The sequence below is a fragment of the Papio anubis genome, chromosome 4 (genome assembly GCF_008728515.1).
Source record: "Papio anubis isolate 15944 chromosome 4, Panubis1.0, whole genome shotgun sequence".
Classification (NCBI taxonomy): domain Eukaryota; kingdom Metazoa; phylum Chordata; class Mammalia; order Primates; family Cercopithecidae; genus Papio; species Papio anubis.
The window spans coordinates 50,976,129-51,093,536 of NC_044979.1; the positions used below are offsets into that span (position 1 = coordinate 50,976,129).

Consider the following 117,408-nt stretch of genomic DNA (forward strand, 5'->3'; position numbering starts at 1 on the left):
AATGTCAAGGAGACAACCCTTGAGAAGATTCTTTTTTTTTTTTTTTTTTAAGTCCACGTGTGCATCACTGTGCAAATCTCTGCAAACCAATGAAATTACATACACACAAGTGCAATGGGTGGTTTAATCTCACAAGGAACTTGAGGAAGCAATTTTCATCATCACTTCTGCTGATCAAAGTCTCAAAGGTCAAGACCACATTGCAGTCTTTTCATTGTTGTAAAAGTTAATGAAAGTTAATTATTAAAGCTGACAGAAAGGTAACTTGTCCTCTGTCTTACATAACCTATATATAGACATCCCTATGCATATGGATGCACGCAGAGCCTGTAGACCTGAGTGGATGGACACTGCCTCTTAGAACTAGAACTTTATCTTGAAAATATATCACTGTTGCTGAAGCTCCTCACTGAGTAGGTGTCAGGTAGGAACCAAATTTATGATTGTTATATTCAAACTGGTTTTCTGTTCCTTGAGAATGGTATTTTTTCTGATCGAGCCTATGTAGGAGTTATTATTATGTTCTTGAGTTTATTCCATGTGTGTGAATATTTTGAATGAATCCACTAATAAGCTATGCATGTATGTCTGGAGCGCTAGCAATGTGGAATAAATATTTAAGTAGACTTTAATTTAACAAGTAAATGGTTGTAAGCATCATTAAGTTTTAAACAGTCTTTTCAAAGATATTAGTGTTCTTGTTTTAATTATTCAGATAATTCCTTTAATTCTCCACTCAAATCTGACTTTATAGATAGATTATCTGCTCTGAAGGTTGGAGAAAAAAAAAAGCAAGCTTTAAGGAAATAGTTTCTCCAGGAGACAGAATCACCTACTAGAAAGGATTCAGAAAGGCCATCTGGTCCCAGCCAGGCATAGGAGCATGTACCTATAGTCCTAGCTACTCAAGAGGCTAAGGCAGGAGAATAGCTTAGCCCAAGAGTTCGAGGTCAGCGTAGGCAACATGGCAACACCTTGTCTCTTAAAAAAAAAAAAAAAAAAAAAGGGTGGGGGGACATCTGTTCTAGAAGTGAGAAATTTATCTAGATATCCTAGAAAGTCCAAGACTAAGGGAAACAGGGAGAGAAGAAAAGGCAATGAGAGTAAGGATAGAGAATGGAAAGAGAAGAGAGATGGGGAGAAAATGGTTACTGGAAAGTAGTAGAGTGCCCTATGCCACAAGTAGTATAATATAATATAATATACTTAGTAATATATGGGTACTTATCCCATACATTACTAACTCTACCAAGGTAAAATCTATTTTATTCTTTAAAATGTCAGGAAAAGATTATACAACTTTCTTTATATATACAAGTGAGGAACAATTTATCAAATTATTGGACTAAATAATTCTTTTTTCTGAAGAAAGTCATTTGGAAAAATTGTGTCATGAAATTTTACTGCATAAACATCATTCCTTTTTTTCTTTTTCTGAGACGGATTCTCACTCTGTCGCCCAGGCTGGAGTGCAGTGGCACAATCTCTGCTCACTGCAACCTCCGCCTCCCAGGTTCAAGTAATTCTCCTGCCTCAGCCTCCCAAGTAGCTGATACTACAGGCACACTCCACTGTGCCTGGCTGAATTTTTTTTTTTTTTTTTGTATTTTTAGTAGAGACAGGGTTTCGCCATGTTGGCCAGGCTGATCTCGAACTCCTGACCTCAGGTGATCCGCCCACCTCAGTCTCCCAAAGTGCTAGGATTACAGGCACGTGCCACCCCGTCTGACCAAGGATTATTCCTAATGAAAAATTAGGAAGCAACTAATTTGATTTCAGAAACAAGTAAAATGTGGTAACACAATACATACTTTGCCTTCTCCCTCTGGATAAGGGAATAAGTAAGTATATAAAGAAATGAACAAATGTTTAATACCTCCTAAACAGCTCATATTAGACTAAGAAACAAAATCGTTCAGAAAATGAGAATGAACATTTTTCAATTACAAGAATAAATATGTAATAACACATTCTAGCTCTTCTCTACAATAAAGGTCTTTGATTCTCCAAGGAGAAACAAAGAGCCTCCTCTAGCCTCTGTGACACTTTGTTGAGAAGCAAGGGGGAGAATAAAGCAAGTCACCTCAAGGAGATTGGGCCCCAGGCCACCAGGCTCATGTTTTGTGTTGTGGATATTGAGTATAGGAGTATGAGGTTTTCGTGCTCAAAAGCAAGGACCTTGAAGGTGCCTCACCTTGTTCTTTTGCCTTGTCTCTCTTGGGGATAGGGGCTATGCCCCCTGACATTCAATAGGTAGCAGAGAAGAACATGTAGTGGAGACAGTCAGTTATTCACAAGATGTGGCTTCTCATCCTGGCTCTGGAAAGTTGAGAAAGTCATTTATCTTCTCTCATCTCAATTTCTTCAACTGTAAATTAGCGATAATACAGCCTATCTTCTCTGCCTCCATCACACAGTAACACTCAAGGAAGAAAAGTGAAAGTGCTCAGAAAATATCAACGCCTTATAGAAATGGCCAGGGATTCTCTTTTGCCTTCTGTGAGCCTCCTGGGTGTGAAACCCCTTGCTGTGGTGCATCCCAGCATTTCTCTAATGGTTTAGCCTATGGGCCAACAAAGCCTTCTGTTTCAGTGTTTGGAATTCTCACTATCCTTTGACATGATTTGCTTACTCCCCACTGCTTTGTCATCACCCTTGCCAAACCTATCTGTTCTTTAAAGTCTAACCCAAGACTCAGAGTTCCTTCACAAAACCTTTCCTAACTCCAACCCACATTTACATCCCTTCTTCCAATTTATTATCTGCACCAATTATTGTGGGCACGTCTCCTGTATATGTGAACTTTGGTGTTTAGGACTACATCATTTATATATCTTTTGCTAATAGTTCAGTTTATTTCAACAAACTTTCTTGTATACTTACTGTGTCATAGGACCTATGCAAAAGGGGAAAAAATGGTTAAGATTTGGGCCTTGCCCTTGAAAAACTCAGTCTTAAAGGGAAGAGAAACATAAACAAATAATGACCATACTGTATGACATGGAATAGACACATATACAAGGTACTTACAAGAACGAAATGATTAACTCTATCCAGGGATTCCATGAAGGCTTTACATCATTTTCTTATCTTCTACAACTGTGTTGGGAACTGAGTTCCTGACAAATAATAGGCTAATACATGTTTGTTGAAGGAATGAAGAAATGAATCAATGGTCAGCTGAGTTGTTTTGTTTTGTTTTTAGAGACAGGGTCTCTTTATATTGGCCAGGCTGGTCTTGAACTCCTGGCCTCAAGCAGTCTTTCCACCTCAGCCTCCCAACGTGCCAAGATTACAGGCATGAGCCACTGCACCCAGCTGTGCTGAGTATTTTTAAGAATGAATTGGAATCTACCAGGTATTAGAGAAGAAGAACACAAAGGACGTCATGTGTACAAAGACACAGAACTGTTAAATATTATAGTGTATTAGGAACCTGCTGCAATTGTTAAGGAGGAGTGAAGAAGCTTGTGAGATAGACCAGAGCCAAAACATGAAGGGCCTTGTATGCCATTCTAGGAAGCTCAGATAGATAGATTATTTTAAAACTATGTTAAAACAAACTGGGATAAAAATTGAAAACTGCTACTTCTAAAGATAAGCTCAGAGTAAACATAAAGTCATAGAAAAGTTGGCAGCACTAGCATTTTCCAACAGGTTCCAGCTGACTTTTGTCATGTGAACCAGTTGTAAATTCAGTCTAAACAGTCAATATTAAACTCACTCCTGAGACTGCTACCTATGAACATAAAGCTAAGAAGTCTCCCTTTGTATACCCTGCTTTCAGTTTTGAGAACAGTCCTAGAAGGAAAATAATGGTCTCCTTTTGCTATTAGAAAATTGAAGGCTTGGACCAGGTGCTCATACCTATAATCCCAGCCTTTTGAGAGGCCAAGGCAGGCAGATCACTTGAGGCCAGGAATTCGAGACCAGCCTGGCCAACATGGCAAAACTCCATCTCTACTAAAAATACAAAAAATTATCTGGGTGTGGTAACGGGTGCCTGTAGTCCCAGCTGCTCGGGAGGCTGAAGCTGGAGAATCACTTGAACTCGGGAGGCGGAGGTTGTAGTGAGCCGAAACCGCGCCACTGCACTCCAGCCTCCAGCCTGGGTTACAGAGCAAGACTCTGTCTCAAAGAAAAAAAAAAAAGAGAAAGAAAGAGAAGAAAAGAAAATTGATGGCTTGAATCACTGGCTCATAGCAAACATAGTTAAGATATGGCAAGGCAAGGATTTGAAACCTGGTCTGTTTAGTTACCAAAGTCTGACTCTTTTCGGTTGTACCTCCCAATTAAATTAGGTTTGACTTCCTTCTTCAGCATCTTGGGCAATGTAGTAATAGAATTGATGAAAAATAATAGTAACAATTATTGCTCACTTCAGCCTCTGACCCCTCCTGAGCTCTCTTAACCAACCTCAGTGCTGAGACCCCTTCCCTCCAATCACCACTCTGGCCCTCTCCCATTCTGATGCCATCATCTCCGTGTTTCCATCCAGCCTTGTACTAACCAGAATGTGGAGCTTCTTGTGCACTTGATTTCTGATTCCTCTGGCTGCTGATGGAGATCCCTCTGAAGGTGTTCACTGGAGCAATTATTCTGCTTGTTCTCCCGTCTCTCACCCGTTCCCCCAAGTACAGTTATCAGGACACTGCTGTATTTCCCATTGTCCAAGGACTAATTCATGCAACAAGGCTGGCTTACCTCTGGTTTTGCACTGACTGGCTCAGAGATATTTTGAGATCCCTGAGGTGAGTCGTGTTTTCAGCAGATTTCAGGCACAGTATGGGATTTTCAGTGATGTCTCCATGAAGGCCTTCCTCAGCTTGAACAGCTAGGGAGGGGTGATGCTACTAGGAGCTGCCTTGTCCAAGAGTGGAGGCATCTAATGTGACTGCGGAGGGGCTGGGAAGTGTTCTGCACCCCTGCTTGTCTGCTGATTTCAAATGACCACTAATTAAAGGCAAATCCTAGCACTGCTCATCAGCATCTTGGTTCAAATTAGCTGTTTCCCAGCAAAAGGACAGACCTCTGAAAGACTAAAACCCAGAATAGATAAACACTGAGTGAAAAGGTCAGGGTCTTAAGACACTTCTCAGCAGAGTAGGGCAGGCAGAGTGGAGGTTCTTGTAACTGGAGGCCAGGCTGCAGGTTGGAAATGGGTGGAACTTGGAGGGGTGGGGAGGTATATACATGACAATCCCTAGAAACATCAAAAAGTTGTTAATACATGGGAATAGTTAAACTAAGAAACTGAACTTCAGAAATTAATCCCAGTATTAAATTTCTGCTCAAAAAGAAAAAAAAAAAAAAAGAAGCAGAGAACAACAATATGTATGACTAAGCCACAGCACCAAGATATGTAGGTATATGAATGTCTACGTGTGTGTCTATGTGTGATATATATATATAAAATAAAGGCCAAAAAAATAAATAAAAAGCAAATCATAGGGAAGCAAATAAACGTGGAAATATATACGAATAAGGCTTGGGATTCTACAGTTAGTAAGAGGAAGGGACCCTGAGAATGAATTTCAATCCCCAAATCCACTGACACCCTAAGGACCCAGAGATCCATGAAGATAGAACATGAAAAGGCTTACATTAATATGGGCATAATATTTGAAATTGGAATTGTGATTCTAGGAACCAGAAAAAAGTGTTTTCCAAGAATTTCTGGCAAAAACATAACTTGTTCGGGTGAAAAAGAAGTTAAAAAAAATCTCTTTTGAATTCCTAATTAAAGATGAGCCAAGATCACATCACTGCACTCCAGCCTGGGCAACAGAGCGACTCTGTCTCAAAAAAAAAAAAAAAAAAGATCATGCTCAAGAATCTCAGAAACGATGACATGGAGAATGTCATTAATTTATGACTATCTGGAACATCTCTTCAGCAGAGGCACCATTGGTTCAGAGGCCCACATAGTATGTTACACATGGAGGCATACCTTTTGGAAGCAGGGATGGGTGCAAGGGGAAAACAGAAAGGTTGGAATGTGGCCCTCAAGATTTCTCTCTAAAGTCTGGAAAGATTTCTCTTTTTTTTTTTTTTTTTTGAGATGGAGTCTTGCTCTGTCGTCCAGGCTGGAGTGCAGGGGCATGATCTCAGCTCACTGCAACCTCAGCCTCCCGGGTTCGAGCAATTCTCCTGTCTCAGCCTCCTGAGTAGCTGGGATTACAGGTGCCTGCCACCACGCCTGGCTAATTTTTGTATTTTTAGTAGAGACAAGGTTTCATTGTATTGGCCAGGCTGGTCTTGAATCCCTGACTTCAAGTGATCCTCCCGCCTCAGCCTCCCAAAGTGCTGAGATTACAGGCGTGAGCCACCACGCCTGGCCAGAAAGATTTCTTAAGCTCCCCTGATTCCTGCCCTGAGCAGTCCTCTTGCAGGCAGTGCTTGGGTGTGAGGAGGAGGCTTTTACTGGCAGGACAGCCAGAGTTCAGACTCTTGATCCAGCTGGAGGTATAAGAAAGCCCACTAAAGAGACAGCCATAGCCATCCTCAGAGAAGGAAGCTGATTAGAAATGAAGTTGTATTTCTCACATCACTGTCATCTGCAAAAAAAAATTAAAATAAAAAATAAAAAAATACAACAGCCAAAAGAATATAAGTACCTTCAAGATCTTTTTTAGGGAAGATAACTAATAAATTTCTGTGAACTCCTTGAGGAAAGCATGAGTAAAGCAAGCAAAGAAGAATCTTTTTTTTTTTTTTCTGTCCCCTATAGCAGCATCTGACAGAAGTACAAATACACAGCGCTGAAGTCTTCTTCATCCTAAGGTTTGTTCCTTCAAAGGGTTAAGGCTGTTCTTATAAGATATTCCACATACGCTTTGTGAGAAATCCAAGATGTCAGAAGTGAATGACCATGGATTAGATCTTATTTATTAATGCTCCAACCATGTTGTTGGCAATCAGCGAAAAAAAAAAAAAAAAAAGACAAAAATCCATGTTCTGCACAGCAATGCACAAGTCACCTCCACTTCGTGAGCAAGTTCTTCTGACAATGGGAAGTACTATCTAGTTAGTGGGATTTGACCCCTGAAGTGTGGGTGGAGAGATGGAAGAGGGAATGGAAACAAAAGAGAAAACAAGCACTTGGGAGTGGCAGGGGAGGAGAGGCCCAGAAAGAATAGCAAAGGAGGATCTAAATGTCATAACTGAGGCCCTGGTGGTGCACCTGTTAGCTACTTGGGAGGCTGAGGCTGAAGGATTGCTTAAGCCCAGGAGTTTGAGGCCAGCCTGGGCAACATATGAAAGATCCTTGCCTCTACTGAAATATTTTAAAAATTAGCAGGGCATAGTGGCCCACACCTGAGGTCCCAGCTACTCAGGAGACAGGAGGACTGCTTGAGTCTAGGCGTTAAGAGGCCATAGTGAGCTGTGATTACACCACTGCACTCTACCCCAAGTGACAGTGAGATCCTGTCTCTAATAATAATAATAATAATAAGGGAGTCATAACTGAGCTCAAAGGAACTCAAATGCTGGAGGTCAAGCCAGAGATTTGGGGCAGAAGCAGTACATTGTGGTCAGAAGTGAGCACAGAGGACTTTAGAGGAAACTAGAAAATGGGGTGGGAGAGAAAAATGGGTGATCAAAGAGAGGTCAAGTGGGGCCAGCAGTAGAGGCCAGCATCTGATTCCTGGTTGAAACTTGAGCTCTGCAAACATACTGAAAATCCCTTAAGGTATATGAGGGCACGGTGTAACAATATACTATCTAGTGTGAGATAATTCAATTAATCACAGTGATTGAAGTTGAGGAACAAAACTTGGGCATTATGAGTAGTAATACAGAACAAGATTAGAGGGAAAAATGCTAGCAGTTAGTTGCAATGTTCTTCAATGATGTTCATATCAAACAATAGAGAAGCTGTATGACATAGAAAAGATAGCAAAGAAGTCTGAAAATGCAGGTACTGTTTCTGCCATTTTATAAGCTGTATGTCCCAAGAAAAAGTATTTCCATTTTAGTGTGGGTTTGGGGTGTGTGTGATCACTTTATCGTTTGTAAGAATAAAATAATAATAACAAAATAATAAGAGTAACTGCCTCAAAGAATTGTGAAGGCTAACTTGGTAATGTGCATTTAAACATGTTGTAAAATTGATCTTTTAAGCATAATAGAAACAGGATTGAGATAAGAATAAAAAACTTAAACATCTTGTGTAGAAAATGCTAATAATTAAAATAATAGCTACCATGTCGTAAATGCCTATAGTGTGTTATATGTAAGCTAGATGCTTCGGAAACCTTATTTACTCTTTACAATCACCTGAAACTTGAATATCTTTATCCCCATTATATAGGGAAGACTCAGAGAGGTTAAGGAACTTGCCCAGGATCATTCCTTTAAAAAGATCTTATTACTCACAAATGAAGTAACCAAATAATATTTAGTTTGTTTCATAGTTTTCTTAACTGTAAATTGTAAAACTCTAACTCCTAGAAACAATAAGGAAATAACTGAAATAGGCAATACCTTTGAATTTCACAATTTTTTAAAATTTTACAAGGTAAAAAAATCAAATTTTAAAATTCTGATGGGTAAATTGGAACAGCCTGGACTGGAGTTAGAGGCAATAAATAAACTTTAAATCTAATCTGTCCCAGCACTTCAATGCCTTAACTTTGGAAATATTTCTGGGGAAAAAAAGTTGATAAAGTATCTTGCCTTGTAAGTAAAAAATTGACTAAATGATTCATAAACTGAGTCGATTTTGTTACTTTTTGGCAAATTAAAAAATAAAACAAAAGCTTCTTGTTTACTTACCTAAAAGAGCCATGTCCAGCTCACTGGAATAAAATATCGCTGTCGCAAAACACAATCTAGGTCCCTTAATCCTGCCTTTTTTGATCTTAAAAGGTGGTAACATTCAGTTCGGAGCTCACTCATCTGTAAATTGCATCACATTATCTCTGAGTTATTTAAGAAGCAAGCTCTGTTTGGTTTCAGGCATTTTTAACCTGCTAAAGGCAAGAAGAAGTGTTCACCACATAGTTCGAAAGGTCTTCAACTTGCCACAGCCAACAGAAAAATCAAAATGATTGAACCCTTTGGGAATCAGTATATTGTGGCCAGGCCGGTGTATTCTACAAATGCTTTTGAGGAAAATCATAAAAAGAGAGACAGACATCATAAGACATTTCTGGATCATCTCAGAGTGTGTTTTAGGTAAGATCTTTTTTAAGGTATAGGCATTAGGAATGTATTTTTGAAGCACTTTCACCTACATTTTCTAACTTTCCAACTCTCCTTTCTGGCTCTAATCCACAGCCTACAGTCCTTTCCTCTTTGGTTTCCAAACCTCCTACTCCCTGCCAGAGTTGGAAAGGTAGTGTTTAAAATGAAGCCCATCTTGGCTTATCAACACAGTCTTTCCAAATCAGACAACAAACAGATGGGAACAGAGGAAAATGCTCATTTGAAATATTACATGATTCAAGCTGAGGATGACAAATAGATCTATTATGGTTAAAGAAAAGCAAGCATTTTAAAAAATTCTTTGTTGGTGACCAGAGGGCAGCTGATTATGGGTAAAGAATGTTACTGGGAGTGAAATTACTAGTTTAATCTTTAGCAAATTACCATCTTTACCAATTTCCCACCGACAGTTAGGTACTAAACTTAAAATTCGATATTAATTGACTGACCTGTGGCTTTCCATGTTTTCAGCTGTTCCCCACAAAAGGCCAAGAGAATTGTCCTCTCTTTGTTCCCCATAGCATCTTGGTTGCCAGCATATCGGCTTAAGGAATGGTTGCTCAGTGATATTGTTTCTGGTATCAGCACAGGGATTGTGTCCGTACTACAAGGTACATTTTTTAAATGTATAATTTATATACCATAAAATTCATCCTTTGAATGTGTACAGCTCAGGGGCTTTTCATATATTCACTAGGTTGTGCATCTGTCACCACTATCCAATTCTGGAACATTTTCACCACCAACAACCCCTAAAAATCACTTACCCATTAACTTCACATCCCCCTCTACCCTTTCTTTATGGATTTGCCTACTCTGGATATTTCATGTGAAAGAAATAATACCATACATGGCACTTTGTGTCTAGTTTCTTTCACTCACTGTAATGTTTTCAAGGTTGATCCATATTGTAGCATGTATTGGTACTCCATTCCATTTTGTGGACAAATAAGTATTCTATTGTATGGACATATCACAATTTTTTAATCTACTCATTGGTTGATGAACATTTCAGTTGTTTCCACTTGGGGGCTATTATGAGTTATGAGTAATGCTATTTTGGACATTTGTGTACAAATTTTTGTGTGAACATGCTTCAATTTTCTTGGGTATGTCACTAGGAGTGTAATTGCTGGATCATATGGTAACTCTACATTTAATCATTTGTGGAATTGCTACCTTATTTTCTAAAGTAGCTATGCCATTTTACCTTTCCACTAGCAGTGTATGAGGGTTCAAATTTCTCCATATCATCAGCACTTGTTATTGTCCATCTTTTTTCTTTTAGCTATCCCAGTAAGTATGAAGTGGCATCTCATTGTGGTTTTCATTTGCATTTCTCTAATGACTAACAATATTGAATATTTTTTCAAGTGTTTATTGGCAATTTGTATATCTTTTGAAAAAGGTCTATTCAAATTTTTTACCCATTTTTAAATTGGGTTATTTGTCTTTTTGTTGTGGAGTTGCAAGTGTTGTTTCTATATTCTGGATACCAGACCCTTGTCAGATACACAATTTGCAAATAACTTTTTCATTCTGTGAATTATTTGTTAACTTTCTTGATAGTATCCTTTGAAGTACACATTTTTAAATAGTGATTAAGTCCAATGTATCTGTTTTTTCACTGGTTGCTTATGCCAGGGGTCCCCAATCCCCGGGCCACAGACCGGTTCAGGTCCATAGCCTGTTAGGAACCAGGTCACACAGCAGGAGGTGAGTGGCACATGAGCAAGTGAAGCTTCAACTGTATTTACAGCCGCTCCTCATTGCTCTCATTACCTCCTGAGCTCTACCTCCTGTTAGATCAGCAGCAACATCATATTCTCACAGGAGTGCAAACCCTATTGTGAACTGTGCATGCAAGGGATCTAGGTTGCATGCTCCTTATGAGAATCTAATGCCTGATGATCTGTCACAGTCTCCCATCACCCCCAGATAGGACCATCTAGTTGCAGGAAAACAAGCTCAGGGCTCCCACTGATTCTACATTATGGTGAATTGTATAATTATTTCATTATATATTACAATGTAATAATAATAGAAATAAAGTGCACAAAAAATGTAATACACTTGAGTCATCCCAAAACCATCTCCCCTTCCCTAGTCAGTGGAAAAATTATCTTCCATAAAACCAGTCCCTGGTGCCAAAAAGTTGGGGACCACTGGCTTATGCCATAGATGTCATTTCTAAGAAACCATTGATGAATCCAAGGTCATAAAGATTTATACCTATGCTTTCTTCTAAGAGTTTTATAGTTTTAGTTCTTACATTTATATCTTTAATATATTTTGAATTAATGAGGTAACTTATTTTTAGGGTCCAATCCTAAATACCCTAAGAACCAAATGAGAAAGTCTTTGATTCCTCTTGTACAAAATAAGGACTCTGCTGCTTGTGTGTTTACAGGTTTAGCATTTGCTCTGCTGGTCACCATCCCCCCAGGCTATGGGTTGTATGCAGCCTTTTTCTCAACCATAATCTACCTTTTCTTTGGCACTTCCAAACACATATCTGCGGGTAAGTCAGTTACTGAGCTGATTAATGCTCACATTGTTTTTTCTTTATGAATTTTATTAGCCATACATTGTATCAATTCCAAATTGCACATAATCCAGGAGAAGAGTCATGTTCTCTTGTGAAAATCAGGACCAGGGATTGAGAAGGAGGGCAGGGTCACAGATGGCAGTCATTTTATTTATTTATTTATTTTATTTTTTGAGATGGAGTTTTGCTCTTATTGCCCAGGTCCTTGGAGTGTGATGGTGTGATCTCGCTCACTGCAACCTCTCCCTCCCAGGTTCAAGCAATTCTCCTGCCTCAGCCTCTCGAGTAGCTGGGAATACAGGTGTGCACCACCACGCCCGGCTAATTTTTTGTATTTTTAGTAGAGACGGGGTTTCTCCATGTTGGTCAGGCTGGTCTTGAACTCCCAACCTCAGATGATCCACCCGCCTCGGCCTCCCAAAGTGCTGGGATTACAGGCGTGAGCCATCACACCTGGCATCGCCAGTCATTTTATATGCTCTTATTCTGTGGTTGAAAGACAATATGCTTTAGGGAGGCATATACTGACCAAGATTCACCCACTGTTAATTAGGTCCGTTTCCGATTCTGAGTATGATGGTGGGAGCAGCAACTGTAAGATTAGCTCAAAATTTCCCTGGAAATACAGGATCGTCCAACAACTCAACGAGTAATTCTTCATCACTAGATGACTACAAGGTGACGGTGGCGGCATCAGTCACAGTGCTTTCTGGAGTAATCCAGGTGAGCACCTTCTCATGTAACTTGCCCACCTCAATCTGTTTGCCTTGACTGGTACACATCTCTCTGTTTTTCCTCGCCACTGCCACTCCTCCCCGTATTCCCTTTAGTTTATGTCTCTCCCTCGTGGCCCATAAGAAATACTGTAAGAAGGGTCACTCATCACAACCAGAGGGAGAAGAGTGGGTCAACAGTATAAAAATGAATGAATATGGGTCTAGACAGAAGGAAGAAGGGGAATGGAGAGGCACGAACAGTGACAAGTGAAATGCTTCAACATATATCTGGGAATTGATAGACTCAAGAAACAGCATATCGGGAATTGATAGAGTCAAGAAACAACCGTATGCAAGAAATCGTCATACTGGTGGCTTTAGAATTTTTTTCTTTAAATCTTCAGCAACTGTAATCTAGTTGGAAGGGATGGGGGCTTTGAACTGCTCATGTCAATTTTGGGGAAAACTGAAAAGGATTATGGTAGAGTCTCACTCCCAAGCCATATGCTGACACCCCTACTGAATAGTGAAAATGTCGTGGACTTTTTGAGATGTTGCCTAAGTTTATGGATAATGATATTATTGGTTAAGACCATTTTTTAAAGAAAGAAAAAGTCAATTTCTACAAGGACATAAGCACGTGTCTTATTGACAACTTGGTTAGTTATTTCTAATACATTTCTGAACCTAGTATAGAAATGGAACCCAGCTGGGCTTTGGGCAGCCACAGCTCTGGCTGCAGTTTGGAGACATGAGCAGAAAGACAGGTCAAGCATCCAAGGGAAGGAGAATCCACCCAATTTACCTTATTGCAAAACAATGATGCTTTAGGGGGGAATTAACCATCTTTTTCCCCCAGCTAGAACCAGTTACCTCTGATGTCCAATATGCAGTTATGTATTTCTTAAGCGAATTGAGCAACTTTGAGGAAATATCAGTAGACACTCACTAATGCATGCTCCAGCAGCTAGAAAGTATAACTTAAGGCCAGGTGCGGTGGCTCAAGCCTGTAATCCCAGCACTTTGGGAGGCCGAGACGGGCGGATCACGAGGTCAGGAGATCGAGACCATCCTGGCTAACATGGTGAAACCCCGTCTCTACTAAAAAAAATACAAAAAAACTAGCTGGGCGTGGTGGCGGACGCCTGTAGTCCCAGATACTCGGGAGGCTGAGGCAGGAGAATGGCGTGAACCCGGGAGGCGGAGCTTGCAGTGAGCTGAGATCAGGCCACTGCACTCCAGCCTGGGCGACAGAGCGAGACTCCGTCTCAAAAAAAAAAAAGAAAGTATAACTTAAAATTACATCAGCAAATTTATGAGGGCTGATGCTAGGTAAGATTCTGCTAGAAAAGGCCTATGAGTCTTCCTATGACACTTAAAAATAAGGGTGGGCGAATAAGCCTGTTACTTCTTGGGGGCAAACTAGACTTATATCCTATGTGAATACCATGTAACGTTCCACCTGAAGGATGGGGTGGAAGGGAAGGAGAGGAAGGAGCCTGGATGGGGGGTGTCCCTGGAGGCAGTGACATTTGCTTCCTCAAGGCATATACATACAGGTTGAGCCTTTACATTTTGTGTAATATTATTTCAGTTGCGGATCCTTGAGTTTGCTGAGGCGTACTCCTAATCTATGCTGACAAAGGTTTTTGTTCTCTTTCCAGTTGGCTCTGGGGTTTCTGCGGATTGGATTTGTAGTGATATACCTATCTGAGTCCCTCATCAGTGGCTTCACTACTGCTGCTGCTGTTCATGTTTTGGTTTCCCAACTCAAATTCATTTTTCAGCTGACAGTCCCATCACACGAGGATCCATGTTCAATTTTCAAAGTAAGTATTTCTTTCACTTAAAAAATACTGAAATACATGAAACTCACTGCTGTATTCTTAGAGAGTTTTCCTTTAATGCCTTTGCCATGGAGTTTACCTACAGGTTGTAAAATGTATTCATATTTAAAAAAAAAAAAAAAGTAAATCCAGGCGTGATGGCTCATACCTGTAACCCCAGCACTTTGGGAGCCTGAGGCAGGAGGATCCCTTGAGCCCTGGAGTTCAAGACCAGCCTATGCAACAAAGTGAAACCTCACCTTTACAAACACAAAATAATTACTCCAAGTGGGCTTTGTGGTACACTCCAGTCCCACCTTTGGGAGACTGAGACAGAGGATCGCTTGAGCCCGAGAGTCAGAGGCAGCAGTGAGCTGTGATGGCGCCACTGCACTCCAGCCTGGGCAACAGAGCAAGACACAGTTTCTTTTTTTTTTTTTTTTTTTTTTTTGAGATCGAGTCTCGCTGTCAGCCCAGGCTGAGGCAGTGGCCGGATCTCAGCGCTCACTGCAAGCCCGGCCTGGTTCACGCTTATTCTCCGCCCTCAGCCTCCCGAAAATAGCTGGGACTACAGGCGCCAAGCCACGCTTCCCGGCTATTTTTGTATTTTAGTAGAGGCCTGGTTTCAACGTGTTAGCCAGGATGGTCTCGACCTCCTGACCTCGTGATCCGCCCCATCTCGGCCTCCCAAAGTGCTGATTGGCTTGAGCCATCATACCGGGCCGCATACACAGTTTCAAAAAGCAAAGAAAAGAAAGGTGAAAAGAGAGCAATACTGAAAGTCAACCATATCTACCATACAGCTAATGTGAACAACAAAATTAAGTAACACTTACATTTGACTTAAGTATTTTCCAAAAGGAAAATATATATATATTTATATTTATATTTATGTATATATATAAAATATTTTATATTTATATATTTTATATATATTTACACACACATACATATATATGTTTTTAAAGCTTTACCATTTTGTCCCAACTTTTAAAATGTTTCTAAAAATCTTATTTTGAAAGAAATTTGCTAATTGAGTTACGAGTTTTCCTATTTCTTGAAAAGCAGGTCTCATTCTTTTAGAATTGAAGTTCTTGGGTCCTTTTTGCATCCTATTTAGAAAACAAAAGACAATTTACCAATATGTAGATAAGGCAGCAGTTCTCCCTTCCTCCAGAGGATGCAAAATAGAACAGATAGTGTTCTTAGTTTTACAACTTGGGACAAAATGGTAAAGCTTTTAATAACATAGATTTTGTTTTTTGGAAATATACTGGAGTCAAATATAAGAGAAGTGTTACTTAATTTTTTTTGTTAACATTAGCTTGATGGTAGATGTGTTTGATTTTTAACAACTCCCAACAGTTTTTGGGAGTTGAGATAGAACTTGCTCCAAATTGGAACCAACACTCTCTCACTTCCATCCAGAGGTATTCCAGAAGTGGAGTGTTCTAGAAGCAATTTGGGATCCAGTTTTGGCCCGCTTGAGCTTTTTGGGGTACATGGATATGGAACCCAACTAGTTTCAAGAAGTAAGACCATGCATAGTGCACAGTTAGCCAGAAAACTATTTTCCAAAAGTGACATAGAGAGTCAGCTAAGAAATGTGAGGGGATCTAAACCCCCAAAAAGGGCCAGGAATTGAGCATACTAAGCAAAACTATCAAAGATCAGAAGTTATTCCCTGGACAGAGTAGTGATGGCTGTGAAATAAAAAATGATGACCAAAGAGACCTAATAATGGCAGGAGACCAGTGGTAAAAACGTGAAAAGTATCCAACAAAATTTGACACTAGCCAAAGAGATTCCCAGCAAAAATGCCAGAAGCATTCTTAAACTAGTGTGCCGCCTACACTATGCTAATTTACTCTTCTCATATTTCCATCTCTACTCTCTACAATTTCACATTCACAATTAAACAGGAACAGAACAGGAAATCGCTATCAGTCTCTATCAGTCTTTTTGCTTCCATGTTTATTTTTATTCGTTTGGAGATGTGTTGTATCCAAATTATGCATTAATATAGGGCTTTGGTGGTTTTTGTTTTTCTAATTGTAGGTACTATACTCTGTATTCTCACAAATAGAGAAGACTAATATTGCAGACCTGGTGACAGCTCTGATTGTCCTTTTGGTTGTATCCATTTTTAAAGAAATAAATCAGCGCTTCAAAGACAAACTTCCAGTGCCTATTCCAATCGAATTCATTGTGGTAATTGATCATTTTCAGACTTTGTCATAGTTACTCTACTGTTTTTATGTTGTAAATCCTTCACCATCTGTAGTTCAAGAGGTTTTAGTGGGGCAGGTCATCTCTGCAGTTTCTGGGTATAATGTTTCACATGGTTTTCTTCTCATTCAGAATTTAATAACTTCCTCTTATGATTTTGAGTTAATTTTTTTCCATGTGAGACAAGGAGAGTGCAGAGAGCACGACCTTTGACAAAATGTCGTGGTAGAGCCATTTGAATTAAAGCTGTGGTTCTCAATCCTGGCGGCATGTTAGAATTGCCTCCGAATTTCTTAAAAAGTAACAAAGCCTGGGCTGGAGTTCTTATTTAACAGGTACAGAAGTGGGTTTTGGCAATTTATTTTTTTCAAAGCAAAACTCTTACTTGCATCTCACATTTCTAACCTGGGCCATTTGCAACTTTGCAGACCGTGATCGCAACAGGTGTATCCTATGGCTTTGACTTTCAGACAAGGTTTAACGTGTCTGTGGTTGGGAAAATGAATCCTGGGTAAGTGTGTCTTCCATGATGGCATCACCATGCATGAAGCAGAGAGTTAGCAGTAGTGACAGGCGAGGTAGAATCCGAACTGTAGGTCACCCTGCAGGTAACTCTCATCAGAATCCTCCCTGCACCCTGCATCCCTAACAAAGGCTCACTGCTTTCCTTCTAGGAAGGAGCTACAAAGAAAAGCAGGGTCTGCAGTTCCTTTTTTTTCAGCCTCCCCACAATGAATGCAGTTCTTAATACCAGAAAGTTTCTACTTGTGGAAGAACTCACAAACAAGACAAGCAGGGACGCAGACCAGCAGAAACTCACTTGAAAGTAAACGTTAGCAAACTAGTGAAAGTATACAAATAGGCAAAGTAAGGCTAGACGCAGTGGCTCATGCCTGAAATCCCAGCAATTTGAGAGGCCTAGGTGAGAGGATCACTTGAGCCCAGGAGTTCAAGACCAGTCTGGGCAACACAGTAAGACCCCCATCTCTTGTTTTTTGTTTTTTGTTTTTTGTTTTTAATATATATATATTATATATATATATATATATATATATAATACAATAAAGAAAAATAGGCAAAGTAAATGGCTTCTCCTTATAAAGAAACACCAAGTGAAATCAGATTTCCTTGTCCATAAATTACTATAAACAATATGTAATGCTTTGTTTGAAGTTACTGAAGCCAAGTTCTGAAAGTTCAAAAGAGACACTGAAGGAACACAGGCATGCCACGTGAGCAGTCCAGATAGGAACACTCTGTCCTTTCTCGCGATCAGATTCAAAACAAGGGTAGGGCAACTTTTCCCACTGCAAAAGGATGAGAAGCCCAGTTTGTACAAAAATTTTAAAATGTACTTCATTACATTTCGTGGATTGAGAAGGAAGATCATTTTGTGCTGTTTCTTCTAACCATAGCATCAGTTTCTTCCAACTTACCAATGAAAGGTTTTCCTGTTTTATTTTTTAAAAAAAGACTTCTCTCCCTCTCTATGCTTAACAAATATTTGAGAATTCCAGAAATCAACATTTATATGTATTTTTTTTTTTACTTTAAAACAGCCAAATTCTTTTAAAGGCAAATATATGTATTTTTTATTTTTTTAAAGAAAAAAAATTTATTACCAGATCTTCATGTGTTACACTTCATGAATCTCAAACGTCACTTTTAATTTTTAAAGTTTTAAAGTGGAAATTAGGCTGAAACTGAAAGACTATTTCTAGGGTTTCCTTCTATTCTGCCACTTTCAAGTGATTTCACTTAACTTAAACGTCTTGGGAGACATAAACCAAATAGAATAAATAAATAAATAAATGTAAAATCAAACAGGATCTTGTCAGAAGGGTTTGGAAAATAAAAGATAAACTTAAGATCACTGAGTTACACCTTAAACACCTCAACAACAGTCTTATTTAGTGAGTATATTTTCAATGTCAGTGTACCTCTCTCCACAGTGTGTGGGGTATGGGAACGGGTAACCATTACATTCAACAGAGAGGCAGTGTACCCTAGTAGGTAAGCTCAAGTGTTCTAGAGATAGAGTGCCTGAGATTTGATTCTGACTCACTTTTTGAGCTTGAGCACATTACCAAAAACTCTGTGCCTCAATGTCCTTGGCTGTAGAAATGAGGCTAAAAATACTAGCTATCAAGTAGGATTCTTTTAAGAGTTAAGTGAGTTAATACATGTAACATATTTAAGTGCCTGACTTACAATAAATGTTCAAATTACACTACTATTGATACTAGTTTAACACCTAAATTAGGTAGCAAGCGCTTGAGCTTTTTATGTTCCATTTTTTTTTTTCTGGGTGATAATTGAGTAGGTATTTTAGGTTTTTGTTGATTGCAAATAGAATATAACTGGAAGGTAGTGATTATTAATTATTGCTAACCTGCTGTTCATGAGTATGCCACCTTAGAAGTTATTTTGCAAAGTCTCATACACTAAATACAAATAATTTGGCTGAAGAAAAGTGCTCATTGAAACAGTAAAAGAAACATAAGGGGTATATTCAGATTCCAGAGGGATCCTGTAATAATAGCTAACAGGTACTTTGTGTTTTACAGTGTGTAAATAGTATTTGCATTTATTATTTGACCCTCCCACTAAACTGTGAAGAAAAGAGAACAAGGCTGGGAACCATGGCTTACGCCTGTAATCCTAGCACTTTGGGAGGCCAAGGCAGGTGGATCACTTGAGGATAGGAGTTCGAAACCATCCTGGCCAACATGGTGAAACCCCATCTCTACTAAAAATACAAAAATTAGCCGGGCATGGTGGCGGGTGCCTGTAGTCCCAGCTACTTGGGAGGCTGAGGCGGGGGGGTCTCTTGAGCCTAGAAGGTGGAGGTTGCAGTGAGCTGTGCACTCCAGCCTAGGAAACAGGAGACCCCCATCTCAAAAATCAGAGAACAAGTGTTATTATCCTCACTCTACAAATGAGGAAATTGTGACTCGAGAAGGGCAAGTGGCAGAGCCAGGAAATGAACCCAAGTCTTTAGACTGTAAATCTTCATCACACCATTGTGTCTATGGTGTTCAGAGACCAGAACAAAAGAATAATAAAGTCCTGGTTATTAAAAAAAACAAAGCAACATTCCAAGCTAACCTTTGGATTTATAATGGCATCAGAATATGGTATAATAGTACTTCTTCAAAATTAAAGCTAAAAATGTAGTACCATAGACATTCACAAAATGTGGAAGAGCCATTCAGAAAGAGTTGATTAGACCTAATTAACCCACTTCCAATAAGTCTGATGTCAGAAATAGACGTTTACAGGAGTGGAACATTTTAGTAAATTGATGTTGAGTTTGAGATACATGCACCTTTTATAATACAAGTAGTAAATATAATTGAACTGATCTACATTCATGAGGCATAAACACAGAAGTATGCCCTGTGAGTTGAAGGTTTCTCTGACATATATCACCTTAAAGAGAAACCCACTCTCCATTAGGGTCATGGTTGGCTCTAGCATTTCTGTGTAGTGTGGGGCAGTCCAAGGCCCATCTGTTTACCAGGAGCTTTCCATGAAAGGTTATTATTATCAATGGAAAGAAGACTTTTTTGCTTTCCTTGTCTCACAATTGTGTTTGCTCAAAGGGCCTTCATCTATGGATAACTATCGGGAGCATTTTGAGTAATACTTTGCAACCCAGCATAACAATACGAGTGGAATAGAAGACATTTTACAGGAAGCTTATAGGAATACATATGCACATTATAACGTGGTTCTACTGGCAAAATCGTATCTCATTTACCACTATCCTTGGATTGAATTTGCAATTTTTTGCCAAATTCAGGCAGTGTTGCTTTTCAGCAGTAAGAAAGCAGATTGCAAAGTTGTCAGTGGAGCTAAATTCTCGTTAGTCATACTCCAAAGTGAGACACAACTCAGCCTAGATTGCATTCATTCATAGATTTGTCCAATGATCATATCAGTTTATAAATTGGTTGGTGACATTCAGACTTGCTTAATTTTGATTTTAGATTTGAGCCCCCTACTGCACCTGATGTGGCGGTTTTCCAAGAAACCATAGGAGATTGCTTTGCCATCGCAATGGTTGGATTTGCAGTGGCCTTTTCAGTTGCCAGCGTCTATTCCCTCAAACACGATTACCCACTTGATGGCAATCAGGTAAGTATACAAACTACACTGGGTCTCAATGGGCAACTTTAAATAATATTTTGCACACATAATATCAATGGTGCCACTTCTGAAAAAGGTTCCTTCTTGTTTTCCTGTCAGGAGTTAATAGCCTTGGGATTGGGTAACATAGTCTGTGGAGCATTCAGAGGATTTGCTGGGAGTACTGCCCTCTCCAGATCAGCAGTTCAGGAGAGCACAGGAGGCAAAACACAGGTATGTCAAGATATTTGCTGCAAGCACCGTCCTAGCATTAGTAACTAGGAAATTCAAGCCAGGGGAAAAGTTGAGTTGGTGATAATAATTTTTTATCCTCACAGATTGCTGGGCTTATTAGTGCCATCATCGTGCTGATTGTCATTCTAGCCATTGGATTTCTCCTGGAGCCTCTACAAAGGGTAACACTGTCTTTGGACAGCATCTCTCCTTTTGGTGGTAAATCAAGGACCCTGGTTCTTAAATTCTGAAAGCACAAACTAAACTAGGGGAAAGGAGGTAATGACAAACTCTCAAGTACTTTTCTTAGCCAATACTCTGTGTGAGCCAAAAATATTTCTTTTCCCCTGGCAACGTGTTCTGAATGTTAGGAACACAGATGCCCAACCTGCCTTACCTCCTCTACACTTTGCATGTGCATAGCCCCAAACAGAATTAATGTTGAAATAGGAGGGCACCTGGCACCACACCTTCAATATGCATGGACTGAGTCGAGGTTTTCTTAAAGGTTAAGGTAATCAGGCCCTCTCTGTAATTCAGAGAATGGCGCTACCAGCCACACAACTCGTTCTTAGGAACACACTCTGAAGCTCCTAGAACTTTGGTTTAACTCCAAGACCAACACTGTTGGATTATGGGATGGGAGTGAATAGCCAGCACAGACCTCCCAGCCCTACTCTCATGCTCCTCTGCCTGTAAGCTTGAGGGTTTAGTTTAATGCTTTGTAAACTGTTGCAGCACTCAGATGTAAAACATACCATCAGACCCTGGAAAGCAAAGGCTCTCTAGGAGACATGATGACAGTAAATACATTGTTCCTGTGGTTTTAATATAATTTTGAGGTGGTACATGGAGCCCTGCTGACCTCCTTCTAATCCTGGCTCTGCCACTTATCATCTATGTGATTTTGGGCAAATTACTAAACCTTGCTGAACCTCAAGCACATTTGTAAAATAGAAAGAGAAATAATACCCACTATAGCGAGTGACTATAAAAATAAAAAGAGCATGAATGTCAACTACTTAGCTGAGGGTTTGGCATATGATAAATACTTGATAAATGATAGTCATTATTATTAACATTATTATTATTCTACATTGCATTACACTTCTGGCTACAAAGGACATAGAGATATGATACAGCCCACCAATGTCTATTGGCTGTCACCTAGGCCTTTTTTCCTTGTTGGTTGGTAGCCGAACGGTGACTTTGGTCCCAGGTTTCTAGACTCCCAATGTGGTCATCTCAAAAAGCTCACTGGCCAAATCCATCTTCAAGCAGGGCAGAGAACAATTTGCTAAAAATATGCATTCTCCATAGGCTATCCTTCTGATTTCAAAATAAGTGGCATAAAAGGAATGAAAAAGTCACCACTAAAGAAACAGAACGTATCTCAATAAAAATAAACACACACACACACTCACCCCTACAGAGAGAACTCCACCCTCTCATACTTCTCCCTGGGTATAAACTTGGGTTCTACCTAGCCCACATCAATTTGGAGACACTAAAGAAATAATTACCAAATCTTGTCCAAGATTTAATCAAAGCCCTTTTTTAAAAGGGTCCTGTGATGTGTTCTTTTTAGATCATTGTGGTCAGGAATGTCTTTGTTTCATTCACCTGAATAACTATTTTGCTTCTTTTTATCATATGAAGGCAAAATAACCCATAGTAAAAGCTCATAATAGGTATTTGTTGAGTTTCTCACTGCGTGTCAGCAGAGCTCTAAGCATTTTATCTTCATTTAATCCTTTATATCAAATGCAGTATGGATACCAGGTTCCTGCGGGAATTATCCCCCTTTCCTTTCTATGATTTCTTAATGCCCTGTAATCATTACTTTAAAAGTACTCTGTTATATATGTATGTCATTGTAAATTACTTCAAATTGTTTTTCCGTAGAGTACTGACTAGTTGGGAAATAATGCCCAATAAAAAAAAAGAAGTCTCTTCGCACAGGTGTCTCTTGACATATTTTATACTTAGAGAATTTAAAGTCCTGCAAAGTGGAGAGGCCTGTTGTACAGTTCTCTGAATTCTTCACCTAGCTACCAAAAGGTGACATCTTACATAGCTGTAGTACAGTATCAGTACTATACATTAGTATAGTATGTTAAGTAGATTACAGACTTTATTCAATTTTCAGCATTTTTTAACTGGCATTCACTTGTGTACCAAATTTTTTAAAAGTCACTTAAGACCATATTTCTTCTAAGTTGTGACCTCTATTCTCACAGTTAGTAAAATTAATTGCTTAGATATTATATTATAAGGATTACCTGTGAAAATTAGAAATAGGCAGATCAGTTCTACCGTCCTCAAGATATAAAAATAAAAACTGCGTATGGCTTTTCTTTGTACATTGTGTTTTCATGGTATAGCAGTATACAAATTCCATACTCTATTCAGAATAAAACAACGTAAATTGGCAGGGGGAATGGGAGCGTGAGGGGCATGTTCCTACAATTATGTTAAAATCCAAAGAACAAAGAGAATGTACTTAGCTATTTAGCATTTTTCACCCTAACTGTCACAATACCTGAAAGACAAAAGATCACATTCTGGCAGTGGAAGAATTGGAAGCCTGAAGTGTGGCTGTAGGGATTAGTACTGGCCTGGGAAATATTCATTCGTTGGCTCAGCCACTCATTCACTGACTAATTTTAAAGCCCCTCCTATATGCATTTAACATAGTAGGTTCTGGGGATACAGCAGGAACTAGATAGATATGTTTCATGCTGTCTCAGAAAGCCCGCCTCAAGTCATCTCATTCCAGGACCTCAAGCTCCCCAAGCTATTATTATTATTATTTTTTAACAAAGAGCAACCCCCTTCTCCTTGACTCCAATAAACAAACACACATTAGATTGTCTCTGCTTGGGAAGAATTTATTCCGAGTGTTTATCTGTCATATGTCTGAAAGTCTGCCTTTCTCTGTCCCAAGGTGCAGGCTACTAAATGCCATCAGATCATCTATCTCATAATCACAAGAGCAGTCTAGGCCTTGTCACTGTGGTGGGGACAAAGTCATTCATAGGAACAGGTCAGAGTCCCAGTTCTGGTGTGTCCTGTGTGGCATCGCACACCGGAAAAGGGTGTATGCTTTGATTTGCTTTGAGGCCCTTTAAAGCACACACTTATCTACAGCCTTCACCTTTGCTTCCATATGATTCATTTCATTAACTTAAAGTACCTCTGATGTTTATGTTTTTCACAGTCCGTCCTGGCAGCTTTAGCACTGGGAAACTTAAAGGGAATGCTGATGCAGTTTGCTGAAATATGCAGATTGTGGCGAAAGGATAAATATGATTGTGTAAGTAGAGGCAATAGTATTTGAAAGAGAGATAAATCACAATAGCATTTTAATGTTAATGTGAAATGCATGTTTATATTGTAAACTAAGTGAAATTTTGTTTCTATATATCTGTTCAAAATAACATTAGTTTGTTTTATTTGTTATTTTTAAATTGCATACTCTAATGATTGTTTTCTGGGACTTTAAAAAAATGGGCTACTTTTAATTTAAAAGAAGGGGCTCCATGAAACACTAGTCTGGAACTTCCTTAGGCCTATTCTAAAAGTTCTTGCAGTAATCCGAAATACTACAGAAACTCTTGGAATTTTAAGGTATGCATGGCTTCTGTTTTTCATTACATAATGTGTTTGTTTCCACGAATCTGTGAAGAACTTAATTTCCGAACATTCCTTTTGGAAATACTCTCATTTGGAAAGGCTCCCCCTTGCTCTCACATGCTTTGCTATTTTAACAGGGTCAAAGTCTGTGGTATAAAAATGCTTGTTAACATACCTTAGGTATTTAAAGATCATAACTAGTAAACTACAGTTGATTTACTTTTGTGGGGCATTTTAACACCCTTTTGGCAGGCTAAAATTCTTATAAAGATAGCAACCATCAATTAAATCCACAGACCAAGAGTAAAACATTAGTATAAGCTCTACCAGTTAATTTGTTGATTTTTTTTTTTTTAAGAGATAGGATCTCCCTCTGTCACCCAGGTTGGAGTGCAATGGTGCCATCCTAGCTCACTATAACCTCAAACTCCTGGGCTCAGGCGATCCCCCTGCCCCAGCCTCCTGAGTGCTATGACTACAGCCGCACACCACCATCCTCAGTTAATTTTTAAAAATTTTTTGTAGAAACAGATTCTCACTATGTTGCCCAACTCCTGGCCTCAAGTGATCCTCCCACCTCAGCCTCCCAAAGTGCTGGCATTACAGATGTGAGCCTTCATGCCTAGTCTAATTTGCTGATTTTAAAGAACAGCAGCTGGTTATATTAGGTTGGTGCAAAAATAATTGTGGTTTTTGCAATTATAATTATCACTGTGACAGACAATTCCATTTCCTAAATGGGTTGGAAATGGGATTAGAAATGAATACGCTTTCTTTGAATCCTCTTATGTTTGCTTGTGTTTTTGTGGCCCAGAACCTGAGCCAGCAGAAATGACCTCTTGAGACAAGTGTCTTCTGTGCACTTTGCTCCCTTGCCCAAGATGACAACTTCCAACTTCTACCACATCTGGCAAAGTTTTTAATTTTTGTTTTTTTTTTAGAGACAAGGTCTCACTGTCTCTACAAAAAAAGAAAAAAAGTTTTTTTAAAGACCCCGTCTCCACATTGTACTTTAATCAAAGTAAATTGTAGTGTATATGTTGCTTTGTTTTCACAGTTAATTTGGGTCACGACCTGCATCTTCACCATTGTCCTGGGACTTGGGCTAGGCCTGGCAGCTAGTGTGGCATTTCAACTGCTAACCATCGTGTTCAGGACCCAATTGTGAGTGCTCAAAGTGTTCTGCATCCAAGCATGCTTGGACCTGCCCAAATCAGAAGAGAAAAAAAAATGTCACTGGCTAAGAGAACAGTAGTTGGTTGATAGGTGTGCATTTCTATCAGGATGGGGTAGTTTATCCTCCCTCTAGTTGCTCATCTAAAAGCCTGAAGGGCAATAGCATGGCCCAGCTTTAGAGTATCAGCCCAGGGAGGAGACCTGCTGTTGGTCTGCTCCTGGCTTTGACTCCAGTTCAAATAAATCATATAAATCTCTGAGTCTGTTCTCCCAGCTATAAACCAAAAGTAATTCTATTCCAAGCAGGTTTAATGTCTTTGCCTTGTACTTGTTAAACATGGAAATGTGTTACTGAGACTGAGATCTTTCCATCTAGTGGATGGATTTCTTTTATAGGTTGTTAGATTGCACTCATACCTTTAAAATATGGAGCTGGATTAGAGAACTTCTCAAAGGCCCCTCTTACCTTAAAATTCTACAAAAGCCATTTGGAATTCTTGATTTTTAATAATAATTCAGTCCAAGCATCTTTTTTGTTATTATTTATTTATTTATTATTTTTTGAGACAGAGTTTCGCTCGTCGCCTAGGCTGGAGTGCAATGGTGCAATCTCGGTTCACTGCAACCTCTGCCTCCTGGGTTCAAGCAATTCTCCTGCCTCAGCCTCCCAAGTAGCTGGGACTATAGGTGCCTGCCACTGCGCCTGGCTAATTTTTGTATTTTTACTAGAGATGGGGTTTCACCATGTTGGCCAGACTGGTTCATGAACTCCTGACCTAGGGTGATCTGCCCACCTCAGCCTGGCAAAGTGCTGGGATTACAGTCATGAGCCATGGCACCCAGCCTTGATTTTTAAAAATCTTTGCCATGTAACATCACTACCATGTGGTTGCTGAGCCTATTTTGAATTACATGGTGTGACAGAGAAAGAGGCTTCCTTGGGAACTAAGGAGTTCTAGAACAGAAGTTGTTATCACAAAGTCAATCCCTGACTGATGGAATACATCAATATTGAAATACTCCTGCACTCTTTCATTTATTTATATTTCATTCCATTATTTACTGGGAACCCATCAAACATAGAGACAAACTGCATGGTCATAAGCAAGTCATTTTACTTTTCCATGTCCTCATCCATACAACTGGGTAATCATATCTGCCTTACCTCATGGAATAACTGTGATATTCAGAAACAAAATGGCAAAAGCATATGGAGTGCTTTATAAACTGTAACATGACAAATGGGAGGCACCTTTTAGGTGCTGTGAGAGGACACAAAGATAAGTAAAACAAGGTGTTTACCTTCCAGAGTCTCTGATAGCATGATGATTCCCCAACCTTCTACATTTTGAAAAGTGAGCCTGCTTTGGTATGCTGAGGAAAAAAAATCAGTGTTAGCCTTATAGGCTTAACAAACATACATGGATGATTTACTTGGTGTTTTTCTCCTGACAGTCCAAAATGCAGCACGCTGGCTAATATTGGAAGAAGCAACATCTATAAGAATAAAAAAGATTATTATGATGTAAGGGAGATTCATTTTTTTCTTTGACTTGCTAAATGATATTAAGTATGGATCTAATGGGCACCATCTAACAATGCTTTTCTGCCTTATAGATGTATGAGCTGAAAGGAGTGAAAATTTTCAGATGTCCATCTCCTATCTACTTTGCAAACATTGGTTTCTTTAGGCAGAAACTTATCGATGCTGTAAGGTTTGGGGTTATTTAATGTTTTTCCTTGTAATCTTACTGAATATCTGGGAATGTCATTATTCTGTAAGGTCATTGTTGAGGCTGGGTTATGTCACATATGTTGAGGTGGGGTTGTGTCAGTGTTTTTTGTCCCATGTCCCAGAGCAGATGAAACTACCTTATGGGAGTTTGTTAACAGGTTGGGAAATAAGCCTTTTCAGCTGACATCTAATATAGAAGAATCCTTTTCTCAAATTCTGCTGCAGAGTAAAAAAAATTTGCCACATTTTGGGCTGCTGGCTTTTAGTAGGTGTCATCCTACAGATTTTCTTTGGGTATCAACTTCAGAAACAATGAAGGAGCATTTAATATTTGACCGCATCATCAAGAGATTCAGTATAGCAGTTGTAAATGAATAGTTAATACTGAATAACAATAAATACTGAGTGTCCCTGGCAAACTGAAGAGACGATGACAAGGAAGCAATCTTGACAGTTAACAAAAAAAACTCAGTCCTCCCTCTTGAAATATGCCTTTGGTCTCTCTGTACCTTGCATAGAGCCTCTGCCTTAAACCTTAACTATTATTATTAGTTTGATACGCATCAGATATTTTTCTACCCACTTTTTTGTTGTTGTTTGCAAAATGAGATTATATTGTATATTTGGTTTTCTGTACTGCCCTTTTCAATTACTCTAGTAAACTTCCATCTAACTATATTTTTTTGTCAAGGATTTGTTTTGTTTTGTTTTGTTTTGAGACAAGGTCTTGCTTTGTCACCCAGGCTGGCACGATCACAGGTCACTGCAACCTCAAACTCCGGGGTTCAAGCAATCCCCCTGCCTCAGCCCCCCAAGCAGATGAGACTCCAGGCATGTGCCACTATACCCCACTAAGTTTTAAATTTTTTGTAGAGACAAGTGCTTGCTTTGTTGTCCAGGCTACCCTTGAACTCATGGCCTCATGCAATCCTCCCACCTCGGCCTCCCAAAGTCTTAGGATTAGAGGCGTGAGCCACCACGCCTGGCCAAGGATTTTTTATTACATAATTTGATCCTCCTCTCTTATTTATCTGGAACTAAATATTACAGCAATAAGAATTCATTAGTGTCAAAAAAAAAGATTACCCTCAAATGTAATACTAAAATTATAAAATAAAATTATATAATAATAAATAACATACAATTATATAAATTTTAATGATAAAAATTACATACAAGCAGAATGCTTATGTAGGTGCCACTCATACTCAATAAATAGAAAATAAATAAAATAAAACTCCCTAAGAGTTGTGTAGGTTCCAAACACAAACAGATTCAAACAGAGTTTATGTCCATTCATGGATAATTTATGGATGAATCCTGGACTGTGTTATACAAAAACTTTTGACTGTTGGTAACTGCATACAGGTGGAGTAGACCATGGGTCTGACACAATGTTGTTGCTGATGTTGTTTAAACCACGTTTAAATTTTGTCACAAATATTTTTATTATCTGTCCCAATCCCTCAAATCACTCCAGTTAAAGTTGTTAGAATTATGCTATATACATAACAGAATATTGAGTACTCTTGTAACATAGCAATGGGTTTCTCAGGTTGGCTTCAGTCCACTTCGAATTCTACGCAAGCGCAACAAAGCTTTGAGGAAAATCCGAAAACTGCAGAAGCAAGGCCTGCTGCAAGTAACACCAGTAAGTTCCTTGACCACATTTCTATGCATTATAGCTAAAAGCTTAGTAAAGGATGATTCAAGGGGTTAGTTCCATTCTTTTAAGTGAAATGCAAGATAAACGAGGGATTTCATGTGTCAATGAGTGTTATATTTTAAAATGACATCCTTTTGAGGGTCTCCCTAAAATTTTTATTCTCCTGGGAAAAGCACCAAACACAAGTGTCTACAATCTTGTTGTTGTTTTGAGACAGTGTCTCGCTCTGTGGCCTAGGCTGGAGTGCAGTGGTGCGATCACAGCTCATTGCAGCCTTGACCTCCCAGACTCAAGCGACCCTGCCACCTCAGCCTGCAAGTAGCTGAAACTACAAGCACATGTGCCACCACGCCTGGCTAATTTTTTAATTTTTTGCAGAGATGGGGTCTCACCATGTTGCCCTTGCTGGTCTCAAACTCCTGGGCTCAAGTGATCCTCCCACCTCGGTTTCCTAAAGTGCTGGGATTACAGGCATTAGCCACCACACGTAGTCCAATTCCATTGTTTGGCTCAACTCTGAATCAGTGCTTCTGAAACTCACTGGCTATCTCTGACATACACAATATTTTTCTTGGTCACAGTTTTTACGCTTGTTATCCTCTCCTGCAGAAAGGATTTATATGTACTGTTGACACCATAAAAGATTCCGACGAAGAGCTGGACAACAATCAGATACAAGTACTGGACGAGCCAATCGATACCACAGACCTGCCCTTCCAGATTGACTGGAATGATCAGCTTCCTCTCAACATTGAGGTCCCCAAAATCAGCCTCCACAGCCTCATTCTCGACTTTTCAGCAGTGTCCTTTCTTGATGTTTCTTCAATGAGGGGCCTTAAATCGGTAATTTCTTTGTTCTTAATGGAAACAACCAATCAATGACTGAAGGTAAAAAAAAAAAAATTGTATTTGTGGGCTGGGCATAGTGGCTCATGCCTGTAATCTCAGCACTTTGGGAGGCTGAGGTGGGTGGATCACCTGAGGTCAGGAGTTTGAGATCAGCCTGGCCAACATGGTGAAGCCCCGTCTCTACTAGAAATACAGCTGGGCGTGGTGGCATGCACCTGTAATCCCAGCTACTTGGGAGGCTGAGGCAGGAGAATGGCTTGAACCCGGGAGGTGGAAATTGCAGTAAGCCAAAATTGCACCACTGCACTCCAGCAACAGAGGGAGACTCTGTCTCAAAAAATAATAATAATAATTGTATTTGTGGAAGGATGCTCCTTTAGGTAACATGCATTTAATTAGAAGCAAATTATAATCTTAGAGTATTCCATGGAGGGAAAGGTGGTGTTCAGTGGACTCTTGAGAAGGGCATTTTCCATGAGACTGGGTACTATATTGAAGGGAATCAAATCTACAATACTAATGTATGATGAATCTGCTGGTGGACAACTATGCTCACATTCCTTTCAAATTTCAATTCTGTGGTGTTTTCAAATCTTTGTGGGCATAGTATCTAAATTATTCTGAAATCAGAGAAGATCTGGAAAGGTCCTGGGAAAAAATGTAAGAGTGGATCCTTTTGTTTTATCCTCATTCACTATAAGCTGATTTTCACATGGCTAAAACCCAAATAGATATATGAAAGAATAAATGTCACATGTGATTTCAAAACACGACTGACAATCAGATTGCAGCCTGTTTTCTTTCCACAGATTTATCACATTTCTAAAATAAATTAGTTTCTAACAGAAATGCAGAAACATATAAAAAGAAAATTTAAGAATTTCTACATCTTTCTCTTTTTCTTGGGTTTTCACAAAAATCTACCCAAGTGAGAGCTGACCTAAGATAAGACCTATTAAGCATGAACTGGATACATGTGAACTGGATACAAAATTAGAAAATGGAAGAATTTTTTTTTAATGTTAACATCATGTAACTCTTAAGTCTACTTGCGTTTTCTTTTCTTTTTTTGGTTTCAGTTTTTGCTTATTTTAGTTTTGATTACTTTAGCTTACTGTTTCTGCATTTTCACACACACACCCACCCACCCACACACACACACATATTTATTTTTTGGTTCTAGCAGTATAACACAAAGGACAGGGGCTCTAATTCTTAGTTAAGTGCCTAGAAGAGGTTCTGAAAGTATTTACTAATGATGGCAATGATATTAATGATATTAATGATCATCTAACCTGATCAACAATATAAGCTACTTTTCTTACCTTCCATGATCTTACTCATATCACTACTGGTATTTGTTCTTAGCCTAGAGACCAGAAAAATGTATAAAGATTCATTGGTGCTAGATATATCCATTCATTGTGGACAAGAATAATTAGCAACTCATGGTCCGTAGGTTCTTTTTTTAAACTTTTATGCAGCAAGAAAGCTCTAGTTGAGATCATCCCAAAGAAGACACTATTTTAAAATTAAATCAGAGTTGTTCTTATGAGTTTGAGACAGAACATTTTCCCATAATACTCCCTTCAAGAATGATCATTTTTAACTTCTTACTGAGGAGAAGGGCTCCTTTATTTGGGTTTATTTCTGTCATAGAGCCTTGGTTTTAACTTTAGTATCTCTTGACACTATTATCTCTTTTCAAAATGTTAAAGCTTCTGAAAGCAATATATCACCCGTAAGGTATAATTCTGATTGTTTTCTTTATATTTCTGACAAGTGAAACTGTTCCCTAAGGAAGATATACTTTCTTTTTAACAGATTTTGCAAGAATTTATCAGGATCAAGGTAGATGTGTATATTGTTGGAGTCGATGGTAAGCGGCTTTACTTTTGCTTTATGTTCTGACAATCACTTCAGGCTCAATGCCAACTCTCAATCTAGACAGCCTCTCCAAAGAATGAGTATTTTATATAAACAAGATGAAAATCTAATTTGCAGCCCACCCAATAAAAATCCCTATGGAAACAGCATCTTTGCACTTTAGTTGTGTTGATATGTAATTAAATAAATTCTACAATTTGAATCCTGATTTCATAGGCAACAAAGGAGGAATATATTAACTATTTTTTACTCTAAATTTCCTGAAAAAGTAGCCTTGTTTTCTGTCTCTCTTCCTCCCTTCCCTTGCACTCTCCAGCCCATAATAATTTGGTTTAGCTTCACCTGCTGATGAGACCATCCTTGCCAAGGTTATCAGCAATGTCCAGATTGTCAGGATTAACTGCCTTCGTCTCAGGTCCCTCTGCAGCAGCGTACTTAAGCATCAGGCGCTCTCTCTAGCATTTGTCTTTGAAACTCTCTCCCTTCCTGACTCTGGCAAGACATTTCTGATTCACCTCCTACCTCTCAAACATCTCCTCAGGGTCAGACATTGGTTCAACTCCCACTCTTTCAGTCTTCCCCAAGATTCAAACTTACACTCGATACCATGGTTCTAATTCCACAGACTCTTTCTAGTCAATTTCCTACATGTTTATGATTTCATGTATATCTACTTGTTAATGAATCCCCAAACTATACCTCCAGCCCAGACCTTTCTTCTGAGCTGCAGACCAATGGACTCGACTGTCCGGATATCCCCCAGGTACCTCAGATACATATTTTTAAAACTACGTATATGATTCCCCCTCCCAAAAATACTTCTTTCCTATCACAATCACTGCATCACTGCTTACCTAGTTTTCCAGATAGAAACCCTGAAACCATCACCAATTTCTCCTCTCCTTCCCTCTAGTCAGTGAGTCACCAGGTCCTATAAATATTTCCTCTTAAATCAGTCTCTTCCTATCCATTTCCAGAACTTTAATCTAGACCCTTCTCATTTCTCAACTAGGCCTTCTAGAAGGACTTTCTAACTAATATCCTTGTCCATCCCTATAATGCTCTCCCATCCTATTTTCTGAAGAAAGCTTCTTCAGGCAGTTTTCCGACAATAACTGAAAACATTCTTGCTTCCCCAGGCAGGGCACTGGGTCTTCAGACTGTTTGCATCCACAGAATACACACATATCAAATAATTTTGCAGTTCAGTTTGTGTCCCTACTAGACTATATCTCTTCCAGGGCAGGTATTGTTCTTGCTTACCTTCTTATTTCCTGTCTCTTCCCTAGATCCTAGGACATCATGGGCATTCAGTAAAGACTTACTGAATACCTACTATTTATCAGGCACTGTTCTGGGTGCTGGGAATACAGCAGTGAATCTGACAAGCCCCTGTCCTCATGAAGCTTACAGTCGCATTGGAAAGCCATATAATAAACAAATAAAGAAGCATAGTTCAGGTAGTGATAAGTGCTAAGAAAAAAGCAGGGTTGAAAACAAAGGCTAAGTGGTATCATGCAACATTAAAGCTGAAACAGGCAGATCCGCCAGCCAAAGTTTGAGATTAACTGAACAATATGGTGAATCATCTCAAAAGTGCTTTAAGGTGAAATTGGTATGTGCAGGTCAACTCAGAAGATGAGGTGGAAGGATGGAAGGATCCGCCAAACCCTGGGAGGTCGAGAATCTGATGAAACTGATCATGCAAAGTGGCTCGGCTCGGAACTAAGAAAAAAGGAAGGAAGGAAAGGAAGGGAGGGGAGGGGGAGGAGGGAGGGAGGAGGGAGGGAGGGAGGGAGGGAGGAGGGAGGGAGGAGGGAAGGAGAAGGACTGCTGATCAGGGATGTCCAGCAAATGACATTTTTAGTAGAGACTAGAATGAAGTGAGGCAGTCAACCTTGACAGTACTTAGGGGGAGCCTTTTAGGGAGAAGAGACAAGTGGTACACAGGTCCTTCGAAAGGTATAAAGTGGCATCGTAATTTCCTTTCTGGATCCTGTCACAAAATATGCAGGCGTATTCCGGGTTTAAAGACTTTTAAGTTCAGGGGTACACATGCAGGTTTGTTACGTAGATAAACTCATGTCATGGGGGTTTGTTGTACAGATTATTTCATCATCCAGATATTAAGCCTAGTACCCATAAGTTATTTTTCCTGATCCTCTCCCTCCTCCCACCCTTCACCCTCTGATAGGCCCTAGTGTTTATTGTTCCCCTCCATGTGTCCATGTGTCCTCATCATTTAGCTCCCACTTATAAGTGAGAATATGCAGTATTTGGTTTTCTGTTTGCATTAGTTTGCTAAAGGATAATGGCCTCCAATTCCATGTACCTGCAAAGGATATTATCTTGTTTTTTTTATGACTATATAGTATTCCGTGGTGTATATGTACCACATTTTCTTTATCCAGTCTATCATTGATGGGCATTTATGTTGAGTCCATGTCTTTGCTCTTGTGAATAGTGCAGCAATCAACATACGCATGCATGCATCTTTATAACAGAATAATTTATATTCCTTTGGGTATATACCCAGCAATGGAATTGCTGGGTCAAATGGTATTTTTGTCTTTAGCCCTCTGAGGAATCGCCACACTGTGCTTATACACTGTTGGTGGGACTGAAAAGTAGTTCAACCATTGTCAAGGCTTCCTTATAATTAAAAATATCCCCTTGATCCCAGGAACCTTTAATTTACTAACAATTTTACCCTTTTCCATCATCCCAGATATCTTGGAAAGTATCTGTTCCTGCTGTCTCTACTGCCTGGCATTCTTTTCAGTCTTTATCAAAGATTATCACCTTCCTTGTCATTGCACGCCACCCTCTCCATCCCAGATCCTGGTGGCCACAATGCCCTCCATGCTCCCTCTCCCTCTATCAATCACTGAAAGCTTGTCTGTGAACAGAAGAATCCATCTCCATGATTGTGTACCTTCTCTTCCTCCACTTTTTTCCAAATCCTAGGCACTTTTAGATGGTACCTGCTCAAGTTTTCCCAGATACCCACCAAGAGGTAACTTTCTCAGAATTTTCATAGTACTTGATCTATATCTCTCTTATATATTCAACAAAAAATATGAAGACATACTATGTGTTGGGAATTATTCTAAAACTAAGAAAACAAGGAAAAAAACTAGATTGCTCCTTGCCCTCATTATTATACAACACGTTTTCTGTCAGTACTACAGGAATATATAAATAAATGTTCTATCTTCCTTGAGGGCAAGATTCAGGTCTAATTTATCTTTTGATCTTTCTTATTACTCAGCCAGAGTTTTGCACATGGCAGACATAAGGTAATAGTTGGTTGAGTAATCCATGTAAATGAATGCTGTTTAGTGCCTACAAAAATGGGATTTCTCAAAGATGATTAGAGGTAAGTGGTAAGGAAGATGTTTTCTCATAAAACCCAGCAGCTTTGCGAAAATGGGCTACAATAAAGAACCACAGCATATCACTGGTCCATAAACATATGTTCCATTTTGGCAGAATCCTAAACTTTAATAAGAAGCCACACTTGATACTCCAATCATTAAGCAGGGAGATCAATTCACTAGGCTCCTGCCTAAATGAGTTTTCTTCTAGGAACTACTGTTTTTCATTTGCTCCTTTGCCTTCCTCTGTTTTACATTAGGGCATTAATTTTTTTTTTATTACAAAGGTATTTGTTAGTTCCAAAAGACATTGTACTAAAGATATACCAGTATTATACCACTGCAACCTACAAACAACCAAATGTCAATGAAACGCACATTTGCAAATGGAAGGTGAAATTACTATCCTCAAGGAAAAACTGGTGGTCAAACAATTGTTTTTTTCCTAAAAGTTACTGTTTTTCTCTCTTCAGATGACTTCATTGAGAAGCTTAACCGGTATGAATTTTTTGATGGTGAAGTGAAAACCTCAATACTTTTCTTAACAATCCATGATGCTGTTTTGCATATTTCGATGAAGAAAGATTACAGTACTTCAAAGTTTAAACCCAGTCAGGTACCAGCTCTTTGATGACTTTCACAATTGCATAAGCAGCCACTCCTTAAATTTCTCATTATTTTTCAACATTAAAAAAAAACCAGCCCCTAATCCCCATTTCCATTCTCTTTTTCTCAGGAAAAAGATGGAAAAATTGATTTTACCATAAATACAAATGGAGGATTACGTAATCGGGAATATCAGGTAAAATTCTTCAACAGGTTTATCTTCACCTAGACATCACAGAAAAACAAAAAAAAAACAAAAAAAAAACAAAAAAAAAAACCACCTTCAAAGTAGTGAAGCCACTTCCTGTATGTGGCAGAAAGTCCAGCACTTGCTTGAGCCTCTGTGCCTCATCCCTAGAGAACTGAAGCAATGCTAACCAATCTCACAGGGAGTTTTTGGGAAAAGAAACTCAGACTCGTACAAAAAAAGGATGAAAAAATAGTGATAACAGATCTCCGTTAATGCAATATTGAGCATATCTTCCTTTATTTTTCGAACCACTTACAACAATGCTCTTATTCTGGCCCTGTAATAATCCACTTAGCAGGGAAGGTATTGCTATTTCCATTTACAGGTGAATAAGCGATGAAAATAAGCTAATACACACCTCCCAATAGTCAGATGCTTGAGAAGTCCCTAGCACAGTGTCCAGTCAAGCAATGAAACAAGTTTCTATCCTTCCTTACTAGAGTGAGTTGCCAATTCAACATTTAACTGGGGAGTCCCATTTCATTGCAGATGTTCATTTCTAGAACATCCAGTCCTTTAAAGCAATGTTTCTAGTTTGGGAAAAGTAGAATCACAAATTAAAATGGGTTTCTGCTGTAGGCCAGGTAGATGGCAGGTGTATTACATTCAGTATCTCAATCCTTATAACAATATACAAAGGAGATATCTTCATTTTCCAAATGAAAAAAAAAAAAAAAAAATAGGAAACAGGCTCAGAGAGCTTAATTTGCTTGAGGTCACACACCCAGTGACCCCAACAGGATTGCACTAAGATCTTTCTGATGACAAGACCTGTCTTCTGTTCACTATAGTACACCATCTCTATCCTCTGGTGAAAAACTAACGGATTGAGGGACCAGAGAAAGAATTTAATGATTGTCTTCAAGCATGGCAGGCAGCCGGTGGTATTTCTCTTAGCTGAAAGGTCTCAAAAAAGGAATTTCTAGTCGAAATGAAAAAGAAATGTATAGCATAAGATAAATCTGGAACATTATTAAGAGTGGTATCAAGTAGCAAAGGTCAGATGAAAAGGCCATTCCAGAAAATTGGATAGACCTGAGGTAAGAGGTGAACGTAGATAAGCACCATGATTCTGTCTCCCAGGACTAGATTCCAGAGAACCCCAATAAAACTGGCACCTTGCCTGAGTACCTTATAAGAAGAGCCTCGCACCAGAAATCCTCTCCTCAGTAACTGCATTCACAACTGTCACCAAGTATTGGAGGATAAAGGGTAGGAACAGCATTTAAACTTCATGTCTGACCCAAACACTAGAACCCATTGTCTAACAAATGTAGCTAGCACATTGGTGGACCTTGGCTTCCCCGTATTAAAAAAAGAAACATTTAACACCAGCTCTTTGTCCAGCCTCTAGGAAGGTAAATCATCAGCTGTGGATAGGCCACCAGTGGTGACTGGGGTAAAAGCTGAATGTACCAGGCCAACACAGAGTTCTTTGGAACAAATGTGAAGAAAGATATTGCTACAACACACTGTACCATTACTTTAAGTTAAATTAGGCCTTTGAATTACAATGTGGTATCACATGAATCTATGTTAAACAAGTAGTGATGGAAGATACTTGATCATTAAAATTCAAGACAAAAAAACTGATAACTTTGGTAAATTCTAGCTCCTAAGATGTGATCATTGTAACAGAACTTGACAAGTGTTTTAAAACAGTAACTTTCTGTCTTCTTCCAGGTACCAGGTGAAACAAAATTCTAATCAACATATAATTCAGAGGGATCTTCATCTGACCATGACATAAAAAACAACTTTATACCCAGAAAGTTATTGATAAGTTCATATATTGTAAAAAGAGTATTTTTGACAGAATATGTTTCAAACTTTGGAACAAGATTGTTCTAGTATGGCATATTCTTCACATATCTAGTATGAAATTATGTAAATATTCTTAATTTTATATCTTGTAGATTTATCAAAGGACAAAAATTATTTTGTTCGTATGTATTTTTGTAGCACTGACAGATTTCCATCCTAGTCACTACCTTCATGCATATGTTTAGCAGTGTATTGACACCACTGTTTTGAATGTCATAATTTATACAGGTCATACTAATATATTTCCATTTAAAAAATCAGTTGTACAGTGGATGTGTCTTGTTAAATTTGTTAGCTTTCTGAAACATGCTTGCTGTGGGTCCCGTAATATAGTGGTCTGGCTGGAAACCTGCTACATGAGAATCTTCTAACAGAACCCCTGTAATCAGGCTTCTTTGCTCAGATTTTATGATTACCAGTTTTTTAAAGCATCCAACCTCCTATCCAGATTTTAAACACAATCCTCTAATGTAGTATCTGTAACTACATAGATTTAGTATGAAAACTATACAAGCTAAAAAATGAGAAAGCTTTTTTAGCTTTCTAAAAAAACTAAAAGGAAGGTGAAAAGAAAAGATGGGTAGCCAATTCTTCCTGGTCTCAGTGGGAACAAGGAAAACAGATGGCAGAGAAGTAGTATGACTCTTCTTTTTCACTGCTGGTTATTATTTGTAACTCACAGGGCAGAATAACAGCTCTAGAGTTCAATTTATCTGGAGGAGGAGATTCAGCACACCTGCTTCTCCTTTTCCACTGGTATGGCTCTTGGTGAAAATTTGTATTTATGTAATAGTTAGAAATATCAGCACCAAGAGAAAAATATTCAACGCCCTTTATTAAACATCAAACCACTCTGTCAATGGGAAAAGCTGTCCCAATTGTTTTAGATCTTACCTCTGAACATTGTTGTCAAAGTACCTTTCCACTCTGTTAGTGTCGTTGAGAGGGCTTATCTATTGGACTTAAAACTACATACACAAAGGTAAGATACAGGTTATTTACATAGCCAATCTTAAAAGTAGAATATCAGCACTCTCTTATTTTCCCATTTTTTGTAGAGACAGGACCTATGATGCCCAGGCTGTCTCAAACTCCTGGCCTCAAGCAATCCTCCTGCTTCGGACTCCCAAAGTGTTGGGATTACAGATGTGAGCCATTGTGCCCAGCCACAGCACTCTTTATTAAGTGTTTAACTTTTTGAGTCGACACCTTATAGAGTCTCATACACCCTATGGACTTTGGGGGGGGAAAAAAAAAACACGCACACACACACACACAATTTATGTATAAAATGCCCCACAAATCTTGGGTTAAGAACTTCTCCTCTGAAGAGGGCAGGAAGTCGAAATTGAAAACAGGAGCCTATTTACCTCAATCATTTGGTTTGAAGTTGAGGCAAATGCCTTATATATAGGATTGTCGTTGAGGTCTCCATCTTCCCAAGCAAAGGTGCCCTCTGCATTCTTCTTGCCAACCAAACCAAACCAAACAACAACAACAAAAACTCAAGAAACAAGCACAAGCACTCCAATTCTTGTGCCCACATCACAGTACATTCAACCTTAACACCTTAGAGGTTTACTTATCCTTATCGTTAAATGTTTTTTTCTTGTAGGCCACTAAGGTTGGGTATACTTCTAGTAATGGGAATACCTGGGGCTGAGCTTCTACTTGCCTGCCTCAGAGCACATATTGGAAATTGACTAGTACCAAAATCTGATCCCTAATTTAGGAAGAGGTCAAGAGACCATGTTGGAACATAAAAATAAACTTATGTAAACCAGAGCAAGATTGGAAGGGAAAGGATGCAACTGGGAGACAGAACAACTTGTGAAGAGACAAATACATTACAGAAATTCAGAAAGGGTGAAAGTAATACATGTTGAGCAGTTTATCTTTAAAATTATTGTGTAAGTTATTTAAGCATTTGATACATATTTTTATCTAAACACAGAACTTACCACTTAGAAATGTAAATGAAATATTTTAAATGGTTGACCCTACACTGCATGAACAAGAATATAAAAGAGGGATATTTAATTCACGTTTCTAGCATCTTCATCTGGATTTCAATATGTCACGGCTGACCTGTTCATCTTCCCCTAGTCTCTCTACCAGCATCTTTTCTACCTCAGTTAATGACAACTCCATTTTTCTTAAGCTGATCAAGCCAAAAAATCCACCAGGAAATCCTATTGACTCTCCTTTTAAAATATAGTCATTTAACTCTCAAAATAGCCCCAATAATGTCGGTATTATGATTTCCCCTACTTTTTAAAAAAACAAAGTAAATGAAGACTCAAAAGCAAGTAACTAGTCTAAATTAGATAGTCACAGGTGGTAAAGCCAGAAATCTGTCTGGACAGTCTAACTCTATACAACTCAGGCTTTTAATTATTAGAAAACATCACCTCCCAAAAGAAATTAAGACCTAACTAAAAACTGATTACAAGATAAGGACTAAACTCAGGAATAATTATAGGTGCATTCCACAGATTTGTTCCAAAGTCACTAATTTAGCATTGTACAATTATAACCAGAAAAGCAGGTAGGAAATACTAATGTTCAGAATTAAATACATTTCTCTCTCATGGTTTTGCATGTATGTAATGTATTTTAAACATTAAGATTTATTTCCTGGCCACAATACTTTGAATATAAGGAAAATTTTTGAAGAAAATGTAAGGACTATCAAGAATAATTCCTAGGTAAATTAGAATGTAAGCTCCTAAAGGGCAGAGACCATCTATTTTGTTCATTATCATACACCCACATCTAACATACATAAGTGGTGTTTAACTTTATAAATCAATAATTCATATATCTTTACGTATATCCTTCCACAAGTCACCCACTTCCCAATTCTTGATACCTGTAATGTTACCACCATCATCTCTTGTGTAAATTATTAAAACACCCTTCTGACTGGTCCCTCTGCTTCCATCTTAGCCTCCTTGGTCTTATCACACAGCCAGAATAATCCTTTTACCAAAAAAAAAAAAAAAAAAAAAAAAAAAAAAGTTTTAACATTAAGTGAATAGATTTTTTTTAAAGAGGTCCTACCCAATTGTGAGAACTAAACCCATGACTTATTATTGCTTCAATCCTGTGCTTCTACGGTGCCAAAAAATTCAAAAATTTTAAAGATGGGGATGTGGGAAAATTAAGCACTAAAGTGTTAAGAATTCTGCCTTAAAACTTCTTCCCTCAGTGATGGAAAACTGAAGGGACATGAATCAAAACAAGACGTTTAAAAATCCAAATTAGGTTTTATTAGCATCACTGCCAAGTATTTTCCCTGGTTTATCTCCACTTCTCGTTAAGCCTAGTATATCTGATATTGCTTTGATTGCACATGTGCCATATTAAGTAAACTGATTGGTTTCCAGGCCATAATTTAGCAAATTACAAACCAGTGAAGAAGAGTAAGTCCACTTCAATCAGAATATGTTTATATTAGTATGAAGAGTAAGTCCACTTCAATCAGAATATAGTATGTTTATATTAGTATGAAGAGTAAGTCCACTTCAATCAGAATATAGTATGTTTATATTAGTATGAAGTTAGTCCACTTCAATCAGAATACAGTATGTTTATATTAGTATGAAGAGTAAGTCCACTTTAATCGGAATATAGTGTTTACACATGTTTAACATCAACATACTAATTTGATGGGTAATCTAATGAAGAAATATCTGAGTACTCATGCACTTTTTTCATGTACTCATAATGTACTCATTTTCAAAATCTTTATGAAAGACGGAACTGTAGAGTTTTCCAAAAAAGATTACAAAAGATACTCTTCCAATATAGTCAGAACAAAGCCTTCAGCAGTTCTGTATACTTCATACAGCCTCTTATTGAGTTTAAAAGATATGTTCAAATATCTCTTCCATTTACATTTCAGTGGTATTTAATTAGTATTTACACGATAATTTTGAGCAAGTAGTTTTTACAGGGCAAAATGAATATAGTTTCTTATAGTCTTTGCAACAGATATTTCCCCAAATACTGTATATTCTGAATAAACATGCCACTGAAGAAATGTAACATTCAACTTGATGGTTTTAATCTTTTAGAAATGAACTTAATTATACTGTAGAAAGTTATCAACATAAACATGGAAAATTCTGCATTCTTCCAAATGTGCCAATACATAAAAATTCATCTAGGCAAAATAGTATTTATGCTTCCATTTTATTGTTTTTAAGAATTAAACTGCCACCTCAGTAGTCTTAAGAGCAATATAATGAAACATACATACATTTAATTTAGACTTATGTCCATCATAGCTTCAAAGGCTTCCCTGAAATAAGGCTGGGATTCACATCTTTTTCCGTAAGGAAAGAAGCACTAACAGTAATTTTGTTATCCTTCTACCCACCCACCCTCAAACAATTGATGAATTCAAGTCTAACACGATTTAAAACTTTTGTCTACTACAACATTCATCTGATATGCCTCCCTGCATAACATAGATTTCTTAAACCTAATTGAAAATAAATCATTTTTTAAAAACTCTACAAGAGTTCTCTTAATTCAAAATTTTATGATACTGATTTTTCTCGTCCAATACATAGGCTAAGTGGTTGCTTACCACATTCAACTCTAGTGACTTTCAATAAAAGCAGGACAGCTCTTCATAAATAGCTGAGAAGCTCTAAAGTGATTTTGGCTATTTTCTTATTACATGGAACAAAGAAATGGTTTGGATTTTTAACAGTAACATTTTAATAGCTCCTAAACAAGGGCATGAAAAGGAATCAAGTTTGCACCAGTCCAAGTACCTACAGTAATATGATAGAAGCACTCACCACCAACATTTCACACTATTTCACTCCCATGCTTTTAATAACAAGCATTTCTCACTAGAAATATTGCATTAACACTGGACTTTCAAACTGTGAAGTGTAGAAAATCACTTGCCTGACTTAAAACAAAAAAGTTTGTTAGTTATTTTTGGCCAGTCAAGGTTGAAATGGCCATTTTGTTATTTCTAACTTCTGCTCCTAGGGTTCAGAAATGATTTTGCATCTGATCATTCAAGATGAGAATTTGTTTCACCTGTACCTGACAGAATAAAATGGTAAATTAGCAATCAGTTCACCCTTTGTCAAAAGAAGTATGTTCTAAATGTATATACTACAAACTATCTAATAAATGATATCTGCATACTACACATTTCATGTTTTATTATGCACCATTTTAGTGGGGAGGAAAAACTTCACAGGGATTTATTCAAAGGATATAAATAATATCCTAAGAACGCTGATTTATACACATGAGTTCTGTATAAACTGTTAAGTGGTCATCTTAGCTGAACTATAACAAGCCCCTATAATGTAAAAGCTGACTCTAAAGGCACCATGTAAAGCACTGAAATCCACAATTTAGCTGTTACTTTCCTCTTCTCCAATACAAAATTATCTGGTAGTCTTCACTGTTGACTCCATGCTAAAATGTTCCAAATTCAGACTGCTTTACCAACAAAAGGAATAGGAAATAAAAGTTTTTAAATTTCAAGTTAGAGGAAAAATTCTATCACACAGCAATGAAACCTGAGCAAATGCAAATTTGTGATTACAAGAATATGTCCTTCATTAATACATTATTCAAATTCCTCCATGGCATTCAAACTGCAGTTGAAAATCCTATAAACAAGAACCCACTTAAACACAGCATCAAACTCTACCATGAAATGAAGAATTACATAAAGCCTATTCAGCCCTATTCAGTTTAAGACAATGAACAGAACACATTTCATCTAAATAACACCATTTAAACAGTTCTATAAAATAATGTTACTTAAGATCAGTATGTGTGGTGCATATGTGATTCCGACCATTCAGTAAAAAAGCATTAATGAGTAACAGCATTCCCCACCAGCTTGAAGCCTGTAGAGTTGATTACTTTGGCCATCTCTTTCCAAATAATTAGTAATGCCTTTTAACATTACAAACAAATATATCTTAGTACTAGAATTCCAATGTATTTTGGTGCTCCTGAGGCTGCCTAAAAATGAAAAGGCATCCAAGTGAAGTGCATTGTATACTTACTATACCTCGAAACCTCAACATTTCAGTGCCTAAAATGTGAAATAACTCTCTATCATTTAACAGTCTGCCTTACAGCAAATTCTAGATTTTTGCTTTTAGGATTTTATTATAACTTTGGGAAATTAGTGGTAAAACATATGGTCTAAAAAACAGTATGTGGCTGCACTTAAATTCACATAAAAATAGCATTTTTACAATCTTATTGAAATTTAATCCTTTTACACAGGTTAACAAAATGTATCACAAGAAAAACTAAACGTTGGGTTTAACAAAACAATACTTTTGAAGTAAAACAATGAAAAATTTTTTCAAATTTTTTACAAATGGTCACCTCTGGGTCAATTTACTAAACTAGGGGAATAAAGATGTTAAAATATAGCTGTGCTCAACTGAGCCACTTATCTGTACTACAGTATGGTACTTGAAATCAATCTTAAGGTCAAGATTTAAAACCATTTTAAGAAACAAGACCCTATGTGTTTTATACTACCTCAGTAAGAGGTACTCTTCCTTCCCAAAACAGTCAAAGCTTAATTAAAAGATTGACTATACATAGTTTTTTTCCTCCTCATATCTTCAGTTCAAAATACTATCATCATTGGTAATACGGTCTATATCTCGTCTGATCTGGATGATGTGGTCCAGGAAGTGGGGTTTGAGAAGGCGGACCCTGCAATCGTGGAGGAGGAGGTGGCCCTCTTGGTGCAGGCCATATACCAGGACTCATTCCCCCTGGTTGTGTAAATGGAGGGCTCAGAGTTCCTTGATCTTCAGTGAACTGGGGTAATGAGTTAGGATTATAATGGTGAGGAGGGGGTGCAGTTACAGGTGGACCACCATGTTGAGGTGGGGGAGGTCCTGGAGGAGGATGATTCATATAAGGTGGCATCTGGGCAATAATATGTCCAGGGGGAGGGGTTATTGGTGGTGGAGCAGAGGTCATTGGTGGAGGTGGAGCTTGGCTATATACCAAGTGAGGAGTACCTGCAGCCTGGGGAGGATGTGGCATTGGATGGCTTATTGGTGGTGGAGGAGGTGGGGGTGGTGCATAATGTTGCTGTGGAGGCATAATATGATGAGGGTGCGATACCACTGGTTGACCCTGATATTCAGGATGATGGTGAGCAGGTGCTGGGGCAGGAGGTGGTGGTTCTCTAGCACCTGAATTTGAGTCATCCTGAATAGGGACGGTTATTAAATTGCTGTGTTTTCTTGTTGAAATACGAAAGGTTTCCTGACTGACCGATCGAGGTGGAGGTGGAGCCATGGACAATTCTGCTGGAGGAGCACGAATATCCTCATGTGGCTGATTATAGTGCTCATGCGGCACATGTTGCAAAGGAGGTGGTGGCATCATGATGTGCTGCTTTGGCGGAATATGGCTCATATGGTGCTTGTCTGGTGGCATTATAAAACGCTCAGGGATTTCAGTTGGTGGTGGGGCAATAGGAGGATGAACATTTTCAAGTGAAGCACGGGTAACAGGTTTTCCAGCTCTCATATGGCGATGGTTGATATGAGCCTGTAAGTCTCTCTGAGACAAATACGTTCTCTTGCACCCTTGAACAATGCTACACATGAAGAGAGAACCTCGTGTACACTGCTCAATTCGCTGCACAGGATCACTACAGCTAAATCAGAAGGGGAAAAAATGTGATTTACTAAAAGAGAATATAAAAAATTATGTAATTTTCAAAAATATGCCTCTTTTAAAAATTTGACTGTTACATAAAACATAGCAAAAGTCCACAATTAGAAGTTACAGTTATTCTACATGAACCTTTAATCTTCCCTACTTTGTTGTCTATTAGCCATTAAGCATAGGCATTTCTGTCATCTTCAGAACTCCTAATATCAAACCATATGTTTCAAGAAGAGACCTCATTCTTCCCAAGGCCTAGAATTTATCTAATTTTCTCAAACAATTCTACGTTTTGCATCCATTTGCCAAAAAACCCAGCAAGAAAAAAACCAACGGGTTGATTACTTACAATCATGGAATTCAAACTTGTATGGTATTATTGAGTGATAACTGTTTGTTGAGCAAACAGTGGAAAACAGTAAGTAGAAAACAGTAAGTAGAAGACACTGCAAGGACTACAAGAAGTAACATCAGCCTCATCATTAGGGTTCTTAACATTAAACATAAACTATTTCAATCTAAGCCTGGACTATTAAAAGTCCTTTAAGGAAGGGTTTTTTCTGAATTGTCAGGCAAATTTACACTTTCCTAACTTTCTAATTTGTGAGCACTAAATTTAACTTAACATTTTCTTAAAAACTCAGGGTCAAAATTGTAACTATTTTTCATTTAGCATATTTAATCCATACTTGCCATTACAGCTTTCTTGACACAGTGGGGAAAGAGGACTGAAATAGGAATCTGAAGATTCTGGATCTGGTACTGGCTCAGTAATTTGAAGTCACTGAACCATTTTTGAGTTTGTTTCTTCATTTGTACAACGAAGTTAAAGTATCTACCTACTTCACAATGTTCTTACATCTATTTCATATTACTTCAAAGAATATATTTAATATCAAACAACGAAAGTGACAGTATTTAATCCCCAATTAAGCACCATATAAAAATATATGTGTGTATATATATAAGCAATTATCATTGAATATGTGTGTCAGGTCATTTGGCACTAAACTAAATGGCTCTATACTCTTGATTTTGAGTTGTCTATCTTTCCATCCTTACTATAAGGCTGGCACTCCTTATTGATGTTATTATGCTTCCCTTTAGTGGCCATCTGGCACACTTGTTTTTTGCTTCTAGTTCACTGTAAACTCTGAACTATCTCGACCTTAACAAGATGAGAGGCACTTTCTCTCGGGTGGTGCTTAAAAACAGTAATACATACTGTTCAACTCTGATTGTCATTTCTTCACTTCCTGATCTGGGTCTGTTAATACAGATAGGCTTCTGTCCTAAAATTGCTACTAAGGACCACATAAGTGAGGTGTGACACTTAGTACTTTGTTATATTTAGTCCATTAGTAAGGTTAGTACATTAGTATATTCAGTACGTTACATTTAGTACCTTGAGAACTAATTTCTTTAAACAATAAGTACCTTTTAATTTCCTTTTAATAAATAAGAGGAAACCTTTAAAAGTCCTCTAAATAATGTTTTATCACATCTGAAATCCTTTATCCCAATGAAGCAATCAAATTTACTATGTAACTTAAAATGAAGGTATACCATGTTGAAAACTTAGGCCTGAGAAAACACCCAAAAAAACAAACGATATATATTTCTAGTGTTTTAACTCTTCTGAATTATAATTCTATAAACGAAATGTTTTAAACTCATAGAACAAATTTTATAATCTGTTACTTTAAAATGCGAATAAAAACATGCCAAGAGAATTAGTTGTCACTGAGCTGTCAATAAATCACCCCTCTCTCCTGCTGACGTTAAATTTTCCTACACCATAAAACAGAATCATTGCTGACAAGTGTCCACAGCTTTGTTATCAATCAATACCACAAATCTTGGTGTAGCTTTAAGCACAGGTTATAAGTGATCTAAGAAGCCTATGGCTATTCCAAGCAAGTATCTCTCATTCTTTCTTAAGCCTTCCTTATCAAGAGTTCTGAACTGATACAAAAATTATTATTCTGTTTTCTTCAAGACTATCCCAAAATGGATCTAGCTTTTTATAATTTGAGACTATGTAATGATGGTGTTCTAAGATATACTCCAGATACAATAATCAGATTTGAAAGTAGCAAGAGCTTATATATATATATATATATAGTGCTTACTATATGCCAGCTACTATATATATGTACGTGTGTACATATGTTATATATATAAAACCTCATTTAATCCTAAAAATACCACAAGGAGGTAGGTACTATTATCAGCCTCATTTTATCAATAAAGAATAGTCTATGACAGTAAAACAGCTAATAAATAGCAGAATAAGGATTCAAACCCAGGAATTCTAATTCTGGAGTCTTTGCTCTCAATATATCTTAATACTTCTTTAATGTCTCATCAAAAAAGTAACTGTTTTTGGTTTATAATAATACTTCTGTAATGGCAAACAGATTTCATTCTGACCAATTTGAGTTGACTGACAGTGTTTACCTTGCCCTATATTAAAGAGAAACGCTAGGCAAGCTGGGCTCACAGAAAAAGATTAGCCATGTCTGTATGTTTGATCTCCTGCCTGATTTATATCACTCCCTAACCTTTAATCCAACTTACAAATCATTGCACTAAAACTTTATTATTTAAAAAAGGTAATGATAATCTTATCTTACCCTGGACACATCTTATCTCCCTTTTTTTCATGTAAAATAGCACAGTCATAGCAAAAAACATGCTTGCATGGAATCTGTAAACAAAGACATATTACAGTTAAGCATATTAGAACTTAAAATATTTCTTAAAAAAACATATATATAGGCCGGGCGCGGTGGCTCAAGCCTGTAATCCTAGCACTTTGGGAGGCCGAGACGGGCGGATCACGAGGTCAGAAGATCGAGACCATCCTGGCTAACACGGTGAAACCCCGTCTCTACTAAAAAATACAAAAAACTAGCCGGGCAAGGTGGCGGGCGCCTGTAGTCCCAGCTACTCGGGAGGCTGAGGCAGGAGAATGGCGTAAACCCGGGTGGCGGAGCTTGCAGTGAGCTGAGATCCGGCCACTGCACTCCAGCCCGGGCGACAGAGCCAGACTCCGTCTCAAAAAAAAAAAAAAAAACAAAACATATATATAGTAACCTATACATAAGGAGGCTTAGAAGATACTTGAGAATACCTGTTAAAATGAATATTTATTAAGTACTAATTATAATAACCTTTTTCAATCACAAAGCCTTTTGAGAACATCACAAAAACTATGGCCCCTTTCCCAATAAATATACACGTATGTATTTGCTTACACTTTCTGGAGGTGTAAACTCTATGAATTTCACCCATGGTACCCAGACGTTTTTTCCTTTTTTTTTAAGAAACAGATCTTGCTCTGTTGCCCAGGATGGAGTCCACTGGTGTGATCACAGCTCACTGTAACTCGAACTCCTGGCTGATGTTCCCACCTCAGCCTCCAGAATAGCTAGGAACACAGGTGTGTGCCACCACACCAGGCTAATTATTTTATTTTATTGTAGAGACGGGGTCTTGCTAAGTTGTCCAGGCTGGTACCAAACTCCTGGCCTCTGGCAATCCTCACACCTCAGCCTCCCAAAGCTGTGGGATTATAGGTGTGAGCCACCACACCCAGCCCTCTGCAAGTCAAAACCTCCTGAAGAACACTTTAATTATGTGGTTTTTTTTTTAAATCTTGTTTCTCCTGAAACTATTTGAATGCAGTAAAAATAACAAGTATGTCCTATGTTTAATATAAGCAGCATCTTCCTCTGGTCATTTTAAGTTAATCAACTAATAAAAATCTAAAAATCAATCAGAAGGATACAGTAAAATGATGTTAGAACCACATTTTTAAATTCACAGCCTGTTACTATTTCTTTACTATGATGTACAGGAAAGCAACAGTGCATAATCCACGCCATCTACCATCACAGGTATGTTATTGAATTCAATTTTTTTTCTAAACGCAAATGTAAAACTATCTTTTTTGGAGGGAAGAAATGTGAAAATTACTATAAAATTACAGTTAGGATTGTAAAATTTTTTTAATGATTAGAATTCAATTTTCAGAAATAATAATTATTATTAAGCCTCTCTGAGCCTCAGGAAAAAAGAAATTATAAATATTATTAATGCAGTTTTATGTAAAAAAAATTGTGGCCTTCAAACATAAGTAGTTTTGTTCTATTTATTAAGAAAAAAATTTTTCCTTAATAAACTAGAATAACTGTAAACTAACTGGTATCAAACACTCTAAAGAAATTAGTTTTCAGCAATTATTTTAATTTTCAGTTTTATTTAATATTTTACAAGAATTCAACAATTTGTCAAGATAATCAGTATTCCAATACTTCCCTTAATTATTTCATACTTATTTAAAATGTCACAAACTTAGTCATGAAACAATGATAAACCTATCTAGTTAAATTTTAGAACCCCACCTCTATGCAAATGCTTACTGACAAAAACAGTATTTAATTATACTTACCATTCGCCCATAGATTTTAATAGGCAATCCACACTTGTCACAGAAATGAACTGGTGTATCATCCTTTTCACCTAAGATGTTTATCTGTTGAAATGATATAATTAAAATTATCTTCTCACACAATTCTAAAGATTGTATCTACACAATGAATTGGTCAGTGTTTTATAAAAGTTGTTAAAACAATTAGAAATAAAAGCTTCTTGGTATAATCTCCATGTATTCCCCACCATTAGCTGTGATACCATTAGTTTTTCTTCTTAGTGTTAATATACTGATTTTACTGAAAAGTACTTCAAATTATTCTTGAAAATAGAGTATTAACAAATGATTTGTATGTACTGAAAATCAATTATAACAAGTTCATAACATTATGTATTGTGCATTACTCTAATAAAACATTTTAACTATTTAATACTTAAAATATTTTATTGTTCTAATACAATTTTTCATTTTTAATTATACCTGAAAGTCCCAAAAAAGGTGTCCAGGAAACCTTCGCTGATTTCCAAACAGCTCACCACCTTTACAGTCATACCGTTCTTCTTCATTATAATCAAATCCTTCTGAGAAAAAAAAAAAAGTACTGCCCATTAACTTTCCACATCTCAAATTTCATTTTGGAAGTACATATACATGGCAAAATAGATCTTTTCACTAAAAAGCCCATCTGATGCCTTTCAAAGCTTTTCTAAGAATAAGACAATCAAGATTAGTTTAAAACATCAGTTAGAAGTGATCTTGGTGATCTAGTCCAACTCTTTCACTTCATTATTGAGAATATTACCATATGGAGACTTGTAACAACTCAACATATAGAAGAAAAGTGGCAAAGCCAGGAACAGACCTCAGATCTCTTGACTCCCATTCAAATGCTCTTATCAATTCATGAAACTATTTCTAATGTAAAATGTTACTGACTACTGATTATCATGCTTGTTGCACAAATTTTTAAGATACTGATCACCATTTATTCTAGTCTAGCTATAAAAATGGTATGCCATGAGACTGATTTTATTGCTAAGAGTATAATGAAAACATAAAGCATTCTATGCATTTTATTAGCAAACAAGTTATCTTCTTCTTTAGCCCTAAAATGAGTAATTTAGACACTTTAACATATTCATATTTCATCCTGTCGATTAAAACCACTCCCTGATTAATTATCCAAACAGCAGCCATATCATATCTTATGTATCCTTTCCTACAATGCATTTATCAATATCAATAAACTTAAGATATATGAAGATCAAATGGGCTCAATTTCTCTGGCCTAATTAAAAAGTTGATGGCAATCTTCTCATCTCCTACAAAAGAACAAAAAACCAATCAACAGTCTGATGGGAATTCCAGGTAGAATCCAATTACCTAAAGTAAAGCTGAGCAGACAAATATATCCCTCCAAGGAGCCAGGCTTCTCACGACTCTTTTGGCCCTAGAACTGGTAAACAGAGTAGCCAAGCACACAAGTTTTAACTTTACCCACATGACTAAATTACAGCACCTATACACAGACACAGACACACACACACACACAGACACACACTCACATTAACACACAAATAGTGATGCAAGAATTTTTTGAAGCTGATAGACACTTCAGTGTACTGCTATTTACTGCCAATACGAATGTATAACTCAAAGTCAGGGCGCTCTGATAAGCTACACCTGAGAGTTCCTAGGCTCCTATATCACCCATTTACACCTTAGAAAAGCTGGTGTGATCTAAAATTCAAAATAAGAAAACTCAATTTTTCAAACCCAGAAAATTATTGGGATAACAGCCTAGGAAATTAGGTGCACATTATCATTTTTCAGAGTAGTTCCACCTGTACTCCCATCATTAAACTATATATACTTGTAGAGATACCACACTGACACCCCAAACTCCACATTTTGATTGATGCCTAGGAAAACAACAATCAAAAAAAAAAAATTTCTTTTACTCCAAATTCCGAGAGGGAAAGGGGGAAAAGGATTTTGGCTTTTCTGCATTGTTTGAACTATTAAAGAATGCATTTGTACACTACCATGTTGTTTTAAAAAATTAGTTTTTTAAAAAAAGCCAAAGCAGGAGTGACCGTAAATTAGAGGTAGTGCAACAGCAGCCCTAGGTTATTACTAACACGATTTGTAACAATTTGACTTCAAATATACTTGTTTAGATGGGAGAGAAACCCTACAATAAAAGAAACCATAATGTACGTTTTAACTAAAGCAGCTTGATCCTTCAAAATAAATACAGACAAATTGCTGGAATAGAATAGGAAGTCTAGAAATACAAAAAAATACTTTTAATACAGGGGTCCCCAACTCCCAGACCTTGGACCAGTACCCTTGGCTTGTTAGGAACGCGGCCACACAGCAGGAGGTGAGTGGAGGGCTAGGGAGCATTACCACTTGACCTCCGCCTCCGCCTCCCGTCAGATCAGCAGCTGCATTAGATTCTCATAGGAACGCAAACCCTATTGTGAACTGTGCAAGAGAGGGATCTAGGTTGGTGCTCCTTACAAGAATCTAACTAACGCAACAGTTGCATCCCGAAATCACTCCCCGCACCCTGCCATCACTCTCCATCTGTGGAAAAACTGTCTTCCATGAAACCAGTCCTTGTGCCAAGAAGATTGGGGACTGCTGTTTTAACATACATATGATAACAATAAAATTCCTATTCAGCAAGGAAAAGAGTTGGGACAATGTTTTGGGGGGAAAAAAAGCCAGACGCCACCTTTTTTCCCCTTAATAACCAAATACATATCCATAAATGTTCTCAAGCAGTATCAGTGAACTTTTTCTGTGAAAGGCTAAATAGTAAATATTTAGGCTTTGTGGACCATATGGTCTTAATCACAATTAACTCAACTCTACCATTATAGTGTGAAAGCCCCCACAGATAATACTTAAATGAATGAGCATAGCTGTGTTCCAATAAAATTGTTTATAAAAACAGGGTTACATTTGGCCCACAGACATAGTTTGCTAACCTGTAATCAAGGGTAAGATGGAAAAACTCTTTTATACTGGTGAAATAGGGGAAGGCCTTTCAAAAAATGTCACAAAACCCAGAAGTCATAAAAGCAAAGACTGGATACCTGACTACATGGAATCCTCAAGATTCTCTGCAATAAATATTTTGTATACAAAATTAAAAGACAAGTGAAGAATATATACAATATAGGCCAGGCACAGTGGCTCATGCCTGTAATCCCAGCACCTTGGGAGGCTAAGGTGAGAGGACTGTTGAGCCCAGGAGTTCAAAACCAGCCTGGGCAACACAGCAAGACCCGTCACTACAAAAATTAAATACAAAAAATTAGCCAAGCAGGTGGGGCGCACCTGTAGTCCCAGCTACTCAGGAGACTGAGGTGGAAAGATCACTTGAGCCTGGAATATCGAGCCATGATCCCACCACTGCACTCCAGTCCAGGCAAGAGAGTAAGACCCAATTTCAAAAAAAAAAATATATATATATATATACACACACACACATATATATATGTATATACACACACATATACATACATAACATATAACAAAAATCCTATTAATTTACAAAAAACTCAGAAGAAAGGATCTAAACAAGAATGACCAATACTATGAAAAAATATTCGCTCTTTCATTATTAAAAGAAATTTACATCAAAACAAAAATTTTAAAAGATTTCTAGTACTCACTATTGGTGTATGGGAGTAAAAACTAACATACCTTTTTTGAAGAGCAATTTGACAGTACTTGTCAAACTCTAAAATCCACAGTATCTATCAAGTTTTAAAATATCCAAATTTGTAGTTTTAAAGTCTTTGGAATTAAAAAAAAAAAAAAGGCCAAATCTGTGCAAAGTACAAATTCTACAAAACACTATGTCCAAGAATATTTGGTGCAACATTTTTTGTAACAGAAAAAAACTGGAAAAACTGTTAAATTATGGTATACCTAAAAATACCCAAACCTGTTTTTTTAATGAGGTATATCTGCATGTACTGATAAGAAAAAAATCTTAAATGTGTATTACATGAAAAAATGGCAACTACACATAAAAAATCAGTAGTTTTGTATAAAAAAGTCAACAGGGATTATCTTTGGATAGAAGGATTTTACTTTTAATGTTATGCTTTCTGCAATACTGTTGAGATTATTAAACAATGGGCAGCATTGCTTTCAACAACAAAAGGAATCAAATCAAAAATATTTATAAAGGGAAATAAAAATACAATGTGCTACAATGAGAAGTCAAACAAGAAGGTTGAAGAATAAATAGGATATGTAAGATAAAAAAGAGGTAGCTATAAGATCACACAGACTATCTGGAGCAATCAGATAAAACAGAAAGAGTGTTGGACCTATTAGTTAAACAAATTACCTTCATCACCAGGTGGAGCCTTTGCAGGCATCCTGTTTATAGTCCTTTGAGTTCGCGGTGCAGGTTTTGCTTTGTTTGCTTGTTTGGAGATGAGCTTTATAGGAATTCGTCTGCGAACATCAAGACCACCCAAGGATCCAGAACTATTAGTGCCTTGTAACTCATTGTCTATGTCAGGGAAAAAAAAGTTGTAACTTCTTTTAGTTTTCTTTTTAAAGATTATTCTGCCACAGGTATTAAAACAACATACCTAACATTATCAAGTTTAAAGATCTGGGTTCTGATTTTCAATATTACATTAAGTTTAACTGCTAATTTTTTTTATTTTGGATCAACACTTAAGGCAATGCTTTTTAACCCTTTTTGAGATATGGAATCCTTTAAGAAACTGATAAAAGTTATAGGACCTCTCCCTAGAAAAGTGAATAAAATTTTTCATATAATTCCAGAGAAGTTTACAGAAACATGAAACCATTCATGAACCCAAGAACCATTGTCTTGAACTACAAGAGATTTTTTTTTAAAGAAAAAGACTAAGGAGAAAAAGAAAGAAAACCATCCCTATCCCCATGTCTGATCATCAAGCATGCAGATAATAAACTTAGTAAACTGAACTTACTAACACTGATGAAGGCAAAATTAAATAATGCATTTGGAAATGAAGTTAAGAAATGTGATTATTCCTTAAGTGTAAGAGAGTTATTCTAAAAATCATTCAGAATTACAGTAAAAATCATTACACCATTTAGTAGTAAAAACATGCAATAATGTATTGGGCTATAACATATGACTGAGTTCTTAGTCGGCCCTGTAATGGAAAATTATAATTGAAGAGGATGCAAAGTTCCTGTACTACAACTAGGTCTAAACAACCGTCACCTTCTAGTCCCTGGAGTCTTTGCTTGTTATTGTCTATAGAATTAATTCTTGTCCCATGAGTAACAGGAGTATTATATCATAGAACTGACCCCATCTAAAGCTTAACAGTTACCTTTTTTCAAATAGATGAAAAGATATAATACAGAAAATACTTAACTTGACCTACTAAAGACAAAAAGGAAAATGCTTAAAATAGGAAATACAAATAACATATATTTTAATTTATTGTGTTTTAAACATGACAAGTTATTGAACAAGGTTGTATAACTGCCCCTGCAGGAAATATTACAGTCCAGATAGTTAGCCAAACCGTCCACATTAAATTCAGCAAAGCCAAATTTGGAAGTAGTAACCTAGTACTAATGGCCTCCAAGGCTACTAGGATTACAGACACACACCAAGTTCACATTCATTTGCACTTTTTCTGAACAATATATCAAACAAAATTAAAAATGGGTCCTTAACGATTATTTTAAGTATCTTTCAGTCTACTTACTACTCTTATAACAGCTAATCCTCAAACAAGGGGAGGGCAGAATTACATGGTTAGCTAGAATCTTGAATTGGGGTAAACCCAACTTGATTAGCTTTCAACGCTTCACTAAATAGACTCACGAGCTGATTAATGTATTTGATCTGCTTTCATTGTAGTTGCTTATGTACGTAAAAGTAATTACAAGCAATGCACTGGCCAGAAGAAACATGAATGACTTTTTTTCTTGCTCAAAAAGTATTCCTGACATTCCAATCAACTAAAAAGCAAGTCGTTGTAGACATATAATCAGTTCAATGCTGTCCCTCAAATACTAAACATTCAAATATCAAAATGGTTTAATCGTTTTACCTTTGTGAATAATGAAAATACCAACACTTCATCACAAGTCCTTTTCACACCATCCTGAACATTTGAGGTCTCTATTGTTGCTTGCACAGTCTACCACTTTCAAGAGCTGGCTGGCCCTTCTCACTTTGCTTCACAAATTGAAGTTCATGAGGTACAGCATTTAATAGTGGTAATGTTCTGGGTTTTTTTGCGACTTTTTTGCTTTTTGTTGTTTTTAAATTAAGAATCAGAACATAAAGCACTATTTCCTTTTGAATACAGTAACAAATTATAAAGTTCTTAACAACAAAAATTTCTTAGATATTACATAGAAAATGACTAAGGACTACTGGCCACTTAAGATAAATTCACTTTAAAAAGGCACAACACTTCCATATTATATAGTTTAAAAAAGATTGGGGATTTTTATCCTGAATAAAAGGAACCAACAAATATTTTACAAAATCTGGGATCTTTTACAAAATCTGGGATACAGTTACGGAAGTGCTAATTCTTAGAATGACCAAAGAATAAATCTAGTGTTCATTGGGAGCCTCTTGGAGTAATTTTTCTGGCAAGATTCTATTAGAACACCTTCATTTTTACATTTGAATGTCAGTATGATCATAAAATGGGTCATTTTTGCATAATGTTCAAGGGTTTCATCAATTTCTCCAAGGAACTCTTAATCCTTTAATATTGAAATTATTCTTTTGAGATGCCTATTCTGTCATGATTCTTCAATTATCTAGCTAAGTGGCATTTCCTCATTTGTCAAAGGCTTTGTGATTTAAACAATTATCAAATTCGTATTTATGAATTTCATGAAAACCAGAATCTTCTGCAAGGTTTATAATTTTATTTCACAATCAATGCATAGTATTTGATACTATCTTCTGATACTAAGCATCAAAGAGACTGATTCATTAAAAAAATAAAATAGGTAAGAATTTAGTATTAAGCAGAAGGGACATCTGAGCGGGAACTAATTTTTTAAGTGGTTGGCTCATTCGTATTTTCATGTTCGGATGAGTTTTACTTCCTTAGGCAATGTCTAAACTTCAAGAATTAAGATAATAAACACGCTTTACACCCACCCCTATTATGACTTCCTAACATAATAGCCTCTAAACTATGGCAGGAACTTGACTCACAATTCCAGAAAATAATTCAAATAAGAATTATTTTCCAAAAGTCGAATGTTTGCTATTCTACCATCAAAATCGCAGTTTCAGCTCTATATAAATTCCCAAACACTGGAATTCTTTACAGCCTGGTGCTAGGCCGGCTTCTCCTCTGAACACACCCTTCTTAAGTGGTCTCATCTGTCCTCATGCTTTAAAATACCAGCTATAAATAAAGGTACTAACTTCCAAATACGTATTTTCAGTGCAGATCTTTCCTCTCATCTCCACTTGGCATCTCTCCTGTCTCAATAGTTATCTCACACCAGTAGTCCAAGACCAAACACTTGTTCCCAAATTCCCATCTCACCTCTACAAAAAAAGACTGTTTTCTGCTCCCAGTTTTCCTCAATTCAATAATGGACACTACCTAGTTGCTCAAACCAAAAACCTAGGTATTTCTCCTTTCTCTCACATTCGTTCAAACACCACCAAAGTATTTACTGAAGTTGCCCATTCTCCTTCATTTTCACCAAACCAACCTTCCCTTCCCGTCTACTGCAATCAGCTATTTTCCATCATTCTTACCTCCCTCTCTTACACCATTCTCGATAGAACAGCCTATTATATATTTTTTAAAGAGATTGTGTTCCTCCTCTACTTCTGTTCAGTGGCTTCATATTCACTTAAAAATCAAACGTTTACCATGGCTTTCAATGACCTGAATAATGTGCCTGCTGCCCTCCTTTCCAATCTCACTTCAGGACTCTTACACTCTGGTTATTACTAGGCTGCAGCTGACTTCACTACATCTTCCTACCTCAGTGCCTTTGCACTTGCTGGAAATGCTTTTCCTCTTGCTTTTTTTCCCCAGGGCTGGGATCTTCTCACCCATCAGATCTTAGCTTCCACAAAGACCATTCCTAACAACTCCCTCTGAAATTTCCCCCTATGAATCTCTCCACAGCACTGGTTTATTTTCTTCAAAACACTTATAATTCGCAAACATTTAAAAAACAAAAAATTTTTTAAAAAAGAAGATATTGTCTGTGTTCCTCCGTGAAATAGAAGTTCTATCACGGACCTGGTCCGTCTCGTTTACCATTCCATCTTCCATTTCCCGACCTACAGATATCTGTATCTGGCATAAACATACACTACATAAACATACACACCTAATTACATAACCAAGCAGATATCTGATGAGTGAGGACAACTCAATACTCAAGAAAAAGCCTTTTTTTCTCCATTTGTGATATGGTCGCTGTAAACGTATGGGGCACTTGTTAACTCCAAGAGCACGCATTCAATATCCGAGAACCACAAAGAAGCAAAAGCCAGAAAATACATAACAAAGGGTGGAGTTACTCTTACTTGGAGAAAAGTATGAGAATGCCTTGATTTTAAGCTCCTCTTTCTAAATACCCTCAAATGATGAGTACGGACCTCAGTCGAAGCGCGGGGCATGCTTTTGGTTTAGGTAAAAGCTACGAGTTGGATTCCAAAAACTCTATCAGACGCCCTTCTTTCACCTCTCTAGTCCATAAAGGATCTGAGAGACGACAGGAGGTGACCACTGCAGCACCCGCCCAAAGCTGACTGAGACAGCAGGAAGTCTCCAACCCACTCTCGCCCGTCCACTCCCAGCGTAAAGAGGATTCCGCGATTCAGAGACCACAATCTACCCGCCAGTCTCCATAACGTAGGCCAGAGCAGCTGGGCTGAATAAAACAGAGCCGGCGCTCTCCCTTCCCAAAGGCCTACATTGCCCACCGGTCCGGGTTCGGAGCTCAGAACGAGAGAAGGAGCGGTTGTTGCCGGCACGGAGGAGGTAGGTACCACACCAGAGGGTAGGCCAGGAAACGGCAGGCCCCTGCCAGGCACAGGAAGGCATATGTGAGATTTCTTCTCACTGCCACACCCTAGTGTTGTGGGGCGAGCGTAATCCCTTTTGCCTGCTGGGCAACCAGCCCCAGGCCGGCCAAGGGGGCATGGAACCGGGACCCCCACTGCCTCCGCCTCCTTACCAGTGTGATCCATGATTCGGCTCGCAGAGCACAGTGGGAGCGGAAGTCAACCGCGCCGGAGTCGCAGCGAGCGCGTGCGCACTGCCTTCCGGAGGCCGGGAGGCGGAAGTCCGAGCAGGTTGTCCTAGTTTTGGCCTGCAAAGACTTCCTTCTCTCGCCTGCACTACCCAACTCCTGTGAGGGAGTCAGGCATAGTTCGAGCAGAGGCAGAAAGAGCGAGCGCGCGAAGAACTTCGGTATCGAGGTTGCTAAGGCTTCTCCTCATGTGCTTCAAGAGAAAGTAGCCTTTAACTGTGGAAAGGACACCAGGAGGACCGGGGAAGGGGAGAGCAGTGGTAAAAATGAGCGTGAGGCGGATAAACCGACTGCCCGCCCCCGCGGAGAGCTGCCTTCTGGGACTTGTAGTGCGCGAGGGCCCCGGAGCCGGCCGGCTGCGCAGGCTCGGCCGTTGCGCTGGCCCCACCCCGGCGGGCGGAGTAACGGTTTGGAATCCCCCGGGGTCAGCGAGCGCTTGGGTCCTCCGCCTGGTGTAGGAAAAGTGTAAACACATGCGCTTCGGCAGGCGTCCTCCAGTGGGAGGTTGCTCAGGGGATGGCGGAGCTGTGAAACTCGCAGCTAAAAGGAAAGTCTCAACGCTTATTGTCTAAATTTTGCTTTGTCGTGACCAGCTACCTAAACCCACGCAGAGGTGACTTGGTATATGCCCCGGTTCCCATCTCTTAAGTCTCTTAACAGTTGAAATACATTTATAATGCTTGACTGCCACTCACTTTCTAGGGAGAGCGCTTGTGACGCTACGAACCTCTTGAACACCTGAGGACTGGGCACCAGGGCCTGATGGAGGGTGGAGAGCCAGTGCGGCGCAGCTGCCTCCTCTCACGGGGACACCTAGCAGGAATATGCAGAGTGGAGCTAAAGGGAGCAGATAGAAACCGAGAGAGGGGAAGAGCGCGCGAAGGCTTGGCCGGAAGGAGAGGTTAAAAAGGAAAGGCCTAAAATGAGGAAGAGAGTTACCGCAACAGGCAGTACCTAGTTCCAGTTCTTGGTCCCAGGAGTTTGTGGTTGCTGCTGCCTTCATCTTCCTCAGCCAAAACAAAAGGAAAGTGCCAAGGGGCGATTCCTAGGACCTTCAGTGCAGTCTCCACCTCGCGGACTTGGCTCATTTGTGTCCACTCCTTTCTCCCACGTTTTACACTTGATGCTCTTGGATGAATAGAAAGGAGCACAATTAAGGGAAAACACAAGCTTGGGAGTCAAGGGATTTGGGTTCTATTCTCGTTGTCCCTTGGTGACGACATCATTACCTTGGGTTGTTCAAGCTTTCAGTGCCAGAGTTCCTATATCAATAAAAGATTATTACATTGACCTCTTAGAGAAATGTTTTCATGGTACTGAATTGCAAATAAAGTATGTGTAGCAATGTGTTATATCTTTGTAGTTGTACGGTGTTACCTGTGAATCATACTGTGGTAATCACTGCGATTTAAGTGCACCATGTTATTTGGTGATTATTTTCCTGAGATCTTGTAAAAGATTGTTCCACTAAATATATGCAGCTTTATAAACAAGTTTTTTTTTTTTTTTTTTTTTGAGACAGAGTCTCGCTCTGTCGCCCAGGCTGGAGTGCAGTGGCCGGATCTCAGCTCACTGCAAGCTCCGCCTCCCGGGTTCACGCCATTCTCCTGCCTCAGCCTCCCGAGTAGCTGGGACTACAGGCGCCCACCACCTCGCCCGGCTAGTTTTTTGTATTTTTTAGTGGAGACGGGGTTTCACCATGTTAGCCCATGTTGGGATGGTCTCGATCTCCTGACCTCGTGATCCGCCCGTCTCGGCCTCCCAAAGTGCTGGGGTTATAGGCTTGAGCCACCGCGCCTGGCCTATAAACAAGTTTTTAGGTACATTCACAACTAAGGACATTTGTGAATCAAAATTATCCCTGCTTTTTTTAAATGTAAAGTTCTGTATTGCTCAGTGGTTTTCAAGATGCTTTCAGTTTCTGGGATTATTGTTTTGGACATTGGGGCTTGCTTAACCTTTTTCCGATACCTCCCTATTTTTCTAAATACAGTGCTGATATAGTCGGGCTTTTTTCACCAATTTGGGTTTTTTTTGTTTTTCTTTTTTTAGAAAAAAGATCCAGATTCAGAATAGTAGTATTATAATGTCTGCTGATGCTAATATTTAAATAATTAGAATTAAGAGCGTTCCTATTGTATTTTATATAATTTAACCTGTACGTCAGAAGTTTTGTTGGCATTTTATGGTGCATCAAGTTATGAAAATTCACTGAGAGAAGATGTACTTATTTTAGATCTGATAAAATGTTAAACATTTGTTTGATTTGATTTGGCATCTGTTACTTTCAGGCATTGCTTTAGTATCTGTGGTCTGTATTTACCCCCTTAATTGTGGTTGTCTTGAATTACCAATGAAGTAGCAGTGTGATAAATTAATTTCTTTACTTACATTTTATTACTGCCCTCTAGTATCTCTTTTCAGTGACCAGCGTGCTGTAACCAGTCACAATTTCTTTATCAAGAGTTGCCATTAGGCCGGGTGCAGTGGCTCACGCCTGTAATCCCAGCACTTTGGGAGGCCGATGCGGGCGGATCACGAGGTCAGGAGATCAAGACCATCCTGGCTAACACGGTGAAACCCCGTCTCTACTAAAAATACAAAAAATTAGCTAGGTGTGGTGGCGGGCGCCTGTAGTCCCAGCTACTCAGGAGGCTGAGGCAGGAGAATGGCGTGAACCCGGGAGGCAGAGCTTGCAGTGAGCTGAGATCACGCCACTGTACTCCAGCCTGGGCGACAGAGCGAGACTCCATCTCAAAAAAATAAAAATAAAAAAGTTGCCGTTAATATTTATTTGTGTAGCATAAGGTTTATATTGCTTATATATAAGCTATATATAGCTTAGGTACTGACCTAAGGTTTATAAAAGTGAAAACTTATTGTAATGGGCAGTCTGAAGCACTGAGGTGTACCTTTTTACCTTACTGGCAAGACCATCTCCTACCTGTGAATTATAAGGTAGTGGTCTCCAAGATGTTTTGATAGCCTCCCATTTACATAGTTACTGTTTATACTATGAGAAAAGTAAGAGGGGTATCAGAGAGCTTGTCTTCCTCAATAGCCTGTTACAGACTCCTGAGTGCCAAATAAAGACAAAAACCTTCATCTCTTGACGCTCATTCAACTGTATCCCACTGAGTGCCTAGGACTACATAAGGCAAAAGCTATATAAATAATGACTCCTAATTCAGGGATCCTACAGGATATAATTTATAGAAATATGCGAAGATCTGTATAATTTAGTTCTAAGTGTTGAGAGGAAATACAGTGCTACCTACATTTAGATAAAGTAGTGGGACTGAGGGTAGTTAGGTTGGCTTTATGGAGGGATTTAAGCTGAACCTTGATGAACGGATAAAATTTGGAGAGGAGGAGAGCAATAAAAGGCATATCAAACAGAGAAGAGCAAGGGTACAGATGTGAGAATTGTATGGTTTATATAGAGGACAGTGAAGAGCTTTACTTGTACTCTTGATCCATGTTTGGGAGTTCTAAAAAAATAAGTTATTATGAAGCACCTTGAAAAAGTAAGATTTCAGAGTAACAGTTAAGAAATAGAGCATTTAACAAAACCTAGCATAATATATTCATATAAACAATATAATCCAGCAAGATATATTCAAAAACAATGAGCAAATCTTAACTTGGGGTGGGGAGATGAATCAGTCGATGAACAATCAATCAGAATTAAGGTGTAATAGTATTACACCTAGACCAAGAACAATTGACCAAGAAGCCAGAGATACCTATGATGGCCAAAATGCCACGAAGTATAAATGGTTAGTAAAAAAAAAAAAAATCCAGATAGTGTCCACTGTATGTTAACACGTTTGATAAGCAGAAATGGAAAAGGCAGTAAAATATCCTGGTTAGATATATGCCTTATCAAGCTATGGCAGCCAGCTTTTCAAACACCATCAAAAACTGGGCAAGAGACAGATTCAGAGAATAAGAGGGAAATAGACTGTAAAAGCAGAATGTTGCCGATTGAAAGCATTGTCCCATTCCTGTCTTGAAGGAGATTATATTCTTGTTGAGTCCTGGCAATATATGTACTCTAGAGGGGTCCTGCAGCCTTCCTTTTCTGAGAAGGAAAATTTTGCAGTGGATATCCTTTGAGCTGGGTAGACCTGCCCCTCACTCTCCCTACAGCTTCTTTGCTAAGCTAATTGCCTCCAGCTCACTCCTAAAAGAATGCTTAGGGTATTAAACTGCTCTATAGTAAGCAACTAGTCTGTGTATTGTTTCCTAAACTTAAGGCTTTTGTTCAAGGGCCCCTGACCCTAACCTCGGCTGCCACTCTATGCCAGTTGAAAAAGGCTTTCAGCCTTCCTTGGTGTTGTGCTTTTTGAATGAAGATATTCCTCCAAAGTTCGTATGTTGGAACTTAAACCCCAAGGTGGTGATATTAAGAGATGGGGCCTTTTGGGAAGGGATTTAGCCATGAGGGCTTTGCTGTCATGAGTGGTATTGCCCTTAGAGTCTGCAGAGAGCTGCCTGTGAGCCATGTGAGGACACAGCGTTCATCCCTTCCACTATGTGAGCGACAAGGTGCTCATCTCGGAAGCAGAGAGCCCTCACGGGACACTAAATCTGCTGACACCTTGATCATGGACTTCCTAGCCTCCAGAACTGTGAGAAATAAATTTTTATTGTTTATAAATTACCCAGTCTCAGGTATTTTGTTACAGCAGTACAAACAGACTAAAACACCTGGTCCACTTGGTTTGTAAATAGATCCTGTTACTGTTAAATAAACATTTCTGTCAGAAATACATTCTACATCATAGTCCAGTACATAAGCTCACAACACCTAAGCATATATTTAAGTGTCATGAAACTATACTTACCCTTTCTATATGCAGTGCTCTCTGCTGTTTTTATTCTGTCCCTTTTTAAAAATATGTTGGTTATAATACACTAAAATAATGTCAAAGTACACTAATTGGTTATAATTCAAGTTTGAAAACCACTGCTTTATATCTCCCATGATGTTTTGAAGAGCTTCTTGTATTGGTCAGAGTCCTCTAGAGGGACAGAACTAATAGGAGAGATAGATCCTATTATTATTAAATTATTAAATATCCTATTATTATTAAAGGGGACTTTAAATATTAACTCACACAATCAGAAGGTCTCACAATAGGCCATCTGCAAGCTGAGGAGGAGGGAGAACCAGTCCAAGCCCCAAAACTGAAGAACTTGGAGTCAGATGTTTGAGGGTAGGAAGCATCCAGCACAAGAGAAAGATGTAGGCTGGGAGGCTAGGCTAGTCTTGTCTTTTCACATTTTTCTGCCTGCTTTATATTCTAGCTGCCCTGGCAGCTGATCAGATGGTGCCCACCCAGATTAAGGGTGGGCCTGCCTTTCTCAGCCCACTGACTCAAATGTTAATCTCCTTTGGCAACACCCTCACAGATATACCCAGGATCAATATTTTGCATCCTTCAGTCAAGTCGACCCTCAGTACTAACCATCATAAGTCTACTTCTTGTCAGCTTGAACCCATACACATCTCCTGAGATCATACATAATCTTCAAATAAAGACAATAAGGTCATAATTACCTCTAACATAATACAACCATCCTTCATACAAACGAAAACGCACCAATCCCCAACCCAAATACTATTACATAAAGTTGACAATACTTAAATGCTGCTGTGAAGTCAATAAATCTTATGTCACATGATAACGGAAAAAGGAAATTGAATGAAGGTATTTTCTTAGTACAAGTGTATACATGCACAAACATGTTTTTAACAAAAGAAGGAAGAAATACGACAGTTACAGTTCTTGTGTCTGCAGCTGGTCATGTGGTCGTAGCTGTTATTGATGACTACCTTCTTCTACTATCTATTCTGTATTCCATTTGCCTTCAGCAAGCACCTCAGCAGGTCGTGGTTTTTTTCCTGGTGGAGTGACCCAAACCTTCATTCCTGAAGTGTCTGGGCCATTTGTAGTCCCGCCTGGATTGCACTGTTGTAGTTTCCCATTAATCTTAATCACAGGGCATGGTAATACTAAGACGCCCTAATGGATCTCCCATATTCCACGTGTACTCTTCCCTACCTCTGTTGTGGAGTAGTAGACTGATTTTGTCTTGATGGTCAGGGTCAATCACCCCAGGCAACACTGTACCTCCCTTCTTAGCCTGTTGACTTAAAGGTAGTAGGAACCCAAAGTGTCCAGGTAGCAATCTTAACTTCCAGTTTAATGGAATCGTTGTGTCTCCTGGTGGCAGTGTTCCTCCCTCTGGAACTAAGACCACTAGGCCAGCAGAATGTAATGTTACAGGAACAGGAAGCAAAAATTTTGCCAGTGGATCACTAGGGGTGATGGTGAGTGGTGCCACTTCCATTTCCACCGATTGATTCCTGGACCTGTGAATCCTGGCTATGGGAGAAAGAGTACCATATATTGGACGCTGCTTCAGAGCATCCACAGCTTTCTGGAGGACTTAGCCCCAGCTGTGCAAAGTTCTATCATCTAGTTGGCGTTGTGACTTCAAAAGGCCATTCCACCATTCTGTCAATCCAGCTGCTTCAGGGTAATGGGGAACATGATAAGACGAGTGAATTCCATGAGCATGAGCCCACTGCCACACTTCTTTAGCTGTAAAGTGAGTGCCTTGGTCAGAGGCAATGCTGTGTGGAATACCATGATGGTGGATAAGGCATGCCATGAGTCCACAGATGGTTGTCTTGGCAGAAATGTTGTGTGCAGGATAGGCGAACTCATATCCAGAGTAAGTGTCTATTCCAGTGAGGACAAACCTCTGTTCTTTCTATGATGGAAGAGGTCCAGTATGATCAACCTTCCACCAGGTAGCTGATTGATCACCCCAAGGACTGGTGCCATATCGAGGGCTCAGTGTTGGTCTCTGCTGCTGGCAAATTGGACACTCAGCAGTGGCCATAGCCAGGTTAGCATTGGTGAGTGGAAGTCCATGTTGCTGAGTCCACGCATAACCTCCATCTCTGCCACCATGGCCACTTTGTTCATGGGCCCATTGGGCGATGGCAGGGGTGGCTAGGGAAAGACGCTGAGTGGTATCCACAGAACAAGTGGGTCATCCTATCTACTTGACTACTAAAATTCTCCTCTGCCAAGGTCACCCACTGGTGAGCCCTCACATGGGTTACAAATATCTTCAGTTTTGTATCCCTCAGAGAGGTCAATCCACATACCTCTTCCCCAAATTTCTTTGTCACCAATTTTCCAATCATGCTTCTTTCAAGTCCCTGACCATCCAGCCAAACCTTTGGCTACAGACCATGAATCAGTGTATAATCACACATCTGGCCGTTTCTCCTTCCATGCAAAGTGCACAACCGGGTGCATTGCTCGAAGTTCTGCCTTCGAGGAAGGTTTCCCTTCACCACTGTCCTTCAGGGATGTCCTAGAAAGGGGTGGTAGTGTTGCAGCTGTCCACTTTCGGGTGGTGCCTGCCTATCACGCAGAACCATCTGCAAACCAGGCCCTAGTCTTCTCTTCCTCTGTCAACTGATCATAGGGAATTCCCCATGAGGCCATAGGTGCAAGCTGGAAGAGAGAAGGCAGGGTGGCAGGAGTGGAGACCATGGGCATTTGAGGCACTTTCTTGTGTAACTTACTTGTGCCTTCAGGACCTGCTCAAGCCCAATCACGTATATAACACTTCCATTTGATGATGGAATGCTGCTGTGCATGACCCACTTTATGGCTACATGGGTCAGAAATCACCCAGTTCATGATAGGCAGTTCAGATTGCATGGTGACTTGATGACCCATAGTCAAACATTCAGTTTCCACCAAAGCCCCGTAACAGGCCAAGATCTGTCTCTCAAAAGGAGAGTAGTTATCTGCAGAAGATGGCAGGGCCTTGCTCAAAAATCCTAGAGGCCTCTGCTGTGATTCATCTATGGGGGCCTGCCAAGGGCCCCAAACAGCATCCCTATCTGCTACTGACGCCTCAAGCACCATTGGATCTGCTGGGTCATATGGCCCAAGTGGAAGAGTAGCTTGCATAGCAGCCTGGACCTGTTGCAGAGCCTTCTCCTGTTCTGGACCCTACTCAAAACTGGCAGCCTTTTGGGTCACTCAATAAACAGGCTGGAGTAACACACCCAAATGAGGAATGTGTTGCCTCCAAAATCCAAATAGGCCCACTAGGCATTGTACCTCTTTCTTGGTTGTAGGAGGGACCAAATGCAGCAACTTATCCTTCACCTTAGAAGGAATATCTTGACAGGCCCCATACCACTGGACCCCTAGAAATTTTACTGAGGTAGAAGTTTCCTGAATTTTAATCAGATTTACTTCTGGTCCTCTGGCCTGCAAATATCTCACCAGTAAGTCCAGTGTGTTTGCTACTTATCACTCACTGGATTCAATCAGCATAATGTCATTAATGTAATGGACCAGCGTGATATCTTGCAGAAGTGAAAAGCGATCAAGGTCTCTCTGAATAAGATTATGACACAAAGCCGGACAGTTGATACACCCCTGAAGTAGGACAGTAAAGGTATATTGCTGGCCTTGCCAGCTGAAAGCAAATTGCTTCTGGTGGACCTTATGGACAAGAATGGAGAAAAAGGCATTTGCCCAAGTCAATGGCTGCATACCAGGTACCAGGAGATGTGCTAATTTGCTCAAGCAATGAAACCTGGTACAGCAGCTCCAGTTGGAGTCACCACTGGGTTAAACTTGTGATAATCCACTGCCATCCTTCAAGATCCATCTTTCTTCTGCACAGGCCAAATAGGAGAGTTGAACAGGGATATGGCGGGAATCACCACCCCTGCATCTTTCATGTCCTTGATGGTGGCACTAATCTCAGCAATCCCTCCAGGGATGTGATATTGTTTTTTATTTACTATTTTTCTAGGTAAAAGCAGCTCTAATGGCCTTTCCCACCATAATGGCCCTCACCCTACCAGTCAGGGAGCCAATGTGGGGGTTCTGCCAGCTGCTAAGTATGTCTATGCCAATTATGCATTCTGGCCCTGGGGGAATAACCACAAGATGAGTTTGGGGACCCACTGGACCCACTGTAAGTTGGACCCAAGCTAAAACTCCATTAACTACCTGACCTCCATAAGCCCCTACTTTAACTGGAGGACCACAATGACGTTTTCAGTCCCTTGGAATCAACATCAGCTCAGAGCCAGTGTCCAGTAGTCCCTGAAATGTCTGATCATTTCCCTTTCCCCAGGATACAGTTCCCCTGGTAAAAGGCCAGAAGTCTCCTTGGGGAAGGATGGGAGAACAATACTGTCGGTAATGTAGTGGGGTCCTTCATCAGAGGGACACAGCCTCCTCTTCATTTAAGGGGTTCTGGGTCTGTAAACTGGCTCATGTCTGGAAATTGATTGAAGGGGCATGAGTCTCTGTTTTTATAATTTAAATTAGTATTTTATCCATTTGACATAGAAGTTTTCTGCTTATATAAATTAAGTAGGAATGCAGTAGGCTTCCTATCAATGTCACTTCTAGGAACACTGTGATTAATTAGCCAATGCCAGAGCGCTACATGAATCAGACTATTCTGATTGCCACTTTGCCTCTGCTGTCCATTACAGTAGCTACACCCACCTTGCTTTTACAGTTGAGTGCTGCCGCTTTGCCCTTGCTACCTTGGGATCCAATTATTCTCATAGTATTCAAATTTTGTAGTTGAGTGACTGTGGTTCCCACTGTTAGATCTGTCATACAGAGAAGAGCAATTACAGGGCTCTTCAAAGATGCAGGTGCTGCCCTCCCAAATCTATTTTGCAAGGCATTGGTCAAGGATATATCTTCTGGACTCTCTCAGGTGGGATGGGAAGGTCTAAAGTGACTAATCCACTCCACCATTCCAGTCTTCCTAAGCCTTTGGATCCCTCCCTCTACATTAAACCAAGAGAGATCAGGCATTTCCAGCTTACTCACAGTGGGCCATCTTTTAATCCATGTTTTAGCTAACCAAGAAAATAAACTATTAGAACCTTTTTAACTCCCTCAGCTGCAACATTAAATGGTGTCCCTACTTAATGGGCCCAATCAATAAATTCAGCCTGATCCAATTCTGTGTTCCTCCCACCATTATCCCACACCCTTAATATCCATTCCCATGCCTGTTCTTCAGATTTCTGTTTATATAAATCAGAAAACTCAAGCAGTTCTTTTTGAGTGTAATGCACCTCCTTATGGGTCACACTCAACCTCACCTCTAGGCATCTGCTGGGACTTTAGTCTAGTTATAGGTCTAGAAGCAAGGAGAGGTGTTGGGGGTGGCTCCTGAGGAGAATCAACATTATCTTGCCTGGCAACTACCTGAGGAGAGGCCATCACTGTTGCCTCAGGCATCACAGGTGTCTCCTCAGACAAAGGTGGAAAGACTGATAGCAGCATGGGTCAGGGAGGGGATGTTGCTACTACTGCGGATGGGGAAGCTGTTCCTTCTGGCAAAAAAATGTTCATCAGAGCTTACAAGCTCAGTGTCCCCAGCTTCGTCAGGGTTCTCCCACATGTCCCCATTCCAAGTTTCAGGGTCCCTTTCTTTTCCATACAATGCCTTCATTTTAACAGTAGACACCTGGCGAGGCTGTGCATGCACCTTTCATTGCAGGTCAGCCACTCATGTGATAAGAGCTTGTGTCTGTTTTTCCACAATTTCAGCTCTTTCTTTACAGGAGATAAGACTCTCACTCAGGGCAATCTCACAGATTTGAGACTCAGTTGTCTGTTTCTGAAGCTGAGAGATAGAATCCCTGAGTTAATTATTTTCTTTCATCATTTTGTCCACTGAACTTAGGAGCAACCAACCAGTTTCATTATGTTCCTTGGTTCTCCACATATGGTCAAAGGTATTTTGTATAGAGTCACTAAATTCCTTGCCTCCCATGAGCTATGAATCAGGAGTGTCAAACGCATTTATTTTGCATAACTCCCTAAACAGTTCACACCAAGGACTATCAGTGTTCTCCATACTATTAGAAGTAGAGTCCTTAGCATTTTTGGGTCTAATCATACTAAGCAGCCACCTCCAGAAACCCCCAAAACTAACCTAACTACTTCATCCTTAATATTCTGTTCCTCTGGAACCACACTTCTGGTACCAAAATCTATATTAGTCAGTGTTCTCTATAGGGACAGAATTAATGGAATATATATATATATATGAGTTTATTCAGTATTAACTCACACTATTACAAGGTCACACAATAGGCCGTCTGCAGGCTGAGGAGCAAGGAGAGCCAGTCCGAGTTCCAAAACTGAAGAGCTTGGAGTCCGATGTTCGAGGGCAGAAGGCATCCAGCGGGGGAGAAAGATGTGGGCTGGGAGGCTAGGCCAGTCTAACATTTTCATGTTTTTCTGCCTGCTTTATATTTGCTGGCAGCTGATTAGATGGCGCTCATCCAAATTGATGGTGGGTCTGCCTTCCCCAGCCCACTGACTCAAATATTAATCTCTTTTGGCAACACCCTCACAGACACAACTAGGATTAATATTTTGCATCCTTCAGTCCAATCAAGTTGACACTCAGTATTAACCATCACAAGCATACAGGCAAAAGACAGTCATTTTCAAACATGAAGGAACTCAAGCAACACAACATGCCTGAGTTTTTCTTGGGACAGGAGAGAAATATCTGTGTATATGTGTATGTTTATTTATACACCTACATGCAACAATCAAATACAATTAGAGAAAATTTTAAACTCAGGACGTAAAAAATTGAGAAAATGATTTATTGAACAACAAGTATTTATTAGTGCCTACTATGTGCCAGACATTCTTCTAGACACTTCAGATACGTCAGTGAACAAAGCAAATAACTCATCCTGCCTGCGTGAAACTTACATTTTAATAAAGTATAGCTGGTTTAAATATGTAACTTTACTAATACTAAACAACTATGGAAATTATGATTACAGAATAAAAAGAAAATATTTCAAACCTGGATAAAATAAATATCATGTAACTGAAAAATTGTTGAGGAGAGAGGAGACAAAGCTAGTAGGTACTAATTTTTTACAAAGTGTCTACTTTTACTGTTCAAAATTGAAAAGCAGTTTAAAATATAGTTGTATGCTACATAATGATGTTTTGGTCAACTGCACATGCAAAGGTAGCCCCATAAGATTATAATGAAGTTGAAAAATTCTTAGCACCTAGTGACATCATAGCCAACCTAACATAATAGTGCAACTCATTACTCACACATTTGTGGTGTGGCATAAACAAACTTGTGCTACCAGTCATATAAAAGTGTAGCACATAAAATTATATACAATACATAATACTTGATGATAAATTATACTAGTTTATGTATTACTGTCATTTTTATTATTATTATTATTATTTTTGAGATGGAGTCTTGCTCTGTCGCCCAGGCTGGAGTGCAGAGGTGTGATCTTGGCTCACTGCAACCCCCACCTCCTGGGTTCAACAATTCTTCTGCCTCAGCCTTCCGAGTATCTGGGACTACAGGCGTGCACCACCATGCCTAGATAATTTTTGTATTTTTAGTAGAGACGGGGTTTCACCATATTGGCCAGGCTGGTCTCGAACTCCTGACCTCATAATCTGCCAGCCTCATCCTCCCAAAGTGCTGAGATTACAGGCATGAGCCACCGCACCCGGCCTTTTTAATTATTATTTTAGAGTATACTACTCCTTGTTTTTTAAAAATGTCAGCTGTAAGCCTCAGACAGGTCCTTCAGGAGGTATCCAGAAAAAGACATTGTTATCATAGGAGATTACAGATCTAAGCATGTTATTATCCCTGATGACCTTCCAGTGGGACAAGATGTGGAGGTGGGAGACAGTGATACTGATGATCCTGAACCTGAGTAGGCCTGTGCTGACGTGTATCTTTGTCTTAGTTTTTAACAAAAGGTTTTAAAGTGAAAAACATTTTTTAATAGAAAAAACTTACAGAATAAGGATATAAAGAAAAAATATCCTGCACAACAAAAACACAAACAGTTGTACAATGTGTTCGTGTTTTTAAGCTATGTTATTACCAAAAGAGTCAAAGAGTTAAAAATTAAAAAGTTTATAAAGTTAAAAAATTATAGTAAACTTAATTATTGACGAAAGAAATTTTTTATAATTTTAAGTTAGCCTAAGTGTACAGTGTTTATAAAGTCTACAGTAGCATACGGTAATGTCCTAGGCTTTCCATATATAGTAAGTGCCCTGTACAAGTGTACCATTTTTTATCTTTTATGCCATATTTCTACTGTACCTTTTCTATGTTCAGATATACAGATACCATTGTGCTATAGTTGCCTACAGTATTCAGTACAGTAACATTCTGTATAGGGTTGTAGCTTAGGAGCAATAAACTGTATCATATAACCTAGATGTGTAGTAAGCTGTACCATCTAGGTTTCTGTACGTTCACTGTATGAAGTTTGCACAACGATGAAGTCACCTAACACATTTCTCAGAACATATCTCCATCATTAAGTGATGCATGACTATTAAGAATAATATCAAGAATAAAAAATTCAGCCTCTTGGAGGTTTTCATAATTTCTTAACCTAGAAAGAGCCTTTGGCAAAAATACCTCCCATGTGAAAGAAAAAAAATGTTTTTGAGATGGAGTTGCTCTGTTGCCCAGGCTGAAGTGCGGTGGCGTGATCTTGGCTCACTACAACCTCCATCTCCCAGGTTCAAGTGATATTCCTGCCTCAGTCTCCCGAGTAGCTGGGACTACAGGCATGCGCCGCCATGCCCGGCTATTTTTTTTTGTAGTTTTAGTAGAGACGGGGTTTTGCCATGTTGGCCAGGCTGGTCTCAAACTCTTGACCTTGAGTGATCTGCCCGCCTCAGCCTCCCAAAGTGCTAGGGATTACAGGTGTGAGCCACTGCACCCAGCGTGAATTTTTTTTTTTTTTAACTTCATGTCCTTTTGTTGTATCAAATTTAAATAAAAGTAATTAAAATTAGAACTTTTAAATTAAAGAGCATGTATTGTAGAGCAGTCAGGGTCTAACTAGAAACTGCTTCAGGTATTTTAAATGAGGGAATTTAATACATGGAATTAGTTATTCAGGTAATGGAAGAGCTAAATCAAACATGATAGTAGCAGGTGTGGTAGCACACACCTGTAATCCCTGCTACCTGGGAGAATGAGATGGGAGGATCACTTGTGCCCAGGTGTTTGAGACCAGCCTGGGCAACACAGCAAGACCCTGTCTAAAAAACAAACAAACAACAACGACAACAAAAAACCCAACACATGATAGTAAGTTAATGTGGTGATTAGTAAGAGCCAGAAGCCACTCCGTTTTCGGACTGAAAGGACAAAGCGAGAAAGCAGTGTTCACCTGAACCACAGGGGCCCAAAGAAAGCACAGCTCCACCAGGCGCGGTGGCTCACGCCTGTAATCCCGGCACTTTGGGAGGCTGAGGCGGGTGGATCACGAGATCAGGAGATCAAGACCATCCTGGCTAACATGGTGAAACCCCGTCTCTACTAAAAACACAAAAAAAAGTTTAGCCGGGCTTGATGGTGGACGCCTGTAGTCCCAGCTACTCGGGAGGCTGAGGCAGGAGAATGGCGTGAACCGGGCAGGCGGAGCTTGCAATGAACCGAGATCGCGCCACTGCACTCCAGCCTGGGTGACAGAGTGAGACTCCATCTCAAAAAAAAAAAAAAAGAAAAGAAAAGAAAAGAGAGAGAGAGAAAGCACAGCTCATATGAAGACTATACCCCTGGCTTCTCCTTTTCTCGCACCCTCCGGTTTCCAAGAGTCTCTCATTGACTGATTCCAGACAGATGTCAGCTGACACACAGGAGCCTGGGAAACGCAGCCTGCAGAGATGAAACCCCTTGCAGTACTGATAGAGCAGAGGCAGGGCAAGGAACGGGCATGTAGGCCTTGGGTTGAATATACAGTACTATAGTACTTTAGAAGTTTTGTTACTACCTACATATATATAGATACATATATATGTAGATATACAGGTATCTCTCTGTATATATAGCTATACAGAGAGATAGTTGGGTGTGCTCTTCACCTGTCAGTGATAGTTGTCTTCATCCATTCAGGTTGCTATAACAAAATATCATAGACTGGGTGGCTTATAACAACAAAAATGCCCTTCCCACAATTCTCAAGGCTGAACAGTCTAAGATCAAGGTGTAGGCAGATTCAGTTTCTGGTGAGGGCCCTTTTCCTGGCTCATAGAAGGTTTTCTAGTTGTGCCCTCGCATGGTGGAAGGGGGAGGCGGCTCACTGAAGTCTCTTAGTCTCTTTTTTTTTTTTAGACAGAGTCTTGCTCTGTGGCCCAGGCTGGAGTACAGTGGGGCGATCTCTGCAAGCTCCGCCTCCCGGGTTCACACCATTCTCCTGCCTCAGCCTCCCTAGTAGCTGGGACTACAGATGCCCACCACCACACCTAGCTAAGTTTTTGTATTTTTAGTAGAGACGGGGTTTCACCATGTTAGCCAGGATAGTCTTGATCTCCTGACCTTGTGATCCACCCGCCTTGGCCTCCCAAAGTGCTAGGATTACCGCACCCGGCCTAATGGCAACTCTTGATAAAGAAATTGTGACTGGTTATAGCACAAGAAGACGATATAAGATAATTATTTTCTTGAGTATAATAATGGTATTTTGGTTAGGAGATGAAGGCTGACTCGGTAGGAGGTAGCATATCGTGATGTGTAAGTTACTTTCAAAATATATATAGGTAGATAGGCATATAGATAAGGCAAGGATGGCAAAATGTTAACAATTGGCGAATCTTGGTGGGGGGTGGCGTGTACTATTGTATCCTTTCAACATTTCTGGTGTTGAAAATACTGTATAATTAAAAGCTGGGGAAAAAACTCTAGACAGATTCATTTGTAACAAAAACAAATGTAAACAAAAGAAATTAAAATAAAGGATATCTGGTGCTATAAATTGAATATTTGTATCCTCCCAAATCCACATGTTAAAGCCCTAACCCCCAGTGTTTGTGGTATTTGGAGATGGAACTTTGGATGATAATTAGGATTCGATGGTCATAAGGGTGGGGCTTCATAGTGGGCTCAGTGCCCTTATAAGAAGAGACACTGAAGAGCTTTCCTCTCTCTGTCTCTCTCCACACACATGTGCTTAGGAAAGGCCATGTGAACACACAGTGAGAAGGTAGCTGTCTGCAAGCTAGCAAGAGAGGTCTCACCAGAACCCAGCCATGCTGGCACCCTCATCTCAGACTTCCAGCCTTCAGAACTGTGAGAAAATAAGTTTCTTTTGTTTACATCACCCAGTCTATGGTATTTTGTTATGGCAGCCCAAGCTGACTAATATAGATTTTGGTACCAAGAAATGGGGTGCTGTGTTACAAATACCTAAATATGTGGAAGCAGCTTTGAAAACTGGATAATGAGAGACTGGGAGAGTTTTGAGATGCATGCTAGAAATATGAATATTAAGGGCAATTCTGGTGAGGTCTCAGACAGAAATGAAGAGCATGTCATTGGAAGAATATATTAATTGGAGGAAAGGTGATCCTTGATATAAAGTAGCAAGGAATTTAACTGGACTGTGTTCTAGTATTTTGTGGAAGGTAGAACTTGTGAGGCTGAATTGGATATTTTACTAAGCAAAGTGTCAGAGGAGCAGCTTGGTTCCTCCTGACTGCTTATAGTAAAATGTGAAATGAAAGAGGTGAATTGAAGAAGGAATTAAGCAAAAGGGAACCAGAGCTTGAAGATTTGGGAAAATTATCAGCCTATCCATATTGCAAAAAATGAGAAAACTCATCCTGAAAAGAATACTAAGGATGTGGATGAACATCCATTTGATAAAAAGATCATGAGTGCGGTTCATGGACACAATCAGCCATTTCAACAGAAAGCAGGCATAGAAATGGGATTATATCAGCAGAGACACCACCTGTTTGAACTAAAGGGGACAAAGAAAGAGAGGGCCCGGTACAGTGGCTCACACCTGTAATCCCAGCACTTTGAGAGGCTGAGGCAGGTGGATCACTTGAGCTCAGGAGTTTGAGACCAGCATGGGCAACATGGTGAAACCCTGTCTCTACCAAAAATTCAAAAAAAAAAAAAAAAATTGCCAGGCATGGTGGCATGTGCCTGTAGTCCCAGCTACTTGGGGGAGCTGAGGCAGGAGGATTGCATGAACCCGGAAAGTTGAGACTGCAGTGAGCCATGATCATGCCACTGCACTGCAGCCTGGGCAGCAGAGCCAGATCTTGTCAAGGAAAGAGGAGGAGGGGAGGGGAAAGGAAGGGAGGGGAGGAGAGGAAAGGAGAGTGCGGCGCGGCGTGCCGGCATGCCGGCGGCGTAAACCGGATCGCTTTCCTTCGGCAAAACCGGGCGGGCGATCAGGATCCGCCAAAACCGCGTGCGATCAAATTAGGATGCGGATCGACGCCAGACCAGACGGTGGCATGCGGTGACGTGCGGATCCGGATCAGGTCAGATTGACTGACTTCTTGGTTTTAGGACCTTGGGACCACAGAGCTATTCAGCTGTGAAAGTGAGCTACTCTTCAAGAAAAGGAAAAACAGACCCCAAAGGCAATTGAGAGATCATCAGGACTGCCACTCCCACCACAGGCTAAGAGTGCATGGGCCCAGGGGGACGGCGTAGGGCAAGACTGCCTCCACCTTGTTTTCAAAGGTCTCTGCCCAGCAAAGCTGCACGTTTGTGGCCGCACATTAGCAGTGGGGGTGATGCTACTACCTCAATGAGTCTGGAAGGCCAAGCATTGAGCCAAAGAGGAATTTCCTCGAGCCTTAAGATATAATGGAATTTGCCTTGCTAAGTTTGGGACTTGTTTGGGACCCACACTCCTTCCTTCTTTCCTATTTCTTTATTTTTGAATGGGGATGTCTATTCTATGCCTGTCTCACTATTTTATTTTGGAAGCACATAACTTGTCTGGTTTCACAAGTTCATAGCTGGAGAGGAATTTTGCCTCAGGATGAATCATACCTCAAATCTTATCTGTACCTGGTTTAGATATTTAAATGAGACTTGACTTTAGATTTCAGAACTGATCCTGGAATAAGACTTTTGGGGATTGTTGGGATGAAATAAATGTATTTTGCATGCAATAAAGACATGAATTTTGGGGGACCAGGGGTCAGAATATTATGGAGTGTATCCTCTCCCAAATTCATGTGGATGCTGTAACCCTCAGTGATGATATTTGGGTATGGGGCCTTTGGGAGATAATTAGCATTAGATGAGGTCATGAAGGTTGGGCCCTCATGATGGGATTAGTTTCCTTATAGGAAGAAACACCAGAGAGCTTGCACATGCCTGCCCTGAGGAAAGGTCTTGTGAGCCACACTGCAAGAAGGCTGCTGTCTGTAAGCCAAGGAGGGAGCTCTCACCGAAACCCAGTCATGCCAGCACCCTGATCTGACTTCCAGCCTCCAGAACTATGAGAAAATAAATTTCTGTTGTTTACACCACCCAGTCTATGGCATTTTGTTATGGCAGCCCAAGCTGACTAATATACCTGGGAATGACTTAATTTCCCTGAGTTGCACAGAAAATCCTTTATAGTACCATGAAGATAAAATATACTAGAAAGAGGAAAGATTGGTACTTAATTGCAGTGAATCTCTCATTGAGAGGCTCAAGAATCATATACTCCTTCTTTGTTAGGAATGAACACTCCAGATTGTTGGAACAGAGTGTGAGCTCTCTAATTTGCTATAGGGGGAGGGGAGTGTCAGTCTTCACCTAACTTTAGCTATTCTATTTATTGTTACTGTTTGCAATGAGAGGCAATACAAATGATAGCCTAGTTCTTCTTAACCTTTTACCTAGGGCACCAGAAGAATCCAGAATGAATCTTGTCTGCCCAGTGTCCAATTCAGGACATTTCTTTGGCCCTTTCTTAATGCCCCGGGGAACAACCTACCTGCTTCCTTGGACCCTGTTAGCATTTAAATCTCTTTCAGCTGTTTCTAGGGTGTTACACCACACCATCAACATTCACTTACCAAAAGAAATTGTGCTGATTTCTTTAATTGTAGAATTGACTTGGTGTTTTAGAATAGTAGTTAAAGGACTTGGGCTCTGGAATTTTAGCTCGGCTATTTACTTCCGGAGTGGACTTCCTTAGGCAATTCACTTAACCTTTCTTTTTCTCAATTTCCATTATCTGTAAAATGGGGATACTTGTTCCCACCTGTAGTGTTTTTGTGGAAATTAAAGTAGCCAATGAGGCCAGGTGTGGTGGCTCACACCCGTAATCCCAACGCTTTGGGATGCTGTGGTGGGACAGTTGCTGGAGCCCAGGAGTTTGAGCCTGCTGTGAACTGTGATTGCCCACTGCCTGGGCAACAGAGCAAGATCCTGACTCTAAAAATAATAAAAATAAGTAAGTAAATAAAAAATAAATTAGCCAATGAATTTAAATAACTAGCATCACAACTTTCACAATGCCTAACAAATGATAAGCACATAATGACTGTGAGCCATCTTCATCTTTGTCTTCATCATCCTCAAATTTGACAGCTAGATAAAAATCTAGACCGAAACCGTTTTAGGAGATGGTGTCCACTAGGTGGCACCAGCCACAGGTAAATAAAGTCTGCCACGTATGTTTCACCAAAATTTCGGTCATGAAGAGATGTAAAATATATTGCAATGGCAATAATGCAATATATATACACAGAGATATATAAATATATTGTGGCCCCAAAACTAGATATTTCCTCCGAAATAATTACCTAATGGATGTCTTACAAGCAAACATGTTCTGGTTTGTGATGCCCAGGCCCCAGGAGATTCTGATGCAGGCGTCAGCAGACAAACATTTTTTTTTTTTTCTTTTTTGAGATGGAGTCTCACTCTGTCGCCCAGGCTGGAGTGCAGTGGCATGATCTCTGCTCAATGCAAGCTCTGCCTCCCGGGTTCATACCATTCTCCTGCCTCAGCCTCCCGAGTAGCTGGGACTACAGGCGCTCGCCGCCACGCCCGTCTTATTTTTTGTATTTTTAATAGAGACAGGGTTTCACCATGTTAGCCAGGATGGCCTCCATCTCCTGACCTCGTGATCCGCCCGCCTCAGCCTCCTAAAGTGCTGGGATTACAGGTGTGAGCCACCACGCCCAGCCGGCAGACAAACTTTGAGAAACTCTCCTATTCTGTATCTGGGTGTGATGGTGTGATACTAAACCTCACCATCTCAAGAGTGTAATTAGGGTCAGGTTTGGCTAACAACTGGAACTTTTGTTTTGCAGAAATATGTTCCTCCTACTTATGTAGTAGCAGGTTGTGATTTGGAGAAGAACCCTGTTGAAGATCAGAGATTTTGTACCTAACATTCTGTGGAAGGAAACTCTGTGGGCAGTAGGGAGGGGAGTAGACAGCTGACGTAGGGACAAGAACTTGGTTGGAAGAGCAAGAGTACAAATAAGGTTTTTAGGAAGTTTTTCTACTTGATAAGTAAATATCAGCAATCCTTTTGTAATTGGATGTTTTTCTGATATCTGAGAAACTCTTAGTAAAGCAAGAACATTTGAGTTATAACACTTTTTTACTTTTCTGTCTTGACTGTTTTCTGTTATCCCTAAGCCTTCAAGCAAAATCTTATTAAACATATCCTAGTTATATTTAAGGGAAGTAAAGCTGTGTCTATCTTTGAGATGTATTATTATACCAGTTGAAACTGAGTTATAGAATTAAGATGATACACTTTTAAAAATGTGAATGCACTCATTAATAGAGAAATTAAATAAAAGCCTGGAATTCCTACATAGGAGGGACTGTTTTGTCATTTGCGTGTCAAAGGGCAAGGTGATCCCAGAAGACTGGCCATGGTAATACTCTAAATCAGCTGAAGACCTAGGGGCTGGAGATGGATCACAGACAGGGAGAAGTTGACAGAAAAAATGCATAAAAGGGTAAAAGTGAAGAGGAGATGTCAGCAAATTGGAACATAATTAAATTGGGTAGAAGTTGAAAAGAGCATTTTGGGAAGTTGATCTATCCTGGCCTTTCTGTCTTAGAAAGAAATAGAAGAGAGGCTTGTGGCAGAACTATTCCTTCGACTTCCTGACCCCCGACTCCCACCCCATCCTTACTTCCTTTCATCCCAGAGAAAGGGAAGTATTCGTCCTATACAAGTTAGATCCCCTCTTGTCTCTTGTCCACACACCATCAGTTATCTATTCCCTCTTGTACATTTTCAATTCTTCTTTCATTACTAGTTCTACTCTCTAAATATGTATATGTGTGGGAGGATCCCTTGAGCACCAGGAGTTTGAGACCAGCCAGGGCAAGACCCTGTCTCTATAAAACAAAAAATACAAAAATTATCCCGGCATAGTGTGGCAAGTCTGTGATCCCAGCTACTCAGGAAGCTGAGCAGTAGGTTTGCTTGAGCCGGAGATGTCAAGGCTGCAGTGAGCTGTGTTTGTGCTACTGCACTCCAGCCTGGGCAACAGAGGGAGATCCTATCTCAAAAAAGAAAAAAGTATCAGTAGTCACCAATATTTTTAGTTCTCCTTCCCTCCTTAGACGTTTGGAAGTATTATATTTGCCCACTTCTTTTACTTTGGCCATGGAAAGTAAAATGGCCATTTGGAAATGTGAGTGAACGCTACATGTTGCTTCTGGGTGGAAATATCTGAAGTAGGTTCACAATTCTTGCTTTCTTTATTGTCTCGTTTTGTTCTTCCTTGCCTTCAAGAAAGGTGATCCTGTGTTGAGATAATAGATGTCTAAGATCAAAGCAGCCTAGCATGCTAAGTCATCACATGGAAAAAAAATTGCCTTGACCTACAGCAAATGTTCAGCAAGAAAAAAACACCCCAAACTTTTCTTTATAAGTCACTAAAGTTTTTGCTTTTTTTAGTTCTGAGGTGTGAATGTGTTAGGTTACTGCAGTATAATTAAACCTATCCTGGCTAACATAAATGCTATGCAAACATATATTTTGAATAAATCTATTTTAACCCCCACTTCCAACTAGCTGGCCACCCATAAGCCTCCCTAAACAGAAATTATGGAACTGCCAATGCTTGTGAACTGTCCCTCTTCAGTTCTCCCATATTTCAGTAATTATCATCGCCATCCACTTAGTTGCTCAATCCAGAATTCAAAAACAGGGATTATCTTAATTTTTCCCTCTTCCTCCCCTCACAGTCTGATCACTAAGTTTTCCTAAGTGTGTCTCAAATAGATCCTGAGCATCTGCAATGGCCTTCTTCCTCTTCCTACTTCCAGTCTTGGGATAATATAAATATATATATATACCTTCTTGTGGTACAAAATCAGAAGTTAATAAAGGGTCTACAGTAAAAATTCTGGCTCGCAGCCCTGTCCCCAGGTACCCAGTTCCTTCCCGTAGGCAACCAAAAAGACCAGTTCCTTTTGTATCCTTTGAGATACGCTCCACACATGGAAACAAACAGTCTACACTTCTCTCAGAATAATCTTTTTTTTTTTTTTTTTTGAGATGGAGTCTTGTTCTGGAGTGCAGTGGCACAATCTCAGCTCACTGCAACCTCCGCTCCTGGGTTCAAGCGATTTCCCTGCCTCACCCTCTCAAGTAGCTGGGATTACAGGTGCGTGCCACCAGGCCCTGCTAATTTTTGCGTTTTTAGAAGAAACGGGGTCCCAACATGTTGACCAGGCTGGTCTCGAACTCCTGGCCTCAGGTGATCTGCCTGCCTCGGCCTTCCAAAGTGCTGGGATTACAGGTGTGAGCCACCGTGCCTGGCCAGAATAATCTTTTAAAAATACAAATCTGACCATATTTTCCCAGTTTTGAAGCCTTTCAGTGCTTTCCCATTACAAACTTTCGATTGTTTAGCATCCTGCTTTGGTGACCTCCTTGCCTTTCCTCTCTCTTACCACCCTGCAGTCCTGTTGCTCTTTCACTTCTGAGACAAGCCCCCTTCCCGCTGAGTTCTTTCCTGACTCAGGGTGTTTACCTGTACTGTTCCCTCTGCCTGAAAACTTTTTCCACAGATCTGGACATGCCAATGCCTTCCTTAAATGTTACCTCTTTAGAGAGCGTGCTATTCTTGTCATTCTCTACTATTGCCCTCCATTTGTCACCTTCAGTCTCTACCTCCTTATAATGGCTATAGCTATGTAAGAAGTCATTATATATTTATTGGTATGTTTGCTTCTTTATTGATCATCTCCCACGTTAGACTATAAGTTCCATGAGAATAGAAACTGTCTTTTTTTTTTTAACCATTCCCTGATACCCAGCCCCTAGTTCTGTGTCTGTTACAAAGTAGGTGCACATTAAATATTTGATGAATGAATGTATGAATGAGGAACTAATGGAAAATCTAATACTTTGGGGTAGGAATGCAGATGGGCAGAGGAAGATGAAACTAAAAAGAGAAACTAGCCTCAACTATTTAAGCAGGCAAATTCGGCCTCCATATTGTTTCTCCCCTAAGTATAGGTTTTTATCCCATGCCTCCTTACACCATGTGGCTGGCTCTGCCTCTGGTTAGGCCAGCCACTTATTATGCAGAAGAAGGGCTGGGGAGAAAGAAGAGCTGAGCATCAGTCCCACACTTTCAAGCCCTTTAATTCTTTTGGAGAAGGTGGCAGTGAGCACAGAATGCTCATTTGCCACAGCTTGTATTTTGTTGTAAACATTTAATAACTGGTTTAAACAGAAATATTGAGCAATCACTCCTTGCTTTGTTTTAGGGACCAAAACTTTCTTTATTACCAGCAAGTAAAATCAGAAGAAACAATGACTTCCACATAGAAACGGTAACCTGTTTATAAGGAAACGTTAACTCTACAATCTCAAATCAATATCTACTTCTACCTATATGTTTTTAAATAGCACATATTTCTTTTTCTACTCATAAAAGTAGTGATTCATGTAATTATAAATAATATACTAAAATTATCTTTAATGGATAGGCTATGAAAATAAAAATCACATCTGTGGAACAAGCCTTTTATTTCTAAATCACAAAAGCTAGTATGTCTGCTTTCATCTCTTACTCTCTTTGGAAACTAAAAAACAAAAGCCTCATTCATCTCCACTTTAATTTCACCTTCTGAATTTATTTCTGGATACCTAGATCACCTGATTGGATTAGCGAGGTAATGTAACCCAGCCATTTGTCTTTATCTCTTACCACACTGGAGGATAAAACCCAGGCTCCTTTATGTAGTATATAAGGGTTCTCATTTGCTGGCCCCAGGACACCTTGCAGCCTCATTTCTTACCCCTTCTTCCCTTACCCACTTAACAGGGAACTTACCGGAGAAAGGTCATAGGCTCATGTGTGTGTTCTAAAGGTCTTACCCTCTCTTACTCAACCAAATACTTCTGGGTCAGGGAATAGAAAGATGTCCAGACTTCCTTCTTTTGTATATGGCATAGGCTTGAAGGAATGGGTTAAATGATCCTGCTGTGCTGGTTTATTACAAATCGATGAGCTAGGAAGTGAACGCAACTGGAGAGAGTAGGCTTGACTACTTTGGTCAACATGCAGAAATAAGAACCATCCTCAAGTTTTGGGCAGTGCCACTAGTTTACAAATGCCTTGACGAGACTCATACCTGGTCTTTCTTGTGAAGAGCCTCTCCCAACTTGCAGTACTGGCTGGCCGAGGACTTGTAAAATTCCTTAACGTCTAAAAGATGACCTTTACATGCTCCCCAGTATTGCCTAGACCTCCTTCATGACTGAGGAGGCTGTGGGCAAAAATGAAATTGCAGAGAAAGAGTATGTCCTCATGGGAGACTCACCAGAAGTCATTGCAAATGAATTCTACAACAGAATATTCAGTGTTCAACTTACCCTGACTATAGGAAGTCTAATATCAGAGCTATTCCTCCATTTCAGAATGTCTTTGTTCAGCCATAAGTCTGGGAATGGTGTCAGAAGGAGAGGTATATCTGCACTTGGAGTGCATTTTTAAAAGGGTCCCCAGAAGAATTCTTGTGCTGATGGCATAGTTAAGCTTCTTGATTGTGGTGGTGTTTACACAAAGCTATACATGGGACAAAATTGCACAGAGTGCCCCGACACACACACACACACACACACACACACACGAGTCCATGTATAACTGGTGAAATGTGAATAAGGTCTATGGTTTATACCAATGTCAATTTCCTGTTGTTTTTTTAAATTGTACTGTAGCTGTGCAAGATGTTAACGTTGTGGGAGCCTGGGTGAGGGGTGCATGGGAATCTTGCCATATATTTCTTTGCAAATTCCTGTGAATCTATAATTATTTCAAAATAAAAAGTTTTAAAGGAGCTGGAAGGGGACTCAGCGCATTGGAGCACTTGATCTAAAACAATGCTTTGGGAATCACCTTGAAACCAGAAGACCTTGTGCAAAAACAGTACCTCAATGTTCACGCCCAAAAATGTTCCTGAAGAAAAGGATGAAGTGGGCTGACTTGGTTGGCATATTCAAAATGTGTATAGACGTTAAGAGGGCCTTTAATTCCCTGAAGCTCTGTTAACATACAAGCGAATTCCGAGCCACTTTTCTGGAGACCAATAGGTAAGGCAGACAGGCAAGCAGCTGAGCTGTCACAGTAAGTCTTTGGAATAGGCCTAAAAGCTCAGGAAACTCTGAATGTCTTATGTACTTAATGACTGCCATTCTCTAATTATGTTAACCTTACTCAGCATCACTGACTTTAGCTTAATGCATTCATCCGACAATATTTATTGCACCTCTACTGTGTGTCTGACACTCTTTACTTTTCTGAATACTTAGGATATGTCCAGGAACAAAATAAAGAATCCTGCCTTGGTGGAGCTTATGTTCTAGTATAAGGGAGGAGGCAGGAAGAGAAACAGTAGTAAGTGAATTACAGAGCATACTAGAAGCTGATATTAATGAAAAGAGATGGGTAAGGGGGACCAAGAATTCAGGAGATGGCATGGCATGTCGGGGAGGGAGTGTTATTCACTTCTCTGAGTTCTTAAAGGATATGATTGTACTGAAATCAATCCTCTATTTGGATTTTATTTTCCCATTATGAAATTCTCTACCCCACCATTCCTTTCTTCTTCTTAGTCTTTCTCTTCCCTCCACCTTTTATTTTACCTTCCTCTTTATCTTTCTTCCATTAATTTTCCCTTTCTTATTTCTCTTCCTTCCCTAATTGTCATTCTTTTTCTCTGTGGTTCTCTTACCTTTTTCTCCCTTACGTCCCCCTGTGACCTTCCTTTCCTTCTCCCCTCCTTGTTTCTATTTTTTCTCTCTCCTATTCTTTTTCTAGCTATTTGTCATTATGTGGCTTTCTTATGGAACTGAACTTCGTGTGATTTAACTAAAGTTTGTGTGGCTTTTGTTACCCTGTTAAATTGTTTACATGACAAATGCTACTCTAACTGAAACCAAACTTTCTTCAGATACCTAACCTGATGCAAATGGAAAATAACCCTAATTTCATTGATTCTCACCTTATAGATCTAAGCCCCAGATAGAGGAACCCTTCCCGCAAATATTTCTGGAATATGCAAGGATGCCTCACAAGAATGTTCATAGCAGACTATTCATGAAAGCCCAAAACTGGAAATGACACAAATATCCACAAACAGTAGGATGAATAAATAAGTGGTGGCAAATTTACAATGGAATGAATACAGCAGGCAGAACGAATGAATGATTGCTATATTGAATAAGATGGATGAATCTCATGATTATAATGTTGAGGGAAAGAGGACAGACACAAAAGAAAGGGGGAAAAAAGAAATAATCTTTGATTCCATTGCTATGCAATTCAAAAAAACAGGTTTTAGAAATCAGGACAGTAATTGCCCTCTGGGGCAACCAACTAAGAGGGAGCATGAGAGAGCTTATGCAGTGCTGGTGGCATTCTGCTTGTTGATCTGGGCACAGGCCACTCTGGTGTGCTTGTTTTGTGAAAATTCTTCAAGCACTACACTGTGATTTGTATCCTTTTTAACATATGTGGTGCCAGAATGAAAAGTTTGCTAAAATAATAATAACCATTGCACAAAATAAACTGGAAATATTTGGATAAGAATTACAGGGTTTAACTGTGATATTTGTGAGTAATGTTGTTTATTGCACTGATAAATCTACGAAAAGAAATTACAGACAAATGGAAGTGGTGCTATAAAGAATACCTCATAATGATGACTGATAAGAGCAATGACAAACTTAGAATGAAGTATTTTATTATATTTTATTTATTTATTTATTTATTTATTTATATTTAGAGACAGGGTCTTGCTGTGTTGCCCAGGCTGAGACTCTAACTCCTTGGCTCAAGGGATCCTTCCGCCTCAGGCTTCCAAGTAGCTGAGACTACAAGGGCATGTGCCACTGCTCCTGGCACATTCTTTATTATATTTAATAGTTTTGTTCAGAAAGGAGACGTCCAAGTAGTTTAAAAGACAACTTTACATTTATTTTTAAATGTGTGCAAATATTTTCAAGTGTGCATGATTTGATGTTGTAATTTATTAAAACTCATATACAATACTGAAATCTTACCCTATAGGTTAAAAATATAACAAAAGGCAACTTTAATTTCAAGTGAAATTTCCATTGATAATACAAAACTAAAAGTATGCTTACTATTCACAAAATACATAGAAGAGACAATATTCCCACAGTTTGCTTGGGAAACAAGCCACACTGTGGACTTACGTCATCACAAGTGAACCCAGAATTTACAACCTCTAGCCTTGTTGTAAAACCTAACTTTGGTATTTCCTTCAAAAACGTGAGCAGTGCGTATTTCCTTTATTGCACAAAGGTATTCATTCATTTTCTGTAAGACTATTACATTCACTCTGTTATTTTTTATTTTATTTTATTTTTTTTTGACACAGTGTCTCACTCTGTTGCCCAGGCTGGAGTGCGGTGGCACGATCTCGGCTCACTGCAAGCTCCGCCTCCCGGGTTCACGCCATTCTCCTGCCTCAGCCTCCCGAGTAACTGGGACTACAGGCGCCCGCCACCTCGCCCGGCTAATTTCTTTTTTTGTATTTTTAGTAGAGACGGGGTTTTACCGTGTTAGCCAGGATGCTCTTGATCTCCTGACCTCGTGATCCACCTGCCTCGGCCTCCCAAAGTGCTGGGATTACAGGCGTGAGCCACCGCGCCCGGCCTCCACTCACTCTTTAGAGAGATGATTTGTTGTCAATATAAGCAGGTAGTGCTGTGAAAATGAGACAGCATTATAATCCTAGTTATGTTGTAACCAGATTTACAACCAGAATTCAGGATCAACCAATTTGTATGATCATTAATCATATTCTTTCAGAAATAGACACATTGTTTCTGGTTATATTTCAGAAGAAAAACAGAGAAGCCATTCTACCTTTGGGCAGGGGTGACTACAGGACTTGAGTGTGTATAAATTTTGGTAAATGCAGGGGTCCTGGAACCAATCCCTGGATTATACCAAGGGATGATGTAGTTTTCAATCAAGCAAGACATTCTCAATTGGGGACCTGGGTATTACTTTTCTCTAGAAATGAAGTACAAGTTCATTCACTCCAGTGTGATATATATGGAAAAGTCCCCAGGACCAAAGCTTGTGTTATATATAATACCTAGAAAATTGTTGGCACTCAGGAAAAAATAAATAAATAAAAAGAAAATATATAAAAACTTTTGGTCAAAAAAACCTGTATTTTCCAGTATGTACATTCCAAATGAATGTTTTTATATTGAGTTCATTTAGAATGCTTTGTCTTTAAAAATGCACTTTAAACATAGACTACTATAGGCAGTTCAATTTTTAGAGTTTTTTTTTTAAGTGGTCAGAGTTCAGTTAAATATTACTTACTTTACATACTGCTAGAATTTTTGAGGAAAAAATATAAACTCATTTTAATAATCATGATTATATAAGCACATCAAAAAATTTTTCACTCAAAATAACACTTTTTTTGTCAGATTTTATGTAGATCATACCTATATATGCCTCCATGCAATGATCATTTCTATAGACTAAGATAATTAAAACTGAATTTTTAAACAAAATAATCTGTCATATATTTTTCTTTGATCTCAGTTGTGATCCATGATTATTATCATATCAAAAAATGACTTTTATAAACCATGAAAATCTCTTTATTATTTCATTTGTCTGCATCAATGTTTCAAAATACATTGGCCTGGTTCTGTAGCTTTTAGTTAAACCATTTCCAGGATCAAAGAGATCCTCAATTCTGGTTACATGTAATAACACTTCATTATTAGGTACTAAGCAAATTTGCATTTTTAAAACTCCAGCTTATTATCCAAAGTTATTTTCAAAGGCTTTTATTGATAAATGCATTAATAATTTTATTTCAGCATTTACTAAATGTGACCTTACATGGTGATCAGTGCAGCGCATGGATATCCAGGTTAGTCAAAAATTGATTTTTCTTTATGATTAATCATTCATGACTCACCTGACCACAGAGGCTGTTGGGTCAGCACTCACTCTGACTGAACAGAGATATGCCAGTACCCATGTGAACATTATTAGCAAATCTGTGACATGGATCAGCAGCGTATTATAACACCAGCTTATCCTGGACGCTGCCAAATTGTCTGAATAATTCTCACCATTTTGCACATGTTAGGGGTAAGGTGTTTATTTTATAAATAAATCCTAGAAACAGTCTTAGTGCTTCTCTTTCAATGGCTTAATAGAAAAAAAGAATGAGTGTTTCGAGTCTGAAGAAATAGTCAATGCAGAAAATGTTTGCATAGGAGGACGTTAGTGAGGAAGTTTTGTCTTGTGTTCCTTGCTCATAGAGACCTCCTGAGCCCACTTTCAGGATGCAAGTGTACGCATAGCCTGTGGAAGCAAGGGGAAAACAAAGTGTTGATACAACTGAATTCTCCTTAAGTCTGCATTATCTTTTTTATAAATATGTTTTTATAGTATTGGTTGCTTACTGTTACTCATCTTAGGTGTATAGCATCACAATAGAAATAGGGTAAAAACTTAGTTTTGTATTCATTATACTTTTTTTTTTTTTTTTTTTTTTTTTTTTGAGACTGAATCTCTCTCACTGTTGCCCAGGCTGGAGTGCTGTGGCGCGATCTCAGCTCACTGCAACCTCCACCTCCCAGGTTCAAGCAATTCTACTGCCTCAGCCTCCCAAGTAGCTGGGATTACAGGTGCCCACCACCACGCCCAGCTAATTTTTTTTTTTTTTATAGTAGAGATGGTGGTGGGGTTACCACGTTGGTCAGGCTGGTCTCAAACTCCTGACCTCAAGTGATCCATCTGCCTTGGCCTCCCAAAGTGTTGGGATTACAGGATTGAGCCACTGAGCCTGGCCTGTATTCATCATACTTTAATTGGATTTAATTAAGAGCAATGATTACTGTTTATTGAGCACTTACTATGTACAAGGCACTTCTCTTGTTACTTTACATGTATCCTTTAATTTTCACAACTCTGTGGTATTATTATTACTTTCCATGAAGATACTAATATGAAGACAGGATAAGTAATTTGTCCTGGGGTGCACAGCTAGTAAGTAGCAGAATGAGGACTAGCACCCAGGTCTGTCTGGTTCTAAAGTCCATGCCCTTGAAACCATTGTACTATATTGTTTCACCATCAATAGAAACCCTCCTTGAATTATTCTTTTATGCGGTAACCAATAAATATCCTAAATAAAGCAGTCTTAAGTTCTAATTTTGACGAGTTTTTACTCAAACTAAGGCTGCCCTATATCCATAGAGTCATAAACTACAACAGCTAAAAGGACTTCTCAGGTCAATAATGACTTTCCTGGGCTCACTAAGCTAGTGGGCCAACATGCAGGTACTGTGATTTTCACTGTAGCAATGTATTTCCTCCACAAAAATCTCTGCCTGTCATCCTTACTGCCTGATTTCACTAAAGGGGGTTGGATGTTTTTCTTTGCAACATTTTTTCAAGACCGAGAAAAAGGCAGAGAAGGCAGGCTTATCAGATTTGATTATGACACCAGGTAGGGGATAGTAGGGTAGACAATATCCTGGATGATAGATTTAAAACACGAAACTGGCCAATGCGGTGGCTCATGCCTGTAATCCCAGCAATCTGGGAGGCCAAGGTGGGTGGATTACTTGAAGTCAGGAGTTCAAGACCAGCCTGAACAACATGGCAAAACCCTGTCTCTACTAAAAATAATTAAAAAAAAAAAATTAGCTGGGCATGGTGGCGAGCGCCTGTAATTCCAGCTACTTGGGAAGATGAGGCACACGTGAGAATCTCTCAAACCCGGAAGGGAGAGGTTGCAGTGAGCTGAGATTGTACCACTGCACTCCAGCCCAGGTGACAGAGTAATACTCAGTCGCAAATAATAATAATAATAATACAAAATTATGTCAGTAAACAAGAACCAACAAGATGCAATCTAGCAGAAATAGGTGTAGTTCTGTATTAGGGTCAAAACTCAATTAAATAAATATAAGTAGGGAACTCTACTAGACCATAGTTTGTATGAAAATGCCCCAGTCTTTAGTTGGACCCGGCTCAATAGAAGCCAAAATTCTGATGTTGCTATTATGAAAGGAAACACATTTTTAAGCTATAGTAATAGAATATCTTGATGAGATCAAGGTAGGTCATGGTTGAAAAATCTCCATGCTGGCCTGACCACATTTAGGGTTTTGTGTCCCCATCGTGACCAGAGAAGCATTGACTGCATGTTTGCAAGGAATAGAAGAAACGAGAAGAGTCTCAACTGGAAGACAGTCTGCTGGAGACATGAGAACTATTCTCAAATATTTGAAGGGCTGTTCAGTGGGAAGGTTTGTATTGCTAAGGAAGGTAGATCTCAATTCATTAGGTGGTTACTACAGAAAGGCCAAATTCAGTTTTGTAAGCACAAGTAACCTTTAGAGACTTCCAACCATGTAACAAACTCCCTTGAGAAGCCACTAGTGGCCAATGTCTGGAAATGCTCACCTAAAAGCTGAATGAACATTCATCAAGGATGGTGTAAGAAGGATTTCTGCATGGGCTAGAATGTTAGACTACTTGATTCTCAGAAATCTTTCAACTTTTTACAATTCTGTGATCTTCCTTCAGTGTTCACCTCTTAGCCAGTGGTGAAGCTGCAAATTTTACTCAGATGCTACAAGTTCAGGCAAGTTTCCTAGGAATAGTCTGATGTCACAAGAGCATCTGAAATATACAGAATCAGTCTAAGGTGGGGAGAGTATGTTTTTAAAGCTGTTATCAGTCATATGAAGGAAGGTCATAGGGTTTATGTTCCTCACATACTATTCCTGAGGCTTATAAAATTCCTGGTGTAGAATTTTCCTCTATTCATTATTTTCCTATCGCATGGCCTTCCATCTCTGGAAGAGCAGGATGCGGAGCTGTAGGCAGCAAATCAGGAGCAGTGTGTTGGCTCTTGCCGGTTGCTGATCATCCCCAAATACCTGGGACAAAAGCTCCCCAAGAACTTAACATCTTCAAGGGAGAATTCTTATTTTCTCTTCTTCCCTGCTATCAAGCCATCTTTTTTACATTTGGGGGAATTATGTTCCCTGACAGCTCTTAATCAGATATATTCACTCTTTGTATTACTCTAATTATTCAAAATGTAATCCAAATATTTTCTTCAGAAGAAAATGATCATACCTCATCCTGGACATCAAGTTCTTCTTCAGTCAGCTCTGTTTCAATTAATTCAAGGGTATCTTTACAGTCTTGAATGAGGGTGATCTTGAAAAAGAGAACATAGGGTGGAAATAGAATAGCATCAACCCACCTGATGCTCCACTGAAAATGATATGAAGCTTTCCTGGGGCTTCTCATCTATCTTTACATACTTCAGAATCCTCTTCAGCTGTCTTGTTCTTTTATATTTCCCAACTAAAGATTTTTGTATATAATTTTTTTGCACATTCATAGGTGAACTGGTATAGTTCTCCATTGTCTAAACTCCTTTTCAGCTGTCTTCCCTAACCTCTCGAGTGTATGCCTCTTAACAAGTCACCCCCTCTGCCTAAACGATTCAGCAGTCAACAGTGCATGTCTCAATGGCTAAGCTAAGAGCACTTAGCACAGCATTGAGTGTGCAATGAATGCCCATTGAAGAGCTTGTGACTGATGACAACGAACAGTCACAAATGGAATTGGATGGAAATTAATTCTATTGGAGATGGAAACCAATGTCTATGGACTAATTTGGTTATTCAGAAAAGTTCTACTTTTTAGAGGTGCATGTAATTTAATCTTCTACACAGAGGAAACCTACAATTTTGGCTTTGTGTTTCGCATGGAAAAGGACATTTTCAAAGCAACTCCAAATATATATCCAGGCTAAAATGACATTTTGAAATGCTACTTAGCTACTTTTCAACTCACAAGTAGCCCAATTCTCTTTGCTAGTATGAGAATGAATTAGAGGGTTAAGTTCCTGTGCAAATGGTATGACATAATGGGAAAGGTGGAGGCTAAGTCTAACTACAAGTTGTGTCCTGAGATAGTCCTGTGATGGTAAAATAAAGAGATAGGAAGAGGGTTGTGTCATTGCAGTCACAGTATCTGTGATACAGAGGGACTCTTCTTGAAGGAAAGTACCACAGGTGAGGTTTATCGTCATTCACCTACTTATCACATGTAAAGCTTTGTGCTAGACTCTGAGAAGACACAGAAATATGAGCCTCTTGATCTCACAGGCCACCAGGAATGTCCAACCCACTGTTTAGTGGACCAGTAAGTATATAATACAAGCATTCCATTATGCTTAGTCTATTTGTTCAGGGTCAAAAAAAATCCATCCCAGTCACTCACAATGCCTCCCGGATTGCAAACAAAATTGAGTCTAACCTAGTAGGTACACTCTTGGTTAGTGGTTTTTATGACATTCATGACCTAACATCTTAGTAAGAATGGGTATAAACAAATAAAATAACTGTTTTCATGTTGAGAAAGAACTTGATACCTTGGTTTCATTTTACTTTTAATTTGGGTCTCTTAAAGATACTTCATATGATCCTGCTTTCTTATCACCTATGGGTTAGAGAATTTTAAGTTGGATAGAAAAAGGTTTATGAATTTTCAATGTTAAACAGTTTTTTTTCTTTAGATTTGTAGCTTTACTCTTTTTTTTTCCTTTTTTGTTTTTAAGATCCACAGCTTGGTAGTCAGGACTAGTATTTTACCAAGGAACACTAAATAGAACAATCTCTCCACTGCCAGTGCCTAAAAAGAATAATACAATATCGTTTCCTAAGTTGGTTTTCTTCAATCAACTGCCAATCTACAATAAGGATGTACTTATTCTATTTTTAGAAAAATGGGAAGCAATTTAAAATATCCACTATGACACTGGAATCATTATCGTTATTATATCTTGATAGGTATTTGCTTTAGTTTCCTAAGTTCACCATGAGAAATGAGATTCTTGTACCACCAGGCGCACCATTAGGCCAAGCCCAACGAACCAGACCAGAATGCTCACCTCTTCTGGGTATTTGACAGAAAAACTAACAAAATAATACCCATAGGAAATCAGGGCATATTCTGGAGCCAGACGCACTACTGTTGTGCCACGAGGCCTCCCATCAGGGCCTATTCTATTTTGTAGGGAAAAAACCCTGGGCTTATTTGTGGCTTGATTTTTTAATTGCTTTTGCAAAGATCGCTTATGGCCTGATGGATCCTGTTTAAAGGCATTTATAATTCAAGGTTTTCCAGATTGCTGAGAATTTAAGTGGAATTTATGTGCACAAATCACAGATCACAGAAGATCAAAGATTCAATATTCTAAAAAGGCATTATAGCTAATGCCCACTTTTATTAATAAAACTACACATTGTAGAACTATTAAGTACTGGATACTACCAGGTAATTTCCTATAAACTATATTATTTAGTCTTCATATCTACCTAGCAAAGTTAATGTTTTTACTTCCATTTTACTGATGAAAAAACTGAGGCTCCAAGAAGTTATGTAGATAGCTTAAAATTCAACAGCTAGACTAGATTTGTGTAATGTTTGCCATTTATAGAAATCATGATAGTTTAGAAAAGATACATCTGTAGAAAGGTTGAATATTTACCGTTTCTAAAATGGAATCTTGACCCTCTTGGGATTTCACCTGGTTCTGTAGATAGAGTATAGCATCATGGACTGTCAAAAAGAATGTGTCCTTTCTAATGTTGTCGTCAAAGAACCCACATTGCTCCAGCTTTTCTATCACATAATCTTCAAAAGAAAGACACAATGTTTTGTTAGTTCCTAGGAAAAGAAATCTTTTGTTTGTTTTTGAGACAGAGTCTCATTCTATTGCCCAGGCTGGAGTGCAGTGGCACAATCATTGCTCACTGCAACCCCCACCTCCCAAGCTCAAGTGATTCCCCCCACCTCACCCTCCCAAGTAGCTAGGACTACAGGCACATCACATCATGCCCAGCTAAGAAAAGAAACTTTTAAGCATCAACCTATACTAAGTTTCTGTAGCTCTTCCTTTTATTTATTTATTTTTCTCGTATCCAAAATGTGACCCAGCTTTGAAATGACAGTTTCTTTTCCAGTAGCATATAGAATGGTTATTCCATAACTGGTCGTAGTCAACCTTGGTGCACGATCATGTCACTTTGGCCAAGCCAGTGTATCCATCCTCCTACTGCTGTGGGCCAGGTTGCTAACGTTTCACAGCTGTGCCCTTCTCTGGAGACTTCCTCTTGCCCACTGGGAGCTGTGTCATCTAAAGAGGACTGGGCCTGTAATTCCAGCGCTTTGAGAGGCTGAGGAGGGTGGATCACTTTGAACCCAGGCATTCTGGGCAATATGGTGAAACCCCAGCTCTACAAAAAAAAAATACAAAAACTAGCCAGGTGTGGTTGTGTATGCACCTATAGTCTCAGCTACTCAGGAGGCTGAGATGGGAGGATCACTTGAGCCCAGGAGTTTGAGGCTGCAGTGAGCCACGATTGCACCACTGCACTCCAACCTGGGTGACAGAGCAAGACCCTGTCTCAAATAAATAAGTAAATAAAGAGAATTGGGAGGTTTCATCCCCACGCATGGCTGACCTGCAGCCACTGACTGATTGATATTGGGGGAGAAAGCAGGTCCCCTTGTCTCAAGGAGGCATAACCTTCTGGTACTCTTCCTGTGGTGGTGCTCCCTGTGAAATCAGGAATCTATGCTGGACTTCAGAAACCATGTCTTTCACCAGCTTCTTCCCCTTCCCTATCCTGCTTCCCTCACTGCTTCATAAATTTCCTCAGGTGTGCTCTCAATAAATCACTTGTGCAAGAATCCCCATCTTGGGCTCTGCTGCTGGAGAATTCAACCTAAGCGTTAGCACTTTCCTACACACATACATTCATAAAGAGACAGACACAGAGACTCACACCCTTGAGAGTCCTCCTGTTGCAAGGAATCTAAGTAATCCCCAGCTTTGCTCTCCTCATAACAATATCCCCCCATTGTCAATATCCACCCCACCCCCACCCACTGTCAAGACACACATTTCCATACATTACCAGCTCTATGGCACAAATTGGAAGTAGTATCTTTCTGGGTTTAAAAATGTTCTCAGAGTTTTTATGCTTTTTGTTTTATTTTTGTTTTTGTTTTTTAAATAATAATAAAGATGGGGTCTTACCATGTTGCTCAGGCTGGTCTCAAACTCCTGGCCTGAAGTGATCCTCTGACCTTTGCCTCCCAAAGTGCTGGGATTACACATGTAAGCCGCCATGCCTGGCCTATTTATTTATTTAAATCTTAACTCTAGCTTGGCAATCGGAGGTTATTTAAAGGTTGTTTCTAAATATGGACTTAGGAAGGAAATCAAAACAAGGCAGAAAGGAACCAGTAGATAGGAAAGATGTGGGAAAAAATTGACAAGTATGAAGATACAAAGAAAATTGAAAAGAGAGTAATTTTTTCTTTTGTATAGGAGAGAACCTTATATGGTCAAAATGATAAGGAGAAAAGAAAAGTAAATCTTTGTCCTAAGGTACAATGCCAATTTTAAAAAAGGAAGTATAGGACAAAATGAAGGTTTAAGCAAGTTGTAGAAGGTTTGTAGAAGATAAATATCATGAAAAATTTTATGTGATTGAGTTGGCTAAAATTAGAAGGGAATCATTTATAAGTTTTATAAGCTCAATAAAAATTGAGCATTAATATTAAAGTACACTGATGGAAGGCTAAAGTTTCGGCCCATGTGTTGGAACAATAGAGTTTTCTCAGAGGATTGGTTTGCTCTTAATAGAAAATTGTGAGAGGATTTTCTTTATCTTCTAGGTAACTGGCCTAGAAAACAGGGATTTCATGTTTCATCAAGATAACTCTTCTTGTGCTTTGTGCCTTTGAACTCTTTTGTCACTTTGGTTTTATTTCATAGTGACCTATGATCCTATTTTGATCAAATGTTTTAAACCTTTGGTGTTTGACAAACTTCTCAAAAATCAAAATTAAGTTTTTTTGACCTTGAACTAACTTTGGGATGTTCCAGAGGACCCTGGAATTTCTTAAAGAATCTGTAAAGGAGAGATGTTAAACCAAGTGGCCTTATGTTAAATTATATGAGAAGCACTGTTAAAATAAGAAATGATGTTTAACCTTCTTTGAGCTATATTTATATAGATATGGTATTAATATGCTCCAAAATTATATAACATTCCTAGAAATGTGATATGTCTTGGTATAAATGCTACCAGTCATAATTTTGGTTATTTTAAATTGTTGTGTGCCACAGAAATAACCAAATATCCTTGTCAACTGGGTAACTCACTGGGTAACTCAGATCTTTAAATATAGCCACTTTAAGTCTTCTTGTCCACAGTTAATTGTTTTGTTCTGATACTTTTTCTGAAAGCTCTTTGTAAGCCATTGTAATTCTAAAATGCTGTGACTTCAAAGAGTCATATGGGAAGAATGAAAAGGACTCTGACAAATACAAGTTTCTAATAACTTTGAATTCATACCATTCGATGGAATTAAACTGCCAGCCAAGATCAAACAGAGCAAGAATTAATTACATGAGACTGAATGAACTGATGAAGAAGAATTATGGGTTTTATGGCTTTTTTTATTTGAAACATTGCTGGTTTTTTTAATATTTGTTTTCAAGATTTAAAGAAAATTTTTCTTTAAAGCTATCTGTAGTTTAAAGCCACTTGGTTAAGCATACTTTTTTTTTTTTTTTTTGAGACAGGGTCTCACTCTGTCACCCAGGTTGGAGTGCAGTGACGTCATCTGGGCTCACTGCAACCTCCGCTTCCCCAGCTCAAGTGATTCTCAGCCTCAGCCTCCATGCCCAGCTAATTTTTTGTATTTTTTGTAGTAATGGGGTTTTGCCATGTTGCCAGGCTGGTCTCGAACTCTGAGCTCAAGGCAATCACCCACCTTTTCCTCCCAAAGTGCTGGGATTACAGATGTGAGCCACAGCACCCAGCCTGGTTAAGCATACTTTCATAAACAAAAATTGAAACATTTGCTTTTCCTCTCTACCTGATCCTTCCAGAATTTGGAAACTCTTTGTGAGTATTCTTATTTTTCTGGCAATATGATTATTTACATAAAAGTTCAATAAGAATCTGTTCTTTTAAATAGAATACAATTGGAAAACATTGGTTATATTATCAAGGCTTTGACTAGAATATCATATTTGAAAATGTGCACAGAATTCCTGGCTTCAAGGGCTCCTAGCCTTACAGTGAGTGAATAAAAAGTTGTTCCTTCCTGGGAGGCCCAGTAACTTCAAGATATTAGATACATCAGGCAAAGTCTAATGTCTGCCTTGGTTTAACTTCATAGCATCAAGAAGTTTTAAAAAGTCCAATCTGAGATTCCTTGTCAAAATTTCCGGCAAAGCAATTATTTTTTGGAGACGTGGTCTCACTGTGTTGCCCAGGCTATAGTGCAGTGGCTATTCACAGGCACAATCATAGTGCACTGAAGCCTTGAATTCCCGGGCTCAGGCAATCCTCTCACCTCAGACTCTCAAATAGCTGGGATTGCAGGCATGCAACACCTCACCTGGCTTGGCAAAGTAAATTTAAAATGAGTCACCTATGTAGTTATTCTTGCTGCACTGTGTAAATAATCAATCAGACCAAGTTTGAGACTAAACTTATTTTGTAAACAAATTGGTCTACCATGATTGTCTTTGATAGAAATGGAGGTGACTATAGAAAGAAAAACATATGGTTCAAAAGAAAAGCATAGTAAAACTGTTCTTAGACTGTAGCCCTGTTCAATGTTTATGAGTGTTTATTGTCTACCTGTAGACTGAACTGGATTCTTAATTCTTTTAGCTTTCACTAATATCTGGCTATAACACTCCAATGAAGACCAAGAAGTACTCAATTCCTGAAGCTCTGTAAGTTGAAGCTGAACAACTCAGCATACATTTCAAGAGGTGACTCTCATGCTTAAACTGTGGGCCACAGAGAGAGTTCACCAGAATGCTGGATGCCACAACTAGAGACAATAAAACTACAAACCAAAACAAGAAGTCGCCAACTTCATGCTGTAGACAGCTCCAAGACTGTCAGAACAAGACTCCCTATCATAAGATTCTTATCCCTTTTAATTTTCCCTTACTTTTGCCTACCTCTTTCACTTGGCAGGATAGTGCTGTAGTTAAAATTTCACAAACAGTAGCTTCTTTGGGTAACTTACACTTTCTGCTTTAATTTAAACCAGTCATGGAATGCTAGATTACCTGCTAACTCAACAAGGAAGCATCTGTGCAGTTGGTGACACTTCTTGTTGCACATATATAAATACATCAGGTAACTTGGTTAAAACAGGTAGACTCCTTGTCAGGCTATTCAATTTTAGTTGGTTTGGTTCATGGGAACCCTGGCTAAGGAGCATACTATAAACCCTTGGTGTTATCATCCCAATAGTCATAATAGCAGGTACGTTATACCCTCTCAAAGTTTTAAATGTTTCCATATAGCCACCTGTCAGACATCAAATGGTTTCCCTCTGAAACAACAAAAACTCAGAGAAATGCATGATAATGAGGAGGGCACCATAAGCTATACATGACCTCCTGAGACCAGAAACCGAAAATAATGGTAACAGGGTAGCACTGATCTCCTGCATTTTGTTCACTCTTACCTAGGTGAGAACCTGATCAAACGGGGGGAAATCATCAAATAAAAACGGTGAAGGCCGTTGTCTTAGTCCCCTTGAGTTTTGCCCTCCCAGAGCTTTGCAGCTTCTAGTAGCCAGAATGAAGGAGTAGAGCAGCCTTCGGTGGCTCAAGCAGCTGTGCCCATCCTGCGGTCATGCAAGACACAGGCACATAGTAAAATAAAAAATAAAAATAAAAGGCCATTGTTTTAGACTAAGCTCCTGCACTAGGCCCCAACAGACAAGACTAAAAATCAAAATGGAGTCACTCATGCTAAAGTTTCAAGTTATCCAACCTAAACTAAATTGTTATCTGACCTTTGAAGAAATCAGGAGAGAGGGGTAAGAGCAAATTCCCAAAACAGCCAGTTTAAATTTTCAGTTGGCATAACAAAGCTTTCTCTGCAATAAACCTCATACAAAAAAGTATCCTGCCATGACCTCATGTTAACTAATCCATTATTTTCCTATTGTTCTGTCTCACTGTCTCTGACTTGCAAGAAAAGTAACTTTGAATGGACTAATATACTCTTTGTCGTTTGCTTTTGCTGTCTTTGGCCTTTTCTGTCTATGAAACCGACCTCTTCCACTTAGTTCCTTGGAACACTTATTCTCTTTTATGGAATGAAGCATTGCCAGATTCTAGAATTGCAAATAAATGCAATTGAGATCTTTAAAAGAAAAAAAAAGGCCTTTAGACATAATGTGCCCACAGTCCCAGGTAGAAGAAAGGGCTTAGGGGAAAGTCTTACAGGTAGATATGTAGATATATGTATTTACCTTGGAGTGATGCAAAATACACATTCACATCAATTCTTTGGAATTCTTTGACAATCTAAAAATAAAAAAGGAGAGTTTGTAACAATTAATAACCTTATCTGCCCACAATTCAGTAGCATTCAGTTACTTGCTCAGGAGAAACATCATTACTTCCATGGTTAATCAGGACTTTAAGGAAAGGTTATTATTGCAAAACCATGGAGGTTTTCAACCTACAGTAATGGTATAATTAGGATTAGATCTCAAGAGATGGCAACATCCAGCGCTCAATAGCACAGCACCTGATAGCATGGAGGTGCTAAATAAATATTTGTGGAAAGAAGAGAGTACAGGAGGCTTCTTAATATAGGCCCTGCTGATTGGAGAAGAGATATGGGTGTGGCTATGCTCATCGGGTTCAAAATGTTACAACTGACCTAAAAGTCAAGGCCTCTACTTTGAATGTCAGTGACCTGACTGTGATTTCATGCCACAGCTTTACAAGGTGTTACTCATTGGGAGAAACTGGGTAAGGGGTACATAGGATCTAAATATTATTCCTTAAAACTACATGTGAATTTACAATTATGTTAAAACAAACATTTAATTTTAAAAAGTCAAGACACAAGACCCTTGGTCAATAATAAAAGAGAATTTGAGAATTATGGAGGAACACAAATTAAGACCTCTGTTCAAGTATAAAGTTTGGAGTCTTCTTTAGCTATCATAATATTTGAAAGTAAATATTTGTTGTGTGGGAAATATTCTGGCATTAAATATGTTAAGACTCTCCCCAAAAGTAATTCATTAAACTCTCTGGCCAATACAATCTACAATGGATCTCAGCCAATGCTTAGAGTGAAATGTACAACAAAGAACAAGAGTGTTTTCAAATGAGCTAATAACAAAATCTGCTAAGAGAACTAGAACAGAATCTGTCAGCATATTCTCATACTCTTTTGCCAAGCACAATCACTTCTCTACCTTACCTACCTAGTACACACATCCTGGAATCATTTCCTCCCCTTACAGAGGTAGCAAAGAAGCCCTAGCTAAGCTGAACCTCAGTTAGGAGTCAGCTTCATATTATTACATCTGATTGTTGGTGTCTTGACCTGCTTACTTTTCTGCCTGACCCTCTTGATACCTACCTGAAGCTTCACCTAAACTTGATGCTTCAGGTGATGTTCTATTCATCTTCCTTGGAGTACTTACTACAGTTGTTATTTAGAAGATGACTTAATGTTTGCCTTCTCCTCCAGACTGCTAAGTCCCACGTAGGTAGAAACTGTGTCTACTTCATCACTAGTCTCTTGTGCCTGGCAGAGTGCTTAGCACACAGTAGGCATTTCACATCTATTTGTTGAAAGAATTAATGATCTTCAGCTTGCATAACTGGTTTCTGATATCATTATTGTTTCTATCCTGCATACTTCTCAACTCTTGCTTTGACTTTCTAGATGCCTGACCTGCTTGCTTCCTACTCTAACCTCTTAATAATGCCTGGTTTTTCCAGTCCTACCATACACCTGGTATTCCTTATCCTGTTGCTGTTAACATAACAAATAGAAATGTAATACTTAACAAACTTTTGCCATTTTTTCTTCTTTTCATATTCCATGTGCTGTACATTCTCAGAAAGATAAAACATAATAAATGTGAATTAATTTGCTGGGGAGTATCTTTGAATCAGCTATATATATATATATATATTTATATATATATATATATATATATATTTTTTTTTTTTTTGAAACGAGTCTCACTGTCGCCTAGGCTGGAGTGCAGTGGCACAATCTTAGTTGCAACCTCTGCCTCCCGGGTTCAAGCGATTCTCCTGCCACAGCCTCCTAGCAGCTGGGACTTTGTATTTTTGGTAGAGACGGGGTTTCACCATATTGGCCAGGCTGGTCTCGAACTCCTGACTTCATGATCAACCTGCCTCAGCCTCCCGAAGTGCTAGGTTACAGGCGTGAGCCACCACGCCCTGCCTGAATTAGATACTCTTCTAAACACCTTATATCTATTAGCGTATTTAATCCTTGTAACAATTTATGAAGGTAGATACCATCATTACCTCCATATTACAGATGAAGAAACTGAGATATAGACAGATTAAGCAACTTGCCCAGGGTCGTACTGCTAGTAAGTGGTGAAGCCAGTATCTACCCCAGGTAGTCTGGTTCCAGAGGCTATGCTTTAAAATATTACACTTTTTTACAAAAGCATTCACCTAGAAAAACTACAAAGCCCATGTATTTGCCCTGTTGCAATACTGGACAACCCACATCATTTTACTATTGCCAAAGCTCCGAATGTATAATTCAGGAAACCAGAACCTTACCACCCTCAGTGACCTCACTCCAACAACGTCCAGGAAAGATATAGCTCCACAGTCAAGCACGAGGCTATGGATGGGCACTTTGGGAACGTTCACTTTGACTGGAAGCTCAGAGTTCCAATCCACTTGAATCTCTATTTCTTTGGTTGGGGTATCAAGTTCCTCCGGATCTTCAATATCTTCATCAGGCTCAAAAGCATTATTTGTTGAACCAGCATCACTTATGATGCCATTCTAAACAAAGAAAACACTGTCAACTTAATTGTGAAAGATTTGAAATGTCTTTCAACCATTCATATCAAATTATACAAAACTCCTACACACTGTTCTTTGGTAAGCAAAACATCAAGGAGATGAATTCTTAAGGATGAGTTTTACCTCAGCCCAAACTTTGATGTTGTCTAGGAAGAAAACTGGGAGAACAGAGGAGCCAAGAAACTTGTTTTCTGGAAGATTGTGGAACTTTGCCAAGAAATACACTGGCCAGAGAGTCTGAGTAAAAGTTAATAGCTCCAAAAGTCTATGGACTTACTGCCTTCTCTGGTGGGTAGTTTTCTGGCATTGAATTTGCACTTATTTTGTTCCTTTCAGTAAAAATAAAGTATAAAAAATAATGCAGACGTTCTTCATGGTGGGGGAAAAAAATCGCATCCTGTGTTTCCAGGCAGCGCTGCTGATTTTATTTCATTCCCTTCCACTCCCTCTTGCCTATAAGAATAGCTCAGTTGTTCTTTGACACGTACATGTCATTTGTTCGTTCACATCTGGATACTAAAGGGGATAGATTTAATTTTAGACCATCTAACTGCTCTCATCAGGGAAAGGAAAGAATTTAAGGGGGAAAAGAAAGATGTTGTCTCACCTTTGTTGCTCTTAATTGTCCATTTTTTATGAGTTTCTGTATTTTCCTCAGTGCTTTCAGCCTCTTATTATATACTCTAATGGCATCAAATCCAACCTTTGGAAATAAATGTCAAGTTACTTAAAATGCCTGGCACCTAAAGCTTGTTAATGGCCACTGTTATCTGTTATCTGGAAAGGCTATTTCTCAAAGGGTATAATTCCTTGAGATATCCTGCCAAAACAGAAATTGTAAGGTCTGGTGGAGTAGATCTCTGTCTACTCCCAGGCTACCCTACTCCTACCCAGAAACTCAGGGAAGACAGTAGTATATTAAAGGCACCAAGACAGTAAAAGACAAAACAGGAAAAAAGAAAAAAAAAAAAAAAAACCACCAAATACCCTATTTAGCTTTAAGTCTGGGTTTTCCAAATTCCCTTGGTATCACAGAGCCCTTTTGTTATTGCAAAATCTGTGAACATTCCTCTGAATCAGTTTGCCCTGGAACTCACTTAGAAAAACACTGATTTAGAGGCAAACTCCAAGTTCAAAGCATAGCATGGCATTCAGTACCAGAATTTTCTACTTATTTATTCCAATAGTATTTTTTACTTTTTGCTGCAACTGGGCAACCCTACCTCTGATATCTGTTTCCACTGTCTCTCAGCTCACATAGTTCTCAAACAATTGACATGATCTCTTTCCTTCTGCCAACTGCTGCACAAAGCCTGTTAGTCCAACTAACCTGGATCTCTTCCTTCCATGAACTCTCAACTGTCTATACTACTTATTTGGAACTTACTCAAATTCTGCCTAGAAACATCTCTAATGTTTTTGTCTGGCATAGTTATTACTACCTGGATTTTAACATATGTATTTTTTAATCCTCAAATAGACTCTACATTATTTGAAGGCAAGGATGTTATATTTTAATTCTTATTGCCCCACACAAAGGCAAGAGGGTCTAGGGCCTATTCCTGGTTGGAGCCCTATAAATACTTGTAGAATGAATGAAGTCTCAAAAGAGGTTAGAAAACAAATTTCTAGTGATAAAATACTTACTGTGGACTTGATACATTTTTTAAAACCATCAACATTGCCATAGAAAATAGGACTGGAAAATCTAAGAATCTTCACTCCTTGAGGTTCTTCAATCTGGCATTAAAAGAAATTGTCTGGGGTTAAATAATTTCAAGCCTCAAGTATTTAATTACATTTCTGGCTATTTAGCAAGGAGCCAGGTCACAGTTGCTCAGAGGAGCTGGGTAGCAGCACTCAACTTTTCTCTTTCTTTCTTTCTTTCTTTCTTTCTTTCTTTCTTTCTTTCTTTCTTTCTTTCTTTCTTGTTTGTTTGTTTTTGAGATGGAGTTTTGCTTTGTTGCCCAGGCTGATGTACAGTGGCACAATCTCGGCTCACTGCAACCTCCACCTCCTGGGTTCAAGTGATTCTCCTGCCTCAGCCTCCTGAGTAGTTGGGATTACAGGTGCTGCCACCACGCCCCCCTAATTTTTCCATTTTTAGTAGAGACAGAGTTTCACCACATTGGCCAGGCTGGTCTCAAACTCCTGACCTCAAGTGATTTGCCCGCCTCAGCCTCCCAAAGTGCTGGGATTACAGGAGTGAGCCACTGTGCAAGGCCTCTTCAACTTTTCTTGAATAGGGAGGCAACCTAGGAGGCAGCAGGTTACAAAAACTTTTGGACTTCTACAGTCTCATAAAAGGTCAAAGTTAGAAAGGGCCTTAGAAAGCAATTTATTCAACCCTTTGATTTCCAGATGAAGAAACTGAGGCTTAGAACACTGCCATGATTTGCCTGAAGTTCATACCACTGACTCTCCTGATTTTGCTAACGTTCTTTAAAAGCAGCAAAGAAAAAAAAGCAAAATCAAGGGGATTTGTGGAACTGAGGCCTATGATATCATCTGCTGTTCTCACCCTGACATACAATGGCCACACCCAAAATATAACCCATGAATCATAGAATCATAGACTTTCTGGTCTTCAGGAATCAGCAATTTTAGTCTAGCAACTTCAGATGAGAAAACTGAGGTCCTGAGAGGCTGAATGACTTGGGCAAAGTCTCACCAAGATGGAGCCTAGAAGTCAGAATTCCCTAACTCAGCTTAGAGCTCCCTGCCCCAAAGCCAAAAACATCTCTAAATCATTTTAACTCTTAATGGCATTTGGCTCAACCTAACGTAAAGATCGCGGAAATAAATTAAGTAGCAGCTACTGAAATCCCAGGTTCAATGTCCAACATTTTTTTAATGTTAAGGTAAAATTAGACTACAACTTCGCAGGGTTCACATTATTATTATTATTATTTGCTAAATTTGTATTTTCTTAATTTACTTTCTCTGCTTTTTTATCTTTGTTTCCTCTAGTCATCACTAAGCAATTTTATTTGCAGCTGACACAACAATCAATGGGATGTTTAATTTCTTTGTTTTTCATTTCTTGTGTCATATATTATTTCTTCTAATTCCAGGGATAAAGCAAAGTATCAAATAATAAGGTCTTGGTCATAGAGAACTTGATAATCTCTTGTTAGAACTGAATAAAGAAAATCTTACAGAAGATAAGAATTATATAACAGATAAATACAATTTTGGATGAACGTCTAGAAATTGCCTATTATTTTTAAATTCCTCTTACAATGGTTTTATATTAAAATGACATTCAGCTGGCCAGGCGCGGTGGCTCACGCCTGTAATCCCAACACTTTGGGAGGCCAAGACCAGCAAATCACTTGAGTTCAGGAGTTTGAGACCAGCCTGGGCAACATGGTGAAACCCTGTCTCTACTAAAAATACAAAAATTAGCCAGGCATGGTGGCACCTGCCTGTAATCCCAGTCACTAGGGAGGCTGAGACAAGAGAATCACTTGAACCCAGGAGGCAGAGAGTGCAGTGAGCTGAGATCATGCTGCTGCACTACAGCCTGGGTGAAGAGACTCCATCTAAAAAGAAAAAGAAAAAAAAAAAGACATTCAGCTAGCATGGATAAAATTCATATAAGACATGGGTGTCAGAAGGTGCATTGGATCAAAAGTTTTCGTGGCACCCCCTGTGGACTAACAGACTTTCCCAATAGGTATTTCTCCCTTTGGCTACCTTGTACATAAAACAGAGCTGCTGAAATTTCAGGCTAGTAAACCCAAGTCCAGCAAATGTCTCACAAAGGTACTTACGTTTTTGTAATTCTTGGTACTTTTGTAGATATCTGTGCTAGGAATGCTTCCAAGGCCATTCCAAGAAGGACTAGAAGAAAAAATATCAAGGTCAAGATTTTTTGGAACAGCCATATTTTGGAATAAAAAGTTAAAAACAACAGCTACTAAAGAGCCCATCATTCTGGTGTTTTGGACTCTGTCTTTATTGCAGATGACATTTTCCTGTAGCTAACTCTGAAATGAACAGCTGGTGTTTGTGTGGAATCGGCAGGGGAGGGGAGAAACTGTGCCTCTCTTCTGATGGCTGAGAGAAATAATGAGCATCATACTTGCACGTGCACAACACGTTATAGGATAAGCAAAGAGCTTTCACGCATGTGAAATCTTATTTAAGCCCTGCCATAACCCTGAAAGGTCATCAGTATTATCCTGATTTTTATTGTTAAGTAAACTTCTTAGGAGAAGTAAGAAAAGGCCTGGAGGCAAAGGGCAGCAGAGTCTCTATCTTTAACCCCTTGGTCTTGCAGTGCCTGGCACTTCTTTGTGACTTAGTCATTTTTTATAGAAATAGGAGACTGGGAAGACCAGAAATAAGTCCTTCCTGTCAACCAGACTATTGATTTCCTGTTCCTGATGCAATCAGATAAATTCCGTGATTCTTCATGTGTGACTAGAGACATGCTCAATACAATTCCTGAAGAAAGAGTATCTGTTTAGTGTACTTTCAGCATTGTGCTCTCTGGATCAGCATGATAATTACTGGAAATTAAATACTGTGGAGGATACTGCTTTTTGTTGGCTAAAAGCCTAGATACCAAACTAGCAGCTAAAATGTGCCACCAGTTTTTCCTTGGCTTGCAGGGTTGTGCTGATTTTTAACTTAAAAGTTCATAAGCTAATCTCTCTCTGTAAAACCCTTCTTTTCCAACCACATCCACCCAAGAAAAAATAGATACTGAGGCGTATACAGCATGAGAGACAGCATCTTCTAAGGAGAGTTTCTGAGACGTGTCCTAGCAGCAAATTGGGCACTTTGGGAGCCTGCAAACCTTCTCGGGCCCTTGGGCAATCATTTAGGGTGCTGAGGTAGAAAACACAAGCCTTTTGGGTAGGCACCAATACACCAAGGTAGGGAAGGAGCGCAGGAAGGAGAACTGGCTGGTGGAACAGGAGAGGTGAGCTGATGCTAAGCTGAAGACACCTATCCTGATGTTTTTCCAGGTGTCTTCTTTCATGGCCCAAGCACAGGCAGAGCAGGGCCAGAAGTCTGAAAAGATGATGGACACCTTGAGGAGGGAGAGAGAGACTCTGTTCCCCTCTAGGCCCAGGAGAGCACTTAACTAATGCCTCTCTAGAATAAAAACAAAACCAACCAAAAAACCACCTACAGGCTCCTCACCTTCCCTCACAGGCTGTTTTCCATTATTTAAATCATGTCTTTGCTGCCTTCACTCTGCATATGAGCTAATTGTTTCCTTCACATAATCGTGCAGTTTATTGGTTATATGCCTTATTGGTTATACGACAGGGTTGATTGAATTTTGGCTGTCATCAGCTATTTTAAAGTCCTCCTGTTCTGGGTTATGTAACTTTTGGTTACTAGCTTTAAAAAAAGAAAATGAACTATAATATATAGCAACTGTCTTGTCCCAAGCCTGTGCCCAGCGCCTTGCATTCCTCATCTCATTTAAAGAAGTAACTACAAAGCCACCTCAGCCTTCGGCTAAACTATGTACCTTTCACTCTTACCACAACTAAATGGAGAGCACAGCAGTGGAGGACATGACTAGGCACATAGGTTCAAATCTTAGCTCTGCCACCTACTAGCTGTGTGATCTTAGGGATGCTTCTTAGCCTTTCTGAATTTCTCTTTTCTCACCTGTAGAATGAGACTAATCAAACCTATTCAGAAGCTATTTTTGAAGATTAAGTATGTCTGTAAAACACTGTGTGCTTAATGCATAGAAGCACTCAATATACAGTAACTATAATGAAAGAAAGTGGCTTCACTACATTTATCAAAATGGTATAAGAAAGCTCAGAGTGTGTTTTTCTGTTTATAGGAAATCTAGGTTTTACGTTACTCACAACTGAACTCTCAGGACCACAGTCAATAGTCCAAATACAAGGCCAGCTAGTAAACCAAGATCCAGCCCCAGAATGATGGACACTATACACGTAAACACCCAGATAACCTACGGAAAAAATAGAAATGAAAATAATTATATTAATGTATCAGGTACCATCATGTGATAACTACCTATAAAAATAAGATCAATTATCCACAAACAAATTACAGTTGTTTTTTTTTTCTTTTGAGACAGGGTCACACTCTGTTGCCCAGGCTAGAGTGCAATGTCACCATCATAGCTCACTGCAGCCTCCATCTTCTGGGCTCAAGTGATCCTCCTGCCTCACCCTCCCAAGTAGCTGGGACTACCCACAGCTACACACCACCACACCTGGCTAACTTTTAATTTTTTATTTGTAGTAGAGACAAGGTCTCACTGTGTTACTCAGGCTGGTCTCAAATTCCTGAGCTCAAGTGACCCTTCTGCCTACCAAAGTGCTGGGATTACAGGCATGAGCCACTGTGCCTGCCCAAATCACAGCTTTTTAAAAATATTGTGACTTCATTCATTTTATATTTAAGTGGCTGTAGAAACTGGGCTTCTCAATTAAGACCAACTGTCCCATTTTATTTATTTCTAACCTTTTGAATAGCTAATATATTTGCATGGTTCAGAAGGGAATTATTAAAAAGGGGAAAACTCTCCCTCACAACCCTCCCCCTTCTCCACCCATTCCCAACTTCCCTCCCTCCTTGTATCCACTTTTATTTCTGCCTGTGTCTGTGCTTTTCCCCAGCATTTCTATTCTGGTCTCTTTTTCACTTAACGATTTGTCTTGGAAAATTTTCCATATCAATATGTAGGAAGTCTTCTCATTCTTTTTATGGTTTAAATTAGAGAGGAACTCTGAAGGATTTAACTTCTGATTTTTAGTTTCTCAGAATAGTTGTGAAGGTTATGTTAGTCAGAGTTAAAGTCAGCATGGGTTTTTACATTTCGTATTTTGTTTTTACATTGTTTTATATGTTGTTTGTCCTTCTAAACTAGGGCGTTTAAACATTTTTTTTTTTTTTTCGCTTTTTGCGTTTAGAAGGCCAAAGGTATATGAATGAGCCTCATATGGGATTCTTGCCGGAAATTGACCTTCCCAGAGATACAGGATCTTCACAAAGTGCAGTTCACATGGAAGACTTCATGGCTTTGATTTATCCACAGAATTCTAATTTCTCCTCTGGAGTTCCCAAAGTCTGAGTGAGACTTAGGGGATAGGGGGAATATAGTGATATGGCAGGAAGCATGTAAGAACCAAATCTTATTTCAGATAAAAAGGGGTGGTAGGTGACTTACAGCATCAATCTTATTCTGCCTCCACAGACGAGGAATGTCACACACCTGCATAAACATCCCTTTCAGGTTGGCAATCACAACAGCTGCTAAGACCGACTGCCAAGAGAGACAGAGAAGGCTGTGTTATTCAGGGAATGGTTTTCCATGTGATGATTGTTAAATCTCCTCTTATTTATCTGGTAGCAGAGTAGTGAAGGGAAATTATGCAATCGGTATGCCGAGAAGCAGGGTTATACCTTCTGCAAGGGTTCCAGAAGCTTCCCCAGGGCAAGAATAGCGATCATCACAATCCCAGCAGAGATGATGCCAGCAACCTGGAAGACACACACCTCCCATGAAAAGGATTCGTTCTTCTCCCTTGTGTCTTCCAGCTCACTGAATGTGTGTATGAGACAGCCTGTTCACAGACACACTTCATACTTCCCTGCCTCCCCCTTCTGCTCAATACTGGAGAGAAAAGTGAGAGTTATTTGCTCAAACTACAAAACCGAACAAAAATGCTATCTATATATGCTATGGCAGAGAAGTTAAAGAAAATATGGAAGCTGATCCCGTGAAATTAAAGCCAGTTTGACAGGGATTTTATTTAGAGATAGTACACAGCTGCGGTTTCGGCGTTTATTCAGGCCAACCTTCTAGTTATTTGCCATGGCAGGAAACATGGACCAACCCCCCTTTCCCAACAACAGAGATCATTGTCATATTCTTGGGAAATAAATTCTCATGGCACATAGCTGATTCTTCTGCATTATTGAAGCTGCAGCTATAATAGCAACTCTGATAACACTTCATACTTGTAGCACATGGTCTCATTAAAGTCTCAGAGAAAATAAATTTACTCATCCTATTGCAAATTCAAAATGCCACATTGGCACATTGAGAGATGGGATTGTGTCTCCTGCTTCCTGGCACAGTTGAATGGAGGCAGGCTCAGAGCTTTGCCCCAAGGCAGCCTGAAACAGTGGCTATGGAGTGACAGGGCAATAGCAGGGGTAAAAGGAAGCTTCAGAAACTTTACCTTCGCTGGCAAAAATAGCTCTCCTAAGATCCATAAATAGGAGAGAGACTGAGGGGGTGGGGACTACTCTCTCGTTTGATTAGATGACCAATGAATTGTCTGTTGAGACAGCTGGGGCAGAGCCGAGGTGAAGATTAGAAGCTCTGAAACAAAGAAGAAAAGGAGGCAGAGAACTACAAGCAAAGCAATCAGAGGGGAAGCAACAGGGAAGATTGTGTTGAGCACAAGTACTGCCTAGTGCAAGAGGTCTGAGTTACAGGAGACAGACACAGCAAATATAAACAGAAAATTAGAAAGCATTCGCTCCACCTGGCAAATTGATCTGGAAAATTAATCTAAACATATTTAGATTATAGTTGGGTCAGCCTGAGGCAATATGATGTGTACGAGGTACTAAAAAGTGTGCTTCGTATGTCCAGCTGCCTTTTCTATGCTCTTCCTATCCCCACCCTAGATTCCCAGTTCCCTGGTGCTCTTCCCCTTCTCCTAAGCAGAGAAGCTGATATGCTCCTTCCCTCCCTTCTCTTCGCTTTCCTTCATATCCCTTCCCTTCCTCTCCCTTCTCCTTCCTTCCATTTTCTTCTTTCCTTCCTTCCCTTATTCCTCCCTTCCTTCCTTGCATGCAATTACTCAACCAGTATTTACTGAGCCACTTGGGTCTCACTGTGGATGTGGAGCTCTGTAAACTGGAGAAAGATATGGAGATTTGGGGACAAGGACCACAGTCAGCTGCCAAACTCATGTCAGGAGGGTGACCACCTACTTGCCAAGTATATGTCATAATTAGTCGCCAATGATGGGAGGCCAAGGCTAATTTTGGCCACTATATTAAAATCGATGAGTGATCAATTATTTGTACTTACTTGATAAGGCTTGTTTGTGAGAAACTCTGTAGACTTTATATCTACAAGCAGATTCAGTTACTAAAAAATTATTCTGTTAAGGGAGGGGGTAATCAGAGCTAAAGAGTGGCTTGTAATCAGAATTACTTTTCCGTGAGTCAGTAGAAGTCAGATGGGGGTGAGGGAAAGAAAAGATTCCAATGTTTAATTCTTCTACAATCTGTAGATGTGCTAAAAACAGTTCATGTCCACCAATACTCATTCTTCCATTCATTCATTCAGCAAATATATGCCAGGTGCTTCTTATGTGCCAGGCACAATATATGTATCATAGATGCTAAGATGCTATTCTTACCTAAAGGAGTGAAACAATGAGCATTTACAAGTATGTGCTAAGACTTTACATTTTCTTAGTTAATCCTCACACTATCCCTATGAGAGGGATGCAATTCTCATTTCCATTTTGTAGATGCTGAAACCAAAGTTCCAATATAAGAGAAAACACAAGAAGCCACATAAGAGAAGCCCTGCCAGTTTATTTGTCCATCAGTCCCTGGATTTCAGTTCAGGCACTTAGACTTTTAACCTCAGAATTTAGTATACATTTCAATAATTAAATATCAAGCCATTTCTTCACTCGTTTCATTCTTCAATGCTGAAATCCTGGCATCCTTCATTCCTAAATATAATACATGCCAGTATGTGGCAGGGGGTATTAGCTTACCAGAACACCATTATCCCCCAAACCCTCTGCCAAGGAGGTAACTTTACATGGGCGTTCTTACTGGGACTGCCAGCCCAGGCCTCATTTGAGCCTGGAGGTAACATCAGGAGAATGGACATCAGCAGTTTGAGATGTGCCTGCACCCGCTGAAGACCATGTGCTCTGGAGAGCTTGGCAATGCTCCGTCTCAAATGAAAGCAGCAGAAGCTCCTACTGCTGACAGCTGCAGCCTGAAATGGGCACAGCTTTGGAAATTGGCTCTGACCTCTTCCCCTTGACCACAGATCTCTGGCTATGCCTCCGGATATGAGCTGTATTATTTTACCTGCTCCCTCAGAGCTGGAAATATTTGCAACAAAAAACAAATTAAGAAAAGTTCTGAAAATAAAAATTTTTGTTGAAAAGCAGCCCCAAAACTGGAAGAGGCCAATTCTTCCAAGTCTGTCACAAGATCCATTATAAATAGGAAAGGAGCATCACATGTATATTGGGGACAATTAAAGCTCTCCCTGGGCAAGTCACTGTTAGAGTCATTCGTTTTTTCAGTTATTCTCATATATATATTTGACACAGAGTCTCGCTCTTGTCATCCAGGCTGTAGAGCAATGGCACGATCTCAGCTTACTGCAACGTCCACCTCCCGGGTTCAAGCAATTTTCCTGCCTCAGCTTCCCAAGTAACTGGGATTACAGGCATCCCCCACAACACCTGGCTAATTTTTGCATTTTTAGTAGAGAAGGGGTTTCACCATGTGGCCAGGTTAGTCTCAAACTCCTGACCTCAATGGATCCGCCCACCTCAGCCTCCCAAAGTGCTGGGATTACAAGCATGAGCCACGGTGCCCGACTTACATTTATTTTTTAAGCATCCCTGCCTTAATAAAACCCATTTGAAGACTGTGTGTGTGTGTGTGTGTGTGTGTGTGTGTGTGTGTGTGTGTGTGTGTTTATTGCACTATGTAGTTTGTTTGTTGTTCTTTGTAGTCTCAATGTACTTCTTACTCCTAAATAATAGTTCTTTTGTGTTGGGAAGATAAGGCCCTCAAGGCACAAGAGACAGAAGCACAATTCCTGAGTCTGTCCCTTGTGGCCATCTGCTTGGTGTGGTCTCTTCAATTGTGTCCTGCTGGAAAGAGTGGCCTTTGAGCATGGCTCCTGAGCTTTCTGAATGCTGAAGGAGGGATTATCCAGAGATTAACTAGGATGCTGGCTTTTTGGCCACCTTGTAAAGGCAACAACTGCAAACCACATTTAAAAGATAAGATTAAACCCACATGCAGAACTTCAAGAACATGAATCTTACTCAGGAAGAAATGCCAAAAATGTTACAACAAAAATATTCTTGGCTAGCAAGCTGTTGTTCTGTTGGACCAAGAGCCCTGGAGGAAGTTCCTGATCCTTGTAAAGGAAATGTGAATAGAGCTTTTCACTTTCCTGAAAATAGAGTAACTCCTAAAGCCAGGAAGCATTTTTACTAGGCCATCTGTCTCCCCAGGTAACAAATTAACAAAAATCAGCATCCTTCATTACTGATTCCTTGTCAGCTGTTATTGACCATGGAGAAGCAGGTAAGTGTAGCTACAAGCCCGGTGAGCACTGACACAAATAGATTTGAGAATCGCTGTATCAGAAAACCATACATGTCGTTTTGTTAAGAGATTTTAGGTGAGGGAGTGGAACAAAAGAAATAGGCCTGAGGTGAATCTGATTAGGAAGTACAAGTCTGAAAGGTGAATTGTCCTGCTAAGCTCTGTGCCAGCCTTCCTCGGTTGCCATGACTCGGCTTGTTTTCTGAGATGGATATCACAAGGCTGTTGCTCCTACCTGTGTCTTTCCTCCAGTGCTCTCCTGGACGGCCGTGCGGGACAGAGCAGTGGTGGCCACAAAACAAGAGAAGAATCCTGAGAAGATGTTGCTGATCCCAAAGGCAATGAATTCCTAAGGGAGAGACTGGATGACAACGATCCTACAAATTGAATCTTTGCAAGACCTTCGCTGAGTATTTCAGGAAGTACATTAAGAACGAAAACTCCCATGCCCACCCTGCCTGGTGGTCCAGTTTAATTTTTACCGTGATAGGTACTTGAGGTCCTTGTACGACATCAGGAGTTTGGACTCCATACCATCCAAGAGCGGTGCTCTCGATCATTTTTAAAGTTGACAAGAAATAGCATCTGATCGTTTGCTAAGCTTTTTCACTGCCTAGTGAATGGAATGTCTGCAGCTCTCACATAAGTGTTTTTCTGTGGCTGAATATTCGCTATGAAGCATATTACGACTAGCAGTGCTGTTATTCTGCTTGATTACTAACCATTTAACTGCTGTCATTGCTATACTGTATCTCCAGAAACGTATAGATACAGAACTTGCAAATTTGCAAGCAGTGTGAAATCAGCTTACCTGGCAATGTCTCACATACCTACAAAAATTGCCTGTATATATTAACTGCACAGTGAACCACCTCAATTTAAAGTGGTCACAACTATTATTAATGTTTGTTGCACTACTTTGTCACATTATAACTGCCATTAAAAATAATTGCCAAGAGGTACTGGGTTACATGAAGAATTCTCTTTCTGACCTAATATGTTCACTTTGAATGTTATTTATGACCTGACTGAATTAGCTCTTTTAAAATTAGTGTTATTTCAACTTATTTCTTAAAAAAGCAAAGTGATGCAGTGTGTCTATTCCAAAATAATTTCTAATTAGCAAACACGAGAGGAAAACCAACCCAATAAGGTCTGGTGAAAAAATCCAACCCCTTCTTTAACTGACAGCAAAAATCTTTTCCCTTTATGTTTTTTTCCTGTTTCCAGCCCTATAAAACCAGTTCAGCAAAAGGGCACCCATACCTGGTTCCCATCGATGGCGTAATCATACTTGGTGGCATATACTTTTCCTACTGACACTGCGATAGCATAAGCCACCACAGCGATGGAAAATGATGCAGCCAGCATCTCCGAGAACAGGCTCACAGGTGGAAGTGCAGGAGGCAAAAACCTAGTGAGTTTTTAAATGAAAAATGCTGTGAAGATTTGACCACTATTCTTTTTCCCCATCTCATCAAATGCTATATCCACTCAGTCACATATTAGATATGAAAGTACTTGATCCAAAAGAACAAAAAGCACTTGAAATGCATACATGGTAGTAGCAGCTTTTATAATGTTTAATCAGAAGTTGGTGTTATCTCACTGGCTGATTTCTCTGTCCTCTATTTTCGAGCCTACCCATGCTGCCTCTTCTATATCTCTCACATGAATAAATCTGCTGTTACTGATTCTTTAATATCATACAGCCCCATCCATGTCATTTCACATGTTAGTGTTTCTCCTTCCACAATTCCATCTTAAAGATCTTTGAATTTAAAAGATATTTTAGCCATAATATGAGATTTACTGTGTATGAAGAGGTATCAGGTCTGTTAAAGAAACAAAGAATGTATGATGCTAAAAGAGCTCAGTGGAAAATCTTTTTTTGAGAGCTATGACATTTAAAATCTTCTTAAGGCAAAAAAGATTAAATTAATGTAATTATCACAATGCTCCACAGTGACTAAAATATCTCAATGATTGTGGAGTCCAATGACTATTGTTTGACAAAACCAGAGCTACCCTACAAACCGTATAAAAAAAATTAACCTGCAGGTTACATCATGAGGTTGTCTCAAATATGAAAATTTGGGACATGGACCTATGTCTTGATGACTCTCCATATGGTGTAATTCCAGAGGCCCCCAGTCATGAAATGTCTCCCCGACCTACCTCACTTATGCCTAAAGCTTCTTTAATAAGGACACTACATTTTCCCGTACAATTAGAGAAGAGTGGTAAAAATAAAATAGAAATAAAGTTCTTAGAGAAAACCATAGAGAAAGTTAAACCTAGCAAGCATCCTAGGTATTGTTGAATCCACCTCTCTTGTTTTGTTGATAAAGGAACTTAGACTTGGAAACGTGAAGTGATTTGCTTGAGGTCAGTTAGTGGGTCCAGGTCTAAATGTTAGATATTAGATGATTTCCTACCTAATAAGATCTGTGTGGTTCTCTGCCCTTGCAGCCTTACTCTCCCTACCAGTGAGGTCAATTTTCAGACTCCTTTTCTCCTTATATCCCATCCTACCCCACAAGGAGACTCTGGAATGAACCCCATCTATAGACAGACAGGATGTTGGAAACCCTGATCCAACAGTTGGGTGACTCAGCATCACATCACCTGCTAGTTGGGATGTGACTTGGGACCACACTTCTCAAAACAGGCTCGTGACTTGCTCCTGAGACCCAGTCAACCCTACTTCAGGTCACTTGGACTTGTCAGAGTAACTTTCCAGTTTCACATACAGTTTAGTTTTGATAGCAGCCTAATGCACACTGCCTGCCTGGCTGCCTAGTTCTCCAAATATAACCTGATCCTTGATTATCCAGGGTTGCAAAGTGTAAAGTGCAAAGACTTAAGTCAAAGGACCAGAATCACTCTCAAATGACTTTGGGCATGTTATTTAACCCACCACGTCCCAGTTTCCTCAGCTGCCAAATGGGGACTGTATACTCTTCTCATAAGATTCAATGAGGAATCACCTGTGTAAGTAATTAGTGTCTACACATATAGTAGGTTCTCGGTATATATTGAGAGAACCTAAGTCTGTCATACTCCTGCCACTCATGTCTGCTGTCTTGCTGAACCCTAAGTGTGCCAATTATTTGCCCCAAACCAATTGAAGTCCCAAACCAATTTGCCCCCAAACCAATTGAAGTCCCGTCTGGATATCTTTTTTTTTTTTTTTTTTTTAAATTTATTTATTATTATTATACTTTAAGTTGTAGGGTACATGTGCATAACGTGCAGGTTTGTTACATATGTATACTTGTGCCATGTTGGTCTGCTGCACCCATCAACTCGTCATTTACATCAGGTATAACTCCCAATGCAATCCCTCCCCCCCCCCCCC

The 117,408-nt window shown here is 39.3% G+C and overlaps 3 protein-coding genes and 1 long non-coding RNA gene across 15 annotated transcripts in view; 2 read left to right on the plus strand and 2 right to left on the minus strand.

Moving 5' to 3' along the window:
* The first annotated feature begins 305 nt into the window (after positions 1-305).
* SLC26A3 (solute carrier family 26 member 3) lies at positions 306-40,491 on the plus strand. 5 transcript variants are annotated; one of them, XM_021936160.2, is made up of 23 exons: positions 306-424; positions 4,499-4,751; positions 6,731-6,783; positions 8,962-9,180; positions 9,682-9,821; positions 11,621-11,731; positions 12,312-12,481; positions 14,139-14,303; positions 16,359-16,511; positions 16,958-17,040; positions 20,522-20,669; positions 20,781-20,894; positions 20,999-21,076; positions 24,115-24,210; positions 25,588-25,694; positions 27,162-27,231; positions 27,324-27,416; positions 28,997-29,092; positions 29,717-29,950; positions 31,781-31,835; positions 35,694-35,836; positions 35,957-36,022; positions 37,760-40,491. In XM_021936160.2, exons 4-23 carry the CDS (start codon positions 9,050-9,052, stop codon positions 37,781-37,783), a joined length of 2,277 nt encoding a protein of 758 aa, XP_021791852.1. In that variant the 5' UTR covers positions 306-424; positions 4,499-4,751; positions 6,731-6,783; positions 8,962-9,049; the 3' UTR covers positions 37,784-40,491. The 5 variants fall into 5 exon arrangements, with proteins under 5 accessions (XP_021791852.1, XP_021791851.1, XP_021791850.1 ...); XM_021936159.2 differs by lacking the exon at positions 6,731-6,783; XM_021936161.2 differs by lacking the exon at positions 6,731-6,783 and having other exon boundaries at positions 340-413.
* Positions 40,492-41,149: 658 nt separating this feature from the next.
* On the minus strand, positions 41,150-60,117 carry CBLL1 (Cbl proto-oncogene like 1). 6 transcript variants are annotated; one of them, XM_021936164.2, is made up of 6 exons: positions 59,002-59,253; positions 54,412-54,579; positions 50,517-50,614; positions 50,055-50,138; positions 48,235-48,308; positions 41,150-45,587 (listed from the first exon to the last, which is right to left on the minus strand). In XM_021936164.2, exons 1-6 carry the CDS (start codon positions 59,129-59,131, stop codon positions 44,552-44,554), a joined length of 1,590 nt encoding a protein of 529 aa, XP_021791856.1. In that variant the 5' UTR covers positions 59,132-59,253; the 3' UTR covers positions 41,150-44,551. The 6 variants fall into 6 exon arrangements, with proteins under 6 accessions (XP_021791856.1, XP_021791857.1, XP_021791855.1 ...); XM_021936165.2 differs by having other exon boundaries at positions 50,517-50,617; positions 59,011-59,251; XM_021936163.2 differs by having other exon boundaries at positions 50,517-50,617; positions 59,002-59,251.
* Positions 59,867-60,691, plus strand: LOC103883155. The gene is made up of 2 exons (XR_645280.3): positions 59,867-59,952; positions 60,042-60,691. It is a non-coding gene; the product is annotated as an uncharacterized LOC103883155 (long non-coding RNA).
* Positions 60,692-88,858: 28,167 nt separating this feature from the next.
* Positions 88,859-117,408, minus strand: part of SLC26A4 (solute carrier family 26 member 4) — a 53,813-nt gene continuing 25,263 nt past the window's right edge. For all 3 annotated transcript variants that reach the window (XM_021936156.2, XM_009203654.4, XM_021936157.2), the window contains 13 exons: positions 115,314-115,461; positions 114,283-114,396; positions 110,112-110,189; positions 109,876-109,971; positions 108,545-108,651; positions 106,475-106,544; positions 104,346-104,438; positions 103,306-103,401; positions 102,447-102,677; positions 100,124-100,178; positions 94,302-94,447; positions 91,874-91,957; positions 88,859-89,080 (listed from right to left, as the gene is read on the minus strand). In XM_021936156.2, the coding sequence (XP_021791848.1) occupies positions 89,057-89,080; positions 91,874-91,957; positions 94,302-94,447; positions 100,124-100,178; positions 102,447-102,677; positions 103,306-103,401; positions 104,346-104,438; positions 106,475-106,544; positions 108,545-108,651; positions 109,876-109,971; positions 110,112-110,189; positions 114,283-114,396; positions 115,314-115,461 (1,342 nt within the window). In that variant the 3' untranslated portion in view covers positions 88,859-89,056. The remainder of the gene's footprint in view (positions 89,081-91,873; positions 91,958-94,301; positions 94,448-100,123; positions 100,179-102,446; positions 102,678-103,305; positions 103,402-104,345; positions 104,439-106,474; positions 106,545-108,544; positions 108,652-109,875; positions 109,972-110,111; positions 110,190-114,282; positions 114,397-115,313; positions 115,462-117,408) is intronic.

Bases quoted from the DNA above. Each gene is read 5' to 3' on its own strand.
- SLC26A3 (XM_021936160.2), top strand. From the start codon at position 9,050: ATGATTGAACCCTTTGGGAATCAGTATATTGTGGCCAGGCCGGTGTAT. The intron at 20,670-20,780 runs GTAAGTATACAA...TTTTCCTGTCAG, and splicing joins ACCCACTTGATGGCAATCAG to GAGTTAATAGCCTTGGGATT. The intron at 20,895-20,998 runs GTATGTCAAGAT...TTATCCTCACAG, and splicing joins GCACAGGAGGCAAAACACAG to ATTGCTGGGCTTATTAGTGC.
- CBLL1 (XM_021936163.2), bottom strand. From the start codon at position 59,131: ATGCCTTCCTGTGCCTGGCAGGGGCCTGCCGTTTCCTGGCCTACCCTC. The intron at 50,618-54,411 runs GTAATTTGTTTA...TTTTTTTCTCAG, and splicing joins GGCTCCACCTGGTGATGAAG to AAGGATTTGATTATAATGAA. The intron at 48,309-50,054 runs GTAAGTATAATT...CTTTGTTTACAG, and splicing joins TTAAAATCTATGGGCGAATG to ATTCCATGCAAGCATGTTTT.